This window comes from Ambystoma mexicanum, chromosome 2p (genome assembly GCF_040938575.1).
Source record: "Ambystoma mexicanum isolate Mex_15411 chromosome 2p, UKY_AmexF1_1, whole genome shotgun sequence".
NCBI lineage: Eukaryota > Metazoa > Chordata > Amphibia > Caudata > Ambystomatidae > Ambystoma > Ambystoma mexicanum.
This window is the reverse complement of record NC_090923.1, coordinates 670717848-670862026: the sequence shown is the minus strand read 5'-3', so window position 1 is coordinate 670862026 and position 144179 is coordinate 670717848.

The window sequence follows — 144179 nt, the reverse complement described above, 5'->3', positions numbered from 1 at the left end:
TAATTGAGCACATCTGGTGTTTAATACAAAGTAGTGCTGTGATTTCCTTGTAGAGCGCATTCATTGGAAAAAAAAATGGGTATCATTGTAGGATCTCAAAACGTCGCACACCCCACATCTAGGGAATTCTTCATGGACCAGAAATTTGGAAGCACATTAGGCATCCGGGTGTGCACAAGGACCAGCCTCAAACCAACAGGAGAAGGGGCACACTACTACAATGAAATTGCGCTCTGTTACATCTCTCACCCATGTCCGCATCGTCGATATGGAGCTTGCGGAATGGGGTGGGGGCAGAATGCCTTGCAATGTGTGGAGTGTCATTCTAGTGCTGGATAGTGACATGATTGATAAAATGATAGTGCCTATACACTGTTCAAAGCGCTTCATGACAAGGGAAAATATGAAACATTCTTAGAGGCCATGAACAACAAAAAATGTGGAATTAACTATCATACTCTGCCTAGTGACTAGACACAGATCGGAAGGAATAGGGAACAGACAGGTGACTACCTTTTTAGGCCTGCTGACATTTCTGGTATAGCTGGAGAAATACACGAGGTGAGGGAGAGGAGGCAGGGGGGAGGAGAAAGGAGGGACACTAACAAAACAAGCGACTCGTACTAGGCCTGATGACATTTCAGATAGTGCTGGAGGGGGAATAACAAGTAAAGGGGTGGGGGGAGGAAACAAACATTTGTTGTCATACTAGGGTCCAGGGACAATTCTGACAGTGCATAGAAAAAAGTAAGGGAGAGAAGAGACTAAACAGTGCATAGGGGAGAGCGAAAAAAGAAAAAAACAACAGTTGCAGAGGTCAGTAGAACACTTTATGTTAACAAGGGAACAGAAAGTTTAGGCAAGGTTTCATGGTGACGATGGGCACCGCATGATTCAAGGCCAACCTGAGTGTGAGGTCCAGTTGATGGGGTGGAACGCCAAGAGTCAATGTGTCCAAAAGTCAAAGCCAAGCGATGGCAAAAGTCCTTGATGGTGAACCCTTTGTGAATCAAGGTAACTCGTGCAATGAATGGGAGGGGGGCAGGAGGGGGTCACACACTGTCATCACAGGGAACCAGAGGTGTACAAGTAATCAGAGGGGGGTAAAATGGAACATCATGGGGGGGGGGGGCGGGCATGGGCGCAGCAACACCACCATGGGGAACAAGAAAGGGGTGGGGGGCAGCAGCAACATCACAGGGTCAAGGGTGGGGTGCACTGTGTGACCATCGTTGCTAGGTGTTCCTGGAGGTTTGGTATCAACCAGTCCTCTTGCATGTCTGCTGCAATGTGGTGTTTTGAGCTGTGATAGTGTAGTTCAAATTATGTCTGGCATTACTGTTTTGCCTGTACACTGTTGCCTCCATTAAAGATCAGTGGGTGATTGTGTGCTCCCTTTTTTTGAGCCAAATGTCCTTCTCTTGGGATGCCCTACCTTGGAGCTCTATTATTTGTGGGCAGTGCTGTGTGTGGGTCTTTCTCTGCTCATGTTGGGAGGGTTAGTGATAATGTATTTGGCAGGTGTGGGCACTGGGAGAGATGCTGGTGCCTTTGGATACTGCATCTGCAGCTGTGTTTCCCAAAGAAAAGTCTGTATCCTTTGTATGGGTGGTGTATTTGACTACTGCCACTACAGATGGGTCTGTTAACGTGGAAATCAGGGTGCCTAGTAACGCTGCATATCGCACAGGGTTCTGCCCGTAGGAAGCCCCTTCTTTTCCAGTGCGAGAGACCAGCATGCCCAGTTGTGGTGATGTATGCTGAGTCTGAGTAGATGGTCGCATGACAGTCTTCTGATGCTCGAAGCGTTTCTTTGAGCGCTAGGAGTTCTGCTGAGTAGTGCATGGGTAGTCTTTTTCAATATTAATGTTTCATATTCCTCTGCTTCTAGTGCACCACTGCAACCCCAATATGTATTTGGCCTGTGTCCTGGTCAATTCTCACTGACCAGCAACGAAGAACACCCCCATCCCCCTTCTATCAAACTGTCTTTTGCATTGGGGGATGTCATCCTCTTTGCCCTCATATGTGACGCAGTCATGTTGCTGCAAGTATTTGTCTGCACGCTCTGGTTAGGAACGTGGCAGGATTTACTGTTTTGCAGCGCACAACATGGATGTGCGGACTTGAGATGATCTTGTATGCCGATGCTCTCTGGGTGGACTTCGATCTTTCTAGGATCGCAAACATGGAGTGCTCCATGTACAATGTCACTGAGCATCCCATCACAATTGTGGAGCTTTTCTCTATGGCAAAGACAGCTGCAGCAAGACTTGTTCGCATACAAAGTGTTCTTGCATCACTGAATCTAATGTACTGCTGTAATAGGCCAGCAGCTTGGGGCCCATTGTGCTTTTCTGTGTCAGCACCGCAGTCATAAGTGTGGCATTTAAGATGTAAAACTCCTGCGTGTAGTTGGCAGTGGCGAGAACTGGGGCTGTGGAAATCACTTCTTTAAGTCATTGACATTTTGTACCATGTCTACTGTCCATTCTAGTGTATGGTTGCCCCTTTGCGCTTCCTTGAGCCCCTGGAAGAGCGGTCTCATGTATGCTGCATAGTCAAGAATCTATGCCCTGCAGTAGTTACATAACCCCAGGAATTTCTGCATATCTTTTACTGTAACTGGCTTGGGCGTGGCAGGCCCCGTCGCTGCCCTGTCTGGTATGATTCTTTTGCCTTCTGCTGAAATGCGGTGTCCGAAGTAGAGTGCCTCAAGCTGGCAGTATTGGAGCTTGGCCTTGTCAACCTTGTACCCCTTGCGGACTAACGGTTGCAGTACGGTAATGGAATAATTGCAGAAATTTTGCTCACTTTCACTGCAAACTACCAAGTCGTCCACGTACTGGGTGACCACGTTGGGCACATGGATGTTGCCTAAGTCTTTGTGCAGTACCATGCTGAATATACTAGATCTCTCGCAATACCCCTCTGCCATGTGTGAATGCCGTGAGGTACTGTGAGTCTGGATGCAATGGTATTGAAAAGAAGGCGTTCTTTAAATCAACCACTACGTGCATCGCTTCTTTGGGGATGCTGCACACAATGGAGACAGGGTTCGGAACTAAAGAAAATTATTTTTTTTACTACGTCTTTAAGTGGGTGGAGATCCTGGATCATTCTCCAATTACCCCAGTTGCCTTTTTAACAGTGTATTTGGCCGGGTTGCACAGTGAGGTAGATGGCACCATTATCCCATGTACAATAAAGCCTGAATTATTTTTTATCCTCCCTTCTGCCTCTTGATAGTGGGTGTTGTTTCACTCTGGGTAATACTGCTCCATTCTTTAGTGTGTGTGCTGGTGTCACTTCCTTGAGTAGTCCTATGTCATGTGGGTCAGTTGTCCACAATTGTGTTTGTATATACTGTAAGTCGACCTGGATGAAGGGAGGTGGCGTGACAGTGGCCATCAGGGGGTTCTGCACTGCACCATAATATTGGAGGGGATGCACATTTCAAGCATTATCTCCGTCATTGTTGCCCTCCCAACAGTTTGTTTTATTCGTATTTATATAGCGCACAACAGCACATAGGCATCTGCATCTGTCAATTCTTTGATGGGTATGGTGGGATCAATGCACAATACAGTGCACCCCTGGCTGTCTGTACCAAGAAAAACAATTCTTTTCATCTCTGTAGATCTAGGAACAGTATGGTGCCTACTGCTAACTCTGATGACGCTACGGGCGGAAAATGAAGTCAGTTGGCACACTACAACAGGCTTTGGTGATTTGAAGCACTGTTTGCACGAGCACTGTTATGCCATAGATGAACATGTCTGGGTCAACAGGAATGCCTCGCACCACTGTCATGTGCCATCACCCTCATTGCGCACATGCACGGTGTGCTGCAGACCATGCCGTTGTCTGTAAATGAGATTATCAGGTTCAACTTGCTTTCCAGGTCCCTGCTGAGTAAGTTGACAGGAGAGTTCAGAGTATAGTAGGGAAGTGGGCACTACACTTCTCCCATCTTTACATCAAAGTCCTTTGTATATGGAACTGTTAAAATAGCCCCAGAGAATCGCTGCGTGTAGAAGTTTTGCCAGATAGCGGGAAGCCACCTTCACTGGTGCATGATTTCTCAGCATCTGAGTCTACCATACAGAAGTATTGTGTGTTTCCGATCTCTGCCCCCCACTGAGGGTTCCTATTCTGGGATGAGGGTTATTGACAGGACTGGACATGCAAGTGCTCTCTGTGGGCTGACCTATGTCCAGTCCTAGTCAGGGTATGTGTCTGTTGCCGGGAATGAGAAAGGGTCCCCCCCCCCCACTGTAGCCCCTTGGAACGGGGTGACTGCGCCATTGGGCATGCCGCCAAAGGCGTTTGCATTCCCTGTCTGCTGGAAGTTGTTGAGGCGGGTAGTGTTGAATTGCCTGTTGGGGGTGCTGCAGCGGGCAAGGGCCTGGGATCTGCAGGGCAGCGGAGTGTAAACTCGGTGTGTCTCATACAGTATTGAGGTCATTGTGTGAGATGGCCTTTGAGGGTCCCCTTAGGGCAGTGTGCCAAAGTTCTGTTGGCTGTAACTATATCCCATTGCTTGTCTGCTCCTGCACTCCCTTGAGAAGGTCCCCCAATTCCTACAGTTTCAACATTGCCCTATTCCTCCTCCTCCGGGATCCTCTGTACCCACTTCTGCCTCTCTCTGGTCCTCCTTGCCACTGAGGCTTGGGCTATCGTGGGTTTCCACCCCACTGGCCTTGTCCCACACTTTCGCTCTAATCTTATTGAAGGATGCTCCATCATGAACATCGTTGCTGAGGGATACTCCCAGGAAACCTGCCCTAACCCAGCACATCTCCAACCTGATCCTAGATAGCGGCCCCAACAAGCTTTTCATGTCTCCTACAGCTAGGGGTACGTTTCCCTGCGCCCACCATAAGGACCAAATTGCCTTATTAGGTTGTTCTTGTGAGAAACCAGATGGTGTCTCACCCGCTAGTTCCCGCGGATCTCTCCCTCAGGTGGTTAGGGCTTGGCCATCGCCTTTGGATCCAGACCCTGGAGGTGGACCAGTGCGGGAGGATCACCTGGGTGAGCGGTCTTTGGGAGTGGGACACCGGATGGTGAGAAACTGTATCCCTCCCCCTGCAAAACCTTTACCCCACCCTACCAGGTAGAATACGTAGGAACCTTACACCCCCCTTTCCCAGCACTTTCACACACACAGACAGCCTGCTCTAAGCCAAAACAGACAGTGTATCTGACCCGTCCTGCTACTGTACTGACAATCGCTCACACCTGACTTCCATTAGACTTCCCCCTACATGGATAAAAGGCGCAGCACAAAAGTACACTGTGAGCGAGGGCAAAGCACACAAGGGTACAGCAGTTTCAAACAGCAGCTGAACGAGGGGAGAAAGATGGTAAACCAAGAAGGGTTTGTAAGGAGCGAAATACCCATGACCTTTTCGGCCAGACGCTGTTACTTGCAAGAAATCTTTGTGGCAGAAAGCGTAAGGCCATGAAACCAGATTAAAGAATCCTGCATCGTCTGTTGGAAAGACCGAAGGCCCTCCCGCTTATCTGACCAAGGTGGGGAGGAGGAGGAGGAGAAGCAGCAGCAGCAGCACTTGTGGTAGCGTCCTTGGCTCCAAGTACAAAGAAGTGCCAGAAAGAACAACACAGCCGGTGAGTTGGGGAGACCGATACAAGACCGGTCTGTGTTGAACTAGGTTGCAAGCGGCACCATTGTATTAAGAGCGCTGGAACGAACATTGTTCGTGTGATGAAAGACGCAAGTAAAACTAAACTGGTGATTAATGTTTGAACTTGAGAAGGAAAGATACAATACCATTGGCAGAGTCGTCTGGCACTGTAGATGTACTCAATCAAAAGTATAAGACTGACGAGAATAATTGTGTGAAGTTAATCAAAGTGGTCATGTGACAGTTTAAGCAAAACCCAAACCGCATCCGGAGTCTTCAATTTTGATATCAATAGGATGCGAGCCTGAACGAGGCAGACCCATATCACGAGGATCTGAATCTGAATGAGGGAGATCCATATCAAGGCTCTGAGCCCGAACGAGGGAGACCAAGTGTGAATATTGTGATAAAAAGGGGGTCTCAGCCTGAAGAGGGAGACCCATGATGATCTTTGAAAGCGAGAACTTGTGCATGTAAAAATCCTGATAGGAATGGAACTTTGAAACTTTGTTTGTTACGACAGACCCTCTGCAGTAAGAGAATGTCATTCGAAAGAGGCTATGGCAGAATGCCCCGATGTCTGTGGTTTGAACTATCCTCGTTGCCAAGAAGCCAGAGTGTGTGCCAAGCTCAAACATGCTGCCTTGCCCTATGCTGAAAATGTGGGGCAGGGAAGCCAACTGCTCAACCGTCCTGACATATTTTTTCTTTTCCATACATCCTTGTCCCACACACTTTTATATTTAGAAGTAAGAACTGGCAATAGGTTTATTAGTATAGGCCCTTTTTTTATTTGACAGAGACTTGACTAGAACTGCATTATTATTTGATGGTTGTAGCTTGCTCCCATCCTTAGCTTTAGGTAGGTGTGCGACCAAAACATTTGAAGTTAAATAAACACCCATGAACTGTGATCACTTGTGTCTGTGTTCATGCCTTCCTTACATGATCCATCTGTGCCCATGGTATATAGTGTGATCTCCCCGGGCCTTTGCGTATTAGAGGCATTTTCAGTTTGCTCCCCCTGCCCTTTGTCGCACTTCACATTTTTCTTGCCACTGCCATCTGGCCAAACTACTCCCTCAACCTGCCATCCTGTAAGCTCTCTACTCTAGGGGTGCGCTGAGGCCCTTGCTCTGCCCCACATCCTCATCGTCCTCAACCTGATTGAATGTGCTCCACACATCTCCCCTATGGGAACCAACATTCTCGTAACCTAAACTGACAACGGGCACGTTATCTATCCTGAATAAGAAATTGCCTGACTTCCACTCATCAGGCCCATGCTGTGCTGGTGTGTCTGCCTTGGTTATGTCGCATGCTGCCCGCAGTCTGGCTAGTTCGGTTTGCGTTGACGCCAGTGCTATTTCTAGGTCTCTTGGATTAACATCTGTGTGTGCTGTGACATCTGGAGGGGAGACAAATGGGGGCGATGGGGCTGTCGCTGGCGTTGAAACATTGGAACTTATTGACACATGTTGGGTTTGTGTACCCCACCGCGGAATGGGCTGTTCAAGGATACATCTCCTTATGTCCCGTCAATGCAATCCCATCTTTGTTTGGGCCTGCACCTTTGCTATCATTGTGTGCCCCTCGGTCCCCCACTCTTCTGTATCCTTAAACATCTTCCAGAGGTTCAATATCTCCCTTCTGTTTTGTAATTGTTTCCACTTCTACTTTTCTGTCAGAAAAGATGAACATGTGTTCCAGCATACTTCTGTCAGAGGACCGCTGCTCTGGCCATGAGCGGGATATCCCCCTCCCTTAGTTTTGGTCACCCACTGTTTATGATATTTCTTGATCCTGTTGCAGTACAATGGCAAGGCCTTGCACATGTACTCTATGGGCGTTTCTCGCCCCCCATTGTTTGTGTCTGTCATGCGCTTTCTGGTGGTACTATGCCTGTGCTAATGCCCCACAGTGTCTTGTATTTTCAAAAACCCATTCACTTTTCACCCCCCACTCAATAAAAAACGTTTTTCCCCACCGCCCTTCCTTGCTTTTGGTCTCTTATTTGCACAAACCACGCTTCTCGCACACACTTCACACTACACAACGCCCCTTCCAGGCCTCCTTCCCTACACAATAAAATACACAAATAAAACAAACTAAAATAACAAATCTAAAATCACAATCACTACTTTGCCCGAGCCCTCTAATTTATCTGGGGCTCCCTTTTCTCCCCCCCCCCCCTCACTCAGGGAGGCTCTCTATCCTCAAGTTTTCCTTATTATTCTCCTTAAAAAAAGTAATAAAAACAAAACGAGCCACATGCATTACACTCTCTGGTTTCAATCTCTGCGTGTTCACACTTCCCCATCCATCTGTCCACTACTTGTTATACCTCGCAAGGCTATAATCGCGTGTGCAATTTCACCCAAACTGTTCCGTTCACATGGTTCTAACACCGGCCTGCACCTCTCTTTGGGGCCGCACCCCACTCCAAAGAGCAGACAGGATTCTGCAAAGACGGCTCCTGTATGGCCACTGGGAAGTACTCATTTTTGGGGATGGTCACTGTAGGGGGCTCAGCCCATCCGGAGAGGCTGCCTGGACACCTCTGCAGGTACTGGGGCACAGGGAAAAAAGGCCAAGTGATTTCTTGCAAGGATAACTAGTTTTAATCACACAAATATAGGGATGCAAGCAAAGAACTCTGCTGGTCGAGAAGGTTCTGCTGAAAATTAGTACAAGCAGAAAGGTAGCACATCATCATCACTTTACAGTAAAAGCCAGCGTGGCTGGTTGGTGAGACCCTATACATGGGACTGTTCCATAGGGGATACCAGGCTGCGATTGGTTCCAGCCTTGCCTGTCTTCCATCTTGTGGGGGTCAGCTGGGACTCATCTCTCCAGGGACTGAAGGTCACCCTCCTAGTAAATTGCTTTTAAAGAGTTAATATTGCAAGATAATGCTACTCTATCACTATGGCATGCACCTGGGATACTCGGAGACTGGCACAGGTGGAGGAACACAATCATGCTGACCCACACATTCTTTGCTCAGTTCATATCGCACTCTTGCACCCAAGAATTCCACCCTTGCTTTGGACTATAATGTATTCCACCCTGTACCTCGTACTGCAACAGGTGTCATGGGGTAAGGTGAAATGGTTGTGTTCGTTCAGATCTTTTATGACCACTGGTTTTATGGTTGGTGGTCGGAGGTCAGGTGTCTTGGACTGGGTCAGTTGTGGGTGCCATTACTCTTGGTGGGCAGTCTGCTTGTGGCTTGGCTGTGATGAATGTGCGAAGTGAGCAGCCTGCTGCTTTCCTGTGGCTTGCAGGGTGCATTCCTTTTCGGGATAACAAGTAATTGCAACAGTAAAGGAGCAAAGGGAAGCTTCTACTGGAATTAGCAGCACAGGTCCTTCTACCATCAGCACTTGTGCCTGTTCAGGTTTCTCTATCAAGCGTACATTAACTACATGGCAATGCCGGACTGAATGGGTCTACCATACCTACCAAATGACGTCTCATTATATGCGTGCACTAAGTCTATACATCTGTAATTCATGCAATATTGTGTTTGTGCAGGGTTTCTTAGCACGGCCCTCTTCCTCCCCCCCCATGTACATCGCATGTCTATCTATGAGACTCTCCCACTCTGCAAACATTTTTGGCCTGGGCCCCCTGAAAAAAAAATGTGGGCAGGCCGGGCCCCCTTCCAAATGCCAAATGGACAGTATGTATTGCGTGCCGTCACTGCACCCTACTTCCAGTATAGCCCCTCGGCTCCCCCACATGCTCCCATCACAGTCGCTGGGCTCCCTCATCCCACTCCTACCCAATCCCTGGGCTCTCCCCACCCCATCACACACTCTGGGCTCTCTCCACCCTGCTCCCACCCACCACTATCCCATGGCTCCCACCACAGTCCCTGGGCTCCCCCATCCCATTCCCAACACATTCAGAGGAACAGTGGTGGCTGGTGATTTTTTTTTTAGTGGAGGCCCATAATTATTTCCCCCAAAAATGCCATAGCGACTGAGCGCAGTTAAGGAGCCGAACCAATCAAGGGAGGTTCAGGGGGTTTTCCCCCCATGAATTGTTCTAAAAATAATGGGTTAAAATGTTGCATTGTAGAGCATACTTTACAAAAAATTGAGAAATAGCCAAACATTTTGCAATGGGTGCTGGGGGGCCCCAGAGGACAGGCATGCCATTTTTTACTGAACATCTTTAAGTAGGTGTCCAGTAAAAAGATACCATCCCTGTCCACTGGGCCTAACACAATCAACATGATTATGTGTGTATGCTAGGGTGCCAAGGGGGAAAGCATGGTATTTTTGACTGGACATCTATGATAGAAATCCAGTAAAAAAAACACCATCCCTGTCCCGTGGGCTCCACAGCACCTCACAAGGAGAGCTGATTTTAGCAGTTCGGTAGGGGGATTGTGCAACAAAGGCATTTAGGCATTTTTAAAATGCCTTTGTTGTACAACCCTCCTTCCCCTCTATCCACCACTTGCCAAAATCAGCTCAACGGACCAAAACAAACTAACACACACACATTCATACAGATTCATACAGCAATCACTCAACCATTCACACGAGCATCATCACCGTATACTCAAGCATACACATATTTAAATAAAAAGAAATGAACATAAACGTACCTTCTGCATTGGTCTGCTTGTGGGTGCTGAAACGCCCTGCTCCAGGCGGCTCTGTCCATATGTACGAGGTGGCGCAGGAGCTCCCCCTCGCACATATAGACATGCAGTGCCCCAGCCAGCATTTCCAATGAGCTATGCAGTGCTGGCGAAGCAAAACGCCCCAGCACTTGCATGGCTCAGCATGTGCGGCTGGGGAACTAAACTGAACTGTTAAAGGGGAAATAGTGTTTCCCTTTGACAGTTCAGCCAGCCCAGGAGCACGCCTTCAGCTGGAAAAAGCAGCTGAGGGAGTGCTTATTGTTTCACTGGCATTTAGGGCAATAGGGCAATGCCTGTACCAAAAAAAAACAAAATGCTAGTGTGGGCCAGTCAAAATGGGCCACCTTTTTGGCAATGTGGGCCAGTTTGATGAGTTATTTCACTATGCAGTTAGTAATTTTAAATATTTTAAAATCTCACAATTTACTTATATTTTAACACAAAGCACCCCCTTGGGTACTATTCAAACAGCCTGTGACTAAAGGAATGAATATCCATTTACAACTGCGGGCCACTTTTACATTGGTGCCTGTGACAGTTGCATGCTTCAGGCTGACCATGTGAGCTGCCCCTGCCCATTTCTTCCAATCTAATTTTTCATGCTTGGCTCTCATGACCCCAACCGCCTGTGGGGGTGCACCCCACAGTTTGAATACCGCTGCTCTATATGCTGTGTATTTGTACTCTAATACACAAAGCTTGATTAACCATCAGTGTGTGTCTCTCCCCTTATTTGCTGCAAAGCTCTTGGTCACCACATGTATTAACGGAAACTGTCTTCCCTGTACCTTTACTGGTGTTTTCTCTGTTACCCCTTTGCCCATCTTCACTGTTACACAACCTCCAAGGCGCTTCCTAAAACCCTATGGTGTATTTTCCCTGAGGCGCCCTGCTGTCCCTGTTCTCCATCTGATTGCCGTTCCTCTACATCTTCTTCCACTGCATTCCTTTCTCCTTCTGACTGCACCAAATCGTAGCCTGCACTACCACCGCACACTGTTTCTGCGAATAATTTCTCAAGTTCCTCTTCTAAGGACATGCCTCCCTATGCTAAATTCTCTTAAAGGTTATAACCGCACTACTTTAAAAAGGAACTCTCCCGACTTCCACTGATCCAATCTTATTCCTGCTGCCCGCCTGTCGCCTTCTCCCTGTGTAAAAGCAAAAGGAAATATCGAGGCTGAGTACGCCAAAAGGAAATACACCAAACACGGGTTTATAAAGATTCACAGATCTTTATTCTAAAACTGTACAGTTACAAAGAAACAAAATAAATACAGATAGCTATCTGGCCCTCAGTACATCACAGTGAACACCAGCCCTTTCGGTGTGAGAAGTGAGAGGTTCTGGACGTCTAAACAGTTGTGCATTTTATACATTTGTGATCATAATGTCCAGCCCCTCTGCAAGTTAATAATGGATATTTCCCATCTGTGAAAGGTACAGTGAGCAAAAAGCAGATGGCTGCAAACTCTCAATGTGGTTAACAACCACTGAACAGGTTATCATGCATTGTTCTTCCGAGAGAGGGGTGCCTGCTACCTTTGTTGAATTCTTTGAAGGAGCTTGGGGTTGGTCACCCTAGGTTACATGGGGGCAACCAGACGTGGACTCCCTGCTCACTGTGCTTAGAGAGGCTCAGCTTCACCTCACTGATGATGCCCAACAAGGCTGAAACACGTGTATGGGGTTGCTGGTGGTACTCTTGTTCAGAGAGGAATTGCCATAGCATTTCGGTGCTGGACTGCCCATGTGGGCGGGACAAAGACTGATATGCAAATGGATATTTCCCATCTGTGAAAGGTACAGTGAGCAAAAAGCAGATGGCTGCGAACTCTCAATGTGGTTAACAACCACTGAACAGGTTATCATGCCTTGTTCTTCCGAGAGAGGGGCGCCTGCTACCTTTGTTGAATGCATTGTTTCTTCAAACAAATTCACCAAAGTTAATTTGCTGGCGATCTCCAGATCCAAGCATTTTCTTAGTCCTTTCCCAAACCCTAGCCAACAGAATCCCCTTACGTACAAAAGATCGGGCCAAAAAGACAAACCCTTCGATGATTTTCCTTGATGGCACAGCTGAACCGTGCAGTAAGTCTAACTCCTCGGACGCATATCGTACCTTGTGATCCCTGGTACTGAGTGATCTGCAAACAACGTTTCATTACTTCCTGATGGAAGCAGTGAATTCAAAGCAGGATTTAACAGACTTTGATACTGGTGCAAAAGGATCTGTTGGAGAGTGTGGAGATGAAGCAGCTGTTTCCCCAGGCCCCACGGGCTCAGGGAGAATCTCAGACGCACTTTCGATGCTGTTTGACGCTTCGTGATCATTGGTTACGGTACTGGTAAGGGTTTCTGTGTCTTCTGTATCGTCTGGCAAAGGGAAGGGAATCCTCTTGATGTGGACGTGTGTATTCAGTGCTTCCGGCCCTCCACTCGCACAGCGGTCTGTGTGACCAGGAGAATTTGGTGTGGGCCCCACCAACGGGGTGCGAGGCAAGATGATCTTTCAAACACTTTAATCAAGACCCAGCTCCCCGGCCGTATGTTGTGGCCTGGGCCCTCGTACCTAACAGGTAGAGCTTCTCGCACCTGTTGGTAAATCAAATACAGATTTTTAGTTAACTGTCCACAGTAATCAGAAAGAAGTACATGTTCAATATCACGTAGCGAGCGGGGTTTAGGCAGGTTCCAAATGTTAGCTGGCCTACCCATGACCACCTCAAATGGAGAGAGCCCAGTCTTAGTTTGAGGGGTCGTTCTCATAGACAATAACACGATCGGTAAGGCGTCCGGCCATTTTAGTTTGGTACCGGCACACGCCTTAGCACGCTTGTTCTTGATGATGCCATTATCTCTTTCTACTAGACCAGCACTCTGGGCGTGTTTGGCTGAATGGAACCGTTTATCGATCTGTAATCCCGCGCAAATCTGCAGAATTACAGTAGCAATAAAATGTGGACCATTGTCCGACCAGATGACTCTTGGCAAACCAAACCTAGGAAAATATTCCTTCAGCATGGTCTTCGCCGTTGTCATAGCTGTGGCATCTTTGACAGGAAAGGCTTCAACCCATTTACTAAAAGCGCAGACAACCACTAGCACGTATTTGTAGTTGTTGCAACGCTCCATTTCAATAAAGTCAAAATGTATCACCTTGAAGGGGACAGAAGGTGGACCAAATCTACCTCTAGAAGTCGATGTGCCCTTTCCCACATTATGCTGCAAGCAAATCATACAGCTTTGGACAAAGCGCTCAGCTACTTTGGAGATTTTATCATTCACCCACACATTTTGCAACATTTTGGTAACTTTTCGCGCATAGATATGGGTGGGACCATGAGCCATAGCGACCATCATTGTAATGTATGCATCTGGCAGTAACCATTTCCCTTCTACTTTGTCCTCCCAACACTCGTCATCGTCCAATTTTGCCAATCGCTCAGCCCATTTCTTAGATTCCTCTAAAGTGGCATCAGCTTGAATGTCTTTCACAGATTCAATACCCTCATCCAAAGTGTAGGCATTTGTGGCTTCCCTTGAAGTATACATTTCTGAAGGGAGATCAGTGGCAGTCTGTTTGGCTATCTGGTCTGCAAAAGCATTCCCTTTTCCCACATTATCTATAATCCTCTAATGCACTGCGCATTTCATAACTGCTAACTGTGTAGGAAGTGCAAGCGCTGAGAGTAACCGTACTATCAAGGAGCCATACTGGATTTTAGTGCCATGTGAGGTAAAGAAACCTCTTTCTGCCCAAAGTCTGCCAAAGTTGTGAACCACCCCAAAGGCATACTGACTGTCAGTGTATATATATTTACTGTAAGCCCTTCGGAAAGTTCACAAGCTCAGGTTAATGCTATAATCTCTGCGGCCTGTGCAGAGTTATGCGTGATTCTTTTGGTCTCCACAACCGTGCTCAATGTGGTGATTGCATAAGCAACTGTGGATGTACCATCTGGAAGTTTGAAACCGGAGCCATCACAAAACAGCTCCCCTTGTGGATTGTTCAAAGGAGTATCTTTTAGATCGATTCTGCCTTTTGTCTCTTGCTCTGGGGTGTAAAGGCAGTCATGTGACTCTTCGTCACTGCAAGCAGTACCTTGCGGGAAAGGTAACAGTTCAGCCGGATTAAGAACACAACACCTCTGAATTTTGATGTGTGGTGCAAACAAGATCAATTTGTATCTCGTTAATCGTGCGTAGGTGAGGTGTTGCGTTTGTGTTCTGTTTAATAGAACATCTGCAGAGTGTGGTACCATCAGGGTTAAAGCATGGCCTAGGACCATTCCCTCACTCTGTTTCACAGACGCAGCAGCGACAGCTCTCAAACATCTTGGCAAAGCGCGTGCAACAGGATCAAGGGCGGAAGAAAAGTAGCCGCACGGCCTATTCTTCCCTCCAGGTTCCTGCGTTAATACAGCCAAAGCACATCCATCACATTCATGCACATACAACATGAAGGCCTTTTCATAATTTGGTGTGCCCAAAACTGGTGCCGAGCACAGTTCAGTCTTGAGCAAATCAAATGCTTGCTGGTGTTCCAAGTTCCACGGCAATGGCGAAGAAATGCCCTTCTTCGTCAAAGCCAACATTGGTTTAATCGTTAATGAAAAATTGGGGATCCACTGCCTACAGTAAGAAGCCATTCCTATCAAGGCTCTGACTTCCTGCTGTGTATTTGGGACAGACATGCTAGAAATTATTTTTATCCGCTCAGCCGTCAACCTTCTTCCCTCCTTTGACAGGAGATAGCCTAAATAGGCGACCTCCTGTCGACAATACTGAAACTTTTTAAGTGAAGCTTTGTGTCCATGTCGTGCTAGATGAATAAGCAACAACACAGTGCCCTCCTTACAGGCGATCTCTGAGTCAGCAGCTAAAAGTAGATTGTCTACATACTGAAGCAGTGTACAAGTGGTAGGCAACTCAAGTTTGTCGAGCTGCTCTTTCAAAGCCCTACTGTAGATGCTAGGACTCTCGGTGTAACCTTGCGGCGCACGCGTGAAGGTAAACGAGCGTCTCCCTAAGGTGAACGCGAACAAGTATCTTCTATCTTTGTGTATAGGAATAATAAAGAAAGCATTTTTAAGATCCACAACACTAAAGTAAGTAAGTAGCAGAAGCCCAAATCATAGTTAATATTGTCGTCACATCAGGCACAATGGGAAATTGTGGAGCAACAATCTTATTGATGGCACGTAGATCAATAATGAAACGAAACGGAATTGCATTATCGCCTTTTTTGTACACGGGTAAAATCGGACTATTGCACAAACTACCTGCAATTTCCTCAATGACCCCACGATGCACAAAATGGGAGACTATGCATTTCAAAGCTTGCTCATCATCAACCGAAATCTTATACTGGGGAATATGTGGCAACTTTACTCCATGTTTCAAAACAATCTTAACAGGTTCAATTTGTAATACACCGACATCATTATCATCAATTGCCAACAAACACTCCGGAACATCACTGAATTCCGGCGGCAAAGGTCTGGTCAAGAACTGAGAGACAGAAAGTTGCTGTGGTGAAATCACCAAACGCACTCCATCTGAAGAACAATGAATTACCGCGTTTAATTCCTTCAACAGATTCAACCCCAACAAATTCTCTCCACAATTCATAGTCAAAAGGAATGGACAGTGGTCCGAAAATGGACCCAAGGTAATCGGTACCGGCGAAGAAACCGGACAGACTACTGGTGTGCCAGAAAACCCTACATAACCATTGGTTTGCCCTGACAGTGGAATGTTTGGATGGAACACTTCTGTGCCCCTGTATCTTACAAAAATAGATGTTTCCTATTTCCCACTATCATCTTAATGTAGGGACCTTTCTAATTAATGGGAATAGGCGTCGGTTCCAAACCCTGCTTTCGGGCAATCCTAACGAAACAGAATGTCGTCAAAAGGAAGTTCTTCAGAGAGGTAAGCAGTAGAAGGATGATCAAAAATGTTTCTATTAACCACACTCGGTGCCTGATTATCCTGCGAAAAAGGTTGTTGCGAGTCCTGCGAAAACTGACTTCTACCAGGACCCCCTGCCACAGGATCGTCTACCCATGTTTCCAAATGCGTTATTCGACCTCTGCTGGAGGATCGGGCATTGTGCACGCCAATGACCCTCTTGTCTGCAATAAGCACACTGGTTTATGTTTACAGGACCCAATGGCGCATTTCCCTGTGGAGCATACTGACCCCTAAACTGTGAATTACCCCCTCTAGGGCCTCTAATAATTAGCTGTAATAGGACTTTTGTTTTTAAGTCGCCTTTTCTCTTTTCAACTCTTTCTTTTTCATTGTTGACACGATTCTCATAGTATTGAGCCATATGCAATACTTCTGACTGAGACTTAGCTTGCCAAGCGCTCTCTGAAGACATAATTTGCGACTGGATATCAGACAGCAATCCACGCACAAATCCTTCCACAAATAGTCATTTCCCAGACTCTGTGCTCAAATCTTGTCTGCTGTAATCTGAGAACACTTGTTCGAACCGATTAAAGAATTTGGTAGCACCCTCAGATTTCTCTTGGACACAAGCAGTAACTTTGTCCCAAATAATCCTTCATTCAGGAATTATAGATTTTAACCTCGTAATTATTCTATCGGGCAAAGTCAATATTACCTGTGGTGGTCTCTCGGCAGTTGGCCTTTCTCTGTCTAGTCTAACCATATTATGCCATGTATCTCCTAACCCTGGTACATCGTCTACAGTTCTACTCTGTTTCCATAGATCAAAAGGTAGGAGCACAGGAAATAGCAAATCAATATCGCTCAAGGTAAATACTGATGATTGCAAGACAGACTCTATCTCTTTGTAGAACCCTGTTGGATTCTTCCTAATATCGGGAATAGATTGTTTAATGGTGTTCACTTCCTGTCTCCAGAACGGGACATGAACAAACTGTGACACATAATGTGCAGGTGTACCTGCTATGACATTAGCAGGGATCTCAACTTTTGGGACAAATGTCGGAGGAACCTCTCTCATAGGCAAATGAGAAGTAGGCAACTCCGAACGCTCACTGAGCAACAAAGCTAAATCGAGCGCTAAAGCAGCTGAAGAAGTGTCAAACGAAAAAGCTCTCTTATAAATATTCAATAATTCTGCGGGACAACAAATCTTTCTTTTTATACATTCATCCTGCAGGTATTCTACCATTACCTGTATCACTTTCCTCTGCATTTCTGCCGTATACTGACTACAGGTGTCATATACTTCTACGGGAGTTAGCGACATGTCTGAAATCCACCTAATCGCATCTTTTGTACAAATTCGTGTTTCCTCATTTATTGATTTACGACAAGGAAAGAACTGTTTCAGCACTAACATAGCATCCAAACTATCACCATTAATATCTGAATTCCGCAACTTTTCCAACTCCCTTCTATACTCAAAAACCCTCTCGACATGCTCATGTACTTTCTCCGCAGTATCTCTTGAATATGCTAAAATGTTCAGATCCCTCAACCCTTGTGGGAGATCTATAACATTTAATCTGTTCCACATTATACGTAAATGAATTCCCAACCCTTCAATAAAAACGTTTTTCTCAGGAAAATTGTCTAAGTTAGAGAGTGTGGCAAAAACATCAGCTCGTTCACCCTTCTCCATGCAGTGTCTAGCCCATGCAATCAATTCATGCTTTCTCTCTGGAGACACAGTATTACGAGTTACAACCATTGATCCCGCTACTCGATCAACGACAAGCGGTACGGAACCACTTGGAAGAGGAAGAGTAGACACATTTTGTACATTCAACAATAAAGGTACTGTCACTGGTGCAGCAATCAAACCCACCAAACCCGTAACTGCAGGCAAAGGCGGAGGAGCAACAAGAAGAGGAGGAACAACAAGAGAAGGAATATGAGGAGCAGGAGGAGCTACGGGAGGAGGAATAACAGCAGGAAGAGGCAAAACAGCAGGAAGAGGAACATACAGAGGTGGCACAGTGGCACCAGGCCTTCGTTCATTTAGAAGTTTGTCAATCAGCTCATCAGATACATGAAAGTCTTTAGAAGGATACATTTTCTGGATACCAAGTGTAAAAGCCCTATCCATATTCCTAACTGACTCAGACTGTTTATTTTGATGATATAACAACGCTTTTTCGGCGTTCGTCATATGACGGCGTGCTTGTTTTTCCCACTCTTAAGTTGCTGCAAAGCTTCTTTCTTCCAATTCTGTAATACATCAAATGCTGCAGGTCTAGCCTTTTTCTTTAATAATATAGATTCTAAGTATTCTATGCGAGGAATTTCAAAACTACCATTGATTGGCCACTGAAGTCCGGAAGCATGTCTAGTTTGTCTGTGCCAAATATCATTAAACACTATACTACCAATCCCGTGCTTACAGTACATAGTACACGCCGGTGACCCTTCCATTGGCGCCGGTCGGCCAAATTCCAAAGATTGTCTGACACTGCGGAATAACGCCCTGAAGCAGGCAGACAATTTCCCAGGCATATCAGAATACTGGTGTTACCTGCTCAATAATTGTACTCGTGAGTGCAATGCGCAAAAACAAATTATCAGGATACTTAAGAATCGGGTCACGACTCACATGATCAAATTCTAAGGAGGTCTGATCGGATATCAAAGAACTATTGAAGGTCCCACGTGGTTGGTGATTTCGGCAAATCTGCACGCCGCGATATATGGACCCTCGTCAAGATGCCGTCTTGGACCGCGTGCTCCCCGTCCAGGGATCGGGCCGTGCAGCACTGCTGAGGTATCGCGTCTCATCCAAGAAAGGGGCCCCTTTTTCACCGTCCGATCCCGGTCCGATAGCCGCGTCAACCTTCAACGAGATGGCATCAATCTTGAGGGTCCCTATTTGGGCGCCATCTGAAAAAGCAAAGGGAAATATCGAGGCTGAGTACCCCAAAGGAAATACACCAAACACAGGTTTATAAAGATTCACAGATCTTTATTCTAAAACTGTATAGTTACAAGGAGACAAAATCAGATACAGATAGCTAGCTGGCCCTCAGTACATCACAGCGAATACCAGCCCTTTCGGTGTGAGAAGTGAGAGGTACTGGACGTCTAAACAATTGTGCATTTTATACATTTGTGATCATAATGTCCAGCCCCTCTGCAAGTTAATAATCCATGGTCTAGAGTTTGTGCCGAGTTCACTTATGGCTTGTCCGACAATATGCACATGGATCATCCTCAATTCACATACAAACAAATCACAATTGCAACAGTGTATTCTCGGAGTTAACAATAAACCTTAACACATGTCCTTTACAATGCAGCTCAGCTAGTGTCCATGTTCAGTATTTGTTCAACATTGTGGTCGATGTATGTCCGTGGATCAGCCTTATTGGTGCAGACAATCCTCTATCTACAAGTCAGGCATGGGGCAAGGTCTCTTTACTCAACCCAAACATTTGGCCAACGGACAGTTTATACATTAACTAACGTACAAAGTTCAGGACGGCTCAGTTACAAGTGGGAAACACTGTCCACCATTTTAGAACACAGAGTTACATTGGAATAGAAATCAAAATGGCGGATGGACCAAAAATGGCGGTGAAGTCGATCTAGAATCGGAACTTTGCAACACGGTTTTCTTCGCAGAGCGACTGGGTTTAGGACAATATATACAATAAAGGAGGCACAATATGATATCCCATTTAACACCTTCTCTTCACTTCCTTGCTGCCTTACTTGTGCTAACTCTCCCTCTGCCTGCTGCAGTGCTTCCTCCAAGCTTCTGCGTGCCTGGCTCTCCACTTCCGGTCTTAGTTGTTCTTCTATCCTAGCAGCTGGAGGCATTGTGCATTTCCTCTTCGCATCTACTGGGGTGGAGGATTGAGACGATGGAAGCAAATACTTGTGATTAGTATATCCTGCAGTGGGTGATCAGAGAAAGCACCCATATGGTGGCAGATGCAGTCTCTGAGCCCTCCTGCATCTGCCCTACTTCCCCAGCCTTACCTTTGTGGGCCTTTCCTGTCTCCTTGAACATCCTTCACAATTCCAAAATAATCTGCCATTTTTCTAATTTCTTCCCCTTATACCTCGTTGATAAGAAGGTATACATATTCTATGACATCCCTGCATCATGTGTACCTTTATCGGGCCAAGATCTAAACATTCTACCCTTAGTTTCTTTTACCCATCGTCTTTGTTGAAATGTTAACATCTTTTCCTTGTATCTTGGAAGCGACTGGCACAGATGATCAAGTAGAGTCTCCATACTCCCTTACAATTCATTATCTAATCAAAAAATAAAAATCTAAACACAAAGTGGAACTGCAAGAAATTCCCTATCAAAAGCCAATTTTTCCCCATTCTTAAAAACATATCAAGAATCAGCCACCTCTTCCTCACTCACACTATATAAAATGTGTCTCTAATCCACTTTAAGCATTATTACACAGAAGGCAGCATATTATCAATAATAAAACACAATACAATAGTTCCTTATCAACGAATCTCCTCTGCTCAAGTACTGAAGGAGTGTGGTGTTTTCCACTACAACACACATTTTCTCTCTCTCTAGTACAGCTAGTTCAAATAGGGTTTATAGTGTCACACCTCGTCGGCAACGCTCTCGCTTGGGCAACACCCATGGTAGCTTCAAGTGATCCCATGTTGGACAACTATGATGGGTTCCTTATGGCATTCAAGGCCATGTCCGAATGTTCCGATCAGGTGTTTACTGGCCATGAAAAGTTGCTTGATTTTCATCAAGGCATCCAAGACATGCTTACTTATGTCACCCGTTTCAAACAGTTAGCCAAGGAGGCCGTCTGGTCGCCCGAAGCATGCTTCATTTGGTTTCGCAAGGGGCTCAATGAAGATGTTAACAACGAACTTGCCAGAGTGGCTCGCCCTGGTTCCCTCCAGGCACTTTTGGATTTATCTCTACAAATCGACTTCCTACTACAAGAGTGGAAGGCAGAAAGAAAGAAGGTTTGCAGTCCCCTGCAGAAACCCTTGCCTTTGTAACCCAGTCCAAGAGAGGATCCTCAGTCCTTGCAAGCGGAATCCAAACCCATGCAGTTGAGTGCTTTACGAGGACCTCTGAAACCGCAAGAAAGAACCCGAAGGATTGACAATGGATTGTGCATGTATTGTGCTTCGGATAAACATTTGGTCCTAAACTGCCCAATTACTCCACCAAGGCATTTAGGAAACGCCAGCTCCCGATTCTGAATGGAGCCCAATTTCGGGAGATAGATACATGCTCCTCCTTTTCTGCATCATTAGGTCCGGCCGATAGGTCTACATTGGTGATCCTCCAAGTGACCCTGGCTTCCTCCGCAGGAGTTCCTCACCCCGTCCTGGCCCTAGTCGTCTGTAGTGCCATGGGCATCTTTTTGGATGAGTGGGCTCACCAACACCAAATACCCAGGGAGTCCAAGGAACAGATAAAGGCCGTAATTGGAATCGACAGACACCCACTCTGCTCTGGACCTATAACCCAGCAAACTGTTGGTCTACATCAACAACCATCAGGAACCTTTGAGTTTTGACATCATAAAGGCCGCCCACTACCCAGTTGTTGAGTATGCCATGGTTACAACGCAATATCCATACCTTAACTGGGAAGCAGGTTCCATGTTTCTTGGTTAGTTTTGCCTCTCTCGTTGTCTTTCTGGAAAGGCCCAGCTGGAAGCAACTGTGGACACCGAACCTCGTGAGGAACAACATATCCTCCCATCTCCAACAACAACCAGGTACCCGAGGCTTATCATCAGTTCTCTGATGTCTTTTCCACAGCCATTGTGCAGACTTTGCCTCCTCATAGGCCGGAAGACTGTGCAATTGAAACAGACGAAGAGGCCGTTATTCCCTTCGGCAGAATATCTGTGCTATCAGAACCAGAGAAAAGAGCCCTTCGGGAATATCTGGACACCAACTTGAAAAATGGAACGATACGTCCCTCCAAATCCCCCACAGGGGCATCTTTGTTTTCTTGTGCCTAAAAAAAGAGACCCAGGAACCCCGTCCATGTCTGGATTGCAGAGGTTTGAATCAATGCACTCGGAAGGACTGATACCCTTCGCCCCTTAGAGCTGATATCCTGGAAGCCCTCCAGGGAGCTGTATTGTTCACCAAATTAGACAAGAGCGGCTTACCACCTCATACACATAAGGAGCAGCGATGAATGGAAGACTGCCTTCCGAACTCCCTTCGGACACTTTGAGTATTTAGTCATTTCCTTCGGTCTGACTAATGCTCCTGCTGTGTTTCAGTGTTTCATGGGTAGGGTGTTCTCGGATATGTTATCCAATTTTTGTTATTGTCTATTTAGACGATATACTGATTTAGTTGATGGATCCAGCATTACACCAAGAACATGTCACTCAGGTTTTACAACATCTTCGTGAACATCATCTACTTGCCAAACCTGAAAAATTGATCTTTCATGTCACTACTGTATGATAGCTAGGATTCATCCTAAATCCTCAAGGCGTGGCCATGGACCCCTCTAAAGTCACCACCATCAACTCTTGGCCTGCTCCCTCTACAATTAAACAAAACCGTCATTCATGGCCCTAGCGAATTTCCACAGAAAGTTCATTCCCAATTTTTTCTCACTCGTTCGGCCAATAATTTCACTCCTGAAGAAAGACACACCCTTTCTCTGGTCATCAGCACAGGAGACCACCTTCAGGTTGCTCAAGGAAAAGTTTACGTAAGGACCCGTACTTTGCCAACCTGATGTTTCCAATCCCTTTCTGGTTGAGACGGATGCCTCAGAATATGCCATAGGAGCCGTCTTAAAACAAAACAAGAAGACAACCTGGAACATCCAATTGCATACCTATCCAGGATATTGAATACCAGTGAACTCCATTATTCAGAGTTACTGGCAATTCGTTAAGCCTTCACAGAATGGCTTCATCTCCTTTTGGAAGCCAGTTTTCCTGTGCAAGTAAGAACCGATCATAGAAACCTACAAGTGAAGTCATTGGAATGCAGAAACAGCCGACAGGCACGCTGGGCAGTTCCATTTCCACATCTCATACATACCAGGTTCTTCCAATGTTCTTGCCGATGCCTTGTCCAGATGACAGGATTTACCAGACAAAGTGTTTATCGCCCAGGCCGGTGTTCTGCTGGAAGGATATGGTCTGAAACTCGAACATGCGCCTTGTCGAGGAGTTTATCCAGTAACAATCCATGGGTTGTTACAACCAAAGATGACTGCCTATTTAGGGACTCTGCCTTAGTGGTGCCTACACAGACCTTAAGAGAAAAGGTGTTACACTTCTGTCACGATTCTTTCTTTTCCAGCCATTGAGGGATCAAAGCTACCTTGCAAAACCTTAAAGGACAATTGTGGTGGCCAAGCATGCACACACCTGGATGTTCAGGCAGACATACAGACATGTTCCATAATGAAATCAGAACAAATATGACATCAAGAAACCAGCAGGACTGTTGCTTCAACCGGACCTTCCATCACGACCATGGCAAACTATAGCCACAGACTACATTGTGGACCTTCCCTCATCCAAGGGGTATACAACTATAATGGTGACGATCAATCTATTTTCTCACATGGCACCTTTCACTCCGCTACCCAAACCCCCTCTGCCAGTGACATGGCAACCATCTTTGTGACTGAAATCTTCAGACTTCATGGCCTTCGTTCCAAGATTATCTCTGATCTTGGTCCACAGTACACCTCCCGGTTTTAGAAACACTTGTGTCCTGTTGGGTATTGAACAAGCCTTGTCACCTGGCTATCACCCACAGACCAATGGGATAACAGAGAGGGTAAATCAAACCCTTGAACAATACATCTGGTGTTTCTCGTCCCAGGCACAGGATGACGGGTCTGTCCTGCTTCCAGTGGAAGAGTTTGCTTACAACAATTCAGAACACTCTTCCATGAAAACCAGTCCTTTCTTCTGTACTCAAGGTTTCCATCCATCATTCCTTCCAACGCTTTTACCTTGCCCCAGTCCTGTGCTTTCTGTCAATGCCTGGATATCGGTTCTGGTAAACTTGCATAAAAAGGTCAAGGACCATTTACAGAAAGCCAAAGTGGACATCAAGAGATGCGCAGATGCCAAGTGTCAACCTTCTCCTGCATACAACATTGGGGATAAAGTTTGGTTATCATCCCGACATCTACTCCGACATCTGAGACCTGATAGGTTATCACCACATTTCTATGGACCATTTTCAATATCCAAGATCGTCAATCCAGTGGCCTTTCGATTGCGTCTACCTGTGTCTTGGAGTAGAATACATCCCAACTTCCACACTTCTCTACTGAATCCCTACCATCATTCCACCAGAACTGAGTTCCTCCCTTCTCTCCTCACCAACAACCAGATCGAGTATGAAGTCTCGAGAATATGTGACTGCCGGTATAGATAGGGACGGCTCCAGTATCTCGTGGAATGGAAAGGCTATCCCCTGAGTGAAAGTTTGTTGGAACCTGAATCCAATGTGCACGCCCCAAGCCTGGTCCAACGTTTTAATTTGCCCCATCCGTGCAAACCTGGCGTTAGGGGTTTTCCATGCCCCACGCCTGGTCCAACATTTTCATTTCCTCCATCCGGGCAAACCCAGTGTTAGGGGTTTTCAGAGGGTGCATGCTGTCATGTCTCATACCTTTTGTCCTTTTAGGACTGCTTGGAAAGCCCAGCGTCACCTTGCGGCGTCCTTTATTACACCCAACATGGCCGCCGCTGCTACCGACTATGGAAACAGGTTTCTTTGACATTTCCACAGCATCATCACTTAAGCACCGTTCACCCATGTGTCGGCGTGTCTCAATGCTTGGTTGCTAGCTTTTCTGCCGTGCTGATTGCTTCTTCCCTCTGTCCCTCTCTAGGCTGCACTGTATCCTTGCTCATGCCACTTCTTTGGCTTCGCCGCGCTCCTTGCCGCATTGCCACGTACTCACCAAATCTCCTGTTTATCTCGAGCTGCGTTCTGTTTGCGTATTTCTGTTCTGCTCCCTCGTTGTCCACCTTTGGACAGATTCAGGTCCTGGACTTTCTTCAGCACGAAGCGATAACTCTCCATCCTGGATCTTGTCACATCAAAGAAAGAACATACAGGAAGACCTTAGGTTTTTCCCCTTGCAGATTTTTTCCTGGCTTTGCCGAGTTCTCCCAGTGATAGTCTAACTGATCTTCCAATCCAGCAGGGTGACATCAGGGGAGACTTGTCCTTTTCTGCACGAAACAACGACTTCCAAAAAAAGGAGAAACTGACTATCAAGAAGAAAACTTCAAATAAAAAACAGGTGAGCCAAGATCTGCTAACCGGAAATCCTGTCAGATCCGTAACTCAAATCCTAACTGGCAGAATATAAACCAGAACATATCACGGCAGAGAAGAGTGATGTGCACCAACACCCACCAAACCCACATCCGGCGATGGATAAACACGCAAATTACAAACACCAATTGCGATAAAATGCTGCACGCCTCCACAGAATACAACAACTTTTCAAACACTGCAAATGTAGGCCACCCATACTGTACGCCAGACACAGGAGTTAAAACTTGCCTAACAGTGGGAATGCACCAACTTAACACGTCACTCTAAACCAAGGACAACTTCTATAAAACCATGATAGACCACCCTGACTGTAACCAAGAGTCAACACCAACTGTAAACAACAGCACAAAACCGCATACCGCAGTGAACCCCTGCTCCGCAGTCAACCCCTGCTATAACCAACAGCTTTAACACCAACACTACCTCACTGACTGTAACCACCAGTCACACACTCCCAACAGCTTTAACACCAACACTACCTCACCGACTGTAACCAACAGTCAAAGCCCCGGCTGTAACCAACAGCTAACACATCAAACTCCAAACTCCGGCTGTGGCTAACAGCTTTAACCCCAACACTACCTCACTGACTGTAATCAAAAGTCAAAATACTCCTCTTTTGTTCCGGTTCTACCCAACACAGGCCAACTGGGGTCTCCATTACAGTCCCCTGATGCTTCTTTGTCCCCTTGCTACCAGAACCGTGATCCCCAAATGGCTCCTGATATCCCACATCGGCGGCAGCCTAAAGCGATTCCTCCTTGGAACGCACACTGTGTTCCATTTCAATGGTGGAAGTCACTCTGGGTGCCCTTGCGATGCAGCGTACCACTAGATGCCGCTGTGTCACTGCTTGATGTGCCACTGATGAAAAAAGCTTCTCTGTCCACAAAAGGTTGCCCTCCAAAGGCCACTAGATCACGGCCACACAGGCTATTACCTCGGCTGCTCTTCATGGCACTACACTCTGATCCTGCACCATGCTCCACACCCCTCATAATTCCCACCGGAACACTGCTCAATGCCGGCGGACAGTATACTTGGCAATCCCTGCTGTGTGGGACCCCACCTCACCACTAGCAGACACAGCACTCCTCTGTGTTCCGCCCGGGGACCCTGCTGTGCCCATACGCCCGCAGGAGAAAAGCGGCCTTCATGGAGTTCTTTGCCAAACCTCAACACACAGAGTTCTTCTATCATGACACCCGGGCGAGGATCCTCATCTGCGCCAACCAGCACAGGACTCTGGCCCTTTTACTACTGCAGCAACTGTCACCAGGCCAACGCGGCCAAAACAAAACCGCTTGCTCCACCCAGACAACAGGTCGGGAAACGTTCTGCAGTACCAGCGAAGACACCCAGGACGGCTTCCCTTGTGACACTTCACTAACGGCACAGAACTCTCTGCGCCACCTGGCCACAGAGTATAGAGAGGGCCCAAAGCAACCTCTGTTCTTGGCTTCCTCAAAGGCTCCCAGCAATTGCTCCCGCTGCACCGCCCTGCCTGCAGTCTTAGCTGGTGGCAATGTGGATGGGTCTTTTCAGTGGCAGTGTCTCCCACCCGCTGCTCCCCCACAGCAGCACTTGGTCCTGGCAAGGGAATTCTTGTCCCCAGTGAAGTAACCGAGGTGGGGTCCTTCCACCAGACAGCACGCATCAACCGGGTAAGTTACACGTATGTTTATTGGGCCCAGATGTACCGGTAAGTTCATCAAGTACATGATGAAGAATACACAAGCCCATGCACACAAGTCACTCTCTCTCTTCAACTGACACCTTAGAACCTACACACTCAAAGATCCACACTCCACACCAACATTCCACCCACTAGAGCTTCCACAGGGCCAGCACATTACATCAGCACATTGCAACAGATTCCTCCAGATCACCAACTCTACCCATAACCTGTGGATTTCTGCAAGGATACATCCTGTCTCCTGTGATCTTCAATCTTTAATCTCTGCGTGGAACCGCTCAGAACCCTCCAGGCTCCACACAATATCCACATTCATCAATACGCAGATGACACGCACATCTACCTCAAGATATCCTCCATCGAAGACAACCACAGGATCATGGCCTGTCTCACATTGATCCAGTCCTGGATGTCCAATGCTTACCTGAAGCTCAACCACTCCAAGACTGAATTCCTACTGCTGACCAACATCACTGAACCCCCTGACGTCCAGACCTGGCTCTCTGCTATGAACCTGAAGGGCTTCAAACCCCAGCTGGTCACCTGTGTCCCTTGGCTTTGACATCGACAGACACCTCATGTTTAAACAGTACATAGCAAGGAAGACACAAACTGCAACGCTCTCTCCTGTGAAAAATCAAGCCCTTCATCACAGAAAACAACTTCTGATCCTCTGTCAAGGCCTTGGTCCTCTCCCACCTCGATGGTGGACATGCTCTTTTGGAAGGCATTCCGGAGGCTAACTTGCCACCCCTCAGATGGTTATGCATGCTGCAGTACAGCTCATCAAAGGTCACCGCAAATTCAACCACATCACCCCAACCCTCATCAAACTACACTGGCTCCTACTGCAAGCCTATATCATATTCAAATCCTGCTGAATCATCTACAAGCTGTGTCACCCTGAAGTCCCCAGGCTACCTCACTAAGGAGCTCTGCATCCGTGGAGGCCTGCAATCAACCAGAAGTAAGGAAATATGCATACCTGCACTCTGGTGGTGCCGGAAGAAAACAACCAGAAGACAGGCCTTCTCTGTCTATGCTCCAAGAATCCTGAACATCCTTCCCATGAATATCAGACATCGCTTCTACAGTTCAGGAATGAGGTTAAGACCTTTCTCTTCAAGGAATAGCTCCTCCCTAACATCTAGGTCCAAACACCCTCCACCACTTCCTACCTTACCTGTGACTCTGTGATCTGCTCCCCACTGTCTCCTCCCGTGGATGCTTCTAGATCCATTGCTGCCAATTGCCAGCCCTCGCCCTGCCCCATTGGCTCCTTATTCCCCCTTTCTCTGCTTCCCTCACTGTGTTCTTCCCCCTATGATTGATTAAAAAGCTCAGTTCTTCCCGAAACTAGGTCTTTCTATGAAATATATTTGCTCAATGCATTAAATTATTGTTCAATTTCGTGATATATTTTTGAGATCAACATTCATGCATTTTGGATTTAAGATCTTAGAGAAAATTGAGGTTTTAGGTTCAAAGAACAGGTTTCAAATTGATCTGAGGAGGTGCAGATTTTGTTCAGAAAGAAGTGTAGAAACCACCAAATATTGGGATACTGAATGTTGTGCATTAAACCAGAAAAGGAAATTGTACTTTATAAGTATTGTGGATAATTCTGACACAGTTATGATTGGTATTTCTTGCGATGTATAACGTGTAGTTAGGTTGCTTTAGTACTATAACTCGCTAAGTTTCATTAGATGTTTTTAAGGTGTGAAAATATTTTAAAGTGAGAAAAGTGATTAAGGAAATTGCTCTTATCTATTTTGATATGAATGTAATATTAATTGTCATTTTTATGCTTACGGTTTTCCTGTAAACCCAATAGAAGTGGTGTTGGTAGTTCTCGCTCTTTAACCTTGCCTATTTATCTACTGAGGGAGTTATTTTAAATAGCCCTCAAATGACTCCTAGATGAATACACAGGGAGAGGTGGTCACCCATCATTGTATTTTGAAGATGCAGTGCTTATTCCCAGCAAGTGGCAGGGATAAACCCAGCACCAAACACTAACAGAGTGCAGAATGATCCCCATCCAATTGTTGCGCCACAACTACCCAATTGATTGCTTGGACACTGAACTAAATATTTGACCCGCTGGACAACACTCCTTGGATAAGCTTGCTGTAATGTAATGAGCAAAGTAGGCTTTGCAGGCGCATACACCTGCTGAGCTAACATCAATGTGCATTAGGTATACAACCTGCTGCTGAAAGATATAGAGCTAAAAGTTTGAAGAATGTACCGAATGCTGCTTGGTTCTGGAGGTTTGTGTCACTCTGATTGACAGACATACCTGATAAAAGTATGCATACCTGTTGATCGAGAGGTAGTCTCCCGTGGGTTTACACTGAGAATGTGCAGGCGCATAGCCTTTGATTTGCCCCCAAGCAGCAATTGCTTACTTGCCGCATTCTCACTTAAGGGCTGACCAGAGTAGAAGGGCGCAGGGAGTGTGGTCCAGACCAGAGAAGCCTGTGTAGTGCCTGATCAGAGGGGTGCCAACCAGAGACAGAGGCCCGTCTTTAAACTGAACCTGGTCCTGGGCGTTGGATTTAAAGGAAGGTTAGACTGTGTTCTAAGTATCTGTAACCTATAACTTGCATCTCTTCTCCCATTTGCTGCTAAATTGAAGCTCATTTGTTATTTACTCATTGTTTAATAAATGGCAAGTTAATACATTTTGAATTATTTTCCAGAGTGAGTTCATTGTGATTCACAAGGTTCAAAATTGCAGGGGGAGTGGTGTGCTATTTGTGTTTGGGCTGGTTCCAGGAATAAGTGCACACCCATTACAATAAACCTGTCTGAAACCATGCAGTGGGTGAACCATAAGAATCAGCACCCACCACTGCCTATCTTGCTGCCTTTTTGGACTGGTCTCAACTTCTGATTTAATTTTTGAAAATTCTCCTAGCATTGCAAACCCACCACTTACACACACAGTGTTTCGACCAACCGAAATGCTTTTCCCACATATTTTATTTTATCCCAGTTTCTGAATAGTGCACCTCCCCCACCTCCCCTCCCCAATGTTTGCAAAACCCTTAATATGTGCACCTGTTATGAATGTTCCCACCCACTCTCATTACTTGTGACCACTGATAATGTTTTCTCCCACTCTAAATGTTTTTCCCCATTCTGAATTTTAACTGATTCTGAGGCTTCTGCACACTCTGACATTATGATACTGTTGAATCCAATATCCTGTCCAGCCTGCTGTGTGGCCCCTGTTTACACTCTGTCCGATGTCTGTCTAGTTGTACTGTGCAATTCAAAGCTTGGCCCAATATGAAGCTTGGCTTATTTGGAAGTAGGTATTTCTTGTCTGCATCCCCAAATGTTGTGCTTCCTCTTATGTATGTTTTTTTCTGGCACTATGTGCACACTATTAAGAGTTTTCTCATTGCCATATTGTTTCACTTCCCAGCTAAGACACGCATTTCCTAATCCAATCAAACCCAGCAGTTCTGATGATGTGCTTTGTCACAGAAGAATAGAATAACTGCCACAGAAGAATGCACAGCCTAGAAAAACAGAGCCAACTGTAACTCTTGTGTCTATTTTTGTTGATGCACATTGATGAAACATATTAGATGTGCCAATGCCATATCAGTACTCTCAATTTGTCCATTAGACTGCAGAGGAAATAAATGTAGTCCCAGCAACATAAGCATTCCAAAATGCTGATTAAAATGAAGGCATCTCATTCACTCCCGATCAGGTTTGTGCTATCTCAAAGACCTACAGTTCCATGTTGGTCACATATATAATTGACAGTAGATGTAGCCATCACACAGTCTTTTTAAAAGAGTCTCAGGTTTGTGGAGCACTCTGGTCGTAGTGCCATTCGTGAGAGAAATGTCAAGGAATGAAAAAGCCACTTGTTCTATTCAGTTTCTTGATAAGACTTCAAAAGAGAAATCGACTGAAGACCAAGTAGTGAGAAAACTGGTGGTAAGCATGGAAGCAAGGAGTGTTCAATGCAAATGCTGAACCTGGCATCATCAACCTTTTTGCTGCTTTGGAATCATGTGACTGACAGGAAGTAGATCATTGGCAGCTTTGATCAGGAAACTCTGTCTGCAAAGGCTTACAAAGGAATACAAATAGTCTAACATCTTTCAATGGGTGACTACATTACTGTACTGACATGCAAATTCTCAAGCTCCAGTAAACATTGCAACCAGGAATGCATTGTAAGCACTGTATGCCACTAAGCCTAGTTTGATGCAGGGGCTCAGCACCACCCAACGATACCCAGGAACGGTGATATGGTGGGGTCAGCCCCCCACCAAAGGCTTTAGTAGACATCACATTGCATAACACTTACCAAGGTTGATGTTGGACAAAGGGAATAGCTCTACATCAAAAAAAGTGGTATCAAATTGAATGATGATGGTAATGCAGTCAGAGCTATACAATTCACCTTTTTGGATACCAAACTGAACTGGGGTATCCAACCCAGCCCTTTAAAACGAGGTAGCAAAACTTTGAGACAGATGGGATGCAGAATATACTCAAACATCAATAATCAAACTGACTCAGGAAGTTGGCAAAATACGTCTGTTTTAAAATCAATGATCTAAAACAGGGAGTTACAATGAACATCAACGAACTCGCCCAATCTTCTCACCCAATGCATTTCATAGAAAATGTAGTTTATTTACTAAAAACACTTGTCATCATTGACGGTAACCTACGTGACAAACTACAAAAACCTACTTGGAAAAGTGTTTGGCTTACAGGGAACTTCTAGGTATATGTTCCATACTTGTCCGGGAAGGTGATTGGGTCTCTAACATCAGGTGGTGCAACTAAGCCCTCCTCTAGTGCAGGTTTCTATGAACGTCAACAAATACACGACGTCCCATCGGTTATACAAACTATAGGTCTCTCTATTACGTGGCCCTTTATAATTGGTTGGCACCCTTGTACCCCTCTGTAATATTCCACACATGCAGGTACTGGTGGGCTGGTTACAACCATAGCTTCCCACCAATTAGCTTGCCATCTTTCATCACTCTTGCAGCCTGCCAGTCAATTAAGGCTTTGAACTTGGCCTTGAAAATGTTCTCTGCTTTGGAGTATAAGAGGGAGTATAGGCATGCTCTGTCTCTTGGTTTCGATACAGCTCGTCCCAGTATCTATTTTCATCCCTCCACGTGACTGTAGACCACATTTCAGAGTCTTTCTGCATTAGAAATACTATTAAATGACGAACCTTTGATGTCTTTAATGTTCTCGCTCCTCACTTAAGACAGGAGTTTTGTTCTTTTCACATGTTCTGTAACTACTGCATGATCATTCCATGGTGGCCATGACTTCTTGGCGCTGGTTCAGCCAAGCCTTTCTTTAATTCACCTCCATGGTTACGTTTTCGATTTCTAACTGCGACACACTGAAAAAGCCTTTCTGCTTACGGGATCCAGCTCTGCTAAAGTATGTTGTGGAATCATCCATAGTCCATACATTCCTATGTATATACATTGGTGTATCACTGCAATCGATTCACTATATAGCCAGCTTTTAAGAATACTTTGTCTACTTGCGTTACTGCATCTGTACAATTGTAAAATGACTTGATATCTTCTTTATTTATTTCTGTAGCATTAGCATCTTCATCTCGAGCCCGAAATGTTGCTCATCTAACACCTCCCCTTTAGAGCCTATGGAATGTTCATAGTCTTCAGCCTCTTGCCTCTTTTCTGTGTGCGTCAGCTGTGCTCTTGCATGACGTCCCCGATCTTCTCTTTTGCTCAGTTTTCACACTTCTTCTGGATTTAATTCTAATGGCCATCATATTGTCGTGAATGCAGGTATGGCTTCCTCAATGGGAACCTTACTTCCAAGATCCTTTTCGCTATAGAATTTTCACTGGTACTACATATGTCACACTCTGGCTCCCAACATATAGGCAGCCTGGGGGAGGAGCTTTGGGTGGGGGTACTTGCCTCCACATATACACTCCCCCCTCTGGGCGATTCATTGATCACTTGCTCATCAACCTTCACATCTAGACATCTTTGTCTGAAGAAATGCTTCTTTGCGACCCATATATTTATGAATCCTTTCAGGTATCCTGCTGATTTCACATGCTCATCAGTACTCCAAGACATAAGCATGCATTGTCCACTTGGACTGCAGTAGATCCATTTCCCCACATACTTCTTGTGGTTCTTTGCCTACAGGAACTTCGTTCCTTCAGTTGCATAAATTCTGGCCTTTGCGTAGTCTCTGATTTCTTCATCTGTCAGCTCTTTGGTTTTCCATCCTGATTCAACTTCAATCATGATCTTCATTCCTACTGCCTTCTTTGCAGTCTTCTTGAATTGTGAGATTATTATCCTGATCACACAGAATCCAAGCAATATCATCACTATCAGGGCTCCAAGGAACTTGAAAATATCTGCCATCCATTGTGGAACCCATGCAAATATTAATCCAAACCAACTGTCATCAGCAATGTCTTCCACTTCGTCTATCATCTGGACGTGCAACTTTGTCAGCATTGATATGGCTTCTGTCAAGGTGCCATTCTCGTCATCACGAGAAGGTATGAACGTGCAACATGATTCTCCAATTTTGGCACAAACACCTCCATCCATTGCTGTAATCAAGTCCAGGACGTATCTGTTCTGAAGAGTCATCAGTCGTATGGCTCTCAGCTCCTCCTTGATAGCATTGAATCCCTTCATGATAGTGTTGATCATCTGCAACAATTCCCATCTGATTTTCTGCAACCACTTGCTGTTTGCATCTGTCTGGATCATGGGCATGAAGATTATCGTGAATATCGATGAAGTCTTACTAAACAATCTGTGCTCATATGGGATGGAGTGAAAGGCTTCTATTGATTTGGCTGAGAAATAATTTGCTCTCTTCATTTGATTCACAAGCTCAACAGATCTCTTCTTCCTCAGGTGATTATCTGCTTTTGGAAACTCGCCAATGTTCAGGTCACTTTTAGGAATCACCAATGCTGGAACATGAACGTTCACTATAGAACATAGTCCTCCCCAATCTTTGGCCAGCTTCATGTAAACTCTGGATCCACAAGCCCAGTAGTGATCCATTATCACTGCTGTTCCAACGCTCATTTCTGGCAAGATTCAACCACAATTCTGATTCTTTCCAACTTTTCTTGTGCCATTATTTCTGAACCATACCTTTGCACTATCCAGAGGCACTACCTGTAAGGGCCCTCCTTTATCTACGACGCATGTCAGTAGCTTGGCAAGTCTTGACCATAACGGTTTGTATTCATTCTCCGCAATGTCAATGATCAGTTTGGAGCATTTAATCAATACCTACGTTCTGTAGATGACCACTCCTTCTTCCCATCCATCCGGAGAAAGTACTGATCCCCAAATCTGCATTTGGCCTCTGTTCTTCCATCTTTGGATTTCTTCTGCAGAACAGTGGACTCTCAAGCCTTCTGTTCACTTCGCATCTGATTTCACCCCCTTTCACTCCAGACTGTCCACATCTTATCACATGATTTCTGGTGTATGCTCTTGCCCTTGTCTTTGTGTCTTGAACATAATCATCTTCATCTGGAGCTGTCCATTCTGTTGCCCACACTAAAGAGGCTGTTCGGCCCATGAACGGACCTCTTGCTCGGCAGATTGCAATGTGAGATAGACAGTGTGCTGTCTGGACATCTATTTCAATGGCTATGAATATCATTGACTGTTCCATACTATAAGACAGGAGTGCACATACATAGCATTCCTCCACAGAGGTCCTCCTTCTTACCACTTTCACATGCTGATACCACATATTGTTCCCCAAATGTGCTGTGCTGTCTAGATAATCATTCAATTCATGATCATCCTCCCGTGAACTTCCCTTAGGTCTCCTTTTTGCCTCATGACCTTCTATGATCATCTCATGAAGTATGTCAGCATAATTCCTTCTCACTGAGGGAACCATAGGAACATTTGTCAGTGTAATCGGTGTCTTTACATGTGCTACTGGTGTAGGTCTCTTTTTTATCATATGACCATAGAGCCTGTTAAACAAGGACATCCTTTCAATGGAACCTACAAAAACAATTATCACAGAGCTAGGTGCTTTCATACGAGCTATTGGTGTAGGAACAATCACATAAGGCCTTGGCTGCCTTATAATTGCCACATCTGTACCTTCCTGCTGTATAGGAAGATACACAGGAACTACTGCCTTGTTTGGATCTACATAATTGACAGTACGTATCGTGAGAGAGAGAAGAATGACAATGAACATGATGCAAGTATATATTATATACTAGTAGGTCCATTTTATACAGCAATAGCTTCTTGCCCGTCGTGGTGCTCTCTCGTTGTTTACTACATTGTTATTACTATCAATGTTGCCCATATTTGCCTGGGATTACTTTTTTTTTGAAAATTTGTTTTTTTATTAAGCTTTTATAGTTATGACATGACAACAAAATGATACAAACATTGGCATATATGAAAATGAGGTCACAACTTTCCCCCCACTCCTCCCGCTCCCCCCCTCCCTCTCCCCAACCATGGTCTATCGGATGATGACAACAACAAGGTCCAACATGTTAACTGGAGGCATATTGTGAGCACTAGGCAGTCTCTAGAAAGAGGGGGCGCTCAAATCACAAGGTCCAACATGTAAAAATCACACTTCCCATCATAGCAACTCTCTCCCCGCTCCGGAGGGGGCGACCAGACAGCGATGTTCAAATGAAGGGAACCATCAAAGACGGTTGCTTACATCTTAAGCTGCTTTCCCATATTTGTCAAAAAATGGCAGCCATATGCCCTCAATGTTAGACTTCGATTCATCAATCAGGTGAGTTAAGTACTCCATCTCATAGATTGCCCGTGTTTTTGATACCCATTCCTTCTCCCCCAGGGGCCGGGGCGATTTCCATTTTTGGGCCCAACAGCATCTGGCCGCAACTAACATGACCTGTAACATATGGTCGTGTTTCACCTTCGGACCCCCGTCAACCTCAATACCAAACAATACTAACCAGGGGGACAAGGTTCTCTTCATTCCATCTACCCCTTTTATCCACGATAGAACCTCACTCCAGTAAGTTTGTACCACCTGACAATTCCACCACATATGAACATAGTCCACTATTTCAATATGGCATTTCCAGCAGTCGGGGTCGTAGCCTTTTCTCATCCTGGATATCCTCTGTGGGGGGTAGTGCCACCTGTGTATCAACTTCAGGGCCTGATAGCGGTACTGGGGTGCGGTTGTGGAGCGATTGGCCTGCCTGCAGATCTTAGTCCATCTTTTTTCCGTGATGGGAGTGCCTGGATCTTTTTCCCATTGTATCTGGGAGGATGGGGGGTCCCGTGGGGTGGAGAGCAACGAGAAGCTATAGAGCCGCGATATCACCCCTCTGGTCCCCTTGTGTGTTATGAGGAATTTCCCGAAGTCTGTTATGTCCCTCCTCAGCGTGTCTCCCCACCTACTCTCAGTAAGGGCGCCCTTGAGTTGCAGATATCGAAAAGGGGAGAGGTTGGGGAGTCCCAGGGCATCCTTCAGGTCCCCCATGGATATGAACCCCCCTCCACCCAGAGCTGTCCGGCTCTACAAAGACCTGCTTCATACCATTGCTGGAAGGCCAGTGGTTCGTTGATCCCTTCCCAAAGTGGAGGAGCCCAGATACCGCTTAGGGGCGAGGGCCATGTTGTGAGCCAACTGAGGTATCCCCCCTCTTTCCATATGGACCACAACACCTCCAACACCGGGTGTTTCAGAATCCTTCCCGGGATAGATGCCTTAGGGACCCATAGCCACTCGTTAATGTGACCGGCGTGAAAAGTGTGTTATCCAGAGTTACCCATTGTTTCTTTGGGCCCGTCACCAAGTGGTCAATGAGGATTCTCAGTTGTGATGCTTTATAGTAAGTCTCTAGGTCTGGGAAGTTAACTCCACCCTCGTCCTTGGGTCTTGTTAGAGTGTCGTAGGCAATCCTGTGGGACTTTCCGGCCCACAGGTAGCGGAGAAGAGTCCGCTTGACATCTAAGAGGTATGGCTTCGGTATCTGGGTCGGCAACATTTGAAACAGGTATAAGAGGTTAGGGAGGATTACCATTTTAATGGAGTTAAGGCGAGCCATCCATGAAAGGCCGGATTTCGAGCAGCGCTGCAAGTCATGTTTGATTGCCCTCCAAAGGGGCAGATTATTTGCCTTAAATAGATCAGCCAGGTCTGATGGTATATGGATCCCCAGGTGACAGAGACCCTCTGTTTGTTTACAGAACGGGAGGGTGTCGACGTATTGTCCCTCCCTATCATTGAGCTTGTTCACTGGAAAGGCAACTGATTTGTCTACATTTACCTTGTAACCTGCAAGGGACCCATATCGTTCTAAACTATGAAATACCTCTGGGACTGATTGGGATGGGTTAGTGAGGTACAGGAGGACATCATCTGCGAACAGGGATATCTTGTAGTCAGTTTCCCCTATTTTAATACCCTGAATCTGGTTGTTTCCCCTGATCGCTATAGCCCAAGGCTCCATCACTAGTGCGTATATGAGGGGAGACAATGGGCACCCCTGTCTCGTGCCTCTCTCCAAAGGGAAGGGTTCCGACTCTCCCCTGTTCACCACCACCCTAGCGGAGGGGCGAGAGTAAAGGGCCATCATCCATCCCCTCCACTTGGGCCCATCCCCAGAGACGACAGAACCCCCTCCATGAAAGCCCAGCTCACCCTATCGAAAGCCTTCTTCGCATCCAGGGACAGAAGGAGAGCTCCCTCAGATTTCACCCCTTTTGTGCTCAGTATGTGTAGGGTTTTGCGCATGTTGGCTGCTCCCTGTCTGTTCATTACAAAGCCTACCTTGTCTGGTTGGATCAGTCGGGGGAGACACTTTTCCAAGCGTGTTGCAAGGATTCTAGTAAAGATCTTAGCATCTGTATTAAGGAACGAGATGGGTCTATACGAGCTACAATCCACAGGATCCTTGCCGGGCTTAGGAATAACTGTGATCATGGCCTGCAGGAATGATGGTGGAATGGTGTCCAGGGTTTTAATTTGGTTAAACAATTTGGTTAATGGTTGTATCAACTCCGATTGGAATTGTTTGTAAAAATCAGCCGTATATCCATCTCCCCCGGGGTCTTGCCTACTTTAAGCCTTTTGATGGCCCCCTCCACCTCTTCCTCTGTTATTTCCTTATCAAGTGATTCTCTCTCTAGGTCCGTGAGCCTAGGTAGGGGGTGGTCCTTGAGATAACTTTGAATCTCCCCCAGTGATTCATCCTTTTGTTTAGCATAAAGGGCCTTATTAAAGGCAGCAAATGATTCGGATATGTGCTCTGTTTTTATCTGGGTGTTACCCGCCCCGTCCCTAATACTCTCTATCCGCCTGCTGGCCCTGTTTCCTCTGGGCCTGTGCGCCAAGAGAATCCCGACCTTATCCCCCTTCTCATAATACCTCTGTTTTGTGTATCTCATTTTTTTGACCACCTCCCCAATCAGGATTGTGTGTAGGGCTTGTCTCTTCTCTCTCATTTCGCTCAGGAGGTTCTCACGGTCCACATTTCCCTTGGTGAGCTGTGCTCTCATGGCCCGCAGGTCTTCCCGGAGTTTGGATTCTATCAGCGCACTCTCTCGCTTCTTGCTCGAGCCATCCGCAATGAGGAGGCCCCTAAAGGTAGCCTTTGCCGCCTCCCAGACTGTGGCCATAGGGAATTCCCCTGTGTCGGATACAAAGAAGGCCTCTATTTCCTTTCTTAAGAATTCCCTAAACACCTGGTCCCTCACGAGGGTGTTGTTACAGCACCACCTGTATGATTTCAGGGTGGCTTGCAATCGCCATTCCATAACGAGAAGCTCGTGGTCCGACCAGGTCACAGATTCTACCGCAGGGCGCCCACCCTGCCCCCCTCCCTCCTCTGATACCAATAGCAGGTTGATTCTAGTATATGTTTGGTGGGGAGGGGAGAAGAATGTATAACCCCCAGGGGCTTGCAAGCACTTACGCCACACATCCACCCAATAATATTCTCGTAGGAGGTCCCTAAAAGCAAGGTTATCCTTCATAGGGGCTTTCGGTCCCATCCCCTTGGCCGACCACCAATCCAGATGAGGGTCTGTGATAAGGTTGAAATCCCCGCCCAGGATCGTGGCCCCCTCCGCCCATTCGTCCATGACCTTGAGAACTTTATGAATAAACTTGGTTTGGCCAGCGTTGGGTGCATACAGGGTGGCTAGTGTGACTCGTATGCCCTGGGATAACCCCTTTATCCCCAGAAATCTACCTCCAAAGCCCCTCTTTGTCTCCACATCGGTGAGATGCAGTGATTTACCCAGAAGGATGCCAACTCCCTCCTTCTTCGAGGATTTGTGCGAGGCCCAAAAATTTCTACCTATCTCCTTTCCCTTGATTGTCGACTCTGCCCCCTTCTGTAGTGCGTTTCTTGTAGGAAGAGGGCTAGCAATTTCTGTTTGCGGAATAAGTTACTTGTGAGAGATCGCTTATTTTGTGAGTTGAGGCCCTTGACATTGAGCGTGCTGATTCGTCCTTCAACCATGATCGTCGCAACCCTTGCTCAATAAAACTTTGATTGTTACCCTCATTGTCGTCCATAAAGTTGAGTCCCAGAACCATGGTATGGTGTCCCCTTTTCTTTTACCCCCCCTTCCGTCCCTAGTTCCCTGTTTCCCTTTCCCATTTTGCCAGGCGTTCATCTCCATCACCCGACAAGCATCGGGGTTGGTTAACGAACCACCAGGGCCGCTACCCTGGGCCCCGGGATAAAAATAAAAATAAATACAATTAGAAAATAAAGAGGTGCAGACTCTACCCTCCGCGCTTGTCCCTTCAGGAACTTTTCCCATAGTTAGTCGGGATTTAATCTCCCCACCAGACCTCGTTCCACTTTCTCCTCTCTTTGCCCCCACAGCTTGTGTTGTGTCCCGCAGGTCACGGGACCCGTCACGGGTCAACTTCCAGTGCAAGTCGGGAGGGGTCTCTTTGCTCTTGGAGGTTACACTCGGCTACACTCTGAAAACAAAGGTACCTGTCCATATCTCTGACAGTTAGGCTCCAAAGCCTTCAAATATCAATTTCAACATAAAACCCGCCAACCGCTGCAACACCCAAATGCTACATATAACTCCCCCTAACTTGGTTGAACCCACAGGGAACGTGTGAGTGGTTGCATTACAAAGAAATAACATCACATTTCTTTTCATCCTCTCCCTCCCGTATAATCACATAGGTCCACCTTGCCAACAGTGGCAACATCAAAATTGCGACATACAACACCCCCCAGCCTGGTGCGGCCCACGAGGATGACGTGGGGGATCATATTTTAAAAAGGAAAAATGTAATATCTCATTTCTTTTCATTTCTTTCATTCTCTATCTTCTCCATGGTCACGTAGGCCCCCCGCGACCCCCAGGGGGATGTCTAATCTTTCGGAATTTCCGAGTGCCCTTCACTTTGTGCTTCCCCTGGCTTAAGTCAGGGCCCCGTGGGGCGCGGCTCGGGTCCCTATCGGTACCGCTCTGTTCCCCCGAGGGTCCTGGGGAGTCCCCAACCAGTTTGTCGATGGCTCTTCGAATGTCCTCTTCAGTCACGAGCTGATGGTTCTCACCCTGCCATTCGAAAGCTAGATAGAATGGGTGCCCCCACCGGTACCTGACCCCTTTCTCCTGTAGCCATCTAGTAAGTGGCCTGCATTTTTTCCTCATTTGTAGTGTGAGGGCAGACAGGTCCTGATAGATTGCCACTCTGGAGTTATCGTATTGTATGTCTCTTAGGGTCCTAGCCCTTTCAAGTATTCTCGCTTTGTCTCTGTAGTAGTGGAACCTTGCAAGCACAGAGCGTGGGCCCCTGCCACCTCCGCCGGCTCGATGGACCCTATCAATCAGGATGGTTTCTCCAGAATCAATTCACAGGACAATCCTAATGATCTGTTACACTTTGCCCTCCAGACCAGTCTGGGTCTCCCCATCCACTTCCGTCAGGCCAAAAAATCGCAAGTTACTTCTTCGTTCTCGGTTTTCCATGTCGTCAACTTTGAGACGGAGCTCCCCCTCCCGTCGCTGCATCTCCTTAAACCTTGCCTCCATCTGTGTTTCCAGGAAGTCGGTGGACGCCTGGTTATTCTCCACCCCTTCCACTTTGTCCTCCAGCGTAGCGACTTTGGCGGTCAGGTCAGCCAGCTTGGCTCCCATGTCCGTTCTCATCCCCTGATTTCATCGAGGATAGTTTGAATGTTAGTCTGCATGGTGTTCATGTCAGCGCGGATGAGGTGTTGGTCTCCATCTCAGGATCTCCGGGTATGAATTGATATTTTGCCAGGGTTTCCTTCCAACTCATGAGGTGTTTTCGCCCCTGGGTCTTTGTCGTTTCTCAATGTTCCCAGTAGTATCCCCGGGGATTTGGGGCTTCCCCCCCACCCTCGTCTCAGATCCTATAGGTGGTCGCAAGGTGGACGAGACTTGGTGCTTAGATTTGCTCCTTGGGGGGTCTGCACGTATCACAGGGGTCGGCTTAGGGGTCACCGGTACACCTTAATCTTTGCTTCTTGTTAGGGATTGCCTCTATGGCTGTGGGGTGGTTAGACACCACTTGTATTCAGCTATGTAGGACCACAGGGGACCCTCTATTTGTGTCTCTTCATACAGTGCCAGGGGTTTCTTCCTGCGCTGACACTCCCCTGTCAATGGTTCTCCAGTGTGGTGGTAGGAGGGGGAGTGGTTGATGTAGGCGGCCTGGATGCCAGCACCCACCGGTTGCTAGTACTCACGGTTGCACCAGTGTGGGCCTGGAGGAGTTGTTTTGAGGTCGCTGGAGTGGTGGCCCCTTGGGCTTTCCCATGGGTCTGGTGGACTCTGCTGCGGGTGGTATTTAAGCCCCTGGATGGGGGGTTGGGGCCAGCAAAGCAGAGGGTGATTTTGTGGGGTTGTGATATGGTCCCCCCTGTTGGGGGGGCGCTCCAATTTGTCCTGTCTGGTCAAGGGCAGTTAACCCTGTGGGGGGGGGCAGCCGCATTCCAGAGGGGCCCAGGCGCGCTCCCACGTCAGCCCGGGCCGTATGGTATGTGTCACAGCTTGCTGCACCCCACAGGCAGTTGAAGAGGGGCTCTGGGGCCCTTGTGGTCGTTGTACTCTCCGTGGCGGGGAGGAAGAAGAGTGGGGGCTCGGGCGCGCTCCCGCGACGGCCCAAGCTGGTGTGTGGGGCTGCCAGTGGGGGCTCAAGGGACACAGCTGCACAGGCAGGGCACTCGGCAGTAAGAGCCCAGGCCGCCTAATGCGTCCGCTCCTCAAGCTGAGCCTCGGCAGGAGCGGGAAGCAGGCGAGTCGTGGATAAACGGGCGGGCGGGAGCCCAGATCCCCGCAGGGTCTCGCCAATCCTCTGATGCTGCCAGCGAGACTGTGGAGTGTCAGCTCCGCAGGCTGATCGTGGCTTGGTGTTCAGCTGCGGGGGGGAGGGGCCCGGCTGCGCAGCTCCGCTCTCTGCACGGCGTGAGCCTGGAAGGGGGAGCGGGAGCGCGAGCTCTCCGAGTCAAATATCTCAGGGACCCGGGTACCTCCAAGGATCGGGAAGGTGTCGCCGGGTTCCCTAAAGGTTCCCACTGCTGGTTAATGCCTTAGTGGGTGGGTAGCCTTCCTTTTTCCCCTCTAAATCTCCTCAAATCTCCCGGGGCCTTCGGGGAGCAGAACAATCAGGCTGCCATCAAGCCTGCCCCCCCTGGTGGCCTCACGCCTGGGATTACTTTTAAGGAAAGAAAAACCACATTTTAATCAGTAATCAGGCAATCTCATAAAATATTCTGGCAACTGCTGGATCTGGTCCACAAGCAGCTGGCTGATTGCAGGACGATTAATAGGATCACAAATAAACACAAAAGATTTTTCTTTTTGCCAAACCAAATGAGGATGTACTTCCAGCAAATAATAAAAGACCAAAGGCAGTAAATTGTGAATATCATCCTTCAATAGACCCATCCATGCATTTAAATAGATGTGTCAGGTAGTGAACGGATCTTCCTCCGAATTTCATGTATTAGCCAATTTATTGCAGGTTGATTTCTGGGATCTCTCAGAAATACACGAGTATTGGTTTGCCGTCCAACAAGATAAGGATGCTCTTCAATAAAGAAATAAAAGACCATTTCTAGCAGTTAGTGTGCGTCCTCGTCAGACAGGACCATCTGTAGTTCCTGTACTATACTCAGATAGCTGGAGGGTTTGCTCAATTATGGCTGCGAGCAATCTCCTCATAATTGGACCATTTTTAGGATCCCGCAGAAACATGTGAATGTCAACAGTTCTCCCAACCAGTGAAGGATATGCACGGAGAATGAAGATGAAAACAGTAAGAATGATCTGATGAATGTTGCCATTAGACACCACCATGGGCGCATCCAAAGAGAAACTCAGTAAGAAAGGAATCCGGGAACTGCTCCCTTTTCCAATCATTACAGATGAATTTGAGGTCTGACATTTTCTTTCCCTTCAAGACTTCAATTCTTCTCAGTCGAATGTTATGAAGCTCCTGTGGCTCAAGAATAGTTTTTTCACTCCTTGCTTAGCAGCTACAAAGAGTGTCTCGAGTGAACCACAGTCCAATATACTCTTTATCTATCTACTGGACAGTTTCTGCATCGTTCTTCCTCGTCATCGATCTAGTCTGCACATGCTGAACTTCTTCTCCGTGACTTGCTTCCGAATGGGGTGGGGGTGAAGCGGCCTCTCCAGCATAGACTTCCACGTCACTGAGGAATATCCAAGCACGTCTTCCTAGGACCATGATTGCTGATAGTGTAACATCCTCCACTATGAAAGGACCGTTAAATCTAGGTTGATGCTATTTGCGGACAAAGTTCCTGATCAAAACTTGATCTCTGGGAAATAACATTGGCAATAATGGTTAATTTGGTCTGGTTACTGTATGGTCTTCATCTGTGTTCTGAGACTGACACCCTGTCCACTTGAGTTGATCTGAAATGACAGATATACTTGTAGTTGTACATGTTAAGTAGGCATGTAGCTAATCTCCCTACAATTCTGCGTTTGTCTGGGCATCACTTCTTATCCTCGATGGAGGAGTGAGAGGCATTCTCATTCACCTCCCCATTACTAATTCATGGGGGGTGAGGTGATGGTGAGAGCCTGGCTGGTTCCTCAGTGCATACAATGCAAGAGGCAGGCCATGCAGTTATCCTTTTTTCAACATTAGCTTTAGCTTAGCTATCCTTTCCTTGAGCTGACTGTTGAGTCTCTCACATATTCCGTTTGCTTGCGGGTGATAAGCAGAGGAAAACGTATGCTTTATACTGAGCAATAAACTAATTTGCTCAAACGCTTAATTCACAAAATGTGGGCCATTATCTGATCTCAATACCTCACATATTCCCCACCTACAAAACACTTCTCAAACTAAACATTTTGCAGCAGAAGTGGCATCTGGGTGTGTGCATGGGCCAGCCTCGACCCACCTAGAAAAGGGGCACACCACCACTATCAGATATCTATCACCATTACAGACCCAGAACATATCAACATAGTCAATATGTAAATGCTGAAAAGGACCATTCTGTCGAGGTATAACTCCTCTGACTGTTCACAGTGTGTGCCCAGCAGTAAACCTTTGACATACGATGCAATTTACTATATAAAAAGCAACGGGTTCTAACAAATTCGGTACAAACAATTCCTCTGCAATAGTTGCTGCAAGGCTTTCCCTAGTGAAATGCGCAGGGTAGTGCAGCTGTTCCAACACCACCGTTAATAAGGCTACAGGCATCACTGGTTTACCAGTGTTTTCCTGTCACCACAATGCTTCAGAAGGGGATAAAGAATACCCCGTCCGTGTCCACAGGTCTTCCTCATCCTGTGGTGCTCCACCTTGAATTTCCATCAATTGTGTCTTCAATACATTATTAAAGCTTTAATTTACAATCATCATCACCACTATTCTTTCATTCACCTTAGGTGCATCAAAACTCATTATGTCTGCTGAATATGCAACACTTTTTGCTTCTTCATCTACTCCTTGGTTTCTGTGTGATATAAAGTCTGCTCTTTTAGTGTGCGCAGCGCACTTGACTATCGCGATGGCTAGCTGGAGTTTTAGAGCTTTAATAAGTCTGTCCAATAGAGCAGTGTGTTGCGAGTGCCGTCCGCTCAGAGGTAGACCCTCCTTTTCAAACACATAGGTGGAGTCACTGCACATGGTTACTTCCTGTTCTGCGTTGCTCTCGAGTGCGACAATCAGCACCACTAACTCTGCAATCTGTGCTGAAAAGTGGGACAGTAGTCATGCACTTGTCATTACTTTGAATTCTCCATCAGCTCTGTGCCTCACTACAGAGGCACCTGAATATCTGTGCCCATCACTTTGATTGATCTTCATAGACCCATCAATAAAGAGAATCTCCCCAGCTGGCAAAGCATTTTCTTTCACCCTTGGGATCTCATCACTCATCATAGAATTCCTCATAATTTGAGCAATCACGTGCATGCTTGTCTTCTGCCAGTGGTTCAGCTACAAACATGGCAGGTTTCACTGTTTTAAATCTTACTATTTTGATAACTGGATTCTATATGACCACCTTATAAGCAGAAACTCTTTCAGATGTCCGTGTACCATTAGGTTTTTCCAAATAATGCATGCTCAACAAACAATGTCAAAGAACACACCATTACTAAGCCAGCAGATTTCTCAATAGCGAACACGGCGGCTGCCAAAGATTGTTTGCAAGGGAAGTGACCCCTCATTACTGAGACCAAAAATCCCACTGTAATATGGTAAGGGCTTGTACCCCAACGTAGTTCTCTTCATGAGTACTGCTGTCATAACTGTTCCATTTGTGTGAAAATAAAAATAATTCCTCAGAATAATTAGGAATCCCTAAAACTGGAGCTGTACAAGTTGTCTTCTTTGACTCATCAAACCCTTCCTCCATTTCCTCAGTCCATTCAATCTTTTCCTGATTTGCTTGAGCCTTTTTCAGGGCCTGCAACAATGGCCTTGTGTATGAACTATAAGCAAATACGTGTGCTCTTACATAATTACACAGTCCCAAAAACTATTGCATGTGCTTTATCGTGTGTGGCTTCGCCGTTTTCAAAATGGCCATTTCAGGTGTGACTTTCTTTCCTTCATGCAAAATGAACTGGCCTATGTTTAGCACCTCTTCTTGGCAATACTGCAATTTTTCTTTGTCCACTTTGTATCCTTTCTTGGCTAAAATAATCATTAGCTGAACTGAGTCACGTCTGCACGTCTTTTGATGTGCTACAGACCAAAATATCATATACGTTTTGCAAGACGACACTTGGCAAATCAATATTACTTAAGTCCATCTGCAGGACTATATTGAAAATAGGTGGAGGCTCACAGTACCCCTGGTGTAATCTTGTGCTTTTCAACTTAGTTCATCTGAAAGTAAATGGTGTCAGATCTTGGGAATTTCTATGCAACAGGATTGAGAAAAATGCATTTTTCAAGTCATACACAGTGAAATATCGCACCTCAACAGGGTTACTACATAATATCGTCACTGGATTAGCACCTAGAGGAAACGCGGCCTGTACAATCTGGTTAATCGGGCGCATATCCTGGATTAAATGCCATAACCCCCCCTTCGATTTCTTGATCGGATACACTGCGGTATGCGTGGTGACATTGACATCACTAAAATGTCTTGGTCCATCATGGCGGATAGTGTCTTAAAAATACCCTTGTCTGCCTCTCAAGACATGGGATACTGTCGTGCTCGAGGTAAAATTGCTCCTGGTATCAGTTTAATCTTGACTTCTCCAATCCCTTTTCATAGGCCTACGTCATAAGGGCCCATTGTCCATAATGAAACTGGCACTTTCTCCATGTCTTCATTAAAAAATGCATGGCGCTCTTGCACTATCATCATTCTCTGTGGAACCTCGTATTTTTCTGCCCTAACCCAATATGTAATGCTCATTTTGAACACTACTTCATCATCAGATGGGTCACCCTTAAATATGTCCTCATCAGTGACATCAGTCAATCTATAACCCTCTCCAATAGCAATTACTGTACTCCATGATCTGTCGTTATCATCAAATCCTATGAGCATGGCCAAGACCCCTCGTACTACAGCTGCTTGTAACTCTAAGGGATAAATCTGTCCCCCCTTTTCATCCATGGCCATCTCTGGCCTAAAGAGAAATTCATCAGGTATTCTCATGGTATTAACTACAATACCAGCAGCCATGTTAACAAAATGCGTACCCCATAATTAAACACTTCTGGTTCTAGCGATACCCCTCATATGGCTATTTGTCCTGTAAATGCCATGATGAATTCGCTCACATTTAAATAATGTATTCCTGGCGTTGAACACACTATGCCTTCATCAGTAAAAGAAATCATCATGTTCAGCTTTGTTATTAGATCTCTACCCAGTATATTAACTGGTGTCTGTTTTGAATACAACAATGGGACAGACATCGCATTCTCCTATAGAGACTGGCAATTGTTCAGTAAAATGAACTCTACTCATAGCTCCTGTGAAACATTGAGCATTCATGGCATTACCTGACAGTAAAAATGTTCCCTCCTGTATACATGAGCGAGTTGCACCCTGTGTCTACTAAAAAAGAAAATGATTTGCCTCCTATCGTGCGTCAACCCTTGGTTCCTCTTGAGGATTTGGCGTTACTGATAGTACTGAACACATCAAGTCACCCAGTGAGCTGTCCTATTGTGGATAGATGCTTCCGCCTGTGCCCGTGAAAGAATTCCCACCCTCGATAGTGACACCCCTGATCCTAGGAGTCAGTAACTGTCTTGTGTTTGCGCTCTGCTGTATTTGCATGGGTGCGTGTTGTGACTGCCCTTGAGGCGGATTAGGTGGTGCTTGCTGTGGTTGCAAAGCCTGTTGCATACTCAGCGCTTGTGTTTGATCTTCTGCAAACCCGTCCCTATTTTGCGAGCCATATGCAGGCAGATAAGTGGTCCCCCATCTTGACAACTGCCCATTCTGCACATACCCTGGCTAACACATGTTCTTGCTACACGCCCTGTCATTTCACAACTCCAACATACAGTAGGGAGTCTTCTAATTTTCCCTCCCTGCATGCCTTAATTATCATTCTGCATAGGCTGAAACAACCTTGGTTACTCTGGAAATTCCCTTGATTATTCTGAAAGCCTCTTCTCTCTTCTTCCACAGAGGTTTCCTCTACCTTGTGGTATAAATCCATTTCCTCTTTGATCGAACTGCTGTTGGTTACTCACCTGCGGCATACCTGCTGCTTGCTGTGATCTTGGCCCTTCTCCACTGGTTAACATTGCCCCTTCTATAGCATACTTCAATAGCTTTTTCTGTACTAACTTAGCTTCCTCAAGCTTCCTACCTTCTTCTCTCTTCTGACTTTTCTCCTGCAACAATCAGCAATGATGTGCTATTGTCAGCTGTATGTCTGGCCATGGTTTTGCCTCCATACCCACCAGCATCGTGAGCTGTCTCTGTACCTTGTCTGGTAGTGCTTGGCATAATATATGATAGAATAAAGGTATAGATTTTCCCCACAGCTTGTGCATTTCCAAGCTCCACTGTTCTTAGAAATTCTAAATGTAAAGAAGCGGATCCTCCCCTTCCTGCATCTTACATGCCATTATAGCGCCCATATCAGATGTATCAGGATATTCTACTTGAAGGGTTTTCCAGACTGCCGCTCTACAATTATTAAACAGTGCTCCATCATGAGCTGTGTTCTGGGCAGTGACACCTGCGTATCCTGCTCTTGACCAAATGTAATCAGCTCTCTCCCCAAGTATAGCTGTTAGAAGACCCTTAATGTCCCCTATAGCCAGCGTATTTCCTCCTGTCTTTTTCTCTAATTCATAGATTCATTTTCTGGCACCCAATGTCAAACTCGGGAGTTTATACCTTAAATTATCCTTATCCTTTTGGGGCCATGGTATATACTGCGGTCTGACCCCTCCTTTTGCTAACAACAGGAACTGCGAGATCCCAAAATTGCATTCATCTCCATCGTCTGTCTGTCCATAGCAGGGACAATGGTTCCACACCGTCTTCTTCTGGGTAATGACCTTAGCCTGCTTACATAAGGTAGCAAGATCCCCCTCACACTAGATCTGACCATATTACTTCCCTGTCTGTCGGAGAACACCACTCAAGATCACATGCACTAGTTCTCTCCTCCCCATGGAAGGTTTCTCTGTCTTCGTCTGACATATCTTGTCCCCATCTAGTGTGGCTTCCCTTTTTCTCATCTCTATTCAGAGTCAGCTTGTACAAAGACATGGCTCTATGTTCGAGACTGAATAAACCTCCCTCTTTGCCTTTGCGACTGTGCACCTTTCGAATTGATAGTTTTTCCTTTATTTTTTTATTCACTTTTGGTCCTCATCTCATGAAAGACCTTGTCGATTTTCTCTCCAATGCTTCTTATATCAAAATGATCCTCTAGATCTGCTCTAGACGGCCCTGGCATTGGTTCATGTATCATGAGGAATTATATTTTGTCCTCCCATGTTACTACTGTATTAGGTTCAATAAATTCAATCTCTATGCGATCAATGTCACGTGCTCTTTGCCTTCTCTTACATTTCCTCGTCAAACTCTCTTCGTTTTTTTTTTTGCTTCCTCCCTTACCCTTTCCTTTGCCTGTCTTTTCACCTCTCTTCTCTCGTTTGCTCTACGCACTTCTTCATCTCTACCTCTTTGCATTATTTTATCTCTTAGTTTCTCTTCTTCCTCTTCTTCTCTTTTCGTTTCTAACCTATCCCCTTCTTCGTTTGCTCTTTGCCTGTTATCATACTTCCTTTGTTTCCTTTGCTCCTCTGCTCTTTCCTGTTTTTTCAACTGTTCATCTTGATACAGCTGTCCTCGTCTTTGTATACTCTTTCTTTTGTCCTCATCTTCGTTCAATAGTTTCTCTCGTTCTCTGTCTTTTTTATCTTGCTCATCCTGATCTTCCTTTTGCCTTACTTCCTCGATGCTATTTCCATCAAGTTTGAGCAATATCTGACCACCCATCCATTAGTTCTGTGTGAGCGCTACCTCTTCAGCTTTTTCTTTCTCTCATTTCCATCTCTTTATTTCTTTCTCTATATCTAGAGATGTTCTTGGTCCTTCACTTCTCTCCTTGTCCCGTGGGACTTGGATCACATTTCTTTCTGGAGTATTTTTGGGACTCTCATTGCTGCTACCTGCCGGCGACTTATATGTTGGGTTACTATACCCCGTTGCTGCCTTAAGCTCACTTTAAGTATATAATCCTTCATCTTTTGTACTATTGCCATTTACTTCAGGCGCATTAGGGGGAGCAGAAGGCTCTACACCCCCCTCTGTACACTGGTTAAGCATCCAGTCTTCAGGAGGCAGGTCTTCCCTTTCCTCCTGGTAAATCTTCCAAAGCTCTAAGCTAGCTAACCTCTTTTCTATCTTCTTTCCCGTGTATGCTGCATGCAAGTATGTTGTCATATGTTGCAAAACTGCTTTGGACAGTGATCCCCCTTGTGGCCATGGCATGAACTTTTTATCTGCCGTACCCTTAAACCATTCTGCATGGTACTGCTTAATCTTGGGTGCGTCAATGATGACAGGTTTTTGTATATTAACTACACTTTTTATGAAATGCATTGAGTGAGAAGAGCGAACAAGTTCGTTGATGTTCGTTGTAACTCCATGTTTTATATAATTGATATTAAAACATACGTATTTTGCTAACTTCCTGTGTCAGTTTATATAGTTGAATGATACTGTTCAGTGAATAAGTATATTGAAGTAAAAGTGAAACAGAGGTTTGGAGCTGCGACGATTTGTGCACGCTCATATTGTATTATTTTTCTGGAAAGCATTTATTTATGTAAAATAGCAGTAAATTGTGACAGTCGATTGTGGCTAAGTCATGATGGAGGATATTACTTTGCTTATACACTTGTGCAGTAGCGCAAGTGTATAAGCAGAGTAATATCCTCCATCATGACTTAGTCACAATCGACTGTCACAACTTACTGTTATTTTACATAAATAAATGCTTTCCAGATAAATAATACAATATGAGCGTGCACAAATCGTCGCAGCTCCAAACCTCTGTTTCACTTTTACTTGAATATACTTATTCACTGAACAGTATCAGTCAACGACATAAATAAATAATTACATTTCAGAATCTCAGTGTTTCCACTACAGTCTATGTCTTGCTCGTTTTTTCAATATTTAATTTCTTTTACCACATACACCACATACAATATTTCAGACAGACAGACAAACTGACAGACTGGCCGGCCCACATATACTTACATCAATTCTCCTCGCGACCATTCCTGACCCTAATAAAGACTCAGATCGGAGTATGAGCTGTCCTCTTTAATGATCCTTGATAGTTTGTAGCCTATATATGTCCACTTGGACTTTAGGACAAGTTCCTTCTAAATGTCCTTGACGTAGGATTCCGGGCTTATCGTATAGATCGCTCCTCGTCTATATATCTTAAACTATGACACTCTTTGTCTTAAACTATGACGCTCTTCGTCTTAAACCCAAAAAATAAAATACCCCAACCAACCAACCCTCCGTTACTCTTTCCCCGTAATCACTCTTCCTCACTCAGTGCTCGCTCAGTTTGCCACCTCACTCTGCCTACTCACCATTCGCGTTTTCGACTTCGACCCTCAGGATCGCCTCCCTCTCAACCATCCGCTTCAGCCTTCAGTACGTTCAGCTTCCTATAGAAGTCGTGAGGGGATTCCGCTTGAAAATGAGGGACCCGTCCCACCTGTACTTGCAAGTTCTATTTTAAACTAGTGGCTGCTATCTACAGGAAGCTTTACGTTCCTCTAGCTAAATGGCGGAGGACGTCCAATATGTCCGGGACCCCAAATCTTACTATGTCGATGGATTTTTAACCATCCTCTCTTTGCTACCACGTGAACTGGGGTATCCAACCCAGCCCTTTAAGACGAGATAGCAATACTTTAAGATAGATGGGGATGCAGAATATAATCAGTCATCAGTAATCAAACTGACACAGGAAGTTAGCAAAATACGTTTGTTTTAATATCAATTATATAAAACATGGAGTTACAATGAACATCAACGAACTTGCTCCATCTTCTCACTCAACGCATTTCATAAAAAATGTAGTTAATATACAAAAACCCGTCATCATTGACGTCAACCTACATGGCAAACTACAAAAACCTACTTGCAAAAGTGATTGGCTTACACGGAACATCTAGGTATACGTTCCATACTTGTCAGGGAAGGTGATTGTGTCTCTAACATCAGGACCTTCCTCTAGTGCAGGTTTCTTTGAACGTCATCAAATACACAATGTCCCATTATACAAACTATAGGGCTCTCTATTACGTGGCCCTCTAAAATTGGTTGGCACCCTTGCACCCCTTTGTAATATTGCACACATGCAAGCACCATGCATGGTGACATCCAGGTGCTGGTGGGCTGGTCATAACCATAGCTTCCCACCAATTAGCCTGCCATCTTTCATCACTCTTGCAGTCTGCCAGTCAATTAAGGCTTTGAACTTGGCTTTGGAAATGTTCTCTGCTCTGGAGAATAAGAGGGAGTATAGGCATACTCTGTCTCTGGTTTCGATACAGCTCGTCCCAGTATCTATTTTCATCCATCCACGTGACTGTAGTCAATGTCTTTCTGCATTTAAAATTCTATTAAATTATGAACCTCTGACGTCCTCAATGTTCTCGCTCCTCACCTAAGACAGGAGTTTTGTTCTTTTCACATGTTCTATAACCACTGCATGATCATTCAGGCTCATGGTGGCCTTGACATCTTGGTGCTGGGCCAGCCAAGCCTTTCTTTAATTCACCTCCATGGTTAGGTTTTTGATTTCTAACTGTGACACACTGAAAAAGCCTTTCTGCTCACAGGATCCAGCTCTGCTAAATTGCGTTATGGAATCATCCATAGTCCATACATTCGTATGTATTTACGTGGGTGCGTCGCTGCAATCGATTCACTACATAGCCAGCCTTTAAGAATACTTTGTCTACTTGCGTTACTGCCTCTATACAATTGTAAAATAACTTGATATTTTCTCTATTTCTTTCTGTAGCATGAGCATTTTCTCTCGAGCCTGAAATGTTGCTAATCTTTAACACCTCCTCTTTAGAGCCTATAGAATGTCCATAGTCTTCAGCCTCTCACCTCTATTCTGTGTGTGTCAGCTCTGCTCTTGCATGCCGTCACCGATCTTCTCTTTTGCTCAGTTTTCACACTTCTTCCGGGATGTCATCCAAATGGCCATCATATTGTCGTGAATGCAGATATGGCTTTCTCAATGGGAGCCTTATTTCCAAGATCCTTTTCGGTATAGGTATTTTCACTGGTACTGCACGTGTCTCACACTCTGGCTCCCAACATATAGGCAGCATGGGGAAGGAGCTTTAGGTGGGGGTGCTTGGCTCCACCACTCTCATCACCACTCTACTATTTCTGCAAAGCAGGGTTTATTTGATGTTGACTAAGGAATCAATAGTCTACTTGGGTTGTCTGTAGGATGTTAATCTTGCAAGCAAATGCCACTTGAAATATCAATCTCTGTACTCATTCCAGGCCACGCGAGCCATTGTTAGAGTCTTGTAAAGCAGCATTTCATGCAATCAAACTACATGATCCTATCACAGGGATCCACCTGCATCTGTTTAGTTGGCACAAACATGTATACTCTCTGATCAGATTACCCTCAAAGTGTCACAGGGAAGACCAATCAGATTTTTAATTGGTTCAAGAATTTTGTCTCTGGTCATGAGCAAATCCTCAAAATTGGCCCCTTTACCTCAGAACCTGTTGAGCCAGGCTGTGGTGTCCCTTAAAGGTCTCTTTTTAATCTTTACATGCAGCCCTTGAGAATATCTGACCACGGTTCCAGCTACAATATCTTTCATACTCTGACGATGCTCACATTTCCCATCCCTCTGAAACATTTTCTTCTGTGGTGGAAGGTTTAGCTAGGTTTTATGAATGGTTGACTGGTAATGGCTTAAAATCCAACCATAGAAAAACGGAGTTCTTACTGCTCAGCTCACAATCGATGATAGATGACCCACACTGTACTGCTATCCCTCTCCAACCTTTTGGTCTTTGCACATATTACGCCTCTACGGCGAGAAAATCTGGGATCTGGTGGGATCGGGACTTGTCATTCATGTCCCATATTAACAAGGTCTCTAGAGTAGCATTGTTTCGTCTTCGGCTACTGAAACGAGCCCTGCATTTTCTCACAACGTAAGATTGGCATCTTGTCACCAGCATTCCTATTCATACATTAATTATGGAAATTAGTTATATGCCGGTTGGCTGAATTGTCAACCTCGCAGGCTCCGAAAGATTCTAACTGCTGCGGTGTGCCTTATTTTTCAGCTTCCTAAATAAAGGAACTCCTTCTACAGCCGACTGGCGCGAACTCTGTTTGCTCATGATCTAGCAAAGGATACTTTTTAAAATCCTGTGGTGGGTCTTTAAAAGCTTTAAATGCCCCCGCCCCCACCTCACCTCACTCCTGAAATGATACGAACGTGCAAGGTATTTAAGGTCAGCGTGTAATAACCTTATTGTAGTCCTGCAAATGCGTTGCTTTTCTAGGGATGATAGACAGTTTGCTGAAATTGGCTCCACTTAGTGGAACAAGCTTCCCTGGAGCTACGCAAGGTTGAAGCTCTACTGATCTTCAGAAAAAAACGTAAAAGGCTCCTATTCTGTTGATTCTCTTATTTGTTGCACCGTGCTATGGTTCCGCCTGGTTGACATCTGTGCCCAAATATAGGTTTTCCTGTCCGGTTCGCTAGGGATTTGCGCTCTGCAAATGTCTTAAAAGATAAACATAAAACATAAACACGATAATGTTAGGTTGCTTATTGGTTTGTTCCATGATTTTGCTTGGTGCTGGTACATCTTCTGCTTTTGAATACCAATGTACCACTTTGATTGAATCTACCACTTAACATAGTGATATAACTGGGAAAACCAACGTTTTGTGCATATCCTATATACCCACTGCTTATCCCTGCAGGATGTGGTGGAAAAGCCCTTGAACTCTAGTTGCCCTGCCTCCTGGTAGAGTCTCTAGAATGTGTGGTGGTCAAGTTCCTTAACTACAAGGACAAGGAGACTGTACTCCAGCTCACAAGGGATTAACAAATATGTTAAGTCTCAGACACTGCTCCAAGGTACCCATCCCCTGTTGGAACCCCACCTGGAGGGAATGTATTACTCCAGTTGAGTCCGGCCACTCCTGAAGGAGTCCCAGAATAGTCTTTGCGAACAGTTCCCTGCTCCATCTAACATAAATATGTGGTGGTAGTTTTCTAGTAGGTCTTTACGGCCCTTCTTAATATGGGCTCAATCACAGCCTCTCGCCAGGTTGTTGGGACTGAGCCTTTCTCAATCACTGCGTAAGAAAACTCTTGCCAAGGCCGGGCCACATATTGCTAGCTCATGCTTTAAAAAAGTATATAGGTATGCAATCAACCCCCAAGGTTGTAATGGCCTTGACTACCTCATCATTGCTCACTACAAGATCTTGTGCGTGCATTGACAAATCCCCTTTCTGGACACTGAAATAATTGTGGTTGCTAGAAGCCTCCAAGTATTTATACAGATTTGAGAAATGGACCCATCAAATATCCGGAGCAATGCTACATTGCCATTGTAGAACATTGTGAACATCAGGAGACATACCCATCACATGCCTCCATAAAGCACGTGGGTCTCATGCCTTGCTCGCCTCCTGCAGGGGCTCCCATCTTTCTTGATAGAATGATTTTTTTGGCACAATCATAGATTTGTACTTTAGTCTAAGGGCCCTCAGTTTAATTATGTCTACATTTGGTCTCTCTTGTAATACAGGTCAAGATATCCATCTTAAATGATCAACATTCTGCGTCATAGCACGCCTGACCTGCCTGAGCATGTTTCTTGACCTTGGCACCTGGTTTGGTAAACACGGAGTGCAGAGCTGTAGCCACTTCAGCAAAGTATTTCAAAACATCACACATTTCCCTTGTTCAATCATAAATAGCAGCTATGTGCCCAGAAATGCAAGAATATCTCCCTGGTAGACGCTCCCCATTTATTACCGGCACCCACTTGATGTCCCTTCTCGAGTGCCCACTGATGTTGATTACGATGGATTTATAGTCAGAATCTTCACTGGCATATTTGCTAAATTCTGATGAAATACTGCACATAATTGGTCTGTGGTCACACTCACTGCATTCTAAAACCTCTAATGACTTAATCAACTCACAGTCCTTGGCCTCTATGATTACATATTTGATCATACTCGAGCCATTATGACCGTAAAAGGTGTACTTCGAGAATTGGTCCACAGTACAATGTCCATTACAGGCCCTGAGATTTAAGGCATACGAGCAGTGTGCCACTTCAACAGTAAGGGGATGAGATTTCCTTGGGTAGTCCGCCATTAAGGGTGGAATGCCCAGCGCTTCGTCTTGATCTTGTCATATGTCCTCAGTGAGTCTTAAGGGCTTGTATTGAACTTTTAGATCACCAACTGCTAGAGTTACTGTGATGGAACTGGACTCCATCCTTCTCTTCTGTAAGTTCTTGTAACTTGAGCAAAGTGCTCAGCGGGGAGCCACCCATATTCTGATTATAAATGTTGCATAAGTACATCCTGGTACCGTTGGAGTTTAAGTTGCAGGTCAAGCGAATCTGTAGGCAATTGGTCTGTTTTCCAGTTCAACAATGAACTGACCCAAGTGAATATTCCCCCGTTGGAGCAACCTCTTTCTCCATATGTAGCTTGTAATTGTGTAAGAAGAAAACCCTTGTAACTCTGTGGGCTCTTGCGCCCATGTCTACTGCAGACATATTATTTCGAATCCAGAGATGATATTTCTCCATTCAGGATCAGCCATATATTTGGCTACTCCCGCAATGTTCCATGAGAGCACTTTGAAATCATTAGGGGCTGCAGCAGCTGGTGAATCCTGCGAATGGCTGAGTCAGTCCACATCTTCCAGTCCGGTAGCTGCCTGGTCCTTACTTTGCGCCACTCTATACTGCCCCCATTGGTTGAGCTGCTAGGAATGGTTGATCGCATAGTGATGTTCGTATCTTTAGGTGGGTATGTGTGTGCTTCAAAAGACAGAAGTCCACCTCCTAAAGATTCAGCCCTCAGTATTAATTCAATGTAGTCTGTATTGCTCTCTGGTACTTGAACTGTAGTGCATGAAATAATATCCTCTGTAATTTATGAGGAACAGCCCCTAGATTTTCTGATCCAGTAGATAACTTTGTTGGTGAACAAGCAATTGTTTTCAAATTGGTCCCTTGGTAGCTTCTGAATATTGCACATATAGGCCCTACAGTTTTTTTGTAGCTTGAGTATCTTTAGCCATCAACAGACCAGGTCTTTGACTTTCTAGTTTCTTGCAGAGTGTTATATTGTAATTTAGGCTGTGCAGTCCACCTGCAGGTGTTTTCTTGCTCATACCAGTCAATTACTGCACAGATTCCCAAATCAGGCTTATTATTCAGGGCCATGGTGTCTGTCTGCACTGGGTTAGGGGGTGTCTAGACATCACCATAAATGATTTCTACTCCCCTCTGCTAGAAACATTCACCAGGGAAACATTACTCGAACAGGCATGTGATCCTTGGGGAAATGGTTAATGGTAAAACAGGCTTCAGTGTCCCCAGTGACCCAGCCCAGCCTAATTTTGATAATTGATAATTTGGCAGAATCATTTCTTCCAGGAGCAACGCTAGTTCTTTTTCGTAGATTGAGTTCACAGCTGCGTGATTCACAATGCCTGTCGGTAGCTTTCCTTTGGTTGGTTGGGCACTTTCCAAGGCACTCTCTGGGTCAAGGACTCCCATCATCTGTATTTCAACCTTGTCAGTCAATATTTTAACTAAGTTCTTAATTTATCCCAGGTCTTCCGTAACCTTGAGTTGACTCGACCCGTCAAGACAACCCCCGCCCCACCACTTTGGGGGACACCACTAGTACTGTTACTGTTCACCTCTTTGTTAGACTCCTCCATAGGATCAGCTGCAAAGTCCACTTGGACCTCCAGGTCCACTGAAGAGAGGGTCCATGGAATGCCCCTCTTGACCCCATAAGCATGCCAGCCTGAAGAGCCAGAAATGCAAGATGACAGTCACTGTTTGGCCAGCCCCCAGGAGGGCCATTGACTTCTAGATATGCAAACAGATATTCTCTCAGACAACTATTCAAACCGTATCCAGCTGACGTCTTCCTGGATACAAGTGCCTCAACACTGATCATGGATGCAGGTACCTCGCTGGACCTGATAGACTAATTATAAATGTCCAGCTATGCTGACATCATTAGAGACACCACAATATAGTAACATTAGCTATGAAGCAAACCGCTTCCCTGCACGAAGTTACATGGACAAATACATGCACACATGAATAACATGCTTACACAGTTCTGTAGCTAGAGGACAGATACATACTCATACTGTCAGAAACCTTCCTTTCCATTAGCCAAACACAGAAACGCAGAAATGCTAGAAAAGTAAGAGATGCAGAGCTTGCTTGCAGTCGCTTATTGCAACTAACCATATGGCATTACAGGGTCGTATATGGAACCTGAAAGGACCAATCACCACTAACCCATAAGGAAAGCAATACAATATAGACATATTGAAATCGGAGCATAACTATAGCAGAATTACATGAAGCCACAGGCATCAGAATATGGGACGAAGGAAAACAGATTTTGTAGCACACTGTCCAGGGGTGGTGCTTGCAGCCAAGGTCAGAAATGAGCAGAACATTCCTGGCCCCAGAGAGAAGGTGCCACCTAGAAAATAACAGAATAAATCGTCACTAATTGCAGACATAAACCTAATTTTTGCAGTCTTCACCCATGTGATCCGGCTGAGCCGAACAATGGCCTTTAGTCAAGGTGGGAAGAAGAGCAGTTCCCAGCGAAGCAGACAAGAACTGATACAGGTGTTGTTTTAGAATGTTGCAACCTGCAGGCATCACTAAGGCAAAATGGTTATACCAGTGTAGAGGAGCAGCTGAGTACCTCTACAGGAAATCCCGCCCCCATTTTGCCTATATGCTGGAAACAGGAAATTGCGACATGCGCAATGCCAGTAATGGTACCTATATCACGAAGTATCTTTAAGACAAGATATCTGTTGAGAAGACCCTATGAGCAGTATCCTCGAAAGACTGATGGTCTCCTAAGAGAGCCGCCTGAAGAAGTGTGAAGATGTGAAAACGAGAAACTGGTATGTCAAGAGAAGATAACAGTGATGCATTGGGAAGGATGACCAGAGAAGACAATGCATAGGTGATATAGAATCTAATGGCGAAGTAAAGAATTAAGAAAGCTTTTATGTGCAAAGTGAAGAATGCATGTGTGAAGAGCACTGCAGAAAACACAAGCCATTTTACAATTGTACAGATGCTACAACGCAAGTAGACTAAGTATTCATATGGCTGGCTATACGTAGCATATAGACTGCAGGCAGTGCCACCAACATGTATGTATATAGAGTTCTGGACATTGAATGGTACATTTTAGCAAGCAAGTCTCCATGAAGAAAGATTGGAAGCTATGTGTGTCGCAGCAAAGAATAGGCTCAAATTCAAAGCAAGACCAAAGAGGCTGTCTGGCTGGATGTCAAAGACTGGAAGCAGCCAAGAACTGGTTATCAGCTGCGAAGAACAGTAAAATGGGAGAAGCCGAGGCATCCCTTGATAAGTTGCAAAGAGGGAACACCATGAGTGCCAAGTTTCTTTATTAAGGACAATTTAATACCATAATATGAGTAAATTCACGGACTTTGATCACATGAGCTGAGTATGAAAATAGATGAAGAGCATGGTGCACCAGACAGAAGATAGCGAGTGCTCACACTCTCTTATATTCCAACGTGCAAGAAGCTACTACAAGGCTGAGTTCAAAGACAATGTGAATGGCAGACGGCATGAGTGATGAGAGATGTCAGGCTAATTGGGTGGGGAGATAGGGTCAAGTTCACCCACCAGCACCTGGTGTACCAGCTCACGTGCTGCTAGAGCATCGAATGTTTCAGAAGGGTACAAGCGTGCCAACCAATTATAGAAGGCTGTATAATAAAGAGCCTTATAGTTTGAGGGCCATTGAAGTGTTGTGTTTCTAATTACTGTCGAAGATGACTTGCACAAGGGCAGGGCATAAATTGCCCATCTGACTATAGCGTTCCAATCATGATCCTATCCCATATAGAAAGTATACTTATACTTTCTATATGGGATAGGTTCCCCTTGAGCCAACGGCAATCTCCCGTAGGTTTTCTTAGTTTACCACATGATATGACATCACGTATGATGAACATTTAGTATAATGGTGTTGTTTTTCATGAGATGCTTCGAGATCATGCTGTGCGATGTCTGTTGATGTCTGTTGTACTCCCTTTTTTAGACAATTGATAAAAAAACATAGTTATTTGCCATCTTCCTGATTCGGTGTTAGTATTTAGTTTGAGAAATTTTTCTCCGTCCCATCCCTAGTATGACATGTTACCTTGAGTTAAAGGGCCTCTAGGGTTCACGTGGTAGCATGCTACCACGTGAACCCTCGGATGGTTGATGTAAAGACCCATCGACCTATTTACTCCCGTGCTTCGGACAATCGAGTGCCCTTCGCCATCTAGCCGGAGGATCGCAAGTTCTTCTGTAGGGAGTGGCCAATATATAATTCTTGCAAGAAAATCAATACAGGTGGGATGGGTCCCCTTTGACGAAATCCCTCCTGGTTTCCACAGGCGCTTTGCGGACGGAATGCGAAAGTGGTTGATTGAAGAGGGGAGTCAATACCGAAGGTCTCGAGCTGAAAGAGTGAATGGTGAGTAGACTAAGGGGAATGGCAAATTGAGGGGGTGGGATTGTGGTAGTTTAAAAAAAAACGGGAGCTAAGCCTGAGAAGTCCTGGTTTAAGGACATTTCAGAAGAAGTCATTATACACTTCAGTTGAAGTAATCCAGGCTGCACAGAGGATATATACCTGCAAGATAATGACTTAAACCCCTATCAGGGTATATTTAGGGGCAGAGATAATGAAGAAGTGCTGAGGAATAATGTGAAGAGTCGACTAGTCTGTCTGTTTGTATTTGTGTCATATTGAGGTGTTGAAGAGCGACAAAGGTGTAAAGAAAATCGAGAGAGGGTTGAGAAAATATAGTATCTAGCTAGAGAAGTTGTCGGTAATGACTTAAAGCTAGATTGAGACTATTGGAAAGTAGTGGGTTTGAGTGGTGATTTGTTGGAGCACGCTCATATTTGTTGTTTTTATGAACGGATTGAGCGGTCAGTATTGACAGTCAATTGAGACTTGTCACAATGGAAGACGTCACTCCTTTGATGCACTTGTGTAAAACCCTGCCAAAGCATATGCCTAAACTGAAACAGTATGGTGCGGAATGAGTGAAAGGCATGGCAGATAAGATGTTCATGCCATGGCCACAAGGGGGATCTTTGGCAAAAGCGGTATTGCAACACATGACCACATACTTACATGCTACGTACACAGGAAAGAAATTAGAGAAGAGGTTAGCTATTCTAGAGCTTTGGAAGATGTACCAGGAAGAGAGAGAGGAACCGCCACCTGAGGATTGGATGCTTAATCAGTGTAAAGAGGAAGGTGTTGAGCCTTCTGATTGTCTTGCCTCGCTTGAAGTAAAGCACATTAGTACAGAAAGCTCAGGATTGTATTCCTTAAAGAAACTAAAAGCGGCAACAGTGTATAGTAATCCAATATACAAACTGCATGCTTGTAGCAGTAACGATAGTCCAGGGGATACTAAGAGAAAAGAGGAGACCTTTAAAAAAATGGTCTGATTTAGAACAACCTGAAGATAGGGCACTAGATCCTATAGCATGCCCAGAGCGCCCTAAAGGACAATCGTATAGCAAAAGAGGAGAATCATTGCCATATATAAATCAGTTGAGGCGATCAGGAACTATTGTTCCTACCATTGGTAGGCAGACGATGGGAGCGGATTGTGGAATAGGATTTACACAGTTTCTTCTATTGGAGAAGGGAGGGGCGAGACCATAGTATATTCCATGACCACAGATGGACAAGGATAATTTAAGGCGCAAACTCCCCAGCTTAATGGTGGATGCAGGAAAATTGATTTTGTTTTTGTTTTGAAAATTGGTTTTATTGGTGTTCAACAAGGATATTGCAGCTTCCATTACAAAGATTGTGAAATAACTTATATGCAGTACGAGCACCCATAATAACTTGTAACCCCAACTTATCCCCTACCGGCCTCCCCCCACCCTGCAACCCTTGAGGTGAGAGATGGTCTCACTGATTTCCGTAAATCGACGGCGGAGTTAGTAGGCAAATCCGTAATGTGAAGCAATGGCACTTACATATGACATGTTGGGATAAACATTGAAGCAATAGACAGAACAAAAAACTGGTGACTTGGCTACGTTGTATTGCACACTCAGGTAATGTACTTGGCACGGAATTTGGACCACTCATTGTCAATGGAGGTGCAATCGCCATGGGTGGCGGCTGTTAGCTTGTCCATAGTGTAAATATTACGGGAGACATTAATCCACTCAGCTTTGGTTGGTAAACTTGCCCTTTTCCACACGGTCGTGAGGCAGGCCCTTGAAGCCAGCAGGAGCCTGTGTGTCATTTTAGGTACCTTAAGTGTATGTTCATCTGTCTCGTCCAGGCTAAATAGGATCATGAGTGGTTGCTTCTCCCTCTCCTCCCCTTCGAACTCTTTGATCCAGCTGAGGACTTCGTCCCAGTAAGCTTGGACCGCCGTGCATCCCCACCACATGTGCCAGTAATCTGCTTTCTGGCCACAGCCCCGCCAACAAGAAGGACTTACATCTTGATACATTTTAGCTAGTCTAAGCGGGTCGTACTGCCATCTGTAGAGTAGCTTAATTCCATGTAATTTCTACTGGGATGAAATAGAGGTTTTTGAGGTCCTTCTGCATATCTTAAACCATGTCTTTGGGGAGATATGTCTGCCAAGTTCCCTTTCCCATTTCCGTTTTAAAGTGGCTGAGGGGGATATATTGGTTCCTATTAACGCTGTGTACATTGTATTTATGAGGCCCTTGGAGCCCAGATATGTATCTAGAATGCTTTCAAATGGGGTAAGGTCTCTTTGTAGGGCCTCCTTCCAGACCTCACGGGACATGACGCCTTTCAGTCTCAAATATAGGAAAACTGAGAGTGGGCCTATGTCAAGGGCCTCTTCCAGTTCCTGGATGGAGATGAATGTGTTCTTTTGCCGTAGTTGCCCCGCCCTTTCAAGCCCCGCCTGGTACCATGATTCAAAACTACCTGCATCCAGGATATCATCCCGAATGCCTGGTGCCCATAAGTGTGCTAACGGGGAGGGCCATGTTGTGACTCCTTTCATATCCCTGTTTGATTTCCATATGGACCTGAGCAGCACTGTAAGAAGCGGTTGGCAAGTGTGAATGTAAAAACCAAGTTTACACTAGCCATATATTTTCAAACCCTACAAGGAACTATAATTGTTTTTTTCTTTTCCTGGGTACCCTTGGAATGTACACATGTGGACTTCCATAACTAAAATAGGGTGAAAACTGAATAATCCTATAATATCTTTCTGTTATAAGGATAGAATTTATGTCCTGTGATACTCAGAACTTCTGTTTAAATGGAAAGTCTTTTTTTCATTGGTTTGTTTTTTTGAACTGTTTAAATTTTTGCATATTTTCTTTACTTCATTTGTTCTCAATTACTATTGTCTGTTATGGTGCATGATCTATTCAGATGCTGATAATATGATTGAAATATGTTATGTATTCAAAATTGAACCCGTTTCTAGATAACATTTTGTAAAATGGTATTGAGGCTCATGCACAAAAGATTGTTTTATGTTTTCCATTAAAATAACGAGAAATATTGTTTTGTCCATGATCAAGATTCTGTATCGAGTCAAATGTAAATATTAAAGCAATGATCCTCTGATAACATTAATGACACAATCATATACAAACAAGAGGTTAAACACACATAGATAGAGAAAATCAGGACACCGTCTGGCATTAGGGAGTAGTGTATCCAGTCAAGAGTGATCTTTTCTTTTTCTTTTTTCCTTTTGGAAATTGTTTTGTGCTAGACTTGTTAATATACCATCTGGAATTAAGGAGCAACATATCCAGTCTGTGGTAATCCTTGTTCACAACAGTCTTGTACAAAAATCGAGGTTAGAGAAAATAAGGTGAGCACCGGTAATGGATATACCGCATCACCATTACTTTATACCGTGTGGGGACATTATTTCTTGATTTTGGTTTCCATATGGCCCATAAGGTCCCGAGGATGGGATGGTTCTTAATACTGTTTGGTAACTGGGGTCTGGGTACCCATAACCATTCTCCCACGATAAAGGGGGGCAGGTGGTAGTTGTCTGGAGCTATCCATTGGAGGTCTTTTTGTTGTCTGACATGCGGGATTAGCACTCGTAATTGAGCTGCCCTGTAATAGAGCTCCATATTCGGGAGGGCTACCCCCCCATCGTCCTTCCGAAGGTGAAGTAGAGCAGCGGAGACCTTTGGTTTTTTGTTTTGCCATAGGAAGGTGTGTAGAACTTTTTTAATGGTCACAAAGAATTCTTTGGTTAGTTGGATGGGGAGCATCTGGAATAAGTAGAGCAGCTTCAGTAAGATTATCATTTTAATGGTGTTCAAACGGCCCATCCACGAGATGGTAAGCTTTGTCCACCAGGCAATATCTTTTTGGAGCGTGTGTAGTATCGGGGGGAAGTTGGCTTCAAATAGGTCACCTAGGTTTCGAGATACATTGATACCCAGGTACCGCACCGTGGTGAGACTGACCTTCATACCTAAAGGTGCAAATCTATCAACCTCTGAGTCCCTACTCTTGTCAATCAGGAGGAGGACCGATTTTGCTGTGTTAATTTTCAAGCCCGCCAGTTTGCCATATTCCTCAATTATCTCCATAGCAGCCGGTATCAAACTGAGGGGGTTGCTTTTGTGTAGGAGAATATCATCTGCATATAGGCCTAGTTTGTATTCTTGGTCCCCAACTGTAATTCCCTCCACCCTTTTGTCAAGTCTTAACTTCTGCGCCAATGGTTCAAGGACAGCACAAATAGTATGGCGGATAGTGGGCAGCCCCATCTGGTCCCTCTTTCCAGTGGAAACCATCTTGAGTAGCCACCGTTCACTGTCACGGAGGTCATGGGAGATGAGTGTATTGCCTTGATGGCACAACAGAGTTTGGGGCCGAGACCTATCCAGACTAAGACCCTTTCCAGGAACTCCCAGTCCACTCTATCGAATGCCTTTTCGGCGTCAAGCGATAGGAGGGTTGGGTCGTCACTCCTCCCCTGTGCCTCATGTATCAGGTGTAGTGTTTTCCTCATTGTATCCGCTCCCTGTCTTCCTATTACAAAGCCGACTTGGTCTGAATGTATTAATTTAGGTAGGTGCGTTTCTAGTCTGGCTGCTATTACTCTCGCGTATATTTTGGCGTCTATGTTGAGGAGTGAAGTGGGACAATGTGATACACAATGTTTTGGGTCTCTACCTTCCTTCGGAATGACTGTTAGGAGGGCCTGGGCAAAGGACGGGGGTGTCCCGTTTCAAAGGTATTATTGAATAGGGTGACTAGGAAGGGGGTGAGGAGCGCAGCAAAAGTTTTATAGAAGCCGGGTGTAAAGCCATCATCTCCTGGTGCCTTCCCTGATTTAAGACGCTTGATGGCCTCGGAAACTTTGTCCCCGGTGACCGCTGCGTCGAGGGCCTCGGCCTCGAGACACGTGAGTGTAGGGAGATCTGTCTCTTTGAGGTAAGCGTCTACACTCCCTGCTGAGGGGGGAGGGTTGCTGGTATATAGGTCTTCATAGAAGAAGGCAAATGCCTCTTGTATGCCTTCTGGGGAAGATTCCACTGTGTTTATAAGGGTACCATCTGTCCTCTCTATCGTGTCCACCCATCTTTCTGCTCGTTGTGCACAAAGCCTTGCCGTGAGGAGGGCGTCAGCTTTGTCTCCCTTCTCGTAGTACTTTTGTTTTAGGTATTGTAAGGTCTGAGCTACCCTACCCATTTTCAAGGCTTTTAGTTCCTCCCTTAGGTCTTTGGCTTCGGCAAGGTGTCTGGCTCTGTTTTGTGGGGACGTCTGTGCTAGGTTCTGTGCTGTGTCTAATTTCTCGCTGATGTTAGTCTCCAATAAGGTGCGTTCTCTCTTCTTACTCACTCCCTCTCTGATTAGGATCCCACGCCAAGTGGCCTTTGCCGCTTCCCATACATTTACTTTCGTGACTTCACCTGTGTCATTGGTTATGAAAAATTGTTTAATTTCATTTTCCAGTTCCTCTCTGAAAACCACATCCGACCACAGAGTGTCGTTGCACCTCCACTTTGTATTGCGACGGGCCAGGCCATCCCAGTCCATGTCCACCACCACCATGTCATGATCAGACCACGCAATGGGGTGTATGTTTGCGGTCTGCAGTATTCTCATTAGGCCCTCAGAGAGAAACACGTAGTCTATTCTTGTGAGCGTATCGTGGGGGATGGACCGAAAGGTAAATTCCTTGTCAGATGGGTGTAAATGGCACCAGCTGTCCGAGAGGCCGTACAAGGCCAGGGTCGCTTTAATTTCTACGTGGTCTTTTGTCTGGGGGGGTTGGGAGATGTCATGTGTGGTTTGCCTATCCATGGTGCTGTTCATCCATGTGTTGAAATCCCCCCTAGAATAGTGTGACCCTGCGACTTGTTCAAAAGCCATTTGGTTGTTTAAAGAAGGAATCTCTTTTGACCTTGATTGGGAGCATAAGTTGTGGCAAGGGATATCTCTGCGTCCCGGATGGATCCCACTATTATCATGGCTCTGCCCTCTGAGTCAGACCAGGAGTTCAGGATCTTCATGCGGAGGCTTTTTCGGATCAGGATTCCCACCCCGGCTTTTTTGGTGACGCCCGAACTCCAATAAGCATGCCCCACCAGACTACTGGGGATCCTTTTTCTCGCTGTCCCTCTGGTATTTTGTCTCTTGTAGGAACATAATATCAATTTTAGACCTCTTGAATTCTCTAGCTACTAATGAGCGTTTTGTGGGGGAGTTTAGGCCTTTCACATTGAGTGTGCATATGCGTAGCATGCGGTGTCTAGGTGCGGTCGCCATTGTTATTTATATGCGTGGAATAGCCAAGTAAGTGCGCCTGCCTCAATGTCTGTGATCTAGGTACCTGCCACATGTCTGGATTCTTGCTAATGAGCCGAGTTTTGCTTGGCCCTGCACGGGCTGATGAGCATTCTTGGTGCTCTGCTGTAAAGAGTTCGAAGTCTGCCTTTCCATCCCTCTCCCCCTCTTCCTCATCCGTTCCCACGGACTCCTCAAGTTGTACTGCCCCACCCTCCCCTCCCCCCACCTATGCGGCATCCGATATAGCCGGGTTATGTTCACCCAGTCGCCCTCGGACCACCAGTGGGAACCTCACCTTGAACAGTCCCGATCTCTTATACATTACGTCATAACCATAAGCCCCCAACTCCCCCCCTAGATTATATAAACACATTAACAAACTCAACCGTGTTTCAACCATAGAATCTTAGTTATGTGAGCCCGATAATAGAGTCCTAATAAGACATTGTATGGGCAGTTTCTGTTTTATGTTGGCTCTCAATACCACCTCCATTTCTTGCTTCACCGGGCCAATCCCAGTCCACAATCTCCCCCAGGCCCCTGCAAAGCCCATGGAAATGCATTGGTGCACATCGTGTGTGTGTGTCCTTACCATTGTCCATTTCATGGTACATCACCTGGGTCAAGTAGGGCGATGTGAGGAGGGTGACAACCCACCCCTCGTCTGGCGATACTCGATGGGTGTCCATCCGACATTTTCAGTGGCTTCTAGATAGCCATACAATCGCTTATTTCCTCTCAGTACCTCAGTTCACAAAGGTCTGCTGTCATTCCTCAGTGGTAGGCTGTAATTCGAGGATCACCTTTGTTTCAGTGTTACCTTGCTCCGCCGTTGCCGTCAAAAGTTTCTTCGCGAGAGAAGTGATCGGGTTATCGACAGAGTCAGTGTTCCATATCCGAGGAGGTGTTCATACTCCTAAACTTTCTGGATCCTTGTATTCTCCTTCTTTGAGGGCCTTTGATTTGCCATTCTCCAACCTCATTCCTCTGTGTACTCATGGCAGCACCTTCTGCCTGAGGGCCCAATAGGTCTGCAATGCAATTGGAGATGTCTCTCTCGGAAATCAGTTTCGTCTTCGTTCCGTCTCATTCGAATGACAGTGAGAATGGGTAGCCCTACTGGTATCATATGCCCTTGTCTTTGAGTAGTTTAGTGATTGGGAGACATTTTCTTCTCAGCGCAAGTGTGAGGGAGGATAGATCTTGAAAAATGGCAATATTCGCCTCCCCCATCGAGATCTGCGGTATGAGCCTGGCCTTTTCCAGAATCCGAGCCCTGTCTGCATAGTTATGAAACCGGGCTCGTACTGTTCTTGGGCCACCTGGTTTGCCCCCGGCTCGATGGAGCCGGTCAATTTTGGGCTCGTCTACTGTGTCATCTTTGAAGAGTAACTTCAGGATATTGTGTAAAACTTTTTTGAGGTGTGATTCGGATTCCCCCTCGATCTCCGGAATGCCAAATACACGTATGTTGTTGCGACGTTCTCTATTTTCTAAGTCGTCGACCTTTAGACAAATCTCTTCTTCTTTATGTTCAATTTCTGCAAGACGTTGGTCTATCTGTATTTCGAGTGTGCTTGATGAGATTTGGTTATGTTCGACCTCCTCTAGCCTCTCCTCCATTTTATCGATTCTGTTTGTGATTTTATCAATCTTGTTCCCTATGTCCGCTCTCATTCCCTTCATTTCAGTGAGGAGGTTGGTGATATCTGCCCTGGTTAAAGCTGCCTCAAGGCCTTTGGATGCCATGTTTGTGCAGTCAGGAGTCGGCAGTATGTTGGGGGCTTGGGAAAACTTGTACTTTGCCAACTTCTGCTTAGCTTCCATAAATCTGAGGGGCACCGGCGTACCAATAGATGTAACTCTGGCCGCCACCAGGCGGGACCAGAGCGAGCTGGGGCAGCTGGAGTGTCGCAGTAGAGGCCCTTTGGGTATGGCCTGTCGGCCCAGTGATTTATTGGGAATGCGTCTTGCGAATTCGGAGTTCGCCGGCGGGGTACAGTGCAAGGGTGACTCCGAATGGAGAGCGTGGATGATCTTCTCGCCGTTCAATCTGGGAATCAATGACACACCTGGCACATCCGATGAGGGCACACGCCCCGGGTCCTGGGGGCCCAACACTCGGATCTTCAGCAGTCCCGTGGGGTATCAGAGCATTCCCTGGGGACCGACTCGACATGTAGCCGGAAGCCGAGGATTCCCGTGAGCGGGCTATGGCGGTGCTGCAGACCCACCATCTAACTTCTTCGTCCTCAGGGGGATGGGGGGCTTAGCAGCGTTTACTTACTGCGTGTGCTGTCCACCCACTTCGACTGCTTTGGTTGTGCAGTGATGGCGCCGGCTCGGCAGGCACCTCGGATCACGTGCCCTGGGCCTCCGGAAGGCGCGCTGGTCTGGTCTTCGAAGCCGCTCAGTGGTTGGGGGAGCACCAGCCGTCCGGGCCAACTTTCAATCTCGGGGGGTGTTGTTACACAGGCTGGATGGTCTCTGCCCGCTGCCGGCCTAAGGCTTACAAGCCCTCCGGGTATCACCGGTCTCTGTTTTGCGAGCGCCCGTGTGAAGACGGCGCATTGGTGTCCTGGGGGCCCTCCTTTGCTGCTCCAGAACTTCTGGATGGGCTTCGTGGGGGGGCGCAGGACAGGCGCTGCGTCAATACACTTTCCAGCATTAAGGTGCGGCCTCATTTCCGACGCAGGGCCTGTATGAAACTTCAGCGGGGAGGCAGGAAGGATTACTTTCACTTTCTGGTTGTGTGGACGGTTGTTCTGTTCAGTTGGTTGTTTCTGGCTGAATTCTTTACCGTTTTTCGCCAAATTTTCTACTGCCACTGGGGGACACGTTCATGCAGCTTGGTACCGATTCTCAGTTGTGGGGGGGTCCAAGAAGTGGGGGCTCAGACCTCTTCAGGGACCATCAAGGGATGAGCTCACTTGGCGCTTGACTTCACCCGTGCACCCCCTGGCGGCTGATCGGAAAATGGATTTATGAGTTCGAAAAAATGACTGGAGCAAATACCTTGGCAATAGGGGATATCAAGGGTCTCGTGTAGCAGCTATTCTTGGGGAAAGAGCAGATGACATTTGGATGAGAGCAGGTTATCGCAGGTGTCACAGTAGGGCAGATGTTTGGAGAGCCCTTAGAGTACAATATTCTGATGTATCAAATATGGGTGCGATTATGACACAAAAGATGAAAGAAGAGCAATATCCGCTTGCTTACATTCAAGACATTCAAGAGTGCTGGTCTCTTGAAACGTGTGAACCATGAAATAAAACAGAGGCAGTATTTTACCACATTTTGTGTCGGGGACTGCATGAGCCGGTACAAAGACACCTTAAGGGGTTTGTGGGAATGGAAGCAAAACTGTGGCCTGAAATACAGTTGACTATAGTGCATCACTGTCAGCTGTTAGAGGAGAAGAATAAAAAGAAAGACGATGCTAGAAACATTGAGGAAGCTAAGTTAGTCCAGAAAAAAACAGTCAAAATATGCCATAGAAGGGCCAGTACTGACAAGCAGAGAAGGGCTAGAAATACAGCAAACAGTGGACACATCACAGGTGAATAATCAGCGCCCGATGAATCAAGGAGGAAGCAGGTTTATACCACGAGGAAGAGGCATGGGTTACAGAGGAAGGGGTGGATTTCAAAACACTCAAAGTAGGCTTCAGAATGGGCAGAATGAGAATCAGAATGTGCAAGGAGGATTTAATCAAGGAGGGCTAATTACACGAAACCCTCCTATATGTTGGACGTGTGGAATGACAGGACACATTGCGCTCACATGTGGGAGCCAAGTGTATATACGAAATGGTCAATATTCATGAGGGGGGACAGCTTATCCCCCAGCATATAGCTCACAGGCTAGGGATGGATTCGCCCAGGATCAGACAGTGTATCAGGCACAAGCACCACAAGTACAACAGGTACAGCAACTGCAGCAATTGCAGCAATTGCAGGAAGCATAATTAAGTCCACTGCAAGGGCAGTCACCCCCATGCAGATACAGCAGAATGCAAACACAGGACAATTATTGACACCCAGAATAGGGGGTTTCACAGTGGTAGGAGTGAATCCCTTAACAGGTACAGGGGTATGTATGTATCCACAATAGGACAGCTCACAGGGCGACTTGATGTGTTCAGTACTATCCGTGACACCAGACGCCCAAGAGGAACCAAGGGTTGATGGGACAATAGGAGCCAAATCCTTTTGATATTTAGTTGACACTGGGGCAACTCATTTGTGTATACGAGAGGGAAAATAACCGATGTTGGGAAATGCCATGAATGCTCAGGGATTCTCTGGAGCTACAAGTCGAGTTCCTTTTACTGACGAATTACCAGTCTCTATAGGAGAATGTGATATGTCTGTTCCATTATTATATTCACGGCAGACACCAGTTAATATTATGGGAAGAGACTTAATGACAAAACTTAATATGATGATTTCTTTTACTGATGAAGTTATAGTGTGCAACACTCCTGGGATACACTATATGAATGTGGGTGAGTTTACAGTAGCATTTACAGGACAAATGGCTCTGCGAGGGGTGCCAATAGAGCCCAACATTTTCCTTTATGGGGTGCGCATTCTGTTAACATTGCTACATGTCTTAGTGGGAAGCAGGGACGTCATTTCACCAAATGCTAGGGGTAGCGGAAGTGACATCACACGACCCCTGACCCCTGATGTCATCACAGGAAGTGATGTCATTTGATCCCACCCCAAAGTGATATCGTGGGAAGCGATGGAACACAACCTTTCACCCATTGACAAAACAGGAAGTGGCATCACATAGCATTGTACACTACGAAAAATATGGTTACAATATCACTATAATGTGATGTACATTTCATACAAGAATGGATCGCCATATTTGTCGTTAAGATCAGTGTGTATAGACCCATATTACCAAATTACTGTGAATGCAAGCAGACATCCATGTCCAAATGATAATGATGTGTTATTATATAGCACTTACGTTTAAGCGCTTTATATAGAACAAATATACACCCAATATCACCCAACCTGTGTTGGTACTCATTTATCGATCTCAGGAGGATGAAAGGCTGAGTTGAGTTGTTTAAAAACAGACTGAATCAGTGACTCACCCCTTGAAGTGTGCCTGAAATAAACCTTTACTGAGTCTAGCAATTATTTTATAGAATTCCAGAAAGACACATTATTTAGTATTCCTATTCTTTCTTATTTAGGGTCAGTGCTGAATGTCTTAGACTTGTGGCACTCCTTATTTTTCTTCTTTTTTGAAGGGGCCTGGACAAGAAAGCCAGCCACTCCAGAAGAAAAGAGCCACATGGTGCTGGCCACAGCCCAGGAGCATGCATTGGAAAAACGAAAAAAAACGCCTTTTTAAAACAATTTTTTTTACAGAGGTCGCAAGGGAGACCACAGAGGTCGCAAGGGAGACCTCAGAGGTCACAGTTGCGACCTCTGGCGACCCCTAAATGTCGTCCCTGGTGGGAAGGACTATGAGGATACCTAATGAATTTCTGTTTAGACCACAGCTACCTATGGACGAAGAGGGGGGGATAGACTATTCCCTCAGAATTAGATTTAGCCATAGTATGAGGGGAAATGGTAACGCTCGAAGGCACTGTTGATGAGGGTAGACCATGGAGAACAGTAATTGCCATTGGGGAAGAGTACAGATTGACTGACTTCACTGACGATGACATGTTTAGAGATGATCCATCAGATGATGTAGTGGTATTCTTTATGGGCATTACGTATTGGATCAGAATAGAGAAAAGGGAGATCCCGCAGTGCATGGCAGTAATGCGAAAGCGTCCAGCATATTTTGATGAAGATTTTGAAAAGGTGCCAACTGTTTTATGGACTACAGGCCCTTATGATGTAGGTCTATTAAAGGAGTGGGAGAATTTAAGCTAAAGCTGAAACCTGGTGCAATTTTACATCGAATGAGGCAATACCCAATGTCTCGAGAGTGTCAGAATTCTCCTTCAATCTGTTGAACCCATAGTGAAGAAGAATAATTCTTCCCATTAATGTACCTCTCTGGATGGTCAAATCAACATACACAGAGATCTATTAATTGAAAGACCAGATACAGATGAGACACCAATGGCTGCAAGGGAAAATGCACAAGTTAGTACTCTGAGTCAGATTACTAATACTAAAGGCTCAAAAAACTCTCCAACTAACCTGGGCCAATATAGGAAGGAGCCCAAGGAATTCTGATATTTACAAGACACAGGAATATTGGTAGCAGTGAAGTTTCTGTAAATAATATAAGAACATATAAACACTAGAAAGATAGGCAAGAGTACAAACAGAGTCAAGAGGAACAGGTCTTACCATGCTGGATCCTGAAGAGTTGTAAAATGAGTCTTGTGCTTGAAGTAAATCCAAATGCCTGAAATGCGACAGCATGAGGACACTTAAGATCAGACCCCCTATCTGGATGGCACGCGGACCCCTAAAGATGTTAGCACACAATGGGCCTCATTACGACCCAGGCGGTAAGTTACCGCCTGGGTCGTACCTTTACCACCATGGCGTAAACTATGTTTACGCCATGGTGGTTGGCGGACTTACCGCCCCATTCCGAGGTTGGCGGGGCGGTAAGTCCCCATTAACCCATTTACCCTTCCCCATTCCCATTTTTGCCCCATAGGGCATAATGGGAGTGGGGAAGGCGTTAATTACACCACCGTAAATTACGGTGGCGTAATTAACAACAAGGTCCCCTAGCGCCATGGATTTTAACACATGCTAAAAGCAGGTGTTAAATCCTCCATGGCGCTAAGGGACCTCGGAATCAGGCGGTAAGGGTCGGCGCTGTTTACGCCGCCGTAAACCCCTTACCGCCTGGGTCCTAATGAGGCCCAATGAGCCTCATTACACGGAAGGCGGTAACCATGGCGCTATTAGCGCCATGGTTGCCGCCGGTAATTTACCGATCCCACCATGGTGAATGGCAGAATTACCTCCCCATTCCAAGGTTGGCAGGGCCGTAATTCCCCATTCACCATTGGCCCTTCCCCATTCCCATTTGAGCCCCCATAGGGCTCAATGGGGATGGCGGCAATTACGGTACCGCAAATTGCGGTGCCGTAATTGCCTCTAAGGTCCCTTTGCGGGTCCCGTCCTTAATGGCTGGCAAAACCAGACGTTAAGGTAGGGACCAGCAAAGGGACCTCATAGTAGGGCGGTAAGGGATTACCGGCACCGGTGCCCTTACCGGTGCCGGTAATCCCTTACTGCCATCCGTGTAATGAGGCCCAATGTTAGCACACAAGGCAGTCTCTAGTCTGTGTACTTGAGTATGATGAGAACACAGAAAAGATTGATGTCCAGCAATCTTTAAAGTCTCGTACTGGGAGTTTGTGATCAGAGAGTAAACACAGCGTCAATATCTTCATGCTTGGGTAGCGTTGAAGGCGTGAAAATAAGAGAAGTCCAGGTAGCAGTCTGAGTCGTAAGGAGACCAGCAGTGAAGTACAAAACGTTAGGCAGCGCAATCCAGTAAGCGATCTGGGTCCAGAGGTAGCGGGCAAGAACAGGACAAAACGTGGAGCTAGACGATTCCAAAATGTATTCCGAGTCGTAGTTCACAGAGTATCAGCAAGGCAGGCAAGGATAAGGCAAAGGCAAGGTCAAACAGAAAGACATACACAGGTCGACAACTTGAATGAAACGCAGAAGTTTGTAGAAAGATTCAGAAGCAGCAAGGTTAGTGTAGGAGGAGCTAATATACCCTAGTCACCTGACCACTTTATACGTTCTGTGAAACATCGTCCCGTACCTGTGCGAGGGACGCCATTGTCTCCAAGGCAACCGCCAGCAACCCAGGAGTCTATGATATTTTATGTGTTTGTTGAAACGTGAAGCCCTAATTGCCGGTAAGACAGAATCATGCCGTTGCACGCGGGATGTAGTTAACTCACACCCAGAATCCCTTTCAGGTGCAGAAGTCCCATGATGTTTACCTGGGATCCTGACAGAGAGGTAGATGAGGGCATTTTTGAAACTATCTCAGCATTGATGAAACAAGTTATTCTTTTACCGTCAGATTAATCATGTAATACTGCAATGTACCCTGTGAAGAATTCAAAGGGAGGTTTGTGGAGATTCATACAAGACTTGAGACTGATTTAGTTCCAAATCCGGCGATGATACTGTAAAGGAGGTCCCAGACATGTCCTGCACTCCTGCCCCTTATTTCGAGCAACCAGGATGGTACTCGCCAAGGCACGTGACGTATGAGGAGCAAATGAACCAACAGAGAGTTGCACTAGGACTCAGCCCAGTATACATTAGAAGATCCGTACCTGGTGAAGAACCCATAACCAGACAACCCTGTGCAGCACGGTACCCTATCAGACAGCCATGCCTGCCGCCAATACGAAATTTTGGAGTGCCTAGATACGGTCCAAGAAGAGACCCCAAGAGCCCTAATGGAAGGCCAGTGGAAATGATACAAGGGCCTGAACAGACTCGTGAATGAACAAAAAGTCACTATCGACTAGAACACGCCAACATAAGTAAATACTAAATAAATATAATGGACACAGAGAAGAGACAATGTTAAAACGTGAGGAAACAGAGCTACGAGACAAGATGGAAGCAACCAACCTGTTAACGGTGTGTAAATAGGTTTGGAACGCAAGATGCTAAGAAATCGATGCTGCTTGCAATGCTTAGTAGAATATTAGAAGCGGCATGTGCCAACTATATAGCTACCTCAAGAGGCATGTTATACGAGTACGACTCCATTTTGTAAAGCAGAAATGGGCCCAGGCTACCAGAGGCCTGGCAGGCCAAGTTTCACAACTCTGCCAAAACAGAGAGGAAGAGCGTAATCAAAACTCAACAGAGAGCGCTCATGCCTGGGAAATTGAGGTCACCCAGAGAAGGGAGGAGAGCGTCAACTCGCAAGAACCAAACTTCAGAGCATACCAGCTCGCCCGTGAAGGTCAAGATAAGAGAGGCCCAGGCAGGTGGTAGGGCCGAAGCAGAAATAAATACAATAAAAGATGGAAACTGAAGCAAAATCATGGTGAACAGACACGTGACCCGCCGGGGGCGAAGAGGTACCATTGCCTGATGTCATCCAGAACCCAGGATGCCATAACTTTTCCCGGTAAGAAGCTACAGTCTCGAGGCCAAACCCAACTAATTTACACATAGCCCTAAGATACTGATTGATGGAAGGGAGGCAGGGTGAAACTTGGAACACCAGGCCCTTGGGTGCCCATTCTGCATGCTGCTAATTAAAATGTGGATTTATGTCTAGCGGTGTAACCTGCCCAATCACAATGGACCAAGTTATCTGGAGTCCTATAGATAATAGAACCAATGAGACGTCGTACTTATAGTGATGTCAATCACGTGTAATGTAGTGGGATGGGCATAGACGCCCACCCGATAAGAGCTATCCAATCCGCATGCCCTATTATCATATACAGATATAGTACCTATACATAAGTTACCTTTCCTAACCAATTATATTGCATGTCGAGTTTTGTAGAGCTAGATGATGATGACGAATATTGATGATGATGATGCCGAATATTGCCTATAAGAATTAATGTTCAACTGAAGTTTGTGGAAGTCGGAGCGAGCCAGGGGATCGCAATGCTGCTGATTCCCATCTGTTTCTTTGTTTGATGTACTTGCCATTAAACAGACTTCCCTTTGCCAACTTACTGAGTCTTCCTTATTGAGTCGTGCTGGAGTAAGTGAATCCTGCACCCCCTGTTCTCACATGGTGCAGCTATCTTGTCTTACAAGTTCTAGAGGGTGAGCGCTGACCTATGGGCCCGTCAATGAATGGTATTACCCAAATTGTTCGAACACAATTGTTCGAATGACCCAATTGATCGAAAGGCAAGGGTCCGAATTGACCTTTGCACAATTGACCGTATATACATATATATATTTATATATATATATTTATATATATATATATATATATATATATGTATATATATATATATATATATATATATATATATATATATAATGGGGGGTTGCGGGGGATTTCCCCCCGCAGATATGTAACAATTGACCTTCACAATTCGGTCAATTGTGCAAAGGTCAATTGTGATTCGAACAATTGTAGTTCGAACAATTCGTATACATCCTCAGTGAATTCCTCTCCTCGTGAACAATACTATGTAGTATCCCAGCAGAAGCACGATATTTCACAGTGATTGACTTGAAAAATGCGTTTTTCTCGATTCTGTTGCACAAAGACTCACAAGACTTAACTTCCTTTATGTTTTGCCAAATTTGACTGAAACATACTCGTTTGCCTCAAGGGTACTCTGAGTCTACGTCGATCTTTAATAGAGTCCTGCAGATGGACCTTGGCAATATTGATTTGAATAGTACTGTGATACAGTATGTAGATGACATTCTAATTTCAAGCATAATAGAAGATGAGTGTAGACAAGATTTGATTCAATTAATGACTATCCTCGCAGACAAGGGAAACAAGGTAGATAAAGAGAAGTTACATTATTGCCAAGAAGAGGTGTTGTACATAGGCCAGTTGATCTCACATGAGGGAAAGAAGGTGACACCTGAAAGAGCTGAAGCAATTATGAAAACTGCAGAACCTCACACAGTAAAGCAGATGCAGCGATTCTTGGGGTTATGTAATTATGTAAAAGAGTGGGTGTTTGACTATAGCTCATACACGAGACCCCTTTTGCAGGCTTTAAAGAAAGCACAGGTAAATAAGGAGAAAATAGAATGGACTGAGGAAGGAGAGGAAGAATTTGAAGAGTTGTAAAAAGCAATGTGTGCGGCTCCAGCTTTAGGAATTCCAGATTATGCTGATGAATTGTTTTTATTTTCACACACTGATTGGATAGTTATGACAGCAGTGGTAGCACAGAGAATTACATTAGGGTGCACACCCCAGGCATATTACAGTGGAATGCTAGACCCGGTCATGAAAGGGCATTTTTTGTGCGAACAGTCATTGACAGCAGCCGCGTTCGCAATTGAGAAGTCTGTAAGCATTGTAATGGGTTGTTTTTATTTATTGCAGAGCTTGCTTTGTTTGCCATTTTGGAGACAGGTAAGGGTACATTGACATCTCAGAGGGCCTCTCTGTACAAAGTTATTATATCAAATACAGTGATTAAAATGTTCAGATGTAAAATAGTAAACCCTGCCACATTTGTAGCTGAGCCATTGGCTGAGGGTGAGCATGTGCATGATTGCGTGAACTACGAGGAGTTTTATGATAACATACCACGCGCTAAGGAAAAAGCACTGACTGCAGGGGAGATTCTCTTTATTGATTGTTCTTCGAAAATTGATCAGACAAGTGGGAAAAGGCATTCTGGCGCAGCTGTAGTGAGGCATAGAGCAAATGGTGAATTTGAGGTTGTGTCAAGTGTAAGAATACTGTCTCACTTTTCAGCACAAGCAGCAGAATTGGTAGCGCTTATTACGGCGCTTGAAAAACAAAAAAGACAGGAAGTGACGATATACAGTGACTCCGCCTATGTGACATCGACTGTGCACGCCGGGTTAGCATGTTGGAAAAGGAGGTGCTACCTCCGAGCGGACGGCACTCCAGTGCAGTGCGCATCACTATTGGACAGTCTTATTAAGGTACTAGAACTCCCAGAAGCCATAGCAATGGTTAAATGCGGAGCACATATTAAGCAGACTGATTTATTTTCTTGCGGGAACGAAGCCGCAGACGCAGAAGCTAAAAGGGTTGCATATGCTCCAGATATTAGGGAAAAGGTGGTTAAGATTATGATGGCAAAAGAAGGGTTTAACCATTCATCAAGAGCTCAGTTAATGGAGATCCAAGGCAGTGCACCACAGGAAGAGCAAGAGCTATGGAAATGGAGGGAGTACTCTTTATCCCCCACAGAAGCATTGTGGTGACAGGACAGTAACTGAAAGCCATTGATGCCAGTAGCATTATTGAGGGTACCGCTTGAACAGCTGCACTACCCAGCACATGTAACTATAGAGAGTCTCGCTGCAGCTATTGCAGAAGACTGGTTTGTACTGAACCTGTTAGAAAACATTGCATTTTATGTAGTAAATTGCATTGTATGTCAAAAGTTTACCGCTGGCCATACACCGCAAACAATTAGGGGAGTGATTCCTTGACTGAATGGTCCTTTTCATCATTTACATATTGATTATGTTGACATGTTGCAAGTATGTAGTGGATATAGGTATTTGATAGTGGTGGTGTGTACCTTTTCTAGGTGGATCGAAGTAGGTCCTTGTACACACCCTGATGCCACAATTTGCGCAGCAACATTTTTAGTACATGAAGTCTTTCCAATATGGGGAGTGTGTGAAGTGCTGAGATCCGATAATGGTCCACATTTTGTTAATGAAGTATTTGAACAAATGGAACTGTTATTAATTATTAAACATATGTTTTCCTCTGCTTATCACCCGCAAGTAAACGGAATATGTGAGAGACTCAACAGCCTCTTAAAGTAGAGAGTTGCCAAGCTAAAATTGACACTGAAGAAGGGATGGCTATATTGCCTGCCCTTAGCGTTATATGCCTTAAGGAATCAGCCTGTTTCGGACCATCACCTCAGACCCCACAAATCAGTGACAGGAAGACGAATGAGAATGCCTTTGACACCTCCATCGAGGAGCAGTGCCCAGAGTTCTGCAAAACTGTTAGGAAATGAATTAAATGAGTACTTAACATGTATGACCACTAGTATATATGTCATTTCAGATCAACTTGAGCGCCATGGGTGTCAGTCTCAGAACACAGATGAAGACCATTCAGCAGCCTGAGTTTCTCAATTATTATCAGCACCCATGTTTTTTATTGGTGACACATTGCTGATCCAGAACTTCACTAGAAAGTGGCACAAACCTAGTTTCTTTGGCCCGTTTATCGTGAAGACATTACTTCCTCTGCAGTAAAAGTTCATAAGAGCCTGGATCCATCTTAGTGACACTGTATTGGAGGCTGACACACCCCTAACAATACATTTGGAAGCAAGGCAAGAAGAATTTGTTTAGCACATGCAGACTCGATCGATTACGAGGAAGCAGGATGATAAACCAACAGATTAATCGATAAATGCAGATTTGCACTTGGACTTTGGCTCTCACAAACACTCCTTATAGATATTATTGCAGGCGTGCAAATCCATTTCTTGAGTCACAGAGTTCTTTGAAAATGAACTTTAGACAGTTGTTGACATATTGTTGAGAGATTGTATATATGATTGAGGAGCAGCATTTGATAAGAAAACAATACGCTGATTCTTTTCATACAACTCAATTGTTTGGTTGAATCTATAGTTTTGACAAACGACAAAGCCCATAAGATCTTACTTGCTATTTTCATATTTATTCTTAGAGCTTATCCTGCTCCTGTTGGGCGTAGTGTCAACATACCTACTTTTTTGCATGATCCTAAAAATAGCCCTGGGATAAGGAGGCTGCTTACGACAATAATTGAACAGATTCTGCAGACACCTTATTTACCTGAACTGCTGGATTAAAAAGGGGTTTCCTTCCTTAAAGTAACATACAGGCATAATGAGGAATCTTGGAAATGGCACAATTTCAGAGAATGAGCAAACTCAAAAAATGCCAGAGTGGCACAAATGGTATGGATTAATATTCTGGTGTATAATATATGCATGTGCAGTGTCTATCTTTGTTTTCCTGTTTCTCCTGGTTCACATTCTTTACGTTATTTGTCCAGGAAGAGTGGAAATTCCTTTGATTCACCCTGCTCTAGGAACTCGTGCAGATTTGCACATTCTAGATGGACCTAGGTCTCAAGTGCTTTCTGCTCAGGGCAGAGCTGCTTTAGAGTTGTTTCCATGGGCTGAAACCATCATGTTGGTAATACATAAGAGAAATGCAGAAGACGATGATAATGGGATTAACACATATTTAGACAGTACAGCGCATTTGGGTAATAACATGTGGTATCAGCAAATGAAAAAGTTGGGTGAAAGAACATCTAAGGAGGGTTGCTACATCTGCTCTCTCTCTCGTACCTTATGCCATGAGTGCTGTCCGAACTTTAATTCCCAGAGAAGTACCAGAGCATGATGCCGGATGTCTTGTCCACCTTGCTGCATGCATGCCCCGAAGAGAGTTCCAAGGACATTGGGCCACCCTGTGATGGAGATCAAAATGGTCATTGCCATTCCAAGATGATTACATTAAGACTACACAGATGGAAAAGGAGCCTACATGGAAAAGCAAGATGCTCACATACCCTAGGGCAGGACAGGATGAAGGAGTCATAACAGAAATTAATAGAATGGACTGTCTGGATAAAAATAAGATGGATTAGATGCCTGGATTCTGGGTTAGAATGCAGATGCTAGTCTATGGACAGGTAAGGACCAAAAAAGGATGGAAAGAAGGATTGATTACCTGTGCAGCTCATCTCTTAAAGAACAAATACATACGAGAAGTACAAAAGGTGAATGATGAATGTCTAAAGTCATGGGCAAAACATGCCAAGCTGTTGACATGGGTAGAAGATGAATCAGGACCAATGTTTGTAATCCAACTGACGAATGCGATATTGTGCTTTCAGCAAAAAGGAAAAAGACATGTGGGAGATAACATCGGTTGAAAGACTATAGTTGATGTTTCCGTTATGGGAGCAGGAACAGCAGTCTTGATGGATCGATATTGCCCTTGTGGGCCCAGGGCCTACATAAATTTGCACAGTGATTGGGAAGGAACGTGTTCCTTAGTTCTTGTCCATGCTCCAGCATTAGTGATTCCGAAGAGTGACCTGAATATTGGTGAATTTCCGTAAGCAGGTGCCCATTTGAGGAGGAGGAGATCACTTGGATTCCTCAATCAAACCAAGAGGGAGGATTATTTCTCGGATAAATCAATAGAAGACGTCAATGCTGTTTTGTTTGACCATAGGCTGTTCAGCAATACTGCTTCAATCTTTACAACAAACTTCATGCCAGGGATCCAGATGATGGCTAATGCGAAATGGTTACAGATTACCAGATGGGAGCTTCTGCAGACGATAAACACTACTATAAAGGGATTCAATGCGATCAAGGATGAATTGAGGGTCATAAGATTGATGACCCTCCAGAACAGATATGTCCTTGATATGATTACAGCAGTGGATGGAGGTGTTTGCGGCAAGATCGGGCCATCAGGCCACCCTGGTCCCCTTCCACACAGCATTTCTCAATGACTCCTTTTCAACAGGGCTTGTCCCAGCAAGCCTGAAAGAAGCCTGGGTCCGCCCTCTCTTAAAGAAACATACACTAGACCCAACCGCACTGGGTAACTACAGGCCCATCACCATGGTACCCTTTCTCCTAAAGATACTAGACAAAGCAGCCTATCTGTAAGTTCAACAGTTCCTTGAAGCTAATAACCTCCTCGGTCTCCTCCAGTCTGGCTTTTGCCCTGGTCGTGGAACCGAAACAACCGTTTTAGACCTTAATAACCAAATAGATGACATCAGAGACTCTGGTAAACCAGCCCTACTACTCCTCCTTGAGCTCTTGGCGGCCTTTGATATCGTCGATCATAAACCCTAATGCCAACACCTCTCAACCAACACACACTTCTCACCCAAAGTGACAGCATGGATCACGTCCTTCCTCCAAGGCAGAGCGATTAAAGACCTTTCAGACCTAGCATGCGCACACCCCAGCATGATCCAATGTGGAGTCCCCCAGTGTTTCTGCATCTCGCTGACCTTGTATAACATCTTTACAAGGCCTCTCTTCAGCATCCTTGATACACTAGGCATCACGTATACCAACTACGCTGATGATACACAGATCCTCCTAACACTCTCTGGTGACTACACGGCTGACTCCAAAACCCTGTATGCCATCTACTCCATGATCCAAATTTGAATGGCATAGAATTGGTATGTGTCTAAATGGAGACAAAACGGAACTCCTTCTAATCAGGTCACCAGAAATGATAGAGAAACTTGACAACCAATACAACACCTTCACCAAAGATAACATACCAGTAAAAGTCTCACAAGCCGTTAAAACATTGGGAGTCTACCTAGACTCCAACCTGTCTATGACCAGGCAACTAAATGCTTTTGCATCTTAAGCGGCCTACCATTCCAAACTCCTCACTGCAGCCTGACCATTCCTTGCTCAACAAATATGCCTAACGCCCTTCTGGCTGGAACCTCCCTAAAAAACATTGAAACATTACAAATTGTCCAAAATAATGCATTCCAGGCTGCCACTGGTATCTCAAGAAGAGAACACATCTCAGCTGCCAGAAAACACTGGCGACTCGTCCAAGAACGCGCAATTTTCAAAAACCTGGCTCTCACCAATAAATGGATCCACCACCAAGAACCACCATACCTTTCTCAGAGATTCACCATACCTCTTGAAGTTAGACCTACTAGAACTCCAGACACAAACCTACTTTCGGTGCCCAGGGTCACTGGAGTGAGAGCCGGAGGTATTAGCTTCCCTTTCCTCGCCGCAACACAATGGAATTCCCTTCCAGCCAACCTCAGGGGAATCACCTCCCATTTAGCTTTCCGCAAAGAAATCAATATGTGCCTATTCATATTTACTCCCACTGGATTCGCTCAAATGGTACTCTAGGCACTCAACTATCCTGTATGTACCATCCAAGTAACAAAGTCATGCTGAAATTATGCCAACTGTTGTTCCTTCACCCAACATTGCTACGCCTCATGTAACCAGCAGCAGTGTTGGTACCTGTAACCTGCATCTAAGTCAATCTCTTGTAACAGCGTCTCAATGCCCTTGGGCCACCAGTGCACTTTATAAATTCAAATAAATAAATAAATAAAATCATGTTTGATGTTCATACCTTCTCATGATGACTAGAATGATACCTTGACGGAGCCCATAACACTGCTGACAAACCTCCAAAACAAGATGGAAGACGAGGCAGAAGATATCGCAGATGACAGGTGGTTCTCGTCCATCTTCTCATGGGTTCCACAATGGATGGCAAATATCTTCAAGATCCTGGGAGATATACTCATGATGGTGATGTTTGGATTCTGTGTAATCAGGATAATAACTACACAGTGTAAGAAGACGGCAAAGAAAGCAGTAGGAATGAAGATTATAATAGATGTCGAGTCAGGGTTCAGACCCAAGGAGTTGACAGATGAAGAGATCAGAGACTACATAAAGGCCAGTATCTTAGCACCAGAGGGAACAAAGTTCCTGGATCTGAGGAACCACAAGAAATACGTGGGACGGTGGATTTACTGCAGCCCAAATGGACAATGTAGTAACATGACCTGGAGTGTTGATGACTATGTAAAATGAGCAGGATCTCTGAAAGGAGTAATGAAAATGCGGACTCCAAAGAAGCACTTTTTCAAAAAAGGATGCCGAGATGTGAAAACTGATGAAGGAGTGGTCAATTATTCGACCAGAGGGGCAAGTGTAGATGAGCAACTGAGTGCCCCTACAAGAAGTCCCGCCCCTATTTTGCCTATATGCTGGAAACCTGAAATTGTGACATGCATAACGCCCGTAATGTTACCCATATCATGAAGAATCTTTGAGACAAGGTATCGGTTGAGTAGATCCCATGAGCAGTATACCCAAATGACTGATGGTCTCCTTAGAGAGCCGCCTGAAGTAGTGTGAAGATGTGAAAAGGAGAAGCTGGTATGTCACGAAAAGATAAGAGTGACGCATTGGGAAGCATGACCAGAGAAGAGGATGCATAGGTGATATAGAATCTGATGGCAAAGTAAAGAATTAAGAAGGCTTTTATGTGCGAAGTGAAGGTTGAATGTGTGAAGAGCACTGCAGAAAACACAAGCCATTTTACAATTGTACAGATGCTACAACGCAAGTAGACTAAACATTCATAAGGATGGCTATATGTAGTATATAGACTGCAGGCAGTGCCGCCAAAATATATTTATATAGAGGTCTGGGCATTCAATGATACATTTTAATAAGCAAGTCTCCATGAAGAAAGACGGATTGGAAGCTATGTGTATCGCAGCAAAGAATAGGTTCGAATTCAAAGCAAGACCAAGGAGGCTGTCTGGCTGGATGTCAAAGACTGGAAGCAGCCAAGAACTCGTTATCAGCTGCAAAGAACAGTAAAACGTGAGAAGCCGAGGCATCCCTTGATAAGTTGCAAAGAGAGAACACCATGAGTGCCAAGTTTCTTTATTAAGGACAATGTAATATTATAATATTAGCAAATTCACAGTCTCTGATCATGTGAGCTGAGGATGAAAATAGATGAAGAGCATGGTGCACCAGATTGAAGATAGCGAGTGCTCACGCTCCCTTATATTCCCAGGGGCGAGAAGCTACTACAAGGCTGAGTTCAAAGACAATGTCAATGGCAGACGTCATGAGTGATGAGAGATGTCAGGCTCATTAGGTGGGGAGATAGGGTCAAGTTCACCCACCAGCACCTGGGGTACCAGCTTATGTGCTTCTAGAGCATCGAATGTTCCAGAAGGGTACCAGCGTGCCAACCAATTATAGAAGGCCGTATAACGAAGAGCCTTATAGTTTGAGGGCCAATGAAGTTTTGTGTTTCTAATTACTGTTGAAGATGACTTGCACTAGGGGATGGCATAAGTTGCCCACCTGACTAGAGAGATCCAATCATGATCCTATCCCATACAGAAAGTATACTTAGACGCTCCCCCTGAGCCAACCAAAATCTCCCGTAGGTTTTCTTAGTTTACCATGCAGTATGACGTCACATATGACGAACCTTTAGTATAAATGTGTTGTTTTTCATGAGATGCTTCGAGATCATGATGTGGGACGTCTGTTGATGTCAGTTGTACTCCATGTTTTAGACAATTGATAATGAAACAAAGTTATTTGCCAACTTCCTGAGGCAGTCTTATTATTTAGTTTGAGAAGTTATTCTCCATCCCACCCCTAGTACGACATGTTACCTTGAGTAAAAGGGCCTCTAGCGTTTACCAGTGGCAACAATGGGGACATATAGTTTTTCTCATCACATTGAGAAGATAGACAGAGCACTGAGAACAGAGGAACACAAATCCAGGGGTGGATGGCAAAGGGAAGGCCCAATGGTAATCCTGCGGCCCTGCAAAAATGTAATAGATTGTCTTTGGGGAAGGCTCAGGAAAAGCCACCTAACATGTGAGGACCAGTCAGCTAACCTCTGTAGGTGCACTCTCTAGGTAATTCCACCCAAACCACGCAATCTTGTAAACTCGTAGGTTTTTGGGGAAGAGCCCTAACTTGTGATTCCACAAGGCAACAAAAGCCCTGTGTACGGGCTCAGGAGCTGTTATTGCTGGAGATGTCCCTCTTTCCTGTATGGTCCCTGCTGTTATGGAAAATAAAGGACAGTTCTAACTTGCTCTTGGCTGAGTCCTCCGTCTGTATACCGGTGGAGGGTTTGTTGGGCCCTGGGTGCTCTGAATAGTGAATTTGTAGTGTGAACCCTAGACCTCTGGTATACCTTAACACCGCCAATGGGGCACACCAATTTGATAGAACCAGATCTTTTGTACCACCCCTTACCACACCTCTTTTTGGTATCTTGCCCACTTTGCGTAGATTGGATGTTAGATGCCCCTCCGGGGGGGGGATATTGACTTGTCTGCTTCTCCTGAAAATTGTATCCCTTTAATGCAAAGGGGTGCGATGCCGTCATGCCCTGAGGGTGCACTTGCCTCACCAGGCTCCCCAATCTACTTCTTAACATGGACCAGCTGAACAGCAGGATACATTGGTTTATTTTGGGTTATGGGCGAAACTGTGTGGCCTGCTAACTCTCCACCCTCAGTAGCCAGGGTTGTCTTGGTAACACTTGGGGTCTCGAGGACTACTAAAGCCCTCCTGCCCTCTGACTCCCCCAAGGCCTGGATCCTTTTTCCACCCACTGAGTTTAGGTCATTTTTGCCCTCGACTTGATCGGGCCTCTTGTCCACCTCACATCCTTCTAGTGGGTCGGGCAGAGATTTATTGTTTGTCTCATCTCGCTTCATTCTAGATTTAGCAGGCACTGTTTCAGAGTCACTCTTTTTGAGTCCAATATTGTCCAGTCTTGCAGAGTTAACTGCACAATTAGCTAATACCCTCCCTCCCCCCACCTCTTTGACCCTCCTCCTACAAGACCGTCTATGTCATTTAAAAGATCCTTTTTTTTTTTTTTTTTTTAAATGTATTTTATTTTATAACGACCACACAGTGCAACAGAACATAAATAGAACACATCAAGCCACAACAAAGGCCAAACAACAGATATGAAAAAGAAAAGAAAGAAAAAACAGAACAGAATTAACTTAACAATCCCCTTCCCTCCCCCCTATGAGCCTGTAGGGTGTCCACCATCATTGTCCGTTCCGTGTGGTGGGGTTCCGTCGCTCTCAGATCCAGCCGAGGTCGACCCCGTACTAAACAGTTCAGCCAATAGCACCTTCCATGCCGTGAGGGAGCTCACCTCTTCCTCCCCTCCCGCCCTGCTGGCCTCCCACCATGCTGTCGTCTCGGCGGCAGCCCATTTCTGGAGGTCACGCCACCATACCTCCACCCGTGGCCTCTGACAATTCTTCCATCCCATGGCTATTCTGCGTTTGGCAAGTACATAAGCCAAATCTTTAAGCTTCTCCACGTGCCGAAGCTTGCGCGCCCTGGGGTACCCTCCAAGCAAACAGGCCCAGGCCGAATCTATCTTAAGTACAATGCCCCTCCCTGCCAGCTTCTGCGCCACTTCACTCCAGTAGGTTGCAATCACAGGGCAGGCCCAGAACATGTGAATCATATCAGCGTTCTCTGTGTTACACTTGGGACACGCCTGGCGCCCAGCGTCTCGAAATCTGGAAATTCTCAGGGGGGTCATGTATGCCCTATGCGTGATATATAGTTGTATCTGTTTAAACCTGGCATTCCTCGATACTTTTTTGTGGTACCCCAGGGCGCGCTCCCACTGCCCATCCGCCATCGGGGCCCCCATCTCTGTTTCCCATTCCAACCTCAGGCACCCCAAATCCTTCCCAACCTTTGCCATCAGCATCTCGTACAGCCTGGAGACCTCATGCCCGCCCTCGGATGCGTCATACATAATCTCCAGCGTCGCATCCGGCTCGTCAGCCAATACGGTCTCGGGCCAAGTGCTCCGGACCTCCCTGACCACTCTGTGGAACGTCATGTATTGCCCCGCATGCAGCCCCGCCCCCGCCTCTAGATCTGCGAACTCCGCCAAGGCCCCATCCTGCCAAATGTCACCCAAAGTGACCAGCCCCACTGACTCCCAGTATGTTCGCAGGATGGCCCTAAGCTGTCCGTCTTCCCTTGCCAAGGCCACCAGCGGCAGCTGCGGCATGCACGGCAGGGGATCCCCCATCATCCGGCAGGCTCTTCGCCACATGTTCCTGCCCAACGCTAGCATCTTAGGACGCCCCCTCATCCATGTGCTGGATACCCAAATAATCTCTCGCAGGTAGAAGGGGGAGCAGTCCTTTCCCAACAGTCTATGTTCCGGGGTTTCGTCGTCCGAAAGCCACTTGGCCACGTACTGCAGCTGCGCTGCCACGTAGTAGGCCTCAAAGTTCGGCAGCCTCACGCCGCCTTTCTCATAAGCCTTCTGCAATTTCCACAATGCGACCCTGTTACGCGTGCCCTGCCACAAGAAATCTCTACATACCCTATGTAGTCTAGCAAAAAACCCCTTGGGTATCATGTATGGAATGTTATTGAAATAATGCAGCAGCCTAGGTAGCACGACCATCTTAAGCATAGCACCCCGGCCCATCATCGCTAAGGGTAATTTCTCCCAAAACCTCATGCACTTCTCGATCCTCCCCACTGCCAATTCAGTATTGTGCCTGTGTTCCTCCCCGGTCGTGTGGTATACGTCTATGCCAAGGTACCGAAAGGTGCTTGTCGCCCATGGGATTCGCAATACTGGCAACCTCTCAGCCGGTATCCCCACATAGCCGCCCAGCGGGAACAGAGTGGATTTCCGAGGGTTGACCGCTATGCCAGAAAGCCAAGCAAACCTCTCCATCACCTCCAAGACATATTGCAAGTTCTCTTCAGGGTATTGGAGGTACAACAGCATATCGTCGGCATACAGGGATATCAGATGGCTCCCCCCCCCACCTCTATGCCCACCGGGTCATACTGTTGCCGGAGGTAAATTGCCAAGGGCTCAAGGGCCAGGATGTACAACATTGGGGACCAAGGACATCCCTGCCTGGTGCCTCTACCTAACTGCCACCTATCCGACACTACTGCCCCCGTACGAACTCTGGCTAGAGGCGCGCTATATAATAATTCGGCCCACCTCCTGTACCCTGGCCCCATTCCGAAGTGATCCAGTGCCGCCAACAGCCACGGCCAACTAACAGAGTCGAACGCCTTGACCGCATCCAGCGCCACTATCGCCATTTCGCCGTCTTTGCTACATCCCCATTCGACCACTCTGTGTAGGCGTCTATGGTTGTGGGTAATGTTCCTGTCCGGGACATAGCCCGTCTGGTCAGGGTGAATCAGCTTGCCTATCACTCTCCTCATTCTAGCCGCCAAGACAGCTGTTAGGATCTTGCTGTCCTGGTTCAGCATCGACAAGGGTCGATAGGAGCCGCAACCGTGTCCCGGTGTATTGTGCTTGGGGAGTGGCACTATGACCGCTTCCCTGAGTGATTCTGGTAGCTGTCCCAGCTCAAACGCCTCATTAAACATGTCCAGCATGGGTGGGAGTACCTCCTCCCCATACGCCTTATAAAACTCGCTGGGGAACCCGTCCGCCCCCGGGGCCTTGCAAGTGGGCAGCTGTCGCACTATCTCTCTGAGCTCTTCCAGAGTGATCGGAGCATCCATCTCCTCTCGCTCTTCATCGCTGATTCTGGGCAGGCCTATATCCCCGAGTACTTCATCTATCTCCTCTCGGCTCCCCCCTTCCCGATCTTCATACAATGTTTGGTAGTATTCTGCGAATGCCCCATTTACCCCTTCTTGCGTATCGATCTCCGCACCCCCTTCGGTGATGACCGATCGGATCGGAGCCCTAGGGGTTTCGCTCTTATATAGCCAAGCGAGGAGCCTGCCTGTCTTGTCCCCACCCGCATGCAACCTCTCAATGTACTTCGTATAATTCAGGTTACAAAGTCTGTCCCAATGCCCAGAGCACCGCTGCTGCAGCTCAGTAACTACTTCCATACCGGTCCCACCCTTCTCCAATTCTTTTTCCAGCTCGATCTCGGCCTCTCGCAGGTCGGTCAGGATTCCGCCCATTAATCCCTTGGACTTCGCGATAGCAACTCCCCTCATCACCACCTTAAAAGCCTCCCACAAAGTACCAGCCGACTTGACACTCCCTGTGTTCGACTCAAAGTACGCGACTATCTCCTCCCTCATGTCCTCCTTGAATACCGGATCCCGTAGCGCTTCCGCCCGAAGGCGCCATGTTGGAATCCGTGCACGTGGGGGGCGCAGCCGCCAATGCATGATTAGGGGCGAGTGGTCCGAGAGGACCCTCGCCCTGTAGTCAATCTGTTCACACTCCGTAAGAATGTCTGGAGTGGCAAAAAAGTAGTCGAGCCTCGTGTGCAGTTGGTGCGGAGCCGAATAGTGCGAATACTGCCTCCCACCCGGGTGTCTCGCTCTCCACACGTCTACCAGGCCTAGATCCGTTAGCAGCGACTGCAACACCTTGGCCGCTGGGCTGGGCCTAACCATTTTGTCATCCGACCTGTCCTCCCTGGGGTTAAGCACACAATTAAAGTCTCCACCCCAGATTACTGTGCTCCCCATCCCTTCACCGAGTCTCGCGCACAGTGTCTTAAAGTAAGTCGCTGTGTCCTGGTTGGGCGCATGTTTAGTGTTTATGATACAGACAACTCTACCTTCCACAATCCCCCGAACCATGGCCAGCCGCCCGTCCGACTCCACAACCTCCCCCAAGAGCTTGAACGGGACATGTGGTGCAACCCAAACCAGCACACCCCTGGCATACGCAGAGAATGTGGATCCAACCACTGTCCCCCTCCATTTTCTCCGCACCATTTCAAGTTTATCCCGTGTCAAATGCGTCTCCTGTAACAAGGCCACGTCTATCCTCTGCCTCTTCAAATACAACATGACCTTATTATGCTTCAGGTAGCTATTCAACCCTCTAACATTCCATGTCAATACCTTAAGGTCTCCCATGATTTATCCGTAGCTCCCACTTCCCCCTCTGGTCTGATCGCCTCCCCCCAGTCCCGACTACATCCCTTCTCAGTTTCTTCCCCAGGCTCACATAACAACTAACACCCCCCACCCCCCTAACCCAACCAACTGCCCAGCTCCATCCCTGGATCTCAGGCATCCCCGTGTTCGGTTCTCTTCGGAAGCCCGTGTAGAGAACCCGACAGGGTGTCACACCCCACACAGTGACTAACCTAACCACACACTGGGGTACGAATAAAACGGCCCTCGGATGCCCCCTACACATTTATATCCGCGCTCGCGGACCATGTTCGAAACAGTTAAAAAGTGCATCCCCATCACAAAGTGGCAAAGACTATATTCCAGTCCAAATGTTCAAAGTCCGCCGGGCCCACTGTTTCACTTAACTCTCCCTGCTCCGTCCGCCATCTGCTCATCAGGCTCCTGAGGGCAGTTCTGCGCATCGAGCCATTCCATGGCCTCCTCAGGGGTGTCGAAAAACAGCGTCTTAGCCTTGAAGAAGACCTTAAGTTTGGCTGGGTAGAGTAACATATACTTGAAACCGGCCGTCCGCAGGCGCCTTTTGACCGCCCCAAAGTTCATCCGACTGCGCTGCACTTGTAGAGTGTAGTCGGGGTAAGCAGTGATGGTTGCCTCCCCTCGCCGTATGGTGCCCCCTTTACGAAAATGTTCCAGAATCTTCTCCCGGTCTTTGTAGTTGAGGATCTTGGCGATCACGGGCCTGGGCGGATTACCCGGCGGTGGCCTTCTGATCAGGGCCCTATGTGCCCTCTCCACTGCAAATCCCTGCGTTAGGGCACCTCCGGTGATCTCCTGCAGCAGCAAAGTCTCAATAAAATCTGTGGGATTCTGGCCCTCAGCTCCCTCCGGTAGGCCCACAATCCGGATGTTGTTTCTGCGGGCCCGACCTTCTGCCTCTTCAGCCCTGCTTTCCAGGTTGCCTACCCTCTGCACCAGGGCATGGATCTCTCGTTTGTGCGCGGTGCATTCCGCCACAGTCGGGCCCATCTCCTTCTCCAGGGTCTCTGTGCGCTCGGCCAGGGTTCGCACATCTTGCCTCAGGAGGTTCACGTCCTCCTGTACCGCCCCGACCTGAAGTTCCATCGCAGTTTTCAGTTCGGCCACCGCAAGTTGGAGTTTGGTCTCCCATGTCGCCTTCAGATCTGCGATCGCCGCCAGGACCTCCTGGTTCGTTCCTCCTGCGGCCATCTCCTTGGGCTGGGCCTTCTCTTTGCTCCTGGTCCCCTCGGTGCCAGGCGATGTCTTGGCAAATTCGTCGAGCGTGGGCTGTTTATTCTTCGCCCTCAGGAGCTTGCTCGACATATCTTCGATCAGGAGCGTCCCTTCGATCTCGCTTAGGCCCCAGGCCTGGGGGCACTATGTCCCCCCGTCGCCACACAGTTTTGGCTACCTCCAGTCAGGCTTGCTCTCGCTGGATCGCGCTGAACGTGAACTGAGGGAATCGCCTCCAGAATCCCGGTCCCCGATCCTTTGTCCCAACATCAAGCGACGGCAGCCATTTTGTCTGCCGGCGAAGCTCCGGCCCCAAAACTTCACGCGGCTCCTGAGTACACAAGCGCTGCACAATCCCGTATGAGAATGCATCCACATGTGCAGCCGAGCTTCGCATTTACAGTCATCACCGTCTATGCCACATCGTAGCGGCCGTTGCGCGGATTCAGCCGGATAATGTTCGGATCAACGGGGGCTCCCGTTCAGGCACGTCCTTTCACATGGCGTCCAAGCCACGCCCCCCCCATTTAAAAGATCCTTAATTTGGTATATTAACATATTGAAATCATCGATCGGCTTGACGTTTTTGTAAAGATTTTTCTTTCCTTCTCCCAGTGAAATGTTGCAATGAGCCTTCCGCTTAGCCATTTTGCCCTGGTATATGCAGCGGGTTGCGTACAAAGGCATATCCCAGTGGAAAGAAGCCAGAGGAGAAGTAGTTAAGTTCCTGGGTTACTAGGTTCCCAAGTTCACAACACTCGGCCCCCGAGGTAGTTAGGCGAGCGCACAGGCACAAGAAGAGGAACAGGAGAAAGTACTACTTGTGGTGCTTGTAGTGTGTGTTGGCAAAAGTGACGAACAGACTGGAAACTCTGTTGTGGTCAAATCAATTATGTGAACATTGCAACTGTTGTGTAGATTATGGGTGACCACCTCACGGCGAACACCTGCAGCAAACACTGCACCCTTGCCGGTGACCACAACAGCTGATGACGGCTGGGGGCGTGGCTCTCACCTTCCTCCACACATCCTGCTGCACCCTTGCACCGTGGGCTGGCTAATATCATGACAGAGTATCAGTGACAGGAGTATTACAGTAAGTGGGTTCTGTAACATTATCTCCATATAGACTAGCAATGTATGTATGTGCATTTCTAACAGCAGCACCAATTCTTATCCTATTGTCACTGAATTTTACTCATTTTCTATGAGCCCATGCCAGCAAATTAAGTGGGACGAGTCAAACTGACTTCGAAACACCAAGTTTATCCTGAATGATGGGGACCAATTAAAAACTATAGTGAGCTCTAATGCACACGCAAGGCTAATGTAATGTAGAGAATTATTGAAAATGTTATGTCTCTAGTATTATTTAAATAATTCAATGTGCTAGGGAGGTAAGATCATCCCTGGAACATGGGCTGAATGACAATTGTGAGAGTCTGGAATACTTCTATCCCCTGCACACCTTGTTACTGGAATCAGTCAAAACCTTGAATACATTTTTATCAAACAGATATTGTTACATTAATATGTATGACTGAAAAAATGAATGGAGCAGTTTTAAACAACATAACTTTCAGCTTATAATATCAAGTGATATCAAAAAACAAGTATTAAGAGAAATCCATTTGAGTTTGTAGAAAACATATTTGTACTCCATCAGTTTCATTTGACCTAAAATGATTAGCTCATCGCATTTCGGGACATTCTCATCCCGTCATCAGGAGCACTTTATTGTATCTGTATAAGTAGTATACACATATTGTATTTTATGACATCACATAGAAATAAATCATCCAGAGTAGTAACACAAAATGAACAATGTCAAGATAAGAAAGTAAATATTGCAAACATTAAATGAATATACAATGCTCATATGTAGTATCTTGTCAGAAATATCAAATTATCTTGCGAAGAAAGCCAAAAATCCCTATCTGATGGTTAATGGAAAGTAACATTGGAGAATCGCCCTCTGCAATAAAAACAAGGAGCATCATAACTGTATTGTTTGGGAAGCAGATAAGGTAGAAACACGTATACATTATGCCAAAAGAAGTGTGAAAATAAATACCTTTTTTCTTGAAATGAGAAAATAAGGATAAGGTTTGAGAGTCTGTAAAAAATTCAAGGAGCATCTATAAAAAAAGAGTGGTTTTAGAATCGGTAATGAAAGTTCTAACATTATATTCAGTATATTATATACTGTATAATTATTTTCACAAGAAGTAGAACATGTAAACGGTAATGAAAATAATATATTTTCCTTAATCAACAAAACTGTTCTAATTTGTTCTATCTAAACCATCTGCCTTCATAATTCTATGTCAAAAACAGAGGCTCTGATTATGCTTTCTCCAAACTTTACTGTTCAGCAGCAAAGAAAACAAATATGAATAACAATACAAAACTAATAAAAAAACTACAATAACCATGAAGTTTTTGAGTTTTGTAGTCCATGTCCATTGCTCTTCAAACTGACCATGTGATTCCAATAACCAATCAAAACCAAGTCCTGAAATAAAAAACCTCTTGTCCTCTTTCTATTCCTCCTCTTTCTTTGATCCTGCGAGGTTGTGTTCAGTACTTCTTTGAAATTCCCTCTGCATCCTAACTCAGATCCCGGATTGCTTGTTGTCCGTCGCCAATCCTATAGAAACATAAAATTAGAAAGGTGACTATAGACCGAAGAAAAAACGGGTGGGACAATCGTATACATAAGTACAATAAAACTATATCTTCAATAAACCATTACAAATATTTTCTCATAAGCAGTATGCATAACACATAAAACATGATATATCACTTTCTACATTCATACGATTGATAGGGTGGGATAATCCTTCGCCTCCGTGTCTTTAATAGAATTATGACTTTCAGTAACGGATGTGTTGAAAATCTGAATTCTATGTCAAGACCAGAGGCTCGGAATATGCTTGTTCAAAGCTTACTTACCACTAGCGATGTAGCACTTTCCATGGGTTTAAAACAAAAGGTTTTAAAAGTCGATTCATTCGACCAATCTGCAGCCCTCATAATATCCTCTACTCTGGCTCCATTATTATACGCTTTAGTAGCCATCTCTCCTCTAGAGGAGTGGGTGCCATATCTCTTAACATCTATGCCCACTTGTACCATCATCCATCTAAGCCATCTAGCTATAGTGGCCGATGTAAACGCTTTATAAGGCCTACAAATTGCTATCAACAATTGTGACTCTCCCGGGGGCCTAACCTCCCTCGTCATCTCCTCATATGCCGCTAAGCATCTGACTGGACATAATTTTGGTTGAGTTGGGAAAGACTCATAAGAAATAGATCTCAAACCTGTTTTGGTCCTTTTTGTTATAAGGAAAGTCACTCCGTTCGGACCTATACTCTTCCTGTTAACCTCCAGAGCCCTAACATCAGAGGATCTTTTGAACGCTAAAAGACATAAGAGCATAGATAATTTACCTGAAATCGCTTTCCGTGACAACTCTTGATTATCCGGCCAAGATAAAAATAGTTTCAAGACTTTATCTACATCCCACAACTGATTATACTTAACACTAGGGGGTTTTAACATCCTTACTCCCTTTAACAATCTACAGATCAAAGGATGTTCACCAATCGCTACACCCTCTACTCTAGGGAGCCCCGCAGATATCGCAGACCTGGCTGTGTTGATAGTCCTGTAAGCCTTCCCCTGCACTGGCATCTGAGCTAAAAAATTGGCCACGTGAACTATATCCGCTCTATCGGGATGAATATTCCTTTCCAAACACCAGCTATTCCATCTATCCCATGCTGATCTATAAGCCTTGTGAGTCCCTGGGGCCCAGGATTCGTTAATGATGTTCTCAGCCTCATTCGATAGTCCTGGCCTAGCCCAAGATCTCCTGAAATCGCCCACGCTATTAGTCTGAGTCCCCCTGACCTCACTAGCGGATGACTGCGATCTCTGGGATCTCGAATGATGCATTCTGTGTTGGGTAGAACTACTGGGTTGTGATGTGTCAATTCCAGTAGACTGGGAAACCACACCTGCCCCTTCCAGTCCGGCGTAATCAAAATTATGGATGCTTTTTGGCGCCTCACCTGCGCTAGCGTCCTCGATATCATGGAGAAAGGAGGAAACGCGTACTTTGTCTGGTGTTCCCAAGATTGTAGGAAGGCATCGGTCGCCTCAGCTTCCGGATCCGGTCTCCAGCTGAAGAAACGAGGAAGCTGTTTGTTTAGTCTCGATTCAAATAGATCGATTCGGCAAGGACCCCATCGTGTCATAATTTTCTGGAACACTACCTCGTCCAGCTTCCAATCGCTGGCGTCCATGAGGTATCTCGCGTTCTAATCGGCCACTTCGTTCATCTGACCCGGCAGATATTCTGCCGTCACTGAGACTCTTCTCTCCAGTTCTGCCAATAACCTGGATCTCGTCCCCCCCAGTCTGTTGATGTATCTGACTGCGGAGACATTGTCCATCTTTAACAGAACGCAACATTGAGCTTTCTCCTGGGTCCAGCATCTCACTGCAAAGGACCCCGCCAACAATTGATGCCACTAGATGGCCCACCAATCTCGCGATGTCCCTCAACGACAGTTCTCCATTCGCTAGAGTATGTCTCAGCTGCTTCTTGATGTCGTTCACCTTGTGAATGGGTAAACTGAGAGTTCCCTGTATCGAATCCACTATGAAACCCAGAAATTCTATTGACTGGACAGGTGTTACACTGGACTTCTCCCAATTTATCAGAAACCCCAGACACTCTAACAGCTCTATAGTTATCTGAATCTGTTCTATTAACGTTTCCTTCTCTTGACACATCAGACATATGTTGTCTAGATAAATTATCAGCCTTATCCCTTGAGCTCTGAGATGAGCTACTACAGGTTTCATCATTTTTGTGAAACACCAAGGTGCCGATGCCAGGCCGAACGGCAGACACTGAAATTCCCATATCGTTCTCCCCCAGATGAACCTCAGAAACCTGCAGTGTTCCTCTGCTACGGGAAAAGTCAGGTATGCATCTTTCAAATCTATTCTGGCTAACCAATCTCCCTGAATAAGGGTATCTCTCAACAAATGTATCCCTTCCATCTTGAAATGTCTGTACACTACGTAACTGTTTAGGCCTCTCAGATTTATGATTGGTCTCGTCTTGTGTCTTCCTTTCACTATGAACATATTGCTTATGTAACCTCCTACCTGACCTGCAGCGGGTCGTATAGCTCTTTTGTTTACCAAACCCTGTAATTCTCTTTCCAGTAAGGCCCTGTCTTCCTTGTCCATCTCTAAACACTTTGGCGGTTCTCTTTGATAAGGTGTTTCTATAAAATCTATATAAAAACCTTGAGCGGTCTGAAGTACCCAGGGACCCCCAATATGTTCAACCAATTTTGTAAAAATTGAGCAGTTCTCCCCACTACTTCTGGGGTAATTGAATGTGGGAATGATATTCTCACCTGGGTTATTCTGTTGACGCTCCCCTCGCCAGACTCTGCCTCTTCCTCTAGTCCTCGATGGGAATAAAGGCGTTTGCCTGCGCTCTTCCTGTTTGCACCAACTTGTTCTGTCTTGAAAAGATCGATTGAATTGGAACCGGCCAGCCGAGCGACCCCTGCCTCTGCTGGCCCGTCCAAAAATCTGCCTCCCGAAAACTCTCTTAAGAGAGGCCTGAGCCTTATCCAAGGCTGTGTAAGAATTTACAAATTTGGTGAGCTCCTTGATAATGGAGTCCCCAAACAACTTTCCTTTTGCCGATGTGGCAGATTCTGAAGGGGTTAATTCACTTATCTAATCTAACAAAGATCTCCTCCTTTCAGTGGTTATAGCATGATTAGCATTCCCCAACATGCATATCGCCCTTTGGGCCCATCCGATAAGAATTGCCGGGTCTATCGGTTCCCCTTTTACTTTTCCTTCTTCTCCCATCTGGAGAATCTTTGTGAGGGGTCCCGTCATATCAAGCATCTTATCCTGGCATGATCGCCAGGATCTATCAAGACCCTTCTGCACATCTTTTGTAAACTTGCTCATGAAAATGATTATCATTTTTTCATCTATAACAGGTGTATCGGCCGCACCTTTAGGGAGGAGTGGTCTGGGGCATTCCGCCCTCATCTTGCTTCTAGCCTCTTTGGCTAACGGCGCCCTCAGGCGTTTCTTTAAACATGCCGTAATTCATTTGGGTGGTTCCCATTCTGACGATCTGGGATGGATCAGTGCTTCCGGATCGAAATCCTCATCATCAGCACCATCCTCCTCAGCCTCCTCCTTCTTTCTTTTCTTTGACGCCTCATGGCTTTCTTCCCCTGATTAGGAGATTGATAAAACTTCCTCTTCTTCAGGATATTCCTCCTCCCAATCATTCTCCCCCTCATCTGAGGTATAGGAAGATGACTCTCGTCCCCTGCTAGGCACCGTCTTACCCTTTATCCTCCTTTTATCACCTTTCTTCTTCGGTGGGGAGCCCGGGGGGGGTGTGGGCTTCTTCCGCCCTACGGGCTGATTTACTTTAATTCCACAGTCCTAATCACAATGTACAGGGAATAGTATGGTCAATAGGTTCATGTTTGTCTTGTCCAATACTCGGTGCTCGACAAGTATTGAGTTTAACAAATTGAAGAACACATGATACCCATCGAAAGAATTCCAACTGGGTAATTGCATGCATGGGCCCGCCAATGATAGCATGTGCATGCTGTTGGGTCCCTTGCAATTTTCACTACTCACACAGCTGAGTAACGTGAAGAGTAAATTAGGGCGATATCACCTTTGCTCTTTACTTTTACTCTCTTCATTGTGAGAAATAAAACACTGCCTGAAAATTATGGTTTACATGCAGCGTTTTATAATGGTTGCCAATGGAATGCACCCGCCATATACCAGGTGTAAATGCTTGTTGGAATACATTTGTTTTGCACCTGCATAACCACCTCATTCAGGCATGAAACCGGATATTTTTCCAAGACAGAGAAAGAAAGCAGAGCAGAAATGCAAACTCTGCTTTGCTGCCCTCCTACGCCCTGGAACAGCACAGCATTGGGCAGAGCATTAAATGGAGATGTCAAAGCAACACACCTCGCATTTACCTCTCCCTTGAATGATGAAAATGACCACCCAACGTTACACAGAAATGTTCCCAATCGAGATATTCTAAATATTAAAGGACATGAGTAGAAGAATTCAAATTGAGCATCAAAAGCTTTTTTATAATTTCCCAAACAGTCTCCCATTGGACTTGTTTGAGTTTGGACAGGATATCGAGCAAGCGTGCTTCCATCTACCATAAGAACAACCTACATCTGTACATAGCCCAGTTTCTGTCAATATGCATCCCAATGTACAACTTTTGGATATATTTAGCACACCACAGTGTTTTGACAGAAGTCCAATATGAATTATTGCAAAATATTTGTTGTTGTTTGTTTTGTAGCATTTGTACCCTCATAAGTGTAAGAATCCATGTGTGGCAGAATGGGCAATCTGTTAAAAAAAAAAAAAAAAAAAAACTATTGTTAATGATAGAATCATCTGGTTTGATGTACTTCCACGGCCTTGAGATATAGAGTGATCTATAACCTCTAGTTAGGAAGGAAGATGTTTCCACAGGTATAGAAGTAGAAGCAAGGATTTACCCATACCAATGAGAGCAGAAAGGAGTTCAGTAAGGTATCAACCGTAGCAGCAGACCTCCTTTCAACCAATGTGTCTGGCACACCCTGTCTGGTAGACAGGAGGTACACTACTGAAGTCTGGAAGTGTTGCAGGTGTGTCATTCACAAGTTGAAGGCTATCCAGCACGAAATGTGCCTCCACCTGAAGTAATAGGTCAAATGAAAACCCTGTGAATTGGAATTATTCAATATTACTGAATAGTAGTTTCATTACCTGTAGTAAATGCTTTATACAAAAGCGATTTACATCGTTGATGAGTTAGACCCCAAGTAGGGTATCTCTTCATTTGCTGTTATTATCATCAACATACATATGGTTGAATTATTAATCATCCTTTTTTGAAGGGTGCATGAAAAAGTGTCTGATAAATAAGTCAGGAGACTTAGGTATGTCCTTGATACCATAACATGTTCAGTGCAGGCACATTTAACCTGCCATTGGGAGACACAACCATAAGTGGCCCCAGGAATGATGGGTGGTTCACTGACTAGTTTGTGCGTTGGCTGATTTCGGATCGCACTTGTCTCTTCCGGAACACTAGGGCAAAGGCAGTGTTCTCCCCCAGGTCTCGGGGCCTCATTCCGAGTACGGCGCTAACCAATGGCGCTATTAACGCCTTGGTTGACGCTGTACCCGGACCGGCAGCGCCTTGGTGGATGGCGGAATTACCGCCCCATTCCAAGGTTGGCGGGGCGGTAATTCCCCATTCACCAAGGCTCTTCCCCATTCCCAAATGAGCCCCCATAGGGCTCAATGGGAATGGGGAAGATGCAAATAACGGTGACAGTTCATTACGGTCACCGTTATTGGCTGGAGGTCCCTTTGCGCCCTCGACTTTAACACCTGCTCAAAGCAGGCGTTAAGGGCGAGGGCGCAAAGGGAACCTCGGAGTATGGCGGTAATCCGGTCTCGTTGGCGGTGGCCGCTATCCCTTACCGCCATACTCGGAATGAGGCCCTCTGAGTAGTGTTCCATCATAAGCTGCAGGGTCATGACTTTCCCACTGAAGCCTTGTTTGTTTTCTCTCTCCTCTTGCAAACCACGGACACACAGTGACTTTCCACTGCTGGGTTGTCAGTGGTGGTCAAGCATTCCCAACAGCAGCTGAACATTGTCACAGGGCTTGCAGAAGTGCGAATGAGATTGGGGCAGCTGCACTACCCCTGAACAGTGCAGCTGCCCCAATCTCTACCTCATGTACAGATTTTACTAAGTAGGTGCGAGATGCTTAATGCAGTCTCAGGAGTAATGGTACAACCCCTTAGAATATGCTTCTCACAGATGGGGGCTGCCCAGCACTGTTTCTTTCCATTTCATCCAGAAGCCTGATACACATCATCTGAGCCATGTGATTTTAGGCACTTTCCAGTCACATTCTCTTTCATGGGGGCCGGCATGAGGACCCACAGCAATGCCTTGCTTTGGCAATAAGGAAATTCATTATGACAAACCCGTCACAAGACACCTATCTATACATTTTACAATTTAAATACATTTCTGTTCAAGATATATGTATTATTCCATAAACTCTACAATCTTCCTGCAGTACTTTGAACTAAGCTAAAGTACATGCTGTTTGCATAGAGTGCAGTGGCAACAGAAGCCCTAATTATAACACAAAATACCATACATAAACATTTTCTGCTTAATTACTTCTTTATCATAATGTTCATCACGCTGCATTTGTGGGGGAGACCATCATATATGAATCGAAATATTGTTTATATTCATTACTAACTTTTTATTACGTCATTTTGAACTGTCTATTTATTATAGCTGTGCCCAATGGAGACCTGAGTGAACTAAACATCAGAGAACAAGAGACTACTTCCTGTGCGAAGGGACTATTTGGTAACCACAAAGTACAAACTGCTTCATGTGGAGCAGTGTGTGCTTTGTGGTTACCAAATAAATAGTCCCTTAGTACAGGAAGGATTGTCCTGTTCACTTTTATTGGACTTTTCAGGCATCCCTGAAACGAAGGTGACATAAATATATATTTTTGTTACAACTTTATTTAAGCTTTGTGCACACAGAACATTAACAGCAATATAATATGACAATTATGCATACAATTAAGCATATATAACATTGCAGTATTCAGGGTACAAATCACATACTTTGCAACACCATAAACAGAGCTCCTGTTAAGGCAACTCGTCAGCTTGGTTATGGGAGAGAAACACAGGAAACTCGTGCCATGTATCTCTAGGCCGGGATGTCGCAGGCTCGGTTGAGATAAATGGCTCTTCACACTCATTGGACCATGTTAGTTGCCTCAGCCAGAGGAGGGCGATGATCTCTCCTCTTCTTCAGGATGCATCTTTTGGCTCTTATACACCCCATCTTTAAACATTATCTTTTGCGCCAGTCTGTGAGCAAGTTCCAGATACCAAAAAGGGCACTAGTAGGCGACATTTCCAACTGTACATCTAATACTTCGGGCACTGTAGTATAAACACAACCCCAACATTCTAGCAGATCGGGGCAATTCCACAGCATGTGCAAATAACCGGCGTCCTCTTTCCCACAGTGCGGGCATCGGCCTTCAAAGTTATGGGACATTTTCCTAAGTGCACTCGGAGTATAATGCAGCATGTGTCAAATGTTATACTGGCTTGGCTTACATCTTGATATCAATGATACATGCTTGGTTAGAGCACACATTTTACTTCACATATTGGGCTGAATTTCCATGCCTAGGTCCATGATAAATTAACAGGCAGATTTGGAATTAACCACCAGGGTGTTCTATCTATGATCTTGTTATATAGGGTGACGAGTATTACCCCAACAGCCATAGGAGTCCAATATAAAAGCCACAAGTTCATTTTCAGGTGGTTCAACCGAGCAACACTCCTAGCACCGTGACTCCACTGCCCTCAATCTATAGAACTGTAATATTTCTATGGGTGTACCTCTATGCTCTTCTCTTCATGTATGCAATGTCTGAAGTTGAGCCCCTGGGAAAAGGGCCCTCAAAGTATTGTATCCTAGCTTTCCCGAGTATGCACAGTGTAGGATCCTTGGTAGGTTGGAGGTGTGGAAACTTCCACAGCGGAAGCCATTTATAATATGGCCCTGGAACATCTTTTCTCCAAAGTATAAATCGGCATGCAAACAGAGTGGTCTCTTAGCGGGTCCTACGGCAGTCATCCTTATATGACAACTGTAGTATGAGAGTTCTCATATCAGCTATGTCAGCAGCTGCGCGTTCCAACCTTTCCCCACTCAAATCTGTATACCACTCTGCCATCCTCACCTTCTGCCTTCTTTCTCCTCATGACTCCATCTCTTCTTCTCTCACCTCACTAGGCTGGCTCTCATTTCACTCCCAGCTCAAATTCAAGTTCCTCTGTCTAATTTTCAAATCCCTCTATGGTCTTGCACCCCCATAGCTTTCCTCCCTTCTCACTTTCTATACCCCTTTTCGCACTCTCCTCTCTGCTGATCTTTTTCTACTCTCTCCTCTCCAAACACCCTCTGCCCCTTCCCGCTTTCGCTCCTTCCAACTACTCGCTCCTTTCCACTGGAACCGCCTCCCCCGCCCCATCCGTTCTTCTCCCTCCTACCCTACCTTCTGCACTTCTCTAAAATCCTATCTCTTACACTCACCTCCCTAACATCTCCAGCTTCCTGTCTTAATTCTGCTACTATCTCTTCCCTCACTTCCTCCTCCCTCTCTCACTTTTGTACCTCCTCGCCCTCTCCTTTCTTTCAACTCCCTCCTACCCTCCTGCACTTCTCTAATCTTATCTCTTCTCTCTTACACCTTCTTGCGTCCTCTTTTACCTCTGCTTCTACCTCCACTCTTACCTCCTACTCCCTCTCACACCTCGGTCCCTCCCTACTATCCCCTCACCTCAGCAATATTGTAAATTGTTCTTTGCACTGTTCTCTGGTTGTAATGCAATTGTTATTTAATGCTTGTTGTACCTTTCATGTTCCTCTTGTAAAGCACTTTGGATTAGAACACTATATAAATTTAATAAAATACAAATAAAATACAAAATACAAACTTAACATGACGTGGGTCATTTATATCTCTGAACCAATAAGTTGCGCACTGTGCCTGGCCCCAATCCAATACACTGCAAAGTGTGGGCATGCAAATCCACCTTTGTTATACAGGAGGGCCAAATCCACCCACTTCCTCCTGACTGCTCCCGCATGCCATAAGAATCGGGACAGTATTTTGTGCAAGTTTTTCAAAAAGGATTTATCGGCCAGAGAGGGATATTTCCAAATAGAGATAACAATTTGGGGTGAAGCATCATATTGACCAAAGCCGGTCTGCCCACTAGCGACAATTGGATCTTTGACCATCTATCTAGCTTTGACTTCATATACAACTCCTTTTCGTGGAAATTATAGGCCAGTAAGGAGTTCTTCTCTCTAGAGATTATCACGCCCAAATATTTAAATCCCTGAGGTGACCACTTAAGTGGATACCCGACAAGTCTATAGCTGTATTAGCTGTTAGGGAAAATATTTCGGATTTAATATAATTTACAGTAAACCCCAAAAATTTCCCAAAGTGTGTGACATCCTCCATGATGGGGTGTAGGTTTACACTGGGGCCCTTAATACATAAGAGCACTTCATCAGCGTATAGTGAAATGATCTCCGGGGAATCCGCTATTCGGATACCATGCCCTTCAGGAGGTTCCCTGATAAGGTCTGCCATGGGTTCAAATGGTAGCGCAAGTAGCATAGGTGACAGGGGACATCCCTTACATGTTCCCCTGATCAATTAGGAAGGGCCTGATGTTAGAGCATTGACCTGAACTTGAGCAGTCAGGCCGGTGTATAGAAGCCGTGCCTATTTAATAATTTGTTCCCCCAGCCCGCATTTCTCTAGAATCACAAATAGGTACTCCCAGGACAGCATGTTGAAGGCCTTCTGCGCATCAAGCTACGGCTGCTGCTGAAATCACTGAGGAGATTCATGCCATGATATTGAACAGTCTTTGTATATTTAGAGCTGCATATCTACCAGGAATAAATCCTGCCTGATCTCGATGTATCAGATGTGGCAGTAGGGGAAGCAGTCATTTAGCAATAACCTTTGCATAGATTTTCATGTCGATGTTCATTAATGACAACAGGCGGTATAACCCACATTCGTTGTCAGGTTTAGCTAAATAACTCACCCCCCTGTTGGCATGCTCCTTAAATTGTTCCAAAGTGGATTGTATTTCGAGTTAGTAGCATATTTATTCTCCAGGTCCTTTCACTATGCTGTAAGTCTCGCTTCACGGTTTTAAGTAAAACAAATTCCCTGGACATGGACATCCCTCTAATGTAAGCCTTGAAGGTCTCCCATAGCGTGCCCTGTGAAACCGTATTGTTATTGTTAGTCGCTAAGAAGTTGTGAATATCATCATCTATGTCTGTCTTGAATACCAAGTCTTGCAGCACCTCTGATTTGAAGTCCCATGTGGCTCGGTCACGCCCTCACGGTCCCCAGTGAAATTGTATCATTATGGGTGAGTGGTCTGAGTATGTGCATGTTTATATATCAGTCATGGTCACTTTCCCTATTAGACATCATGAAACTAGGAAGAGGTTCATTCTAGACGACATATTGTGTACTGTAATAAGCATAGGCTCTCTTCTGAGGATGAAACTTTCTCCAGGTATCACTCAGCTCCAACCTAGTAATTTGACATATTAGACTACAGGCTGCTTTAGTGGGAGGTCTGAATGCTTTACCTGTTCTATCGAGTTGTTGGTGAAGTATTGTATTCACATCGTCCCCCCATATTATGGGTGCATTTCCAATAGTTTTGCATTGGTTTTGTAGAACCATGGGTCATCTAGATTGGGGCCATATGTGTTTATTAATAATATTACTAAATTCGCTAAGTAGAAATGTATTATCACATACCGGCCTGCTGGGTCTATATGTGAATGCAGTAGTTGGAACGTACAGGTTTTTTGTATTATAGTGAGTAATCCCCTGGACTGTGTGGAGTAGCTTGTGTAGAATCTGTTTGGACACCATGCTCAAGCAAAACCTAGGATTGCCCCATTCAGGATGTGTATCTCCTGAAGGAAGAGGACACTAGGTGTATGTCTGTTAATGTAGGCCACCATACTTCTGGATATAGAGTGGTTGGCCAAACCTTGCACATTCCAGCTCAATATCTTAATGGTTGACATTTACTCAGTGTATGAATGTTGTCAACAAAGATATATGCAATACTTTGTGTACTCAGAACATTGCTGTAGAACACATGGCATAGTGATGTGCCTTTCACCAAGAAAATTGCTCCCTTGCTTAACATAACTTTCCCTCAAAATATCACCCACCTCCCCCTTCCGCAGCTCCCACCCAACCAGAGGGGTGTTCACCCTCCCCATCTGCTGAACACAATCCTTAATGCAAAACTCAACATAAAACTCAATGATCAACAGACAACCTTGCATAGGGGATCGCTGCTGTCTGCTCCACTCATCTCTAGCCACCTCAATGAAGGATCACTAATACAATATGGAAACATCGCTGTAGTACAACTCCCCCATGTAGTATCATTGGCACATGTACAACAAATTCTCAGTGGGCCAGTTCATATTATTCTAAAGGGTATAGGCAGTAGGCATTTAGTAAGTACAGGGGTCTCTTCTTGCGCATCATCTACTGTGTAGCACCTCATGTTGTGGGTTAATTTCTCTGAGATCTGACAGGCGACTTTTGAGGGAGCGGAATGCCTGCCTCAATAAATGCTGTTGCCTCCTCAGGTATCGTGAAGAAGTGGGCTTTACCACTGTACAGTAGCCTCAGTCTTGCTGGAAACAGCATTGCATACTGTATAGATCTCTCCCTTATCAGCTTTATAACCCCCATGGAGAAATCTGGGAAGTTATGTATCGTGGCAGACACAAAATGTAGCCCTTCTCCCTAGCCAATCTCAGAATGGCATCACAGTCTCTGTAGTTGAATAACTTAGCAATGACTTGTCTGGGAGTGCTCCTGTTCTCAGTTTATTCGTAGCCAATGATGCACAATGCACGCCTTTATATTTAAGGTAGAATGTATCAATGACTGAAGTATAATGAAATAGAAAGAAGGCTTGTTGTGAGGACACAGGTAACAATAAGATTTACAATCTGGTTAATAATGCATTAAATAATGTTTCACAACATGGAGACAATTTTGAAACTGTTTTTTCAAATTGTTTATAAAAATATAATAAGAAGAATCCCCTGATGAAGAGAGAACCTCTTGAAATGTGTTGGTGACCTAACCCTTTACCATGTTTTGATGATTGATTTTGTTTTCATTAAAACTATTTGTTTGACTTACTTGAAAGTATCTATAGAGTACAATTTATATCGAAAGAGTGTCATTGTTCCTAAATATGGTTTAAGTTCTCCATTTGAAGAGAAAGAAAAAAAACATTGTTCACAGACATATACATTGTTTGGCTAACAGCCCTAGATAGTGTGCAGGGGACGAGAGTTACCCATTTAGGGAATGGTTTTTCATTTCTCTCAGTTTAGTCGTAGGCGATCTATGTGCTCGTTCGACCACAAATGTGTCAGATAGTGTCGGGTTGCCTAATAGATCCTTGAGCCGGGACTCCACCGCAGTTTCCATGGAGCCATTACCAAATTTCTCAGGTATTCCAATGATACAAATATTATTCCGCCTAGAACAGAATTTGAAGTCGTCGCATTTTAGTAGGGCCTGCTTCAGGTCTTTAGACATTGTGTATATTTGAGTCTTGAGTACCTGAAGATCATCTTCAGCATTAATTATATAGGTTTCAGCTTCCATCACCCTTGTATTTACCCATCTCATTTTGGGATTCAAGGTAGTAATATTGGAGGTTATGCCATCTAATTTGTCAATGACAGCCGTGAATCCAATTTGCAAGCTGTCCAGAATCTGTTGGAGATTTGGCATGTCTTGTGAGTGCTTTAAGTGGGGTAGTAAAGTGAGGGGGACTCTCATTTGGGAGACGTGTCCGAAGTACAACTGCTTAGGCCATACCCCCAACAAGAGTCCCCCAGCCTTTGCATTCAAGGAGCCGTGGTTAAAGATTTGCCTGCAGGGTCACTGACACTCCCAGGTAACCCTTTTACCACACGGCTCCTTGAATGCAATGCACTGCCTGTTGCATGATATCTCTTTATTCCAACCCAGGGCGAGGGATGGGATGGGCTGGCCAGCCTCTCCTTTTGTTACTGAGTAAAGCGTTAACACGCAGTGGAAGCCCTTTAACCATGCACAGCTAATGGGCTTCCTGCTACATGTTAGCTCTTTACTCGGAAACAAAAGGAGAGGCTGACCAACCCAGTCCACCTCCTGTTTCTGAATGAAGAGACATCACGCAAGGCTGAGACCTGTAGGCAGCCATGTAACTGTGGAGTGTATCTAAACGGCTGCCTGAGAGGTCAGCTTGGCTGGGGCTAGTTGGGGTGAGCCACGGCAGGTCCTGGTTCGGGAGTCCATCTTATAAACTGACAGATTGGGAGTCCATCTTATAAACTGACATAGCTTGGCCCTGGCTAGCCCCGGCCCACTTAAAGCGCTGCTCCTGCTCATCTGCTCTGGATGTCGCCTCTTACTCTGTATCAAGATCTGCTCTGGATTTGACGGCTTGGCAGGTAAATGCCTCTATGCTACTTAGATTTTTTGCACCGCTCCCTCCTTTGGCCATGAGTTTCAGGAGCCTCAGAGATCCCTGCCGACAACGCGGGTCAGGATCAGGATCAGGCCAGGATCAGGCACTGTCTTCCCCACGGCCCGTACAGAGTGACTGACAGCTCTCTCCCTTCTCTGATCACTCAGCCCAGCAGCGACAAAGGTCACAGAGCCGAGCCCACCAAACCGACGATTTCTCCTGCGGGGGACCACCCAGGTTCTTCTGCTTTCTACAGCAGTTGCACAGCATTTTAACTGCTCGAATCTCGCTGTTTAATTCTGGCGAGGTGTCACATTAATGGGACAGTGTCAGCAGAAACATGTGGCTGGCACAGTGACTGACGAGATGGAAGCCATTTTCCAGGCTGCTCAGCATCACCCCCGTTCTTTTCTATTTTTAGTTTTATTTCCAAATGTAATATTTCATATATTTTTACAACTTCCCCTTTTTTTTACAATGATCTCTTACTCACTTACCTTGATATGAATGCGGGGTCCATATGTCTTAAGGTCCTGAACACAATAAGAGCATATAATATTGGCTTAAAGCCAACCCTGACATTTTAGAAGCAACAAATCCTGCAGTAGGTAATTCCCCTTTAGGCAGAATTGCACTTTGATAATTGCCAGGTCAGTTGGAGTAAGTCCTTGCTATCTCGGATTTTATTTATGAATTCCTTCATGACTACTTATTTATTACTTAAACCTGTTTAATGGAATATTTCTCTCCTATTCTCCATTGGTTCTTCACAAATTCTTTATAAATTGGTTATTAGAAAGATTTGCTGTGTGGGTGATATTGCTGTTATCTTTATATCCACCTTTGTTCTATCGATTTTTGATATGGTAACTTTAGAGGGTGACTTAACTCTTTTTCCTTACAAAATGGTGCTTTGTTACCACCCTCCTGACCAAGTAGCAGTTTCTTAGCCAGTTTTGACGACTTCTTAGCTACTCAGACTTAAATACCCAAATCACCTAATTTTGGCACTATGCCCTTGAAAATTCAGATTCTGCGAAATTGTTGATTCAATGAAAAATCCATGGCCTCACATCCTTAGGCACAGCTAATTCTCATCCTCAAGGACATTGCTTGGACGTAATTCTACTTAGAAGGTTAGGTCTCTAATTAACTGACAATATTCCTGTCTCCTTGACTGATAATTTTGTCAGGCTTTTTGATCTAATCTCAATTGATTCCACTTAGGCTGTTTCCCCACCTTTTTCTGTTCTTTCGATATCACATCATAACAAGTTTTTATTAAAATGTGTCCCAGATGATCTTTCGTCTACCCTTCCAATTTTTAAACTGGACACCCCTTTTGCTCAGTATCTGGATCAGCAGAAATCGTTTTGTCAGAAAGCCTGTGATTGCAGAGCCTGTTTTACTCAACCAATCCTCCCATACCCTGTGCAAAAAACATTTGCATTCCTGGTATTTTTCCACACCTAAAGTTTGAAACAAAACTACCAGAGGAAAGAAATTCAAGGAAAATAATGCAACGTCCTGGCTGTCTGGAGGCTTCTGGGGTAACATCAGCAAATCCTTTCTTGATGTCTGTCCTGTCCACCCTCAAGGAACCTCTGTTGACTGGTTAAGCAACAGTCACACGGGGTTTCACAAGGGGGAGGAATGTTGGTGTCTTGGAATGCCGATGTATTGGGACTAACAGTACCTTGTGTCTGAATGTCTTCTCCTGTCCCGGCCCCCTAAAATGGTAAGAGCCTCACTAATCTGTCTTACATTCTCCCCCATTGTCCTTGTTGTTTCCCACCAAGAATTACTGGTACTTGGTTATAAGAATAGGATGCTCCTTTTCTGTCTTCACCAGCAACGTCTTCCACTCTTTCTTTTCTCTAAAAGTAGGGTTCTTCGGCAGTTTGATTCACTTTGCAGAAGATATGTCCAAATGTTCAGTGGCGGTTTCATTCACCCCATGTAGAAGGTTGCGATAGTCCTCATGGACTCTCAAGATAAGCTTCCTATGTGTCTTGTAACTAAATGCCAATGTGCTCCAGCATAGGGAATATTCAAGCACTGTTCCCTTGAAAAAATTATATATTTTCTTCTTTTCTTTCAGGGAGAAGCACAGAACTTCCAGACAGTCCCTCAAGCGGAATCCCGGAAACTCCTGGATATTTAGTTGCAATTACTGATATAAGGGTAACTCAGTCCTTGTTTCACTAATTTGGAATATTTTGTTCCTCTTTTCATATACGGTGCTAAGCGGTCATGAGACCTTGGTGTGGAACCTTCAGGCAAGTCTTCTCTGCATGGAAGCAGAAGCTGCGCATCAATCCTTCGAGGTGGGCTTCCGGTTTGACTGGCACATGTTGCTGGTGGGCACAGCATTATATCAGTTTGGCCCTTGAAGATTTTGAGAATTCATGAGATTTAGATGTAATTCTGCTAGCGTGTGTTCTCGTGGCTTCACAGGACTTGTGTGCCTCTCTGTTTTTTCCAGGGGGTTCTGTGTTATTATAACAAATGAAATCGTTTTTGGTAATTTTCTTCGTTGTAAGTACTTCCATTTTTTATGAGGGTTACTACAGCATGTCCACCCTTCACCCTCACTACCAACCCTATCCCCAAAGCCTCTCCATCACCCTTATGACCCCTACCCCTTAAATACATCTATACAATTACTTCCCCACTAAATAATTCGACACTGTACTGTTGGGTCTGCTGTGTTGAACTTGTGGGTTTTGCTGTGTTTGTGTGTTTGTGTGGTGGGGTGCAGCCTGTTTTCTCTCAGATACCTAAGAATTCGGCTCCCCACTGCCCTCTAACCCTGCTAGCCCCAGGTGTTCAGAAAGCTCTCTTCCTTGGGTGGCCATGACACTTAAGAGAACAGCCACTTTTGTGACGGGCCAGATCTCTCAAGCTTTCAATACACCCAAAGAGCTATTTTATATTTTTATATCTTTCATGAACCCTCTTAGTGCATCACAATTATTAATAATTTCTTTTTAGGTGGATGACAACTTCAACAATCTTTTTCTGGAAAAGGTTTTTTTTAAAATCATGCCTGAAATGACCACTAATATTAATCAAGGAGCACTCTCTCTCGCCCTGTAGATCTAAACCCAACCCATGCAAAGTTAGACTTTCAACTGGTTTCCATTGACAAAGTCACTCCCTTATTATTTGTTTTGAAATCTACTTGTTTAGAGATGGGCGTCTCATCTGCTCTTGGGGCTGTCACAATGCTAATGTGTTGGCTACTCCCATCACCAATTTTTTACATTTGTGCCTTACTTAGGCCATTGTCTCATTCTCTTTTATGGAGTAAAACCCCTTTTTTAATTAAACCATTATTGTATTTTAGAGTGCTGAATGATTACTATGGCTTTCACACCCTGGTGGAGGGGATAGGCATGGCCGGTAACAGCCTTTTCTTGGCCCTCGGCAAGGGTTGTGGGCCCTTACTGGTTACGCCTGCCCCTCCCCACCGTGGCACAAAAGCCTTTCACACCCCAAGGTTCATGTGGGGTGCACATGGCTTTCTATATGCACCCTCGGGAGATTTGTGATGCTTGCGCAGCCAATTTTCAGAGGTCGGAAAAAATAAAAAAACGATACTGCTGCCATAGGGGAAAAGGACTATGTCACTTTTTCATTTCTATGGTGAATGGCCTCAAGTGGCTAGAACAGCAGGCAGAGAATGTATACTCTCGCCCACTGTACAGCCCCCTAATTGGCTAATGGCCCTTCACCGGGTGCCAATGCCCCATCACCAGTCTACTATGGGTGGCCAAGATTCGTGAAAAGGTGTACACTATTCAGCTGCAGGACCACAAGGAAAAAGTCCAGATCCTGGATACTCTGCAATCCGGATTTTGCCCCATGCATTACACCAACTACCCTGGTCATCATGTGGGACAATATCCTGGGTAATACAGATGAGGGACTTTTGTCATTGCTGGTCCTGTTGAACCTTATCTTGCTCTTGATTTGGGGCAAGTCTCAAAGGGGTCCCAAATGAGGCCCTTAAGTAGTTCTGATCCTACCAGGAAGATGCATCCCAAATTGTCAAAATAGGATTTGCCCAGTCCTTTGTGGGATCCCGCCGGGGGTCCCTTTGTCACCCACTTTATTTAACATTTACCAGAATTTTGATGCTCATTTGTCATACATTCAAACTTAAATATCACTCATATGCAGATGATACCCACCTTTATGTTAGGGTATTCAGTTCCCAAAAGGATTTCATTGGTGTTGTCTTCTGTCTAAACGAAGTTAGGGATTGGATGCTAACAATGGGTTTACATGTAATCCTTCTAATATAGAGGCTGCCCTTCTGGGACTGAAACACCTTGTTAATTATATGTTTCACACCCTTTCTCATCCTCAGATCTTTGGAATGCACAGCTCGTTTGTCAAAAATGTATAGAACCTGGGTTTTCGCAATCCAATCTGGTTTGTGACCAGCAAGTGGGTGAGATTGTGAAGATCATTGTCCTCAGGCTACGGTTTCTTCAGGAAGGTTTCCCATATATTTCCAAAGATGATTATGCCATTGTTGTGGGGTTACTCATTAATTCCAAATTGGATTACACCAATGCACCAATGCACTTCTGCCAGGGATATCCCAGCACCAACTTTCCCGATTTCAGTATCCACAAAATACGGCTGTTTGTCTTATCTTTAACGTTCAGAAATCTACTTCTATCCATCCATACAGATAATCTTTACACTGGCTTCCCACCAGGCTGAGAATGTAGTTCAAATTGCTGTAGCTGGTATTTCAATGCCTGCATGGACTTGCCCTTCAGTTGAGACAATTTGATTGTATCAACGCCCTTGGACACTTCATTCTCAAAACAGCCTCTTGCTGATCGTCCCCATTTCCAGATGCGATAGGTGGTTCTCTGTGTTTGACACCCCATCTATGGAATCCTCTCCTCGCAAATGAAAATTCCCAAGACTCTTCCTTCTTTAGGAAAGCCTTGAAAAGCCATCTCTTTGTATAGAACACCTCCCTTTATGTCTGTTCAAGGCAAGTCGATAATTATTTACCACCTGCACTCAGTTGCTGTTTATTCTGCCTGGTTACCCTGCGCTATAATAAATTCAAAAATCAACATAGCTGCCATTTTGCTTTACCTGCAAAAATGCTTTACCTGCAAAAATCTCTTTCAAAATCATGTCTGTGCTAAATCTGAGAAATAAAAAAACAGCTAACTATCCACTTACTGTGCATTTTTGTTCAATGAAATCCAATCAAAATCCAGAGGGCCTCATTACAAGTGTGGAAGTCCAGAATTATGAGTGCCGGATGGGTGCCGGTCACACGTACCAGCACCCATTTCTGGACTGCCACACTACAACTCTGCGGGAGTGGGCCGTTGCACCTGGCAGGTCTGACCTGCCGAGCGTAACAACCCCCGGACACAGAGTTGTCACAGAAGCAACAGCACCATTAGCAACAGTGCCGGTGCTTATGTGTCCCTATTCCTTTGGAGTCCTATGGGGCTTCATGGGAATGGGGACTAACATTTTCTGGCGCCTGACTTCCCGATCCACCCCGACTTGTAATGTCTCAGAAAAGTGTTATGTGTCCGGCTGAAAACCGCCAGAAGCACTGACAGGTTTTCTGCCGGACTCATGATGAGGCCCTGGGCCTCAATATGAGTCAGTCGGCAACCGTGCCATAAATTCCGGCAGGTTACCACCGGACTCGTATTACCATTCCGCCTCCATGATTGCCGGAATCACTGGGGCATTACAACCCCGGTGACCCGGTAATTCCGGAGGCGGAATTCTGTTAATCCCCATTCCCATTGAGTTCCATAGGACTCCAGGGGAATGGGGAAGTGGAAACACCAGCACCATGCTGTAATGGTGCCGGTGTTTCCATCTCCGCCTGCAGGCAGGTGGTGTAAAACCCGCTCAGACCTGGCAGGAGTGACACCTCTCGCCTGCAGGACTCTTAATCAACCGGTCCGGAAACAGCGGTGGTGGCGGATTTACCACCACTGTTCTTTCCGGACTGGCTGACTCGTAATGAGGCCCCCTGTCTTGGTGAGCTCAATAATAGTCATTCCTTTAATGACATAGAGCTCTTAATGGCACACAGTCATTGGGAGGCTATGTCCACACTCTGGCATCCAACATACAGGTGCTGTGGGTGAGATGGTTGAGGTGGGGGTACTTAGCTCCTTCTCTACACTCCCCCCTCTGGGCGATTCATCGACCACTCACCCCTCAGTCCTCATGTCTAGACATCCTTTTCTGAAGAAATGTTTCTTTGGGATCCATATCTTTATGACTCTCTTCAGGCATCCAGCTGATTTCACATGCTCATCTTTATTCCAATTCATAAGCGTGCACTGTCCACTTGGACTGCAATATATCCATCTTCCCACATACTTCTTCTGTTTCTTTGGATACAGAAACTTCGTTTCCTCAGGTGCATGGATACCGGCCTTCACAAAATCTCTGATCTCATCATCTGTTAAGTCTCTGGCCTTCCATCCTGATTCAACATCAATCATGATCTTCATTCCTATGGCTTTCTTTGCTGTCTTCTTGCATTGTGTGATTATTATCTTTATCACACAGAATCCTAGCAACACTAACACGCTGAGGGCTCCAAGGAACTTGAAAATGTCTGCCATCCATTGTGGAACCCAAGAAAAAAGTGATCCAAACCAACTAATAATAATTAGGCATTTATATAGCGCTACGAACCCTCAGGTATCTGTGCGCTGCTTATTATTACCCACGGTGTGTGGTGCTCATTTATCGACCTCGGAAGGATGAAAGGCTGAGTTTGGCCCTGCCGGGATTCGAACCTGCGTTAACAGGCTCTGCACGGATGTCAAAGCGAGCGCTCTACTCGCTGTGCCACTTGACCGGCTACGGCCAACTATCATCAGCAATTTCTTCTCTCTTTGTTAACATCCTTATGGCCTCAGTCAAGGTGCCATTCTCGTCATCGTGAGAAGGTATGAATGTGCAACATGATTCTCCGATTTTTGCACAAACACTTCCATCCATAGCTGTGATCATGTCAAAGACGTATCTGTTCTGAAGAGTCACCAGTCTTATGGCTCTCAGCTCCTCCTTGATAGCATTGAATCCTTTTATGGTTGTTTTGATTGTCTGCATTAATTCCTATCTGGTTATCTGTAACCATTTAGTATTTGCTCCAACCTGGATAATCAGCATGAAAATGATCGTGAACACTGATGACTTAGGGTACTACGCAGAACCGAGATTGACAACTGGTGCAGTTCCAATAACACAGACTGTATTGTGGTGGGATCCCCTTCCCCCTTAAGCACTCCCTTGTACACCCTCTTCTTAAGAAACCCTCTTATGACCCCTCCTGCCCGGCTAACTATCGCCCAATCTCCATCACTCCCTTCCTGGGCAAGCTCCTCGAGAAACTGGCCATCTCCCAGCTTAATCTCCATGCTGCATCTGTGGGTTGTCTTCATGACCATCAGTCTGGCTACAGAGCGGCCAGAAGCATGGAAACTGCTCTCCTGAACATCAGTGAAGACCTGCTCTCCAACCTTGACTCTAACACTCTGTGTGTTCTCATCTTGCTTGATGTCTCTTCTGCCTTTGATACTGTCAACCATGACATCCTGCTCAACCGTCTCCGTGATAACCTGGGTATCACTGGCCAGGCTCTGGCGTGGCTGACTTCTTTCCTCTCCAATCGACCCTCCCAGGTCCAACTTGTGAACTTCCTTCCTCTCTGACATCTTTTTCTCTACCTGTGGTGTCCCCCAGGGATCTAACCTCTCTCCCTGGCTGCTCTCTGCCCCAACTTTCAGTGCTATGCGGATGATACCCAGCTCATTTTCAGGCTATACTCGGCCTCCTCCTCTCCTTCCCTCATCTCTGACTGTCTGCCTGCTATCCAGGAGTGGTGTGCCGCCAATGACCTCTGCCTTAATGCCAGTAAGACTGAGATTCTACTCATCAGCACACCCACTCCCTCCTTCCCTGCAGCTCTCTGGCCGGCATCTCCTGGCCCTCTTCCTGCTCCTACCTGCAATGCATAAAACCTCAGGGTCATCTTCGGCTCTACACTCTCCTTCTCTCCTCACATTTCTGACGTCTCAAAGAAGTCACACTACCAGCTGCACCTCCTGAGAGGTATTCTTCATTTCCTCTCCTTCCCCCAGAAGCTCACTGATCCAGAGCCCTGGTTCTCTCTAAGCTGGACTACTGTAACAGCCTCTATCTAAATCTACCTGCCTCTACTCTCCGCCCTCTGCAACTCATCCAGAACAGGACTGCAAGACTTGTCCTTGGCCTCAAGCCCGGGGACGGTATCTCTCCAGGACTGAAACCTCTGCACTGGCTCCCAGTGGCTGTGAGGATTAAGTTCAAAACCCTCTGCATTATCCACAAGGCCTTCTGGGGCCGAAATACCTTCAACTCTCTCTTCCTAAATATCTTCCTTGTCGAGCTCTTCACTCAATAGCCTCCAACTCCCTCAGGGTCAGCCACTGCTCCAAGCAACGAGTTGGGGGTAGATCTCTCTACGCGACAGGGGCCTCCCTCTGGAACAGCCTTCCTGCCTCCCTGAAACTTGAGGGAACCATCTCCGGTTCCGGAAGCACCTCAAAACCTTCCTCTTTGCTTCTGCTTTCTCTCCCCCTCTCCCCTGCTAAATTCCTGATTGAAACTGCACTGAATCTGCACTGGGTCACTCTCACTGATATCGGTCCCTGGCCCAGCCACTTGCCCCCTGCACTGCCTCCCTGGCAACCCCGGCCAGGGAGGTTATCTGTAACCATTTAGTATTTGCTCCAACCTGGATACTCGGCATGAAAATGATCGTGAACACTGATGACTTTAAAGTAGTACGCAGAACCGAGATTGACAACTGGTGCAGTTCCAATAACACAGACTGTATTGTGGTGGGATCCCATCCCCCCGTAAGCACTCCCTTGTGCACCATCTTCTTAAGAAACCCTCTTATGACCCCTCCTGCCCGGCTAACTATCGCCCAATCTCCATCACTAGCTGTAGGGATACAGAGACTGCGGGACTGTCTTTGTATCCCTACAGCCCCCCTTCCAGCACTTGTCTGCACTTACCTTGCACTTGCCACCAGCTGGCCCTTTATTATTTATCTTATTATTCTACTACCCCTGTACTGCACTTTCCCCTCTCCCTTGCCCCTTGCACTTTCCCTTCCCCTCTTCCCATGCATTTGTGCGATCTGAATGACACCTGGCCTAGTAAGATCGTTGTCTGTCTTCCCTTTGTCTCCCCTCCCTGCCACGTCGCGCCTTGAAACACTTGTGTATAGGCGAGTTATAAATGCCATATCATATCATATCATATCATTATCATATCATGTGGCTCTAGCAGTTTACCGTTATTCTTGAAAAGAATCCCCAATTTGATGCATTTGTTATCGCATTTTAAACTAAACATTGTCTTGGACTGATATGTGGTAGTCACTGGAGCTGCTTGTTCTTTTCTAATGACAATATGTTGCATTTCTTATAAAAAAAGTTGCTCCCCTTTTATGTTTTATGTTTTGTATATTTTGTTGTTGTGTGTCTGTATGCGCCATCACGCCTCCGGGTCCATTGTGCGCTATATGAATATAATAAAATAAAGTAAAGTAAATGTCTGGCTGAACAGTCTGTGTTCATACAGAATAGTGTCAAAAGCTTCTGTTGACTTGGCAGAGAATTAATTCTCTCTCTTTATTCGATGAATCAGCTCCACAGATCTCTTCTTCCTCAGATGAGCATCTGCTTTCAGGAAACTGCTTTCGGGAAACTGTCAATGTTCAAGTAACTTTTAGGAATCACCAACGCAGGAACCTGAACATTCACCAAGGTGCATATTCCTCCCCAATCTTTTGGCAGCTTCATACATGCTCTGGATCCACAAGCCCAGTAGTGATCCATGATCACTGCTGTTCCAAGTTTCATTCCTGGTACATCACAAATTCTCCCACATTTCTGATTCTCTCCAACTTTTCTTGTGCCGTTGTTTCTGAAACACTGCTTTGAACTTTCCAAAGGCACTATCTGTAAGGATCCTCCTCTGTTTTCGACCCAGGTCAATAGTTTAGCAAGTCTTGGCCATAGAGGTTTGCAGCCATTCTGTACTTTGTCAATGGTTGGTTGATAACAACCAATGACCACCCAGGCTCTGCAGATCACCACTCATTCTTCCCATCCATCTGGTGAAAGCACTGATTCCCAAATCTGCATTTGGCCTCTGTTCTTCTCTGTTTTCTGGTTGCTTCTCATCTGATTTATGCTCCTTTCACTCCAGATTTTCCATATCTGATCAAGAGGTTCTTCGTCTGTGCCTTAATTCTTGTCTTCGCATCTTGTATATAATCATCTTCATCTGGATCTATCTTTTCAGTTCCCATTTGAGATAGGCAGCTTGACTCATGAACTGACCTCTTGTTCTGTAAAGTGCTACGTGTGATAGACAATGTGCTGTCTGGATGTCTATTTCAATAGCTATGAAGATCTTAGACTTTCCCATGCAATAAGCATTCCTTCTTCAATGTCCTGGTTATAGGTCAAAGTATTGAATCAAAAGAATGGAATGGCAAAAGGGTTGAATCAAAAGGACTGAAAACAAAAGGGTAGAATGCATTTTTTTTTTTTTTTTCAAAACATTTTTTTGGGGGGTTCCGCCCCATAGCCCATTTTGTGTGGTCAAAACCACTTTTTTTCCTATACGGAAACCAAAAGAAAATATATATTTTAAAAAAAATTCAACCCCTTGGTTTTAGGTCCTATTGACTCGACCCTGTGGCATTCGATCCTTTTGGATTCAAACCTTTGACCAGACACCCAATGTCCTTCTTCCCACTTCTTTCATACGCTGATACCAAAGATTATTCCCCAAATGTGCTGTACTGTCCAGGTAATCATTTAGCTCAGTATCATTCTCCGTAGCATTTCTTTTGGATCTCGTTCTTCCTTTAAGAAGTGCATCAGCATAGTTTCTTCTTGCTGGACCAATCATAGAACCATTCGTCAGTAGACTAGGCCTTTTCACATGTGCTACCTGAGTAGGAGAAAGTTCTAGGAGTTTCATCCTCTCAACATAACCTTTAGCCATAAAAATGTCTTGCAACATATCTATTTGTGATTTCTTTTTAGAAACTAACCTTGGTTCATTTATCACAGGACCAGGTACTTTTGCATGTATCTTTAGTGTAGGGATAATAACCTTAGGTCTCGGCTGTCTAGTAGTTGCTACATTTGTACCCTTCTCGTGCACAGGAGGATACACAGGAATCTTTACTTCATGCCTCTCTACAGAAATTGCAGTGCGTATTGTAAGTGAAAGCAATAAAACTAATGCAGGTATATATAACACACATATACAAAAGCTTGCACCATGAGCTTCGTGCACAACGTGGACGTCTCTTGTGATTTGTCATGATGAGGTTGCTATTGATGCTGCCCATATTACATTTAAGGAAGGAAAACTTATTTTTAATTGGGCAACATCATGCAATATTCCGGTCACATCTTAATCTTCTCAATAAGTTCTTCAAGCAGCTGGCTGATCTCAGGGCGATTAACAGGGTTCCTGATGTATAGAAAAGAGTTGTCCTGGATGCCTCTCCAACAAGAAGTAGAAGACTACAGCAAGTAGACCCTGGATCTCTTCCTCAAAAAGTCTCATTCATCACTCCCTTCCTGGGCAAGCTCCTCGAGAAACTGGCCATCTCCCAGCTTAATCTCCATGCTGAATCTGTGGGTTGTCTTCATGACCATCAGTCTGGCTACAGAGCGGCCAGAAGCATGGAAACTGCTCTCCTGAACATCAGTGAAGACCTGCTCTCCAACCTTGACTCTAACACTCTGTGTGTTCTCATCTTGCTTGATCTCTCTTCTGCCTTTGATACTGTCAACCATGCCATCCTGCTCAACCGTCTCCGTGATAACCTGGGTATCACTGGCCAGGCTCTGGCCTTAGTCTACTTCAGCTGCCAGAATTATTTCAATGACATACACCAATTCCCAATCGATACCACAAATACCATGAATCTGCTTTAGACCAGATGACATGAAGATTTTTCTTTCATGAAACAAAAGAGTTTTCTTAATTAGTGAACCTTTTAATCTTCTTCCTCAAAAGTCTCATTCATTTCTTAAGGTTCTCTCGGAATACTCATTCACTTGGTGTATGATGTCTCTCAATATTCGATTGAGCTCTGCATTATTTCTCGGGTCTCTCAAGAAAGTTCTGATGTTAGTTTGTCCCCATAAAAGATGTGGACATTCTGCAATTAGGTAATCGAAAACTAGGCGGACCAGTCTATGTGCAGTATACAGTGACAGGGGCATCTGTGTTTCCCCCACTGTACTCAGGAAGCTGAAGTATTTGTTCAGTAATAACTATAAGCAATCTTCTTACAATTAGGCCATTCTTAGGATCTTGCAGGGAAGTAGGAAGGCTAGTAGATCTCCCCACCAGCGCAGGGTATGCACGCAGTACAAACTCGAGAAAAACAAGAACGATCTTTGGGAACCACCATGGGCACCACCATAGGCACCTCCAACGAGAAAGTCAGTAAAAAAGGAATCGGGATACTGCTCTCTTTTCCAATCGTTTAACAAGAATTCCAAATCGGGCATACTCTTCTGTTTACTCAAGGCTTAAGTGTGCCTCAGTCCAATGTCAACAAGCTCCTGTGGCTCAAGAACCAATATCTTCCCTTACTTCTCTTATTTTCAGTAACTAAAAAAGTGTCTGGAAATAAGCCACAGTCCAATGAACCCTTTGGGCCTCATTACACGGATGGCGGTAGGGATTTACTGCTACCGGTAAAATACCGGTACCGGTAAATCCTTACTGCCTTACTACGAGGTCCCTTTGCGGGTTGGGGGATTTAACGCCTGCTTTTTGCAGGCGTTAAAATCCAACCCGCTAAGGGACCTCGGAGCTAAAAATTGCAGTGCCGTAATTAGCGCCTTCCCCATTCCCATAGAGCCCTATGGGGCAGAAATGGGAATGGGGAATGGCAATGGCGGAAGGGGGATTTACCGCCCCTCCAACCTTGGAATGGGGCGGTAAATCCCTTTTCCGCCAAGGCGGTGCCGGTATTTTACCGGCATGAGCCATGGCGCTAATAGCGCCATGGCTCACCGCCTACCGTGTAATGAGGCCCTTTGTCTTTACTTAAATACAAAAAAGGTAGCAGGCGCCCCTCTCTCGAAATAACACGGCATGATAACCTGTTCAGTGGTTATTAACCACTTTGAGAGTTCGCAGCCATCTGCTTTTTGCTCACTGTACCTTTCACAGATGGGAAATAGCCATTTGCATATCAGTCTTTGTCCCACCCACATGGGCAGTCCAGCACCGAAATGCTATGGCAATTCCCTTCTGAACAAGAGTACCAATAGCAACCCCAGCAACAACATACACGTGTTTCAGCCTTGTTGGGCTTCATCAGTGAGGTGGAGCTGTGCTTATCTGAGCACAGTGAGCAGGGAGTCCACGTCTGGTTGCCCCCAGGCAACCTAGGGTGACCAACCTCAAGTTCCTTCCTAAAATACAAAAAAGGTAGCAGGCGCCCCTCTCTCGAAAGAGCATGGCATGATATCCTGTTCAGTGGTTATTAAACACTTTAGAGTTCACAGCCATCTGCTTTTTGCTCACTGTACCTTTCACAGATGGGAAATATCTATTTGCATATCAGTCTTTGTCCCACCCACATGGGCAGTCCAGCACCAAAATGCTATGGCAATTCTCTTCTGAACAAGAGTACCAACAGCAACCCCATACATGTGTTTCAGCCTTGTGGGGCTTCATCAGTGAGGTGGAGCTGTGCCTCTCTGAGCATAGTGAGCAGGGAGTCCAGGTCTGGTTGCCCCCAGGTAACTTTGTCTTTACTTGACTGCTTCTGCGTCCTTCTTCCTCACCATAGATTTAGCCTGCACGTGCTGTGGTTCTTCCCCAATGCTTGCTTCCAATGCTTGCTTCCGATGGGTGTGTGTGTGCTGTGGATTCTTCAGTCTGGATCTTTACATTTATCAAGAAATGTTGAAACATGTCTGCCTTACACCTTGACTGTAGACGGTATGATGTCTTTCACTATGAAGGGGCTGCTTAAATGATCATGCTACCCTTTCACCAAAGTTTGTGAGTCTATGATCTTATTTCCGGGAAAATGTTTGGAAACACAAAGCTCTGCATCTCTGGCTGTTGGAACATTTCCTTCTGTGTTCTGCGCTGCCCCACACCCTTGTCACTTGAGAGGAGCTGAAATGACAGATATACTTGAAATAATACACAGAAAATATACAACAAACTCCTTTCCTAACAATTGTACTGTTCGCTAGGCATCACTCCTAATTCTATATGGAGGTGTGCCTCCTTGTCATTCTTGTCTGAAACAAGATGATTTTCCTAAATCTGTCTAATTTCTTAAAGCATGTAATGCCATTGGGAAGCACTGCAACCATCCTTTCTTTTGTGTCTTTTAATTACTCTGTTCTCTTCCTTAAGCAAGCTATTAAGTCTCCTTACAGACCTTATTTGCCCACTGGTGACTTTTCTTAAGCATCAATCTTATTGTTACTCACCACTCTGGGACCAGTTTGGGGCGTTGGTTAGATGGCCTTGAATGACAGGAGTGATAAATGGGTAGAATCGCAATCCAACTCCAGAACTCCAGCTCGCCTGAATTATAAGATTCAGGCTTCCTCGATAGAGGGACTCTTCTTTACGATATACCTCTCTGCTGTTCCAGTAAGGACAGGCAGAGGTGTGGATCGCACAAAAGAGCGGGGAATATGCGCACTGCTAAACCAATGCTGCAAATAAATCACAGAAATGATGAGTGACGGTACATAAGTATCTATTATCAACTGAATAAACCCTGCAATGAATACCTGATGGATTGCTGGCTTATTGTTTTGAGGACACGTATGGATCCTGAACCTACATAGAAAGAAAGAAGCCCCCACACTGTAAGTCTGAGGATCAGGGAATTATGTCACTCCAAATGTTGGTTGTATGTTGAGAACACTGATCGGAGTAGAGGAGTGGGTCTAAGGAAGTTAAAGTTTCAGATAGGCAGAAAATAACAACAGGAGAAAATAAAACATAGGTAGGTTAGTATAAGGAAGCTATCCCGAACGGCACGAGGGACGCGCTAGGGACGGGTTGGTGCATAAGCAGCAAAGCGTCCGGTATGCACAACTAGCTGAGGATGGAAGGAAAAGTCCCAACAGATCCATTATGGTGAGAGCAAGAAATCAGCATTCTATGAGTCAATAACACTTTGCTGATGTACAGGAAGACTGTAGATACAGAACTGAGGCAGTGGCTGAATGTAGGAAAACAATAATGAACCACACTTCTGTTCTTTATATGCGAAGTAGCAAAATACAGGGCACACGTTAGCAAACCTCAGGCAGGAGTACTCACGTTAGAGGAGAGAATGCCCAGGTGTCTTGGGCAGCACACTTGTGGACCTACGTGCGGCAAGGCAAGCCAGACACTACTTCTAGACTTGCTGGAAGCAATGAGGCAATCCAAAAACGTTCTGAGTTCGTCAACGGGAGTCAAGGGAAGGCAGAGGCCGTCCGGGTACATTCCAAGTCAGAAACGGGAGACCAAACAAGGCAGAAGGCATGCAGCAGGCAGTCCGGGAAGTGAAGCCAAGATCAAGGAACCGGGCAGTCAAATATTCCATCGGAGGGTAATCCGTGGACGCAAAAACACAAAATTGGAACGTGTGAATAACGCTACGATTAACAGAGTCAGTCAAACTTCGGAAGCCATGTTTAAACCACAGGGGGGAGGGGCTTCCGTGTACGTGTCCTCGTGGTACGCGCATGACGCATCAGCTGACATGGACGTCTGCTCTGTGTGTGCAATCTCCATAGAAACCTGTATCTTTGCCATAATGAAGTCCCGATACGCCGTTTGCCCCGTACAGAAAGTGAAGGCAGCAGGGAAAATGGGGAAACCTGCTGCCGAGATGTAAAATTTATGTATCCACAGACTTTTTCTTTAACACAATCATAAGGTTGAAAGATGACCCTTATTAATTCCTATATTCTCTATATATAAAAAACCTTTTGTGCTACGATTCTTGGCTATAATAACTTAATCTATCTCACAAGGAAAGGGACATAACGTTGTGATCATGTATCTGGGTCTAATCATAAATACTAACAGGGATCATTGGGTCTCAGCATAACTCTTTAATTGTGCGTAACGTGTGCCCAGTAATAATCTTTTTAATCACGAAATACTTTACTATCCAAAATGCAACTTATTCTACTATATGCAAAACTGAACCAATCCTTCGCACTCGTTGCCGTATGGTTCTCTCTAATAATGCACAGGGTAGCGTAGCTATTCCAACGCCACTCTTAATAAGGCTACAAACATCACTGCTTTACCAATACTGTTTTGTCATCACAATGCCTTAGAGGGGTTTAAAGAACACCCTCTCTGTGTCCACAAGTCTTTCTTATCTTGAGGCGCTTCTCCTTAAGTCCTTATTCATTAAAATCTAAACATTTATCACAATAATTCAACATACTCATTATCATCATACGTTCATCTACTTTGAAACATTTCAACTAACATACATTCTTCTATACATACAACACATTTCATTTGCTTCTCTATATGTTTAATTTCCACGTGAAATAAAATCTACCCTTTTAGTGTGAGCTGCGCTTTTTACAACTGTGATGGCTGCTGGGCGTTATAATACTCCTATAAGCTTGTCCACTAAGACTACTTGCCACACTGGAGAGCCGTCCTCTTAGAGGTAGCCCCACCTTTTTCCCAACGTGCTAACCTTGCGTGCACCGTTGATGTCACAAAGGAGGAGTCACTGTACACTGTTACTTCCTGGTCTGCATAATTCTCTAGCGTGACAATCAGCGCCACTAATTCTGCAGCCTGTGCCGAAAAAAAGTGAGACTGTAGTCATACACTTGATACTACTTCAAAACTCTCCATTTGCTGTGTGCTGGTCCACAGCGGATCCCCTATATCCTTGTCCACTTATCAATTTTAACAAAAAACCCATCAAAAAAATAAACAAATCTTCCCCAACTATCATTGTATTTCCCTACACTCTCGGGAGAAAGCTCCCAACTCAATCATATGCCTTCTCACCCTCTGTCGGTGATTTCAATACAAATATGGCAATGTTCATTACTCTACACCTGATCCTTTTAATCGCTATATTCAATATGACCAACCCATAAGCAGAAGCCTTCTGAGATGTTAATGTGTCTTTAGGCTCTTCCCACATGGCAACTAATACATATTCAATAACTAACATCATAGAACATCCTATTACTATACTGGCAACCCTCTCAATGGCGAGGGTGGCGGTCATCAAAAATCGTTCATGCCAAACATGACCCCATGCTACTGGATCGAAAATGCTTTTGAAATATACAAAGAACACTATATACTTTTTATAATAAACCTTTTTTTTTCAATTGAACACTTTATTAGGGTTTACATAAAAACACACTGATCAAAGCATCATATTGCGCTGTCACACAGTTAAACAGAGATATCACTCAGCGCTACACATAGGATCGAACTCAGCAATGGTCAGTTAATAGTTATGTTCCTTTGGAACTCTCAGGTCCAATCGAAAATTGTATCGGGGCCTAGGATTGCCAAGTCAGTCCCTATTGGAGCCAACGCGTTAGGGGGGGCCTTCTGGTGAGGCATGGATACTTTTCGGCGTAGTCCATGAATGGGGCCCAAGTGTTCAAAAAGTAGTTCCGGTTCCCAGTCCGTATTGCAGTCACTTTTTCAGCCACAACTATTTCCCAACATTTCGACCACCATAGGGGGATCGAGCGGCCATCTGGGTGTTTCTAGAGCCTGGCCATTGCCACTTTCGCTGCGAGTAGGAGATGAGTGCATTGCCGTGATATCTGCCCCGTTAATGGGTATCCCCCCCCTCCCAGGGTAACCCAGGAGCACAATTCCTGGATCCCATGGGATTGTCCGCCCCGTGATTGCCCTTATTTGGTCTGTCACCTCCCTCCAGTAAGCCTCGGCTTTCGGGCAAGACCACACCAGGTGGAATAAGGAGCCATTAGAGGTACACCCTCTCCAACAGTTTGCTGGGATTTCGGGGTTGGCCTTGTTAAGCTGAGCTGGGGTAATGTAATATCTGTAACATAGTTTGTAGCCTCGTTCCCTGTTGGAGACGCATTGCGAGCTCTTGTGAAGTCTGGACCAGATTTTGTCCCACACCTCTATTTCTATCTCTCGCCCGAGGTCCCTCTCCCAGTCTAGCATATATTTTTCTTTCTTTTCAGGGTTCGATCTGTCCAGCAACCGGTACAGCGCTGAGATACTGCCCTTAGGGGCAGCGGACAATAGTGAACTCTCCAGCGCTGTTAACTCTCTGGACACGCATCCCCTGACCATTCTGTGGGAGACCCAGTGACAAAGTTGAGCATAGTGGAACCGTTCGTTCTCCCCGACCCCAAACTTCTCTTTACACCGCTCGAATGTGATGGGGGAAACTCCCTCTAACATGTCTGATATTTTTCCCAGGCCTCCCTCCCTCCATGCTGCAAATCCAGATGGGGGATTGCCTGGAGTGAGGTCTGGATTGTTCCAAATGGGGGTGAGGGGCCCTCTAGGGGTCTTGCTACCCCATTTTCGTGCTGCTGCTATCCAGCTGCTAGCGGTCGCTAGTGTTGCCAAAGGTGGGCCCTGATTTCCGTGTGCTTTTATCGGGGGCAAGTGAGGGAGCTGTGCTGTGGCCACCGGGCTCCAGGCTTCTTCCAGCTGGGTCCACAGTGGTTGGTCGGTAGATTGGAACCATGTATATGCATGGGAGAGTTGGGCAGCCTGCTCATATCTAGTCACGTCCGGGACTCCCATTCCTCCTGAAACCCTGTTCCGGAGCATTATCCTTTTCGCTTATCTGGGCTCTCCCCTCCCCCAGATAAATGTTTGGATGTTCCTCTGCAGTGTGTTCAGTTCACTTGTTGGGATGTTTACTGGGAGCACTTCGCATTGGTATAGTAGTCTGGAGACCAGATTCATTTTTACCGCGGCGATGCGTCCAAACCAGGAGATTTCTATAATAAACCTTTTTAATTCTAACAATACTCCTCATATGGCCATCCCTATTATACATGCCATAATACATTCATTCTCATTAAAACAATGCATTCTTAATACACAACATTCTATGCATTTATCTAATAAAAAATAAAAATGGTCATAATTAATTTTGTCATTTAAACTTTCCCCAATATATGAACCTATGCTTATCTTTAATACAACAAAAATGACCCAGACATGTCTCTTCTTATAACAAAAATATTCCTTTCTCCTGTAGATGGGCATATTAAACCTTGTTTCTGCTGTTTCATGTCTACATAAGTTACTACTACGTCTGAAGGTTTTGTTGCACTCTGCGCTTGTCTGCTGCACAGTCTGATTCTCGGCAAACCCATCTTTATTCTACTGCTAATGTGCAGGCAGGTTTTTCAGTTTCCCCCTTTTATTTTTAAAGCTCATTATTCTGCATGAATCCTTAATCTCTTTATATACCAAAGAAGTGTTCTGTCATACCACATGTCCACCTTACAGGCAGAGGACTTTACATTTGCCTTTTTTCATACCTCGAGTACTCCATAAGTTTCCTTAATCATTCTGGAAGTTCCTACCTCAAAAGTGTTCCTTTTTCCCATGGTATAAATCAATTTTTTACCTCGGTCAGCTGCCTCTGTTTATTCACCCGTGGTATGTTTGCTGATTGCTATGGACCTGACCCCTTCTCCTTTCTTTAACAACAACTGTGAAATCCAAAAAGCTCACATTCGTCATCCATCGTTTGCCTGTTCCTGGCAGGGACAATGGTCCTGCATTGCCTTTTCTTTGACAATGATCTTAACCTGCACACATATAATGGCGACTCCCCCCTCTGACCATAGGACTGCTATTTTAAAGTTGAATTAGTTGTGTACTTGGGTCGATCATTTTTACCTTCCCTGCGGGACTTCCTTAATTTTCATATCATGATAGACTTTATCGATTGCGTCCCCAATGATTTTCGAGCTTACCTCATCCTCCAAATGTGCTCTGGACGGACCTATTATCAACTCATGTATTGTGAAGAGTTCTTCTAGACATTCCCTTGTCACTACTGGATTTAGGATTCATTACTTCCTTTTCCATATAGTCAATGCTGTGTGCTCTCATATCCTCAATGCTCATACCATTGAGTCTGTGAAAACTCTGACCAACCATTCATTTGTTCTGTATAAGCGCTCACCCAACAGTTTTATCTTTTTTCTTCTTACCATCTCTTCTATATCCCATCCTATAATTAAAAATATTCTCAGCTATTGCTTCTTTTCTTGTCACGTCTCTCCTTATCTCTTGGGACCTTAGAGATTACGTCTCTCTCTCAGTATCCTTCTCCGTGCCCTCGTCACTGTTTTGCGCAGGTGACTCACATGCCGGGTCACTATATCTTATTACTGCCTTGAGCTCCCTTAGTGGGTACAGGCCATCATTTTTCTTACATTCGCCGTCTGGTTCAGGTGCAGCGGGTGGAGCGAAAGGCTTCTCACCCCCCTCTGTGCATACATTAAATATCTGATCACTAGGAGGCATCTCATCTTTCTCCTCTTGAAATTTATTTTTTAAAGCGCTAGCTCGCTAGTCGCTTGGCTATCTTTTTTCTTGCATTTGCAGCATGCAAATATGTCATCATGTACTGCAGAACTGCCTTCACTGGCAATCTCTCTCACGGTTGTAACATGCACTTTTTGTCTGCAGTTCCTTTACCCCATTCCTCATTGTATTCTCTAAGCTTAGGTATGTGTTTTTAGCAATGTATAAGTGGAGTGATATCCTCCAATTTTGACACGTCACTCTTTGACCGTCAATACTCACTGTTTATCTTTTTCAAAATTCAACATTACTTATTCAATGGAAAACAACATAATATGAGCGTGCACCAATCGTCGCAGGCTCCAAAACTCGTTATCCCACTTTTTACTTTAATTTGCTAAAAATCATCTATACAAAATAATTTTAAATACATGCTTAGTTCCTCAAACTCTTGCGTTTCTCCTCTTTATTTTTATCAACTTCATCTACTATTTCATCATCATTACACAATCACATAAAACAAACAGACAAACAAATATACTTGACCAGCCACATACATCTTGTCTTCTCTCATAAGACTAATTTTACCCCTAAAAATACCCCATATGGAGTGTGAACAGCCCTCCTTAGGTTCGTATCTAATCGAATCTGTCTCCTACGTCTTCCGCTATGGGATTTTAGGCATTGTTCCTTCTGTTACGTTCTTTAAAACGCAGACACTGGGCATACTCTTTATTGTGGCTCCTCCTCACGATATTTCTAAAATTGCTTGGCCTCCCCTCAAGTCAATTTTTACTCCTATTTAACAATGTTACTCAAGTTACATCATCTCTACCTCCCTCTGTTACATATTTTTCCCTTATCATTCTCTTTACCCATTGCCCATTCACTCTTTGGCCACCTCACTCAATTTTTACCCACTCTTTGTGTTTTTTCAACTTCCGACTCTCGGGATCGCACACCTCTTCAGTAGCCTCTTCCAACATTCCGTTCGTTCAGCTTCCTGTAGACTCTAGGAGCGGTTTTCGTGGAAACCGGGGAACTCGTCTTACCCTAGCTTGTACACGTCTTACTTTACTCTAAAACCGCTATCTACAAGGAGATTAATGCCCTTTCAGCCAAATGGCAGAGGTCATGTGATATTGCCAGGACCCCAAAGCTTGCTTCTCTCGATGGGTATCTAACCATCCAATCTCTGCTACCACGTGAACTGGGGGTCCTCTCAGCCCTTTAAGATGGGTTAGCAATACCTTAGAGATGGACAGTGGATGCAGAGTTTACTCGGATATCAATAATAGAAACAACTTAGGTAGTTGGCAAAAGATACTGCTTTAATATCAATGATCTAAAACAGGGAGTACAAAGGACATCAACAGACATCCCTCATCATAATCTCTCTCGAGACTTCTCAAATCATTTCATTAAAAATTACATTATCATAGTAAATAATCATCATAGGTGATGTTTAACCTGCGTATCACTAACATCATCCTACGTGGTAAACAACAAAAACCTAATGCTGAGGTGATAGGTTCTACAAGGATCATCTAGGTATACGATCCATACTCATTTAGGGCAGTGGAACAATGTGATTTGCTTCTTAACATCAGGTGGGGCAACTAAGCCCTTCCCTAAAAATGTGTCACTATGAACGTCACTAAATATTCAAGATCTAATTGGCTACACAACTTTAGGACCCTTGATCATGTGGTCCTATATCATTGGTCACTTTCTTACCTTCGTCAGTACAATCCCAACCTACTTTAGCAGAACGCAGGCTGAGCGTCCATGTGCAGGTAAGCTAGTCTTAACCATAGCTTCCCACCAATTAGCATATCCATCCATCATCACCTCAGTGGTCTGCCATCAATTAGAGCTTTGAACTTGTCCTTGGAAATGTTCCTTGCTACTGAAGAATTCAGGGGAGTGAAGGCACACACTGCCCTCGTGCTTAGGTCAGACCATCATGCTCGTCCAGCTTCTTCTCCCCACCTGACTAAAGACCATGAAATTGAGCTTTCAGTTTATTAAAATGCTATTCTTTAATAGATCTCTGATGTCTTCTTGTTTTTGTACATGCCTTCTGAACAGGAGCTTCGTTCTTTCACACGATTTGTATCCAATGTCAGTTCACCCCAGTCTGATATGGCCTTGGCTCATCCAAACTCGCCTTTCTGAGTTTCATCTGTAACTCATTTATTTTCTAACTGCGACCCACTTTGAAAATGGAGAAAAGCGGCCTTCCTTCTTTTGCTCAGCTCTGCTTATCATACATAGTGGGAACATCCATCCTTTACTGACTCCAATATGTATTACACGGCCACGATAGTGGCTGAGTAGTTATGGTTAAGTTGCTGTTTCCATAGGAACAGCACTTTTTGGGCGGCTTATAACTCCGCTCCCCCTGGACGAATCCTCACCAAACTTTGCAAAAAAATTATATGAGCCACTCTGAATATTTCTGCAAAGTATGGTGATGTTTGGTCTGGGGGGAAAAAGTTATAGGCGGGGTCCCAAAACATCTTTTTTCCGATTGACTGAATAGGGGAAAAACTTTGCGCACGCCTACAGACCAAACCGCTGGATGGATTTTCACCAAATTTGCGGCAGGGGCTTGGTCCCGAAAGCGTGCTTTTGTAAATTTGGTGACAATCCGTCCAGTAGTTTCCTTTAAAACGACCAAAAAGTATGTCTCAAAAAATTAGTGATATCTATGTCCGCTCCGCGGTCACACTTCCCTGTTCGAAAGAAATCGATTGGCTAATCCATAGCGTCATGTCCACGGACACGTGACACTTTCACTGATTGGTTGTGGTACAGCGTGAAGTGCTTCAGATTCTTTTGCTGCGCACGCCATCTTTTGTTTGTGTTTTGGTTGTACGCGGACATCGCTGGTAATACATATAAAACAACACACCATTGCACTTGTTACACTTATGAAATACTGTTTCGTAAGGTGAGCGTTAATGAGGCTGGGATGGGATGTGGGAGCAGAAAGGCTAAAAGTGATGTTTTATTGTCACCAAAGTCATACAGTAAACTGAAAGTTGATGCTCAATATATGGCGAACAATTACTGCATCTGTGTTACAATGTATGTAGAATAATATTGCAGTCAGACTGGCATCCTAGAGTTTGCAATCTGAGCCAGCCACCTGCACTGTTGGTTGGAAACAGCGGTTCTGCAAGTGTATGGGAGTAGCGGTTCTCATGAATGGATTCTCATATGTTGTTGCAAAGAGAGATTGTATTTGCATTCTGAGTGAAGGTCACTTGGTTTACTTTTATGGTTGCGAGCTCAGTAGGCCCACGCATCCATCTAAAACCATAAGGGGCAATTGTTTTTTTGACCTTGAGTGAAAGGGAAACTTAAGCAACAATGCAGGGAGTTAAAGTTTCCCAAAAATATCATTTGATAAGGTTATGTTTCAAAAACGTTTGTAAGGCACATGAAATATCAGTTCACGCAGATTCTTTGCTGCAAACACATTGTTGTCTGACTTTATCGAAAACCAATGGAGGCGGTAAATATCATGTAAGTTTAATTTTGACGACTCTACACCGGACCGAGTTTAAATTTGTTATTACCAGAACAATAATTTTGACAATATAACTGAAGTATTACTTTTCTGCGCAGTTGTCATTTTTTTCCACTTACGAAGAGTGCAGACTCTCTGCCTTTACAGACTATGATTAGACTTACCCTTGTTCAACGCTAATATTTATTCTTTAAAATGTCACATTTGACCCCATCGCTTTGTATGTCAGTTTGCATGTTCTTTTGGTGTTTTTTGAAATCACGAGATGTAATTTATTTGTTACTTGACCATTATTTTTGGCTTTCTAACTGAAGGACCATCTTTGTGTGTAGTTGTCATTTTTTGTGTAACATATGAAGAGTGCAGATTCTCGGCATTTGTAGCCTGTCACTAGATTTACCCATGTTCTGCCTAGACTTACCCTTGTTCAATGCTAATATTTCTTATTTAAAATGTCATGTTTGACCCCATCGCGTTGTGTATCACTTTGCATGTTCTTTTGGTCTTTTTTGAAATCACGAGATGTAATTTTTTGTTACATGACCATTAATTTTGGCTTTGTAACTAAAGGACCATCTTTGTGTGTAGTTGTCATTATTTTGTAACTTATGGAGAGTGCAGATTCTCAGCGTTTGTAGCTTGTCAATAGATTTACCCATGTTCAACGCTAATATTTCCTTAAAATGTAATGTATGACCACTTCGATTTGTGTATTAGTTTCCACGTTCTTTTTGTCTTTTTTGACATTGCTTGCTAAAGGCTGAGTATTGATACGTACTTTCTCTTACATTTTCCGACCAGCTACATCCTGCCTCACTGTGCGTGCCATGGATTCCAGATGCCGAGTGATGGACGTCAGATGCAACTGATCGTGACCGGCTGCCTGTCTGTCACAATTTTGTGGGATAATTGCGCTGGCCCCCTTTGTCCATACGCTGAAGTGGCCATTAGGAGTAACATAACTTCTTTTATGGTGGTGTAGGCCGAAGGCGACGTCTTGGAAATCCCTGTGCGAACAAAACGGTTGTTTTATCGAAAACGCATACTTTGTGTATACGAAAAGAACAACGTGTGGCTCACCATTAACATTTTCGATGACGCACATAGACACAATGTTACACTTTCATTGAACATGGGAATAGTCCCATGGTCTCGAACAGTTTCTTGTGAAATAAAACTACATTACAAATTCTAAAATGTAAATGTTTTCTTTTAAAAAACAATGTATTATTTCAAAATGAAACGTGCTACGTTGTATGTCGCTGTATGTTCATTTTCAGGTTCTGGATCACGGCACATATTTTTACTTTTTGTAGGCTGCCATGGAAAGCGAAGAGGGGCCATGTAAGGAACAACCGCCTTCCCTTTCTATGGTGGCCATTTTGGAAAAGGATTTTGTTTTGTAATCCGGCCCACCACAGGCAGGCTGGATTATTAACGACACATCCTATTTTTTAGTACCACACGTTACTGCTTCGTAAATCTAGATTGTTAATTGCAAATCTAATTACGTTTATGTCCTTTACTGCGAAATATAAAGTAGATGGAGTGTATGCGATTTGTTTTTTAAAAATATGTTTACACTGTGAAAGGTGGTTCTTAAAGGAACATTTACTTTGTTTACTGATGGCGTTTTTTTTGTTGGTAGGACAGCTAATAAGGAAATTTGCGAACGGAAATGAGGCAAGAGGCCCCAAACAGTAATATGGGGGGTAGGTGTACGTCGGAAAATGTTGTCCGTTTGTTATTTGTAAGGTAGGGGCAGTGTTTCCCATGCTCCTTCATTACACTACAGCAGTGCTGCTGTCTCTTGGGGAGGAGGAATGGCGTTAGCTGATGTGGTTTTCAGATAACTAGAACTTTTGCTTAAAGTATGTAATGTGAACTACATTGATGATGGCTGACTACCACTACGTGTTGGAGCTGTGCAAGGGAAATGTTGAAGGTCGCCGTTCCCACATCAATATGAAATGTATTTCCACACTGTCCACTAGGCATGCATCTTATTGTTAAGTGTGTACGAATTGTCGGACACGCCACCATGCTGTACGCCAGCATAGGGTCATGTGGCATTCTGCGCAAGGTGTGTAATTAAGTCAGAAGTTACTTTACATTCTGTTTACGTGCCACTACTAAAAACCGATGACCTTTAGCAAAATAACGTTCTTAATGGGACAGCATAGTTAAGTTGCCCTACTAAAAACCTGTCAAATTCACTAAAAAAAACTTTGTTAAAGGGACGTTATGGTTAAGTTGCACTAATAAAAACCTATGCAATTCAGTAAAAAAACGTTGTTAAAAGGACGTTATGCTTACAAGTAAAATCTAAAAAACCCTGAAATTCGCCAGTTATGATAAGCTAAGCAACCATAACTCGTGCCACCACCGTGCCTTTAGAGTCGAGATAGGTGGATACCTGAGAGTAATCACCCGCCCGATTAACTAAGAGAGACAAGGGAGAAGAAAGATGGGCTGAAAGTTAAAGGGATAAGTAGGGTCAAGGGAGGTTCTTTTTAGGGTTGGGATAACTGTAGCCTTCTTGAAAGAAGAGGGGAAGATAGCAGAGGTGATGTACGAATTAATACGGGAAGTCAGATAAGGTAATAACAAAGGGTAGATTTCAGGGAGAAGAAGGAATGGGATCAGAGGGGGAGGAAGTAGAATGAGCCTGAGTAAGGAAGTAAGCAGTGTCAGAGTCGGAGAGTGGGGTAATGCAGGAAAAGAAAGAAGCAGTTTGAACTGAAGGACAATGGGAAGAGTAGTTCGAAGAAAGGGAGGAACGAAGTTTGAAGACCTTGCCAGAGAAAAAAGAGCCAAAGTAAGACGGAGATAGAGAAGAAAGTAGGGGGGATCAGGAGAAGGGGAAAATAATTTGATTAAGACAGCAAAATAGTCAACAAGGATTGGGGAGATTATGAAAGCATAAGATCTGAGAAGTAAGCTTTTTTTGCCAGTAGAGTCATAAGAAGAGTGCAGAGATGAGGGATATGCGATATTTGCCTTTTTTTTTCATTTGCGTTCTTACCGGCTTATAGAAGGACAGAGTGACAAAATATCAGGGGAAAGCCAAGGTTGGGGAATACAGCACAAGGGTCAATCATGTTTTAGAAGGGTTAAGAGCGTCCGCGTCATCAGGAGAAAGAAGAGAAAAGTGTGATGGCGAGTGGAGGGATGCTAATACAGTGGGAATTAAAGTAGCAAGATTGAAGGCAGAAAGATTGCGGCTTGAGCAGCAAAAATTGGATGGAGAGGGCGCAGAGTCAGGGAAAGGGGATAAAAAAAGCAAACGAAAGAAGCAGATGGTAAAATGTTCGAAAAGGAGGAGATATTGCATCACAGGGAAATGAAATAGAAGAGAAACTTAGATCTAACGAGGAATTAGAGATTTATGATGGGGGAGAAGAGAGCTGGGAGAGACTGTAGGAATCCAGCAGTGGGAGAAATGGAGAGGATGCATGAGTGGATGAGAGACGAAGGTTAAAGTCCCCTAAATGAAAGAAAGGGGCAGGAAGAAGGGAGAAGAGCAGATAGCAAAGAATCGAGATCATCACAAAATGAGGAAAGAGGGCCAGGACGATAGTAGATAATAAGAAATTGCATAATGAACACGCATTAAGTAAACCAATGGTAATGTGAGGGGGTGAAAGAGAGGAATTAGGCTGGGGTGAAGGAGGGATGGGTATAGGATTGTCAGCATTCCACAGCAGAGGGGAGAAATGTCCAACTCTCTGAGCACAACAGTGAGACAGGATTGGGGATTCACCCTCTGTGAATAGAGAAAGGTCCACAGTTTTATTGATGGCCTGAAACATGCCGGGTTATCAGAAGGGCAGAAAATCCCTGTTGTAAAACTGCTGTATGAGAGACACATGGTGTTGATGTGCACTCGTTGAAATGTAAGTATTTTGCAAAAGTGGTATGCAATTGTCAATATGTAGTCATATCTTTGGATGAATTTGACCTTTGATGGATATATACATTTTAGGTGCTAAAATGTCCACATTTATGTGGAATATATATTTGCTAAATATATGGATTGCAGTTTTAATTTTTAGCAAATGATCATTGTTTGCACAAAAATAATGTTAACACATTCATATCATGCATACATACTGTTTTTATTTGTTTGAATATTGCAAATATATTCCTATATTTGCTGGGGCTTTTCTCACAGTGTCCCAGTTTAGCACCCAGCCCCTTCCAGGTTTGTTTCAGAGTTTCAGGATTTTAGCCTGCCAGAAAGGACACCAGCTGTCCTTGCTTTAGGTGTGGGATGGCTTGCATATTATCACCCCTTAGCTGCAAGCCGCCCTCCTTGGATAATGATGATGATGATGTTACCCCCGACGAGCGCGTATATCTTTCCCCTTTGCTTATGTTTTTGACAAGTTATGTATTTATTAGCATAACCGCCACTGATCACCCTCTTGGGACAACTTCTTCTTGTCTCCCTTTGGTTCTGTTCTTTGACTGGGTCTAATATGTTTAAACCCCCAGCAGGCTCTTGTATTACTCCTCACCCTTCTCTGCCTCCTGTCAGTTTTGGAGATAGCCATCAGTAAGCATGCAGCTTTGTCTTTGGCTCTGAGCCTGGTCTTTACCAGTGTCTTGGATAAAGCCCTCTTCTCCTTCTTTGGATTTGGAAACACTTGTGCATAGGCATGTTATAAATGCCTTATTATATCATATCATATCATATCATATCATATCATATCATAAGGTCACTTCCACTGTCTGAGATACAGCCCGATCAGGCTTGTGGTTCTTCTTCATCTCTGGGACTGGTCAGAGCAGGTGTCTGCAATATAGCCCTTGAAAGCTTTTGGCCTCTTCATTTTTGGGCTTCCAGTTTCTTCTCCTTATTTGCATCTGATCACTGAGATATAGCCCCGAAATGCTGCATGGCTTCTTCTTTGCCAGGACTGTTCACTCCCTGTATTTAAGATACAGCTCTCAACTGGCTTAGGGCTCCCTCACAAATGTTCGGCCTAGGTGCGTGGAGTCTCCAGAGAGTGTGTCCAGATTGCCTTTCTTCCTGTCTGAACGTGTGTCCTTTTTAATGAGTTTTGATTATCCAGACGTTCTTTGAAAATGTCATTCTCTTTCTACTTTGAACCCTGAATCTTATTGATTATACAATATTTCTGATTGGGCTGCCTACTCATGTGTTCCCGCAGATTGGATCATGATTTCGCCATGTTTCTGATTCTGTATTTCCTGTTTGGCAAATTGAGTAATTAGTCATTCTGTGCCAGCGCCTGAGTGCTCAAAATTGTGCACCATTTTGAAGTCATGGAAATACGGGAATCACAGACTTCCTCCTACTCCTGCTTACTCATGCTTCTTTGTAGTCAAAACAGAAACCAGTATACAAGAGATAACAATTCTTATTTTCCTCTTATTGACCAATATTCACACTTTCTCTAGTTGTCAAACAGATCCATGTTTAATTTAATTATGTGTCAAGGTTCCTGTCTTTTCAAATAATTTTTCTTATCTTAAAAAACATATGACATAAAACAAGTGACAAATTCACATTTCACAAATTTTCTTTCTGGGTTAGTAAATCATAAAGCATCAATAATATGCCGTAGAGTAACATGTACTCTCATGTCCATAATTACAGAAGTTCAGATTGTTGCTCGACTTTTTCAACAGAGTAACAAATCAAGGGGATTCAAACAGTACAGAGAATCGTCAAAGAACACAAATGTTTTCACATGAATGGGCAGCCTTGGCTAATTCCTAGGTACACATCAAAAGATGGTTTCATTGCATGATCATAAAACGAGCTGAACCTTTGATTTTTATTTATGATACTTCTCTGCTATAGCCCCTTAGTTATCTCTGAGAGGTGCTAACTTTTTGTCACCTCTGTTAGATTGTTAAGTTGATGATGGATATAGATGTTGTGTCGACGCACTGCATTTCGGTCCCTAATTTTAAGATAGACCACATCCAAGGATGGTCTTCTAGTTGTTTATACTGGGCCTTCGTTAGGACAAAGATGGATAATTTTTGAAAGTCTTTAGTCTTCTAACCTCAAATGTATTCATGATCTATAAAATAAAATAGAATATATTGTTTTTTTAGAGGTCAGGGAATACTCATGTTTAATGTAGAGCATCTGTTTATTGACTGGAGTCCACTAACCTTTTTCAGTGGACTGGGCAGGGATAGAATTCAGTGTTGCGGCGTCCTCTAATCACGCTGCAGTAGAATACCTGTTGGTTAAATCACATGAGGTAATTGTTCAGTCATGTCATGTGTATTACGCATGGATATCAGACAATTAATCAATTCAGAGTGGCATAGGAAACCCCTGGTCTTGGCGCACACATTGGGCTGGAGAAGTTACAGAGGGTGCCCCCCTTGGAGTACTCTATGTGTAGGTGCCAGGGAGGTAGAGTTTAGGTCTGCTCACCCGGCATTACCAAATCCAAGGTGGCCATCACTAGTCTGAAGCATAATGATTGCAAGTCTAAATCGCAGGTCTCTCCTTATTAGCAGGGAAAGCCTTGATTCGGAAGCGAATGAAGGCGATCCACTCATTAACTCATCTCCTGTTGATGATAGACTTGGTGAAGAGTCAACCAGACAGGATAAAAACTCAACAAATCAAACGTAACCTAATAGGAAAAAGCAGACAAAAAGGGGAAGAAAGGTAAAGAAAACAAATACTAAACAATGCTGCATAGATGATGCTCCCGAGCACACGTTAGTAGAGAATGACGCTGATAATTTATGGACTAACTATTCGAAGAAAAGAAAAGCAAAAAACAAGAATGTTTAGGTGAAATTTACACAAAAGAATTTGAATGTCTGGCTTTTAAGATGAGCTATAGAAGACAAAGATACATGGGAGTTACCTGGTGGTATGATGGGCTCTGGTCAAGAGTATAACATGACAGGGGTGTGGCCAAGCGGCAGCGAAGATGGTAGCTTAGGTGCAGAGCTCCCTTGAACAGAGAGTCACCAACTTGAACATGGGCACTTATCCCTGACTTTACTAACCTCAAAACAGTATCTTGGAGTGTTAACAACAGCAGGCTGCCAATATAGAGACTTTCCGAGTCTCTACCAACAATAAGCACTCTTACCGTAATACTGGTAACCTTGCATGCAAAACTGCGCAACACACACGTCTCCTCGGCTGTCCTCCAATGTCGTTCATCTCCGGATTCCGATGGTAGGCCCACTGAGGAAGTTAGACTGGAAGGCTTGCTGACATCCAGCCCAGCTCCGACACAACCTTCATGCCAGTTAGAACCATAACATGCCCCTGTGGTGAATCCCTCTTTGGCTGTGGCACACTACATATGTGACATCCCCTCAATCACCTCTGAGCCACTGCGCTATTGCAAACGGTCCTTTTCTGCCTTCAATGGCATTTTCACAGCATTTCTGGGGCAGCTACCACTGCATATATCCGCCGTTGGAGCGCCTCTCCCTCACATGCAGCCATTTCTTTACCTCACGTCACCCGGCCCAAAGATCACGCCACTCCCAGGCTTCAACTGTGTTGGCCTACTCAATACTGACACTCAGTGACCAAATTTAATATTGCACTCTGCATTTTAATATATTTTTCTTCAGTTTTCTTCAGCTCTGGCATACTACAGCTGCTTCTTACTCTCAACCATGGCTGATACCACCAAAATTCCGCCCTGATCAGATAATTTCACATTTAGCTCATGCATGGAATAGATTTTAGAACTTAGTAATATTCGTTCCTCCATTTCCACACTTGAATCACGTTCCTCCAAAATACAAGAAGAACCAAAGGCTTCAAAAATTAGATTAAAATGTTTTCTGGCAGATTAGATGAAGCAGAAGAAAGAGTCGCTGTTGTCGAGGATAGGGAGGAAGGCCTTGAAAACATACAACGAAGACTTGCACAACTAGAATATGATGTTACAGAATTGGAGGTCAGAAATTGTGCAGATAACCTATGCTTCTATGGGATCCCTGAGAAAATGGAAGCTGATGATCCCATACATTTTCTTACCAAATGGATCCCCTCGGCATTAGGTATCACTTTTTCACCTCCATTAGAACTACAGCGTGCTCATCGAATAAGACCTTGTTTCTCTGGCAACAACTCTAAACCTAGACCTTTCATTGCTTGCTTTCTAAGACATCAACAAGCACGCCAAACTCTATTAGCTGCCAGAAAGAATTCCCCCATTGTTTTTCAGGGGCATAGAATCTTCATCCCTTCAGACCTCTCCAAAATCATTCAAGCCAAGAGGAAAACGTTTCTTAATATGAGACCTCTTATGAAGACCGTTGACATTAGATATGGACTACTTGAACCTGCGAAAATGATAATTACCATTCCGGATGGACCTACTAAAGAATTCATGGAACCCAGAGATCTCTTCAAGTTTCTTCAATCCCTTCAATCTACGCCGATGGATATTGCTTCCCTAGACTCAACATTCAGCTCCTCTAAGTCAGAACCTCAACTTCAAGTAACTTCTTTCAGAAGGCCAAAGGATCAGCATGCTGCATTTACCTCTAAGTGTAGCAGATCTGTTTCATCAATCCCTCATGATCCTTCTACTTCTACTCATCTGCGAGATAATTGAGATCTCCCATTAAAAGCACAGATCCTGCTCTTTCTACCCTACAAACTTGATTGCAATACTACTCTTGTTGCATGCCGCCATTATTTAATCAAAACAACAATTTTCCCTATGCATCTTGCTCGTTTAACTTTGATATTATAACTTGATTACTCCATGTGTCACCCAATCTGCCCATGTTTCTATAACTTTGGACTTTATTTTCGTTTCCTGTTTATTGGCTCTTCTTCACTTACGCTGCGTTCGTTTCTGTGCTCCTGTACCCCCATGACTCTCTTTTTTATTTCTATTCTATTCTACTAAACTCACCTCACTCCTTTTGCTATTATTCATGTTTATATCAACCCTAATATATCCTTTACTTACTCTTAATTGTTATTTTCCCTTTTGTCATGATCCCCACCTTCTGTTCTTCCCCATTTACTCCTGTGATACCACAACATATGGACGTTTTTGCTCCACTGGCTCATTGCTTACTTTTGTTCCATATATATTATCTGTCTACTCTAATTCATTAATTTCTACTGCACTCTTTATTTTTGTCATCTACAACCTTTTGATTGCTAATGACTATTAAGTTTGTTACTTGGAATGTTAAATGGTTGAATCACCCCATTAAATGCAATAAGATTATTACCAAATTTACAAAAATTAAAACAGATATTGCGTGTCTTCAAGAGACTCATCTGAGCTCTGACAGCGAAAATCTCAAAATCAAAGCCTCTTGGGTCAGCCATGCACTGTTCACTAACGCTCTAGACAAAAAAGGTGGTGCCTCCTTTTTGATCAATAAGCACCTAAACTTCACCCTAATCAGTGAAAAAAAGATCCTGTAGGTCGTTGGATCATTATAGAAGCTGTTATTAACCATTTGCTAGTAACTATAATTAATGTCTATGGTCACAATGCCCATTGTGACCATAGACATTTTTTGGCTCAATTTTAACCTAAAGCTCACACTGAAGAGTCCAGATAAACCTATCCCATGTGGAGATGTCAACCAAGTTTTAGATTTTACCATTGATCGCAAATCTACCTCCAATTTTGTTAATTACAAATCCTGCAATAATTTCCTCAACTTGCTACATAATCTCAATCTCATTGACTATTGGCACTTTTGTCATTCAGATACAAAAGGCTATACATTCTATTCTACCCCTCACCACTTCTTTTCCAGATTATGTTATATTTTTGTTAATCCTTCATTAACCTCTACTATTATCAATTCTGAGATCGGCCACATAACCATTTCCGATCATGCACCTGTTGCCACCACTCTAGAATGGATACCTATACCTAAACTCTCCCCAAGATGGAAATTTAACTCATTCCTCCTTAAAGACAGATCCTTCATTTTCAAAACCAACTCTTACATTGAAGATTTCTTTCTCTTCAATCTCCCAGAACATACCTCCATGCACAATAATTGGGATGCTTTTAAAGCCTCCCTCTGTGGGTTTATAATTACATTCTCATCTACTAAAAAATTACAATCCAAATCCACGCATAACACACTATTAGCCTCAATTAAAGATCTTGAAAGGCCATACTATGCTAACTTCAATCGTAATGTTGCAAAAGCTCTCATGAATAAGCGCATTGAATTTATCAAGCTATGCACTGATCATGCTGCTAACGCTATACTTTGATCTAGATCTAAATTATATAGTGGATCCAACAAAGCTGGAAAAATGTTGGCATCCTATCTAAGAAAGAACAAAGAAAAATCGCTCATCACCCATATCATCTCTCCCGACGGCAATATATTAAACAAACAAAAGGATATAAATGGAAAATGGAGCCTTTGTAGAATTTTACTCCAACCTATATTCCTCTGATCCCTCTATTCAGACATCCGAAATCCATTCTTTCTTTGAAAAAAGCAAGAAAAACTCTACTGATCTCACTGAGCGTTCCCCTCGTAATACACCTGTATCCTGAACAGAAATTAAACAAGCCATATTAGATCTCAAACCCAATAAAGCCCCAGGTCCCAATGGATTTTCCATTGACTTTTATAAAACGTTTATTGATTCCATTTCACCAAAACTCTAACAATTATATTCTTACTTTGCTGAAATTGGTCAAAGCCCTGATTCATTTGGTGAAGCGCTTCTTGTGCTATTTCCCATATCCGATAAAGACCCCTTGCTAGTTAAAAACTACAGACCTATCTCTCTTATCAACTGTGACTCTAACATATTTGCTAAACTCCTAGCTATACGTCTAGAAAAATATCCTCCTAAACTTATACACAT